Source organism: Ammospiza caudacuta, chromosome 5 (assembly GCF_027887145.1).
Source record: "Ammospiza caudacuta isolate bAmmCau1 chromosome 5, bAmmCau1.pri, whole genome shotgun sequence".
NCBI classification, from domain to species: Eukaryota; Metazoa; Chordata; class Aves; order Passeriformes; family Passerellidae; genus Ammospiza; species Ammospiza caudacuta.
In genome coordinates, this window is record NC_080597.1 from 34,207,227 (window position 1) to 34,351,405 (window position 144,179).

Here is a 144,179-nt window from a genome sequence, read left to right on the forward strand (position 1 = left end):
TCAGGCTCACTGTGCCTTCATCGAACTTTGCTCACCAAAAGTCTGCATCACTCTACAAATTGCAGTCTGAAGTGGTTTCTCAAATGTTGCAAATTCAGGGCCAGAAATGGAGAGCAAGAATATGTAGTTATTGAGGCTCATTTCAGATGCAGACATCAGACCCAATACCGCAGAGAGCCCAGTGAGAGGCAAGTAAAATTCCTTCAGAAGGTTTGCTTTCCCAGGTCCCTTTGTGGCTTGTTTATTAATCCTGAGATTTTTCTCAGAAGTCTCTATTATCCAGAACACGGGTGTGTGCTGTTTGCATACTGCTTCTTGGAAATTACTGGGAGGCAACTTACTGGGAGGTAATTCTAGATGGGAATCTGAACCAAAGGTGTTGCTTAAGCATTTCGAAGAATAACTGAGCACTTGCTATGCAGTTTGTTTAATAACCTGAAAGACAGATCCTTATCAGAAGCCTCCACATGCTTCAGTTACTCAATTGCTTTCTTATTTAAATAAAGCCTATCAAATATGTCCATAAAAATAAAAGCACCTCATAAGATGCAGTTTCACTGAGGTGTGCCTCCTCGAGATAATTAAATTAAATGCTGTATTTTCCTGCTAGTATGTATTTATATCCTTTTTCTTTACAGAGGTGCTGTGCTGGGCTTTCAAGGGCAATGACTGCGCCATGAGTCCCCAGCACGACTCCTGTTAAGGTGCCATGGTGGCAGATGTGGTTGTTAACTCATCCTGACTGGTCTCAACCAAGTGGAAACATTCACAGCCCCTTCCTGGAATTCATAAGGTGAAGCTGGGAAGATTCACTCTCCTGATGGAGAAAGTACAACTAAAAATAAACATTGAAGCAGTGTAGGAATCTCTGTGTGCTTGTTTCCTAGAGAATGGTGTTCAGTGTACATGTAAAAAACCCCAGAAACACCCCACTCTAGTTTCCAAGGAGAACTGAATGATTGTCTTCAGGATAACCCAAAGCTAGTGGTGCAAAGACAGACAAGTATAATAAATAGCAATAAAATAGGTAATGGTTGAAAACAGAGTGAACAGTGACATGCAGAAGTCACAGATAGTAGAATGTTTGCACATTTGCAAAGTCAGGAGGGCCAATATTTGAGGCCCATACCTGAGCTGCATGCCACTGGGCAGGCTTACTTAAGAGCTGCCAAATGACCAAGTGCAAGCATCCCAATGGCAGGGAAACATTTCCTCTACCAGCACAGAACCCAAACCAGAGAGGAAGTGCTGGACCAATTCTGAATTTAAGAAAAAAAGTGATATTGTTAACCAAAAATTAATCCCGACTCCAGAATTACATCTCCAATTAGGAACACTGCTGATGGGCACTAAACTTGAGCAGTGCTCCCTCCCAGCTAAGGTGTTGTCCTCACCTTCCCTGAGCCTTGTTGTGGTGTGTTGGTATGTTCTGTTTCTTCCCCCCCTTTGTTACGATGGTTCTGTCCTCCCAGTTTTCCCCACCCTAGTTTCTGTCTATTACTTAGTTGCTATGGTTGCCCCCATGTCATGTAATTTCCCCACCCTGTATCTCCTAATATGTATTATTTTCCCTCCTCCCTGGGCCCAGTCAATCACTCCCCACCACTCCCAGTCTTCCAGAATGTTCCTCTCAGTGGGAGTAGTGATTGGCTGAGGTCCCGGGGCCCCTCCTTTATAATGTATCGATTAGTTCTCCCTTACAGTCTATTATGTTAAGCACGTCCCCTGACTTCCCCTGATTGGTTTTTTGTAAATCCCACCTCCAGCTACCACCTCCCTTTATAATCCCATGCCCAACTTTTTTTCTCTGGCGCGGTCACTCCCTGCTGGTCGCCCCCCGGGACATTAAACTCGTTTAACCCCAGAGAGTGTCCGGCTCTTTTCTGCTCCGCCCTATTCAGCAGCTCTACCCCGAGACCTCGTCCTGCAGGCACAGCCCAAGGCTATTACTGCCGAGGGGTGCTTGAAGCTGCCAGCCCTGGGGCCTTGCCACCGGGGCTGACACCCCCTGCTGCAGTGGGACTGTTGGCCACCTTCTCAGCTAGCCAGGTCACAGGGTCTCCGGCCAGTCATCGCTGCAGATTGGCGCCCAACGTGGGGCCCTTGCTCGGACCCCGTGGACGAGGTCATCGGACCTCTGGACACTAATCTACCACCGGTCGCAGCAGGCTCCATTATAGGAGCAGCGCTCCCGGTGGACCCGGAGCTACAACTCCTCTCACCCAAGGAGAGCTCCGAGGGCGGAGTTCTGCCTCTACCGGATCTTCTTTTCGCCGTTCGTCTGATTGGTAAGCCCCTGCCTTGGGGGTCTTCCCTCCCACCTTTTTAATCTTCCCGGGACCTGAGCCCTGCTTTGGGGACAGCTCCCAACCCCTCTTTTCCTTCACTTTCCTGCTGTCTTGCTGTTGGGGGCTCATGCCTGCTCTGGGACCAGTCTTCTAGGCAAGCGGCAGCGTGGGAGCGGGCGGACGGGCAGTTCTTGTTTTAGTTGTTTTTTTTACTTCGGTTTAGGCAGTCAGTGTCATCAGAGGAGTGCTCTTTTCTTTACTTTCTCTGTCGTTTTCTTTTAATTTACGCGATGGGTGCGCGTCAGAGCTCCCCTCTAAAAAGAGCCTTTCACCAGGTTAGAAGTTTGTTGCTTGGGGGAGGTTTAGATCCCCCGAAGGTTGCTTTAAAGAGTTTAGTAAAGTGGATTTTTTCTCAGTTCCCCAACACTACCCCAGAGCAAATTAGAGACCCTCTCTATTGGAAAGCTGTTTTAGCAAAATTAGATCAAGAGGTCAGCTCTGGGGAGGCAAAGCTTTACCCGGCCGCTTACTGGGCGGGTAAAGTTTTGCATTTGTTGTCTCAGCAGAGGGAACTGCGAAAAAATTCATCAGTGTCGCGGTTGAATCCCAGTTCTCCCGGTTCTGTTGTCCCTACCCCGTCTACCTCACCCCGTGTCCCTCGGTCGGAGCCCTTGAGGGGGGTCCTCAAGGCCAACCCACAGCAGAGGCTCCATCTTCCCTCTGCCCCCTCTCGATCGGTCCGACCTGGCCCTCCAAAAGGAGGACTCCGAGGAGATCCTGGCCAGACTCCTCGGAGCAGGTTTTCCTACCCCTTTTCCCAACCTCCCCAGTACCCGGTTGACGTTCCCAAGAGTGTTCTGTTTAATGTCCCCCCGGTTAATGTCCCACCGCCTCCACAAGATGGCTCCTATGGAGCCCAAGATGGGGGCGGCCACGTGCATTTTCCCGCCGATTTTTCTTCTCCTTCCCATAATCCCTTCACCCCTCAGTCAAATCCTTTCCTATCCCAAGATCCACCCTTTCCTCCCCTGCCTCCACCCTCTGTTCCTCCCTGCGCTCCACCCCTCAATAGCTCCTCCTTCACCCTGCCTCCTGTCTCCGCCCCGCCTCCGGACTCCACTTTGGAGGCGGAGAAAACCCAGCTGCCACCTCCAGTTCCACCATGCCCATCAGCTGGCCCCTCCCAGATGCCAGGCCCCGCCTCTGCCTCCCTCCTTTCCGGTTCCCACGCCTTCCCTTCCGGTTCCCACGCTTTGTGTTCCGGGGGGGGGGGTGTGGGTAACTGGAAGCCAGGGCGAGCCCCTGTTTTTGAAGCTGCCCCGGTTACCTACCGCCTGAGCGGGGAGGGGAGCTCCCAGGCTCAGTGGGTGCCAATTGCACAAGATCGGATCAAAGATCTGTGCAAGGCCCAGAGAGAGTACTCCCGGGAATCGGAGTATTTCCGGGGACTTCTCTGTTCGGCCCTTGCACCGGGAGATCTGATCCCTGCTGACCTGAGAGCTCTCTTTTCCAGCCTTTTAGGACCTATGGAGTTTAGGGCCTGGGCGGTAGAGTGGGGGAGGGAAGTCGCGGAAGTTCTCCCAGCTCTCTGGGAGAACCAAGCGACTGCACATGACGCAGATGGCCAACTGATATCCACGAATCATCTGGTGGGTACAGGGGCATGGGCCAGTGGGGCGATTCAGGCGCGGGTGCTCTTCCCGACGCAGATCACCGAGTCCTGTCGGGCTGCAGAGAGGGCCTTTTTCAAGCTCCCAGCGGTCTTCTCTCAGCAAGACGAGGAAGAGCCCCAGCAGGGGCCACACGAGTCCTATTTACGTTTTTTAGAAAGACTTTACAGATACGTGGAGACTCAAGCTTCCGAGGAGGGAGAAAGAGAAAACCTGTTGCGGCGGATGGCGTTCAAGAACGCAAACTCTGAATGCCGGAGAGCCATCCGAACCCTCCCCCGTAGTCCACGACCTACCATCGAGCAAATGATGGAGGTCGTGGCACGAGAAGTCCCACTGCCAGGAGCGCCTGACTCCAAGCTGAAGAACAAGAGGAACTCAGTGGCGTTCGCGTCGACCTCCAGCGCCGATGAGGAGGATTACAGCGCGGCAGCAGCTGGAACGTCTACCCCAGGAGCTGCAAGGAGACATCCAGAGACCCACCCGTGTCATCTATGTGGAAAAACGGGGCACTGGATGCCTGACTGCCCACTGCGGCAAGAATTTTTAACATTTAAAAGGAAGGAGTGTCCTGCTGGGAAGCAGGAAGTAAAACAACAAAAAAACTAGAAAGCGAGCGCAGCCCCTCCCTGCGCCATGATACAAATAAGGCGGGCAAGGTTGCACCAGGCAGGGAGGAGGGAACAGGGAGAAGCCCGCCACATGCCTCTACTGGACTTGACTTTTCCTTACCGGACTTGACTTACTGTACCTGTTGGCTTCAGCCTCAACCTGCTTTAACCACCACCTCTTCGTTTTCTCCCTTTAGGCTGCAGCTGACCCGCGAAATACATCTCCCGGACACTGATTTCCACCTGGTGACTGCCGACATTCAACATCCCGGCAGCTGGAGGAGACTTGGACGTAGCAGGTGGATCATTGTTGGGGACACCAAACACACACCATTCAATCTTCACATAGTCCCGGGGTTAGTAACAACTGACCGGGACAGATTTGCATTAGGGCTGTACTGCGTCCAGCCCCCGCTTTCTCTCCCCAAGGGCCAAATCATCGCCCAAGCCATTCCAGTGCCGGAGGAGGTACAGGATTCCCAGTCATCTAAGGGGTCCTCACCTCCAACGGTTGCTTGGGCCCAAGTTGTGGGAAGAGAAAAGCCCAGGCTGACATGTCAACTGTCCCTGGGCTCAGACCGTAAAATCGTGCGGGGGTTACTGGACACAGGGGCAGATGTGACGATCATTCCCTCTAGGGATTGGCCGTCACATTGGGATTTGCAAAACGCAGCCGGACACATACAAGGTGTAGGGGGTCTAAAATTGGCGAAGCAGTCAAAGAGCATTGTACAAATTACGGGGCCAGATGGGCAATTGGCTTCTGTACGCCCATTTGTTTTAGATTACACCGAGCCCCTGTGGGGAAGGGACCTGCTAGCCCAATGGGGAGCCAGAATTGACCTCCCAAAGGCTCCCCAGGTTTTTCGGGCAGTGGCCACTGAGGAGCGCCCTACCTGGAAGCTGGACTGGCGATCAGATGAGCCAGTACAGGTAGTGCAGTGGCCACTTAATAAACAAAAATTGAAGGCGCTCAATGAGCTCGTTCAGGAGCAGCTGCTCAAAGGCAACCTGGTGGAGACCATGTCACCTTGGAACTCCCCAGTGTTTGTTATCAAAAAACCTAATAAAGACAAGTGGCGGCTCCTGACCGATCTCCGCCAAATTAATGAACAAATAATTGACATGGGTCCCCTCCAACCAGGGATGCCATCCCCTACAATGCTCCCCCAAAATTGGAATTTGGCTATAATCGACATAAAAGATTGTTTTTTCCAAATTCCTCTGCATCCTGATGATGCCCCGCGTTTTGCGTTCACGGTTCCCTCCATCAACCGTGAGTCCCCGGCCAAGCGCTATCACTGGAGAGTTCTTCCGCAAGGATTAAAGAATAGTCCTGTGATCTGCCAGTGGTATGTTGCTTCGCTGCTGTCTCCTGTCCGTACAGCCCTCGGGGATGTCGTCCTGTTACATCACTATATGGATGACATCCTCATCTGTGCCCCAACAGATGATCTACTTGCCCATGCGCTTGACCTGACAACCAGTGCGTTGGTTGCTGCAGGGTTCGAGCTCCAAGCAGAAAAAATTCAAAGGATGCCACCTTGGAGGTACCTGGGCCTTGAAATCACCAAGCGGACCATTGTTCCGCAGAAATTGGCCATCCGGACGAAAGTCCAGACCCTAGCGGATGTTCACCAACTGTGTGGGTCTTTAAATTGGGTGAGACCCTGGTTAGGTATACCAACAGAAGACCTAGCCCCCCTTTTCAATTTATTGAAAGGGGGAGAGGAGCTGAGTTCTCCTAGGGAACTCACCCCAGAGGCTCAGGTAGCCCTGGAGAAGGTTCAGAAAATCATTTCGGCCAGGCAGGCCCACCGCTACCATCCGGGCCTGCCATTTAAATTCATTATTCTGGGGAAGCTGCCACATCTTCACGGCTTGATCCATCAGTGGGACAAGAGTTTAAAGGACCAGGGTCTGGGCGACCCCCTCTTAATCATAGAGTGGGTGTTCCTCAGCCACCACAGGTCCAAAAGGATGACAAGGCCACAAGAGCTGATGGCCGAACTGATCCGAAAGGCAAGATCTCGGATCAGGGAGCTGGCAGGCTGTGATTTTGCATGCATTCACCTTCCAATTCAATTGGTTTCGGGCCAACTCAAATTAAAGACCTTTAATGAACTGCTGGAAACCAATGAAATGCTTCAATTCGCATTAGACAGCTACACTGGCCGCGTTGCGGTCGATCGGCCGGCCCATAAACTTTTTAATTCGGAGTTTAAATTATCAATCAAGGGAATTCAGAGTAAGAAGCCTCTAGATGCTCTGACAATATTTACCGACGCGTCCGGGGCATCCCACAAGTCTGTAATGACTTGGAGGGATCCTCAGACTCAGCGGTGGAAGGCTGATGTTGCCATTGTGGAGGCCTCTCCACAAGTAGCTGAATTAGACGCAGTCGTCCGAGCATTTGAGAGGTTTCCTGGTCCCTTCAATTTGGTCACAGATTCCGCATATGTGGCTGGTGTAGTATCTAGAGCGGAATCAGCAGTTCTGCAGGAGGTCTCTAACCAAAAATTGTTTAATTTGCTCTCAAAACTCGTAGAATTAGTCTCCCACCGAGAGCATCCGTTTTTTATAATGCATGTAAGATCACACACTGATCTGCCAGGGTTCATCGCTGAGGGCAACCGTCGGGCTGATTCTTTGGCCGCGGCTGCTGTCACGGTGGGCCCGCTCCCAGATGTGTTTGGCCAGGCTAAGATCAGCCATCAGCTCTTTCACCAAAATGCACCAGGCCTGGTCAGGCAATTCCATCTCACGCAGGATCAGGCCAAGGCGATTGTGGCCACATGTCCCCAATGCCAAGCCCATCAAATGCCTACCATCGCAGCTGGGGCAAACCCCAGGGGCTTGGCGAGCTGTGAAGTGTGGCAGATGGACGTGACACACATCCCGTCCTTTGGGAGGTTGTGTTACGTCCATGTCTCCATCGATACCTTCTCAGGAGCTATCTTTGCCTCTGCCCACACAGGTGAGAGGGCGGCGGATGTCCAGAAGCACTTGCTTCTGGCATTCGCTGTCCTGGGCATCCCTAGGGCTTTAAAAACTGACAACGGCCCAGCGTATACCTCCAAGGAGCTGCGGAGCTTCCTGCAACAATGGGGAATAGAGCATAAGACCGGCATCCCCTATTCCCCGACAGGCCAAGCCATGGTGGAGAGGGCCCACCAGAGCCTGAAAAGGATCTTGGAGAAACAACGTGCGGCAGTGAAGGTGGAGACCCCCCACGTCCGGTTGTCGAGAGCTTTGTACACCTTAAACTTCCTAAACTGTTCTTTTGACAACCTGAATCCTCCAGTTGTCCGGCACTTCGGCAGTCACCAACAGCTGCAGCCGAAGGCCAGGCCTCCGGTTCTGATAAGGGATCCGGAGACCTGGCGGATGGAAGGGCCATATGACCTGGTTACCTGGGGGAGGGGATACGCTTGCGTGTCCACTCCCTCAGGGCCGAAATGGATACCATCAAAATGGGTCAAGCCCTTCCTCCCCAAGCAGGCAAAAACATCCGAGACTGTGCCACAGGTGCAGGAGGCATGTTGGCGGCGGAGGAGGAAACCTCTCACTTTCTCTCACCTTTATTTTCTCCACAGGTTCCCTCCGACCGGGTCCCCTTCCTCTCCACCATTGATTCGCGCCCCTTTTCGAGTCGTTCTTGATTCCCGACCTTCCTCCCCTGTCTCAGATTCTTCCCCCGAACTTAATTTACTTTTTGAGACAGAACCATCTCTTTAAGAAAATATTTAAGTTATAACCATGCTTGTTTTGTTTTTTCAGTTTGTCTCCCTTTGCCTGGCCCACACCACGCCAGAATGGCCCAGCTCAGCCCTCAACTGTGGCAGCGCCCAAGCGCTCCTTTACATCTCCTGATTTTCTGCCTCCTCCTTCCACCCTGGGCAGCGTGGATCGTCCCTCAGCCAAAGGTGAATGTCTGGCGTACCTTGGCTCAGGCGTTAGGGCAAGATCATATCTGCCTCGATGCAGCATCAGCAGAGGACCCGATGTCGTCGTGCCTTGTGGGGATCCCTTTCTCTCCAGGTGAATTCCCCTCCGCTTTTCAGTCAGCCCTTTCCCCGATTTTGGCACGGAGTCTTACTATCCTTCCTAGTTTTGATTCCAGCAACGCTTGGAGAGACGGAGTGGTAAAGCTGGATCCTTTGCCCTCCGAGCCCACTGAACTCCACCTGCTCGGTTCCGCCAATTCCTCTATTTGTTTTCAATTTGAGTATACCTTTTCCTCTATTGAGAAGGGCAGTGAGGTGGTGCAACAGAATAAAGCTGAATATCAAGCCTACCAGTGGTGCAAGGCCATTTTAAAGATCAGCGGCCCCACCACCACGGGCCGCACCCCATACGCCCTTCCCAGGGGAGCATTCTTAATTTGTGGCGACCGAGCGTGGGCAGGCATCCCCTCTGGTCTGATCGGAGGGCCGTGCACATTAGGCAAGCTGACGCTGTTTACCCCCAACATGACTCAAATTGTGAATTGGAAGAAGACTAACATCACAGCAGAATTGGCCAGGTCCAAAAGAGATCTTAAAGATCTCCCAGAAGACTGTGATGATGAAATTACACATTGGTCCCATTCCAAAACCGTCGCTTTTACCATTCTGTTGCCGTGGGTATCAGTGGCGAAGTCTCTAGGTGAATTGGGCCGCCTAGAGTGTTGGGTGGTTAAGCAAGCCAATTTGACTTCGGCTGCTATATACGACCTCCTCACAGACGAGGAAATAACAAGGAAGGCGACACTCCAGAACAGGGCAGCAATAGATTTCCTATTGCTGCTCCATCATCATCAATGTGAGGAGTTTGAGGGCCTCTGCTGCATGAATTTGTCATCAAGAGCTGAGAACGTCAGACACACCATCCTGAAGATGAAAGACCAAGTCCATCGGATGGAGCAAGAAACATCAGATTGGCTGAGGGACATTTTTAAGGGCTGGGGCTTGGGCAGTTGGGCCAGTTCTGTTCTAGAATCGGTTATGAAAGTTGTTTTAGTTTTATTTTTACTTTTGATTTGCTTTTCGCTGGTCCGTGGGCTGGTCCAAAGACTCGTTAATAAGATCACAGCTCCAAGTGTCAACCAGGTGGTAGCGGGAGAATCTGCAGAGGGAGACACCTATCCTTCGGAGGCAGAGGAAACCGCAGATGAAGAAGAGCTCGCTGCGCCTCCCTTATACCACCAGGAGCTGTGTTTCGAAGAAGAAGACGCCTGGACTGATCAGCCCCGGAATCCAGCCTTTTGAACCTTTTAGTACAGATTTTTCCGTTCTTTTCAATTTTATTTAACAAAAAACGGGGAGATGTTGTGGTGTGTTGGTATGTTCTGTTTCTTCCCCCCCTTTGTTACGATGGTTCTGTCCTCCCAGTTTTCCCCACCCTAGTTTCTGTCTATTACTTAGTTGCTATGGTTGCCCCCATGTCATGTAATTTCCCCACCCTGTATCTCCTAATATGTATTATTTTCCCTCCTCCCTGGGCCCAGTCAATCACTCCCCACCACTCCCAGTCTTCCAGAATGTTCCTCTCAGTGGGAGTAGTGATTGGCTGAGGTCCCGGGGCCCCTCCTTTATAATGTATCGATTAGTTCTCCCTTACAGTCTATTATGTTAAGCACGTCCCCTGACTTCCCCTGATTGGTTTTTTGTAAATCCCACCTCCAGCTACCACCTCCCTTTATAATCCCATGCCCAACTTTTTTTCTCTGGCGCGGTCACTCCCTGCTGGTCGCCCCCCGGGACATTAAACTCGTTTAACCCCAGAGAGTGTCCGGCTCTTTTCTGCTCCGCCCTATTCAGCAGCTCTACCCCGAGACCTCGTCCTGCAGGCACAGCCCAAGGCTATTACTGCCGAGGGGTGCTTGAAGCTGCCAGCCCTGGGGCCTTGCCACCGGGGCTGACACCCCCTGCTGCAGTGGGACTGTTGGCCACCTTCTCAGCTAGCCAGGTCACAGGGTCTCCGGCCAGTCATCGCTGCAGAGCCTGTTCATGGAGGTGACTCTGTCATGCAGGAACAGGACCCTGGGCACTTGAATATTATGCCTTGGCACACATTCCTCAGGACAGCCCTCACAAGAGACAGAAGTAACTCAGCAGCCAGTGAAACAGCCTTTGAGCATATGTTGCAAGGAGCTGTTAAGGAGGTCTCTGTGCATCCTCTCCATGTGAATGAACTTGTTGCTGGTGTGCTGAAGGTCTGGCTGTCATCCTGAGAACCCAGTGACCTCTCTGCACAAATCTCAGCAGCCAGAGCAAAGCACAGTACCTACTCTGCCCCAGGGTCTAATGGGTTTGTCCCTCTCATGGCCTGAGGCAGTTCAGGTACTTGGCTCACTTGATCCTGCCTGCCCTTTCCCAAGTCTGACAGCAAGGGCTGGTTCTGTGTGAGTCAGATGTCAAAGTTGTAAAGAAAGAAGAAAGAAAACCCACAGATTTCTATTACATTGTGCTTCTTTTGGGTCAGCAGTGGCTTTGCAACATTGATCTCAAGGTGGAAAACTCCATAAATGTATTAATAGTCTCCTGAGCCACCAAATCCCAGGTTTTATGGGATTATTCTCATTCCAAAACTCAACATTATCTTGGTTTTGGAGATTTTCGATATCCTTTGCTGCATGGCTCCACTTTTCTGGTTGTGCTTTTTTGTTTTTTTTTTTTCCTTTTTCATGGCACTTACTTGGAAGTGAATAGTGCAAAGTAGTACTTGTGGCAGTGAAAAGAGGACCCCCTAGCCTAGAATTCCTACTACATCCACAAAACTCCCTTTCCTTTTGATTGCCTCAAATCCAAAAAGGCTGCTTTTTCACAAGGAGATAGTAAATGCTAGAACCATGCTTCAGCAGGTTCCAATTAAAGAAGGCCTAATCCAAAGTACACTAAAGTTAATAAGAGACTTTTTATCTCTTTGCTGTTGTGGCTTGGAGCAGACATCAGCTTCAGAAATGGTACCTGCATCACCTACAGATGTTTAAATGCAGTCTCTTCCTGCAGAAGAGACAGGAATCCCCCTGCGCCATGATCAGCTCTACCCACCAGTTTCAAAAGGAAAATGCAATTAATCTTTTTTCACAACTAAAATGCTGTGTTTGGAAGTGGATTCTGCTAAAACACATACTAATTTTTAAAATTTGCTTATTTTTGTTTCTGGCAAATGCTCATTGTTTTCAGGTCATCAGTTTAAAAAAACCACAACATTTGGTGGCGGGGGGAAGCCAAATCACTGGATTTATTTTTAGATCTTTAGATCTTAGGTGACAGTAAGGCATCTTGAAAGTTAAAATTCTTTTCATTTAGGGAAATCTGGAGAAAGATTTTGAATATTCACTGTAAACAGACAAAGGTTTTGTCAACTGTCCTTTTAGCTCTACTTCTACTATGTCTTGACATTGGCCTATGTCTATGGAGAATATGGAAGCTTATAAACAGATTAGCTCTCAGAGACTGTTTCCCTTTCCAATAAGAAACAAAATTTGCAGCATGACCACATTTAGCATGAGATGAGCATGCCTTTTATTTTCTTTGAATATAATATGACATTGTTTATTTTTCCAGACTTTTGCAAAATGTTTTATTCTATATATCAATTACTGTCATAAAATATGGCTCCAGATGGAAATTTCCCCCAGTATATCTGGGAGAAGTGGCTCACAGATGACTGCATTTTCATTTTACACTCTAGCCACTCTTAAATGCTGGCAGTCTGACATGCTTTTACCCTGAGAAGATCCTTCCTTTGTGATCATTCATACAGCTTATGCAGGTGAGAATTAGTGCTCTTAGGTCTTGCCTATTGCCATGCTAAGAGTCCATTTGTACTTCCAGAGTACAAAACAGATTTTTTTTAGTTTTAGTTTTTTAATAGAGCTTCTTTACAACTTAGAAGAGTTAAATGGGATGTCAAAGTCTTCCCTGGAGACCAAGGAAGAAAATCAATGATGACTTCTTCCAAGGACTGGAAGTTATGCCATCTGTTTCAGTGGAAGCTCCAGCAGTGGCCACATTTATGCTTTCCAGTCTTGCAGCTCCTAAACTCTGCCACAAATAAGTAGATACCAATAATACCAGTTTCACTAGTGAGGATTTTTTGACATTGGTTAAGAAACCTGAACACATCAGAGAGCAGTTTCTGCTGGCTCACCTTGGCCAAACTCACGCTCCATCCCAAAGCCCAAAGGGGCTGCAGGCCTCACCCCAAGTGGTGGAACTGCAGCTCCCCTGCACCAGTCCTGGGTGCACAGTGGGCACGGAGGACAGGAGCCCCTGTGCAAGTCTCTTGTCATCACCTAAACTTTGGCACAAAAGAGTTTGAGGCAGAGACAGGGAAACTCACTGAGTTGCCTCAGTCTTGAACAACACTCAAGTTGCAGGCTTGCCCACGAGATTTAAATAAATAACATTTGGTCTTAAATTAGCAGAAAAGAATAAACATTTTAAGATCTTCTGAGTGTTCTATGAGAGAATAAGAGGCCGTACTATACATCTGAAGAATTAAATTGTCTTAATTGCATCCTTGTGCAAAATAAAGCATTACATACAGAAGAAAAATATTTTTAAGTGGATGGAAAAACCCACTGGGTTAAAGAAATACTATTGTCAGTTAAATGTATCCCTGCACTTGTGTAGTGCAGAAACAAGCTTTAATAAAAATGAAGAGTCTAATAGGAACATTTCCATGAATTTAAAATATCAGCAATGGAAACAATCTCATAAAACAAGTAAACCTCTCCCTTCAATATTTGCAACTCAAGTATTACAGCATTCATTTAGGCCCTTGGAATGCGAAAGCAACTATAAATTATTAATTCTATGCTTTGCTCTACAATATGAGAGGCCAGGTTTTATAATCCTTGTCTAGCTGTGGCTCCTGTAATTTTAGTACCAGGTGCAAGGGTTGTACCATTTAGCCCACCTAAAGAAGCTGGAGAAATTACCTGATATGACACTTACCCATCAGGTTTCCAGTGCCCCATAGCAGATACTCAGACAGATACCTGGCTTGAAAGGAAGCCTTATTTGGCATGAAATTTCATACCTACTGAAGGTTGCTTTCTTAACCATTAAAAAGACTCTAAGTATATTAGTTATGGATAACCTGACATTGGCCAACCATATCCTGAGCTGCATCAAAAGAAGCATGGCCAGCAGATTGAGGGAGGAGATTCTCTACCTCTTCTCCACTCTCATAAGACCCCACCCGGAGTGCTGCTAACAGCTCTGGAGTCCACATACAGGAAGGATATAGAAGCGCTGGAGTGAGTCCAGAGAAGCCCCATCAAGAGGACCAGAGGGCTGGAGTACCTCTCCTATGAGGAAAGGTTGTGATAGTTGGGACTGCTCAGCCTGGAGAAGAGAAGGCTATGGGGAGACCTTATAGCACCATCCACTATCTAAAAGGGACCTACAAGAAACCTAGAGAGGGACTTTTTACAAGGACATGTAGTGATTGGACATGGAGGAGTGGCTTCAAACTGGAAGAGGGTAGGTTGAGATTAAATATTAGGGAGAAATCCTTAATTGTGAGGGCGATGAGGCACTGGAATAGACTGCCCAGATATGTTTGGATGCCTCATTCATGGAAGCATTCAAGGACAGGTTGGATTGGGCTTTGAGCAAACTGGTGTAACTGAAAGGTGCCCATGGTAGATGTGCTGGAGCTAGATGATCATGGAGGTCCTTTTGAACCCAAACCATCCTATGATTTCATTAAATGAAGAACATGAAATGCAAAGTTCACCCAGAGAAGAAAGTATGAGGGTCATGTGAGTGTGCCCATTACATTGTTTTACTGCCCAGACTGGTTGCCTCCTTGGAGCACTGTGTTCATTCTGGGTTAACTGGGGATGAACTGCCTTGAAGGCAGCCTGTGTTCAGACTTGGTTCTTGCTGGTTCAGAGCAAGATAAGGTACTTAAATTTATGACACTGGGAGTCAACTTCTTCTTCTACATCACATTTTCAGTAGTTCCTCCTGTCAACCATCTCTAGCTTTTTTTCCTCCAAACTGCTGCCAGGAAGACTGCTTTGCCTCTCTTCCCTAATATGCAAACCATGCTCCTGTCAATCTCACTGTCAGAATTGCTTCAAAGTTCTCATCCCACTCCCTGTGCTGGGCTGTGCTCATATGAATTTGCCAAATGTCTGTACACCTGCTCTGGGATGGTTTTCCACCTAAAAAAGAATATGTTGTCATTAAAGCATCATGAAAAAGAAAAAAATAAAACTCAAACCCTAAATTAGTTTACCTTGTTTATTTGGAATTTTTGATATAGTTAATCTCTGGAAGTAGAATATGCCCAATTAAGATCTGAGTGAGGTATAACAGTATCACAATTTACTGAAGGTCAGAACTCTATACAGAAGATTAAAACCAAAATATTACCAGATTGCTTCAGAACCTGCAGGAGCCAGATCCTGACAGAATATATTTTCTGTTTCCATGCTTCTAAAAATCAAGGCATATAGGATTTCTTTAAAATCTCCTTGTCTTTTCTAATTTCCCATGTCTTTCAAAGTTTGCATATAAAAAGAACAAATTTTTTTTAAATGAAAAGCAGTGAAGTTCATTCTTGCCCCAGTGAAAACTACAGACAAGGCTGTTAAGCTGTGAAATTAGAGCAAATTTTGCAGGATGGGAAATTCTTTGGCAATGACTCTGTAGATGAGACAGTCTAAAGTAACTTGCTCATAAACAGACCTTGAAACTCAGCATCAAAATTCTGTTCATCATTTACTGTACAGCAAACTGCTCAGGGAGAATTCTAATATATTCTGCCTCTTATCAATAGTCCTCAGAGAGTATCTAATATATTCTGCCTCTTATCAATAGTCCTCAGAGAGTATCTGGTCACTCCCATTGCCTTTGGATGTCCTGCAGACTGATTCCCCCTTGCCTGGTCAGCAAAGATCTCAGTATTTTTTCCCAGCAGGAATAAAATCTCCATGACAGAAGAGAAGGAGTAGAAGAACATAAGCTTCACTGTTTTTCTGCATAAAATCTTATTTTCATTGGTGGTACAATTACACTGGCAAAGAACTGAGGATAGCAGTGTCAAAGCTGCCCCCACTAGGTGCAGAAAAGCTGGTGGGAAGCAAATGAGCCTGGTGGGTGGCTGGAGGGAAGCTGGAGGGAGAGCAGTGGGAAGTTCATTTTGACCAGCAAGGACCTGCAGAATTCCCTGCCCTATTGGGTGTGCAGTGGTCAGAGCAATGTGCCTGTGGATGCTTGAGCTCACCATGAAACAAGGCTGCCTGGATACTGAGCACAGTTCAAAGACTCTGCAGGCACCCGTGGTGTCCCGGTTTATTAGCAGAGACAAACATGGACAACTTAGAAGTTGTCTCCTTTTTTAGGCTGCTTCTTGCACACTTTACCTGGTTCTTGCCTGCTTCTTGCCTGGTCACTTTTCTACTGTGCGTCTTTGAGAACTTCCCACCTGTGACAAGGCCTATCCACATAGGGCCTGCCTGCAGAAACCTACACCCATTAAATTATAACAGCAGAAACCCTCACAGGCACACTACATTCCTGCTACTTCCACTTAGGGCCTTTTTCAAATGCAGACCAAAGTGCTAACCATCTATCCTAGCAAGAAACTCTACATGCTGAAACTTTTATAAATGTGAAATTAGCCACCTGCAATAACTGTTGTAAAATTGTTAAATTAGTAATGGTGATTAGTCTCATTTCTTGCTGTAATATCAGGGAAGTAGCATGAAACAGCAGTAAAAAGGCTCCTACATAGTCCAGAAAATAATTTAAACCAAGTCTTACTCCCTCAGTGAAATCGAAAACCTTGCTGAACTCACTGCAGGCCCGCCTGTTGCAAGAACTTTGTCACCCTATATCCCCACTGAAATAGCACAAAAGGGAACAGGAAAGAGTGATCCATTTTTTAATGCCTGCTAAAAATTAATCTGGCATGAAAAGAATTACAACTCACAAGATGTCACAGAAAACTGGAATGTTTAAGCTTAATAAAATCGCAGTTCCCAGCCCCATTTTTTTTTTACAGCTTGAAGCATCCAATCTTCAACATACATTTCCATCCTCTTCACTGAATTGAACGAAACCCGTGGAGGCTCTGAATAAATGGCACGGCTTCACTCAAGCATGTACTGTATCACTGAAGGATCCACTTCCTCCGCCATCAGACTGGAGTGCAGGCTCTGGATTGTTGCTTTTTTCCCCAGGCGCTGTTTCCACAGCACAAATGCAGCTACGATCTGTGACTGCAGGTTGTGAGGGTGATTGACTTTGCATCGATAGATGTCAGTGTGGGACAAACCCAAGCACAGAGCTACATGCTCCCACTCAGGTCCCAGCCTCCTTGCCAGCTTGTTCAGCTGCTGATCTGTTGGTGATATCTTCAAAATGCATGGCGCAAGTTCAGGGAAGTCTGTAAAAGAGGGAAAAAAAAAAAAAAAAAAAGAGAAAGAAAAAGCATGTATGTCACTAGGCAATGCTGCAAGAGTTAATGGGAGACCTTGACAAAGGAGGGAAAAGCATGAGCAAAGCTGAGGCAAAAGAGTTAATTAATTAAAGAAACAGAATACATATTTACCTAGAAAAACTAATTACATGATCAATCAGAAGATTAATCAGAGGAAAACTAATGCTCAGTAGACCATACCTAGGGAGCCTTGTGGGTTTCAATGTCAGTAACCCAGACATCAGAACCGTACACCAAAGCAAAGACTTCCAAAAGTAATTATAAATTTTGGGGTAGTGAACAAGAAAGGTTTTCAGGGAACCTGTTTCCAGCAGCCATCATCCTCAATGTGCTTGCACCAGTATGATACAGTGACAAGTGACAAACATGGGACCAATAATACCTTATTACTCCTATTCTGGGACTCCATTTATACACTTCAGAAATATCTTTGATTCCTTAGTTAATAGGTATTACACTATTTTTTTTTCAGAGGACTGTTCACAGGAAATTCTGTCCTAAGACACCACTTAAGTCTTTCCACACTGTCATACATGGCAAACTCATCTTGAGGAGACCAGCCTGAGGGCTTTTCCTCTATTTGAATGAAGCCATAAGCATGGTTCAGGTGTACCCAAATGAACAGGGCATCAACACTGTTCACAAACACAAATTATGCTTCCTTATCCCTCAGTTCTTGTTGTCAGAGCTTGTAACATTCCTGAAATCAGGCATGCATGTGATACAGCTCCACTCATCTGACCTCTTTGAAGATATTTTCAGGAGAATGCAAGGAGGTCCCATTTTTTCTCAGAGATTTTTGCCTGATGTTAAGTCCCTTAGGATTGTCCATGTACCCAAGAGAATGCACTCTTCATCCAAAGAGACACTTCACATTGAACTGGTACCTGAGGAGGACAGGATCAATGCAACTACCAAAACAGCCTTCATAGGAAGCATTAGATAGCTGTAATTATCAGCAGTAAAAATCTTGTAGGGACTGAAGGAAGTTTTTTTGCATACACAACTGATCTCTTTATGTGTTCCCTAGCATAATCTGATAATTAGAATAAAACCCCAAAAGTATTAATACAAAAAAGTGTCAGCAGTCAAGTGAGAATACAATAGTATTCAGAAACATGCTGTGTGGGATCCAGCTCACCTAACAACAGGTAACACCTCCTGAACTAAATATGCTAGGATTAATTACTGCTGGGAAGTTAAATAGACTCTTCTAAAATACAAACTCTTTCACTGGAAAGAAGATGTCTAAAATAATCAGAATAATTAACTCAACTCCTCTAAATGTGCACATTTCTCTCCGCTGATTGTAAAAGGAGCATTAGGTACAAGCTCAAATGTTGATGTTGATGCTGTAAACAGCCAGTGACAGCAAAATGATTCTCTGCCTATAAGTTCAAACCATATGCCAGCCTTTAAAAAGGTGCATTTAGAAAAGCAGTGCAGAATACCTACAAAGCATATTTGTTCTTTGATAGCCTTTGTGATCAAAAGCTGAAACAGAGTCAATGCAGTCTGCAATTGCTGCTCTACTTCTCTTGCTGAAGATACTGCAACAAAACACAGGCAAAATACCCCTTTGAAAAATGCTGATTATAGCCTGTTGGTCTGAAGCAGCAGACTCCCTACAGAAATGCTGCTTTGCAAAATCTAATTTATAGTTCCAATATCATGCTCACAGTCTCCACTACAGCAGAACAGAAACTCCAAAAAGCACCTTTCCTTCATTTTATCAAGTAATTGTTTTTTCATGGAAGACCCAGAGCCTGCAAATGTTTGTACAATTTCAGCCAAATAATACACAAGAACTATACAAAGCTGCTTTGAGTAAAGAGAAAATTGCTTTCTGAAGAATATTTAGGTCTCTTTCATCTTTCTGTCCCCAGACAGCCAAAGGAATCTGGGACAAGTGCTGGTTTGTGGATAGGGCAGAGGATGCACAGCTTCTGAAGAAGGCTGAGCAATACCTGTGGGGCTGCCCTATGCTGTCACACCAGATGTGATACCAGTTTCACAGGCAAGTCAGGACAAGGCAGTGTCTTTCATGAATGCAAATAGCTGAGAATAAAATAAATATAGCTACACTGTCCTGTCACCAACAATACTTTTTGATATTAAACCCTTTCTCTGGCTTATGGTCAGCTACTGTGCACCCACAGCAGCAATACCTGCCAGCCTGGGCTTTTTGCTCTCACACTGAAGTTTTCATACGTCACATCCACTAGCAGAATGATTTTATGACACTGAAATGTGATCAGGCAGGAAGGCCTAATAATAATACATGTCAGCTTCTCCATCCAGCCTTTGATATTAAGCAGGCTTTTTTACTGCAACAACTATCTTGCCTTCAGTCTGTTATCGGCCCTTTAATAAGGATCAGAATAAAACCCATCCAGGAGATCTTTTCATCTTACACTACCATCTGATTCTAATATGGATGTGGAAAACTCTGGGACAGAAGCCAAATGTTAAATTTAATACAAAGGACTGGTATTTCAGTCCCATTTTATTTTCTGTGATAGCTGATTTTCAGTTCTGATACAAAAACACTGAGGAAAATTGGAGATAAATATTACATGACAGGCAATATTATTTAGATGTATAGAGAAATATTTAGTGAGATCTTTCAGTTATGATAAATGCAAAATCAAAAAAAATCTCGATATGTTCTAGGATTAACGCTACTCCTAATTTAATAAACATAATGGCATTTGAGGTGAAATAGAAATGAGTTTTCTGTGCTCATGCCCAGACTGCTTTGAATATATTGCAAAAATAATAAAGATACCTTTTTTTTAGCTATGTTTACTACAAACTCTCATTTATAATCTCCACTTGTCAGGAACTGCCTGAGGGAGTTAATGAGATTAGAGCAAAACTTTCAATTATGCAGATCCTGCAGTTGCATTTGAAAGGTACTTTTAGGATACTGAGACCTCATTTTTGAAAAAAAAAAAAAGGGCAAGTTTTTCTTCTGTCAGGCATGCGCTTCTGCTTAGCAAAACGAGGACTGCACTGGTAAAAATGGGAAGATGTGGAAGGAGCAGTGGGTGCTTGGGGCACCACAAGAGGGTGTTGAGGGTTGCTCTGGAGAAGGCAATTTGTGCTGCTGTTGCCCCCAGTGAGAGCACCAAGTGAAACACTCTGTCCAGCCACTGTCCTGTGGGCATGGTCCAGGCTGCGGGGTGCCAGGGCTGCACGCTGCAGAGATTTAGAGGCTGAAGGCTTGCTGCTCGTGCTGAAGCCACTCAGATCCTGAGGAATGAGGAGCCAACAGCTCTGTGCTGGAGAGAGAGACAGCCTGGTGCTCTCCTGGGACCACCAGCCACCTGGTTCTTGGGACCATGAAATTCCCCTTCCATAGAGCTGGAGACAGGAAGGACACTCTCCACACTGGTTGTGAAGTTGAAACTGACCCAGAGAAAGACCTGTGGCTCCTTCTAGTCAAAGTTGTAGCATGAAGGAATGTGCTTCTCCCCAAGGCTGCTGAAGGAAGCTCATCCACACTAAGCTTTATCCTAATTGTTCCAGTTAAAAACCAGGAGATGTTGACAACTTGTGGCCTGTGTGTACATCTGTACTTCCAGGCCATAGGACAAACCAAGAGTTACAATGGTGCTGGTGAGTGTGGACAGGAAACAGAGCTGGATATAAATAGTATCACAGATATAGACCAGACAAAACAGTCACCCAAATAACAAAGATACAAAAAACCACGTGGGGCAAAGGCAGACAGTCACCATCTTGCATTTCTTTTTCTTCAGAACCTCTGTATCTTTAAGTAGGAGACGCCAAGAAGATATTGGAAAAATCAGGGGGACAGAAAACAAACTCACCTCAGCTGTGTCCCACTTGGCACAAATGGGAGGATGTAAGATAAGGCCCACACAGGAGACAGCAGCCAAAGGGGCTGAGGCATTTCTGGGTGACCTGTGAAGTACCCAGCTGATCCCTCAGAACTGCTGGGGCACAAAGTGCCTTACAGTTTTAGCTAAAGGACCCTTCTCCATGTACATGTGACTTCTTTGTGTATGACCAAAAGCATTTGCTGGCGTTTCAGAGAGACTTCTCCCCTGCAAAGTCATTAGATTTTAACACAAACTCAACTTTTTGTTTTTTTGGTCCCTGCTGTGTAAAAGGGACTTGGATGGAAATTGCACCTGAATTGAAAGTACTGAAAAAGTCTCAGTCAGTTGCTGCCTAATCCTATAAGAACAATGCCACAGGCAGTTCAGGAGACAACTGAAGAGTCAGGGATATATCATGACCCATCTTTCATCTAATAACTAATAAATCTGTCTGTTGGGAAAGGTGTTTCTGCAGACTGGTCTCTGCTTCCAGCACTTCCTCTGTATCTTATCCACCTAAAGGACCATGTACATACTTGTGGGATAAAACAGAAGGAGCCCTGGAAGAGGAAAGGGGAATCCAGCTATCTCTGAGCTGCACATTCTAATGCTGAGGTGCACAGACACAGTCTATTTCTCTGGGTAAATCATTACAGAAAAAAGATAAAGATTTCGTGCGAAGGTCAAGAATGCTTCCTAGCCTCCAGTACAGCACCTGCTTGAGAGAAAACCCTCCTGCGAATCAAGCAGTATGCTGAAACGAAGCATGCAAGAGCCCTTGGCAGGAACAATACTAGGAAAATACTCTAATTTTTATATAATCACATCAGAAACATGTCAGAGAGTCTGGTCTTCAGACCTTGCATAATTAGAATGGGACTGTAAAGAGGAGTAACTGCTTGGGCATGCATCTGGCCTCAGCATCTCCCTGCTAGGTGTGTGGAGTCCTTCGCGATCTAGACTCAAGACGCTGACTGCTCTTCACTTAACCCTCTTATCAGATCCTCATCATGATTTCTGAAGAGTTCAAAGCAAACATTTCAGAGCCCTCTTTAATCATATTTTCTGGCATCTGGAGAATAGTTCTTCCCTGAGAAGTGGTAAAGTTAGATTAAGAGGTTCTACAAGCAGCAAACCAAAGAAGCCTCAGTTCCCGCCCAGGATGTGAATCCTACAGCTGACTTCAGGTCTTCTCCAGCTGCTTACCTATTCTCAAGACACTCATGAAACTGCTCCTTCACTCAACAGCAAACAGGCTTCTTCATTTTGGACAAGAGGTTCAGAGGCTACTAGGGGATACATGCATACACACAACATCCCACAGCAGAAGAGTGCATGGCCCTGGTTACTACAGGAAATTAAGGTAAAAGGGACTCTGAAGCTCCTCAGAACCATCATGGCTAACATGCCATCTGTAGCATGTAGGGCACTTTGGCTAAAGGAAAACATCCCTAATAATGAATGTAGTGTGAGGTTCTGCTTCCCTCCAGCCCACTTATTCAACTAGCCTGAGCCATAGAGCCAGCACTGGGTACAGAATGGGCATGGTTGCCAAGGCTGTGTGCTGTGTGTTTTGGCAGCTGTGCTATGTTACAGAAATTATTCACTGACTGAATGTCACAACAGTAAACAGCGTGCACATACACAGGTACAATTGCCTTAGAGTAAAATCCCCTTGGAGTGAGCAAGACAGTGAGAGTGTGTCATGAAGAAAGATAAGATCTGCCCCTTGGCAGATGAGGTTGGGACAGGCTGTCATGAGCAGCAAGGTGGGGTTGCAGAACCTGAACTGAAGGACACTATGTAATGTTCCCACTAATGGAGAGAATGGAGACTTCTAGAAGCTGCAACTGCCCTGAGCTGCCAGAGACGCTGGATCAAAGGGACAGCAAAGAAGCATTTGAAGGATCCCAGTAAGTGCTACAGATGATTGAAGTAAACCACAAGATTATGGTGGAGATCCTGGTGAGAAGGATGGAATAAAGAGAAATTCTTGGGTAACTGCAGGGGATGGCTTGGCTTGATTCATTAGAAAAGAAGATGGGAGGTTACAGTAGGTCTCCATTAGTACAGTTGCTCTGCTGCTTTTTTGTTCAGCTGTACTTGCCCAACACTATATTAACGGGTGAAACTGCAGGCAAATGCCTGTCCTCTTCCTATATCACATTCAAATAATAAGCCAGCCTGTAGCCATAAATGACTGGAGTGCCAGACAGGAGAATTTTATGTTTGTTTGAGTAGTCGTGCTTCACAGTCTCTGTAACTTGGTAACTTCTGATGAATGCAAACATTATATATGAAATTTACATTAATAAAACCAACTTCTGTCAATTAGTGATCATAAAACACACTTAAGCATACTTCTGTTATGGTAATTTACATTTCCAAGTATCTTAATTAAATTACGAAAGGCACGAATCAAAATGAAAGCAAATATGAAATACATTTTTAAGACTGACTGCATTCTTCCTCATTGTACTGGTTTTTATGACTTGAATTAAAAGATACTAAGTTCTCTGTCTTATTTTCAAAAAACTGGAATCTACCATACATATGACAGCCAATATGCAGAATAAATTGTGACCATTATCCTTTGGTAACCAAATCTATGGCCCTTCCCTGAAGTGAAGCACAATCCACCCGAGGTACCAAATTCAGCTCCTTCCTGCCAAAAGCTTGCTGGGACTCTGCATTGGTGGTGTAATTAAAAAGTACATATATCTTCATTTGTTGGCAGCTCTTCTCCTCTGTGAGCTCTAAAACACCACACTTTGTGACATTAAGTAGATTTTGGGTATTAGGGGAAGAAAAACAGCATAAAATTTTGTAAATCTACAGGCAATTCAAGAACACAAATGTTTCTATTTTGGCTCAGTACCAGCAGCTAATTCATGTATTCTTTATCACTTGCTAAGGACTGCCTAGTAGCTGCAGATGTGGAAGCAGACTGCTAAAATCTGAAACATAAACATTCAGATTTCATGACAAAAGTTTTCAGTTGTATTCCCACTATTCAGTTTCAGTAGCTACACAGTTATCTTAAACATGTTTTAATCTCTCCTACACATTTTGTACCTCTACAGATCTCTGCTATACTGATAATCTTCAGTACAATCTATATTAAACAGATTGTCAGAGAAGTCCGTAAATGAATTAATTCTCTTTTCAATTTCCATCCTTTTCAAGCCATAGGGAACAATCCCCATGTTTAAGGAACTGAAAGAGATCCGGTTTTCACATCTTTGTTCACATTTTACTGGAAAGAGCAGGGAGGAAGTTTCAGCAGTTAATAGTGTGGATGTTAATTTGTCTTCCATGAAAAGAAATTAATTACAATGTCACACAGTATTTCTCTACTACTATATACTGTGAGATCAAATAATAAATTTCATAAATAAGTGGCAGCTGCAGATGCAAGCAAGGAAAAGAGCACCTATGTGAAGTAAGCAGAAACAACACAATACAATGTTTACTCTCTTTTCAGGCAGGATGACCCTACATTACAGTCAGGATTAGATTTAATCATACTGTGGCTTTATACTTTGCATTTGATGTTGCTCTAGACACTGAAGTAGAAGTAAAATTTGCTTAATATTTCCTATTAACTTCTATATTGTCATACATAAGTGAATAATGTGCATGAGCACTGAAACCACAGCTAATGATGGCATCTTTGCAGTGTACCTTTGATATAAATGCATGAACAAGTTCAGTATGCAGCAATACACTAAGGGAAAAAAGAAATACCTACTGAATGGTTAGGTTCTGTGGACCATTCAAGCTTTCAGGAACTACTAGACAGCACAAAGACAGACACTTGCTAGTCTGAAAGAGTAGAGATGAGAGGTTTTGTTTTACAGGCCAGCAGTTACAGCAACAGACAACCTTACAAACAATGCTGAAAAAATCAAATTCTGAAGTATGTCACTGCATTTCTATATAGTTTTCAATGCTCTGCAGTTCCTAGTGAATTGAATGGTGCTTGATAATACAGAACTTTCAACCGCTAATTACAGATCTGAAGCCCACAGAGCCATAATTTCTTAGTCAAGTTGTTTCTTCTCCACGCTATCACAAATAAAAATAAATGATCAGCAGGTGATTGTATGATGTTGTGATGATCATAAAACACATTCATATTTGTTGAAGATGTCTCATGGTATCATAGGAGGCAAATGTTTACCCTTGTGGGTTGGGCAGCTCTGACAGATTAATTCACCCACTCTAAGTGAAAAACAAAGCTAACTGGAGCAATTAATGATTGTTTTGTCAGTGAGGTGACAAAATCATCATGCAACTTTTGTCAAGGGATTGGAAGCTATCTTCTTTTGACAGATAATACTTGAAAGCTTATTTCAAAAAGCCTGAGTTGTCTTTCAAAGAGCTGAGGCAAGTGTTAATCCTGCTGCTCCTTTGCACACAAGAATCAAAGATTCCCTAGGCTTTTAATCTGCTGAGTACAAATAAGGGAGTAAACTTTTTTTACCAGTAACTTTTATCAAGAAGTCTTTCTAAAGACTACAACATTTCAGCAATAAAATCATGTGTTTGAACTTCAGCTATCAATACTCCTTTCATGCAACAAGAACAATGACACTGCTAGTATGAAGGACTGTTTTCTTCTAAAACAAAACTGATCACACATGTTTCCCTCACAGGACTTAAACCAAATGTGACAATAAGCCATTATATTTAGCCTTGATAGAACTATTCATTTCTCCTCAAGATTTTTTTTTCCTTCAAGTTGGCTCTTCTTTTTGCTTTGGCTCAAGTCACTAGAAATATCAAAGATCTGCACAACAGATGGAGCTTGGTTGTGAAGAATGCCTTTGGCTGGTGAGGATCTTTGCCTGGCAGGTGTCAAACCAAAATTAATACTGCATATATTATAGTGAAGTGAGACTGCGTTCCTTTCTGACCACAAACATGTATTAATAGAAAAAGCCACGCAGAGCAAGCTAAAACAGTACTATCATTCTGCTGAATCCTCCACTGCTTGGCATTTTATTTAATCACTTACATCCATGCAAAACAAATACACAAAGTGCAACAGGTTTGTTTAGTGTCTTTTTAAAGACATTTTGCATAGGTGCAAGAGACTCCACGAAATGCCATAAGCAACACAGACGTAGATCCCGGCTGGTTTCTTTTTTTCTTCCATTTTTTGTATCAGTGCTCTAAATGCTTATGAACTTCAGTAGGCTTTTTAACACTTCAAAATCCACAGAAAAAAAGGTAGTAGTATTAAAATACAATGCTCAGCTATGATCAGTTGCTATGCCTGGCTTGCCAAATGCAGTTCAACAGCCTGAGTCAGAAGACAGTGCTTTCCACGAGTGTCAGGAAGGAGGGCTTGAGGTGGCATCACCTGCTTCTCTCCATTTTCAGATGAATGAGAGGCTTGGCATCACAACCAGTGCTCTCAAGTGCCAAGTCAGTTGAAGATACGCAAGAAATCAATTTGGAATCTCATGGCTGGTTTCAACAGATCCATACTGTCCAACAGCAATTTTAGATATCTAATAGGGCTGTAATTTTAGAAGGTCACAGCCGCAAGACTTTCAGTTCTCTGTAAAGCAAATGTTAGAATGTATTTGTGTGTGTGCACATACATACATGTATATATATAGATATAGATATGTATATAGTATGTATGTATGTATCTATGTACACACAAATCCCGCTAATTTTTCCAAATCTTAATTAGACTATATGAAAGTCTTAGATACAAGCAAGTCAAATTCATTCCTTTTTTAAAATTTCATTTCTACAAATTCAGGTCATGGATCTGTTGCTTGACCCTGGTATGAAAAGGGTGAAAAGGGGAGCATGGGTAATTTCCGAACGCGAGGTCCTAACTCAGAGAGCACTTTACGCCAGCAGGGACTGGATGAGCACTTCTTTCCCCCCTTGAGTCAGCAGTGACATAACACCCTGCAGCATGTGCTCAGCTGCAGGGCTCGTGGCTGCCCTGTGACATGGCTGGTGCCGGGTGACACAGCACGCTGATCCTCTGCAGTCATTAGAGATCCCAAGACAGCATAGAAAGTAAGGAGATGACTCACAGCTGCAACCATGCACTCGAGGGCTGAGGACCCAATTACTTTTCTACTCACTCAGGAATAGCACTTTGCCAAAGGAACTGAAGTAAGTTCAAAGTTAAACAAGGTATTGGCAAATATTTGCATTACTTAGGCTATTTGTAGAAGATTTATGCTAGTATTAGTGGGATGATTCATATGCAAAACCTAAACATCTGAAAAAATATTTTGCTTAAACAATTAATTTTCATGTCTCATGCATAGAGAACATTTTCCCTCATAGTTCTGTAGTCTACTAGCTGCCAGACTTTGATCCAGAATTGAAATGTCAATCATTTTGGCTTTTATACCTAACAAATCAGAAATAAAAATGTTTTAACGTCAGAATGAAAAGGCTGGAAGATCAGCAGACCATAAAAGATTTGTTTTACTTGGTTTGGGATTTTTGCACAGCTATGTCTAATCTAAGAAAGGCTGAAACAAAACAAAAAGGCAGAATTAAATACTAGACAAATCTCTTCTGTCCCAGACATGCAGAAATGCAGGTGATGTTTGTGTCCCTGAAGGAACTAAACCTCAAATCCTGCCACAAACAAGACAGCAGGGCTGTCATTTCCTTGACAACTGACATCACAGGAACCTCTTAGAGGTAACAATGGAAAGCAAATCTTAAAAAAGGATTTTTTCTTTGCTTAAGCAAACATCTTTTAAGTTCTACAAACTCAGAAACAAAGAAATCAAGATGCCTTTTTTCCATAATGTTGAAAATGTTACCACCACAACTCTAAACAACCTTCCTTCCTTCCTTCCTTCCTTCCTTCCTTCCTTCCTTCCTTCCTTCCTTCCTTCCTTCCTTCCTTCCTTCCTTCCTTCCTTCCTTCCTTCCTTCCTTCCTTCCTTCCTTCCTTCCTTCCTTCCTTCCTTCCTTCCTTCCTTCCTTCCTTCCTTCCTTCCTTCCTTCCTTCCTTCCTTCCTTCCTTCCTTCCTTCCTTCCTTCCTTCCTTCCTTCCTTCCTTCCTTCCTTCCTTCCTTCCTTCCTTCCTTCCTTCCTTCCTTCCTTCCTTCCTTCCTTCCTTCCTTCCTTCCTTCCTTCCTTCCTTCCTTCCTTCCTTCCTTCCTTCCTTCCTTCCTTCCTTCCTTCCTTCCTTCCTTCCTTCCTTCCTTCCTTCTGTGTAGAAGCCACATAGTGCCTACCCACCTAACTGGGCCTTCCATTTGCACATTAGTGTATGGAAATATCCTCATGACAGAGGGTTCATGTGCAAGTTTACAAGCACCAAGTGCAGAAGACATGAAAATTTGGCTGCAATTCTTTGGTGTTCTCTGATCTCAGGAGATTCAAGCTTTCTAAGTCTGTTACAGAGCCTGGGAGTTGAATGCTAAAGCCACAAGACTGAGCTATTTAAGTATCTTTATTCCGTCTTGTTGACTGAAAATGGGGGCTTCTTATCTACTCTAAAGAGGTTGACAAGAACATGAAGGTACTGCTACAACTCAGTCTTTTCAAGACATGCTATTCACTAGGCATTACATACTGATATTTATACTGTATTTGAGACATTTGAGAACTTCAGGCACCCCACGAAAATCCTTGCTTGAAGCATCTTGGCATTTATATGTTGAAAGCGAAGGGAGCCAACCCATCTTGTTGTTGATCAGCATCGACTCCGATTTATCGATCAAATCAGTCACCCTTTATAATAGTGTTAATTAACTTCATGCATATTGCAAAATCCGAGCTCATGATAGGTTACAGAGAAAACTCTAACCCCTCCTTTTGTTTTACAATACCTGGTTTGTTTATTGAAAACAGGACCAGTGTTCTCACTGTGATATGAAAAGTTCTCAAACCTTCATATCTGTTCCCAGAGCAGCTATCTGTTCCCAGAGAGCCCAAGGACAGAATGTTTTGCCTGTTATGGGAAGACTGTCTGAGAATCCTGCTGTTTATAGAAAACCTAGTTATAGAGAACCTAGTTATTTACAAAATCAAGCCTGGGAACTGCTGCTTTACACCTACCCCTTACTTTCCCATCAGCTGTATACCTTCATGGCCTCTTTCTTTAAGCCATGCTTGAACCAGGCTCTCCACATTTATACAGGTATAAAGGTTTTCATGTCAAAATTGCCAAGTAAATGGGAATAGTCAAGCTGAAAACTGTAAAAAGCCTTACTGTTTTCAGGAAGCTCTGTGCAGGCAGATTGTGAGACTTGGGACAAGTATCCTTAGATTACCTCAAGAAGCCACATCTCCTTTTTAAACAATCCAGGTCTAAAGCATTTGACAAAGAGACTCAACAGACCCCCTCTGTAAAACAAGCAAGGAAAGTTGAAGTCATTTTTAATACGGTTCTTTGTGTCATGCAAGTATTTCCACGTGAAAGTAGAGAAACTCAGTCAACCAAAGATGCCTGTGTCTGTAAGTAAGGCAGGAGCACAGATTTTACAGGGAGCAAGTCTGTTTGGAACAGCTGAACAAAAGCTTGGTGAAGGAATTTCAAGCAACATAGAGAAATGTCTCAGAGACACAACTGAAAAAAAAATGTAGCTCTGTAAACCCACACAATACTCTTTTAAAGACCCTAAGGAACACAGCTTGAGAATATCTATCAAGTAAGATCAGAGCTACATGCAGGGACAGCAGGAGGCAGCTGAAGCAATCTGCAGCACAGCTCTAGTGGTTATCAGTCTCTGACCCTGAGAAAAAAGATAATTACTGCATGAATGTCCACATTAGACCAAACCAGAAAGCCCAGGAAAATACATATCTCTGCTAGAAAGAGAAGGTGAGAACTCCTCAGGTTTTACACAGTGGTCTACAGCTCTGTATGTCCCAATCCAATATACTTTCTTTGACTGACAACACAGCTGGGGCTTTAATTTTGAAGTCCTCATTTTTCTGTGGGAATCATTATATATAACATTTTTGTGCTGCTCAACAGAAAAACAAATCCATCTCAACTTTTTTATTCCTCTGCAGCCTTAATTTAATTGTGCAACATTTGCTTTAGAAACATATTTGAAGATGTTTTAGATATGACCTCATTTATACAGCATCCCAGGCTTTCCAGGAACCCTGAACCATCAGCCTCCTAGCCTTTCTTGTATGTGAACTACAGTCTTTTATGGCTTCCACACTGCACTGTCTGCATGCTCCCCATGTGACTGGGAGGGGAGATGTTCTGCTAAACACAAACACTTAGGGAGGGGAGTCTGCAGTCTCAGGTGTGGGGTGTGAAAAAGGCTTTGTATGTATTAGGTTATGTACACAGAGTTTGCCAGGATTGTGCTCAAATAACTCCAAAGAGCTGGGCCTACACAGGTGAAAAAGGAAGAGCACCAGAGGAGCCAACAGCCCAGCAGCTCATCTCCTGGATTTCCTACTCATGATCACAGCTTTGAAAGATGCCCATCTTCAGATGCTGATGGAGCCCTGCTTCACCTCTCCAGTTTTAATCAAAGACTTAATTGACCAGGTCCCAGAAGGGTAAATAATAGATTGTCCCAAGTAATCTTGAGTAAGGAACTGAGCATACTGGAATATGGAAATCCACTAAGGTACAGATAAAAAAAGGGAGCAGACAACCAAAGGGGTCATTTGCTATTTGAGCTAGAAAGGCTGAAATGTTATGGAAACAAACAGGTAAATATCTGCCCCTCACCTCTATCAGCTGCTTCACACGGAATTTTAAGGCATTGGGTTTAATATGGAAAAACATACCTTTGAATCAAATTCTGATGTCTGCATTTACACAAAGTGATAGTTTTTCCAGGACAGTTCACAATGTAGATTCCTTTTGGCCTCTTACTCTTAGCACTGACTTAGTCTATTCCCACCTTCTGCCACCTTCTCAAACTCTCTTCTCCTCCCTGCCTCATTTTACAATTGTTGGAGGATTCTGGAGCTGGGACAATGTGCTATCACCACATCTGCCCACCAGAGAAAGGCAGCTGGTCTGTTCCCCAACCCATGCTGGGCAGGCATGCAGCCCTCCTGCTGGATAGGTGGAGTTGTCTGTCAAAGCTATGTTGCAAGTTTTTCCATGACAAAAATCCCCTCCTACTTTTAAAAAACCCATTTGTTTTTTTCTTTTTCTCTTCCTTTTCCAACTTTTTCTCTCCTTCCCCCATTTTTTGAGCAGGAAGGAGAGTGACACAGAGAATAATGCCTTCCTCAGCTTCTGTTAGAAAAAACCCACAAAAATTTTCCACCAAGAGGGAGCTTTTACTGGTTTGTTTTGTTTGGTTGCTTTTTTGTTTTGTTTTGTTTTGGCCCAGTAAGGTTCAGAGCCATATTTTAAATTTAAAATTTCCTAAATAAGGGTCCAGTTAATACTGTCATTTTGTGTGGAAGGTAGCAGAGACCTGGTACCTCTGTTTCACGTAGCACAGATTCCAGCTGTGTGGCAAGAGGTCAGCTTGAATTTTTCTCTTGAGCTGTATTTTTTCAAACCTCTTTTCAGGGTTTCAGTTGTATAAATCAAACCCTGAATCCCAGTGTAGATGCACAGCTTGTCAGGCTTTCCTCCTGCCAGTTGGCTCTGCACTTCCCAGTGTTAATTCCCACTGCCTCCACATGTTTGAGAAGGAGGGAGGAAAGCACTGGTGAGCAAGGAGAGGACCAGAGCAGCCAAAAGCTGCAGGGGCTTCCCCTGCATGGAGAGAGCATCACAGATGGGTGCAGCTGGTAAGAAAAAGGTGCTGAGGCCACTGATTTTCCAATGGCATTGATGGGCAGGGCTCTGAGCAGGTTTGGGACCCTCCAGTCACTGACAAGAACAGTGTGTGTATGTACCACACACCGGCTTGGTGACAACTCAGGAGTCAGCCTTGTTTCACGTGTGCTTTGTCTGAGCAGATGGCAAGCATGATGGCTGCTGGGTTAAGATTTTGCTGCCAAACCAGCCCCCAGCTGTTTTCAGACTGCTGCTCTCTTTACCAATGCAAAAATAGCCATCTCCCTAATTTCCTCCTTCAAAGTATTATTTTTTTATATTACCGAAGCATATACCTAGCCAGACTATATAATTAACATGACACAATTTTTAATTTTTAATTATCTACCTACAACCATCCTCCTACTCTAACTGGTGGTGTTGAAGGGTTGTTTTGCTGGGGGCTTTTTGAGACTACCATGAAAATTTCAATTCCCAGGTAAAAACTCACTCAGCACAGAGCCTGCATTACCAGGTGTAGAAGGTGACCCATTACTCTAGCTGTACCACATCTCCCATGAAAAAAAGCTTTTGACACAGAAACAACCCCAAATCTCACTTGCAATAGCAAGTACATAAGGCAAGACTGTTCCAGAAAAGAGAGTGACAGAAACACATACTTATTTAGTTTATTCCTTCATTAGCTGGGGTTTCTTCATATATTTTTGTCCAGGAATGTCCTATAAGGCTAGGTTGTTAGCTGACTGGGACCCTTCCATCAGTCTCCAAGTTTGTGCTGTGACCACAGGGCAGCACAGCTTCCTTTGGGTATCCCCCCTTCTGACAGCACAGCAGGGCTCACTAGCACAGCAAGCTGTAACTCCATGCCACCCTGAGCAGCAGCAGGGTGAAACTCCTGAAACTCGACAACTATCTACAAAATGTGAAACAAGTGTTTCCAACCTTTTGATCTCGTTGGTGCAAGTTCCAGACAAACCAACACAAATACAGCTCTTGGAAACACGATGAGTTCTGGGGATAAACAACCAGCATCCTCTTTCCTCCACACCTCTGTGTTTGCTTGCTCCTAGAAATAGCGGAAGGAACACCCCAACTGTGTGAATACACATGCACCACTCAGCAGACCAACAGCAAATGTTGATCCAGCAACTGGAGCTGGAACACAGCAACCCTACACCAGCAATAAAGCACCACTGGGTCAGATGTTATGGTGTCAGCCCAAATTAAGCAGCACGAAGCATGCATCAGCCAAGCCAGCAGTCCTTCTTAGCTTCAGTGAGCCTTGAGCTGTGCTATGTGGAATTGCTACTTTGCACATGGAATATCTCATTCAAAGCAGGGGCTGTCACTGCAGCTGCAATAGCAGCACTGATTTTTAGTGTAAGCTGTATTTAGAGCAGGAAAGTATTGCTTGGTGAGCTGAAAAGCAAACCAAACCACGAGTGATAAAGTCATGAGCTTCAGGTTTTAATATCTGGTGTCAGTCCCATTTCCCAAAGCAAAGGGTAGTTTATGAACACTGTAGACATTTTCTGTCTGAAGCAATACTAACACGAAATATCTTTATTTATACAGCACATGAAATTCCTGCATCCCCACCCACACAATGGTCTGATTCTAGATTCACCCTACTGTTTTTTGTGGCAGGAAATCTAGGTGTGTTGCAGAACAAAACCAATGGGTCCTGATATTCTGCAACATCAGACAATGTGATTCCTTCCTCACAAGACTCCAAGGTCCTCCTAGACCAATTTAAAAAAAGGAGAGGGCAGGGAGAGGAGGGAATGGTAGACAGATCTGTGGTGGAACTAAAAACTCAAGATTTCTGGAGCCTTTATCATATGCTGTAATTGCAAAATCATGCCTCCTGTCTTCCACATAAACAGCAAACCTTTTTTTCAGGGTACGAGATGATTAGGAAATTCCCTATGCTCACCTTAATTTGGTTTCTTCCCTCACTTGGAAACATGATTTCAAAAAAAAAGATCAGACCATTAAGTGTAGTCTAGACGATTGTTTCCAAATACTTCTTTCAGCATGGAAAGGACCAACCATGGAATAACCAAGCAAGTCACCCTATTATGCAACAGGCAAGAAAACTATTTGTGCTGCTACGCTATGTTTTTAATTCCTCTGAAGGCTGCTTTCCCGACTGACTGAAGTGTATTTTGACAAGTTACAACAGTCCAGAAAACCCACCTACGAAATTACATCCTGGTCCCATCTTCCAAAGTAAACTGAAATCTTGGTATCACAGCTCATTTTGGAAAGTACTGTGCCATAGCTTTCATTTGTTATGAGAACATAGCTTGAGTTTTAGGTGTGGATAACAGGTGGTGTTACACCTATTGATGTACAGCAAGATGTAATCTTCCCCTGTACCAGGATTTTGTACCAGCAGGGGCCCCATGGATCATCTCCTGAAATGGACCAGAATAAAACCATATAATCTTAATATATTCTTATGTAATCTACTTTCTTACACTTTAGATGAACACACTGCAAAGTCATCAGCTCACTCTGAAGGTTGTTTGTCTATCCACAACAAGGTAAAGCAGAACAAGCTGCCAGCATAGATGTCAGCCTGTTGGAAAGACAGGAATACTAGCAGAGTCTAAGGGCCAGGCAATGTTATGCTGAGAAAGTCTTTTTAATGCTCCCACCAGCAGTGCCTGCAGGCTTCATCATGTGCCACATGCCAGGCACACCACATGGTTCCCATCACGTAGGTTTTCTGCCACTACCCCACAACCCTACCAGTCTCATACTGTCTTTTGCTTGCCACGGCCATGGAGAGAAAATATTTGACTGGGTATGAAGCTCTTATATACAAATAATTTAGGATTCAGAGAGGAAAAGTTTTAAAATGCTAGAAGGGAAAGCATTTTAGCAAGTGAGTCCCAGTAAGTATGGATGGACCAACCTCATTTTGTCCCTAGGCTCAGCTCCAGCCAGGATGAGTTAGAACATCCTAGAGATATCAACTAGGAAGACAAAGGAGACAGAGGCACTGAAAAGCTAGGAAGTCTCAGACTAACATATTTCATTTTTCCATATTTTTCTTCCTGAATATCCCAAAACAGAAAGCAGACATTTTTTGCAGAAGTTACTAGGATTTATTAAAGACAGGATATTGATATGAAATATTCATGACCCTCAACTTAGCAGTATTTCTCTTGGATGGGGTAATGAAGTAAATTTATTACACATCAGTGCCAAGAAGCTCATAATAAAAATACAGATTATAGTTCTCAGATTCATCAACTCAAACCAGATATTGTTGAAAAAACAGTCCAGCAGGAAGAATGTCTCATAAGATGCTTGCACTACCAAAGCCACATATGAAATACATATTTTATCCAACAATAGGATACAAAGCAAACTATTTGATTTAAGGACCCTGACACAAAGGCAGCCTGTGAAGACATGAGGAGACCCCTTGTCATGTTATCCCAGGTGTGGAGTGTGGGGAGGAAAATTATAGATATGTTAGACATGGGCAAAGCAAGCAGAGATTTTATAGCATCCTGAGTTGATGATTTTATGAGACATGAAATAAATTAATAAAGCATGGATAAAGCAAGATAGAGAAACAATGCAACTTCTTGGGAAGCCAGGCTTCAGCAAAGTTTCAGGCAGACCACAGAGATCACAGCCACAGCAAATCTTCACATCAATTCCACCCATATTATTTAGTCCCCTCTCCTCTTCCATTCCTGACCTTCATTGCTTCTTTACTGGAACATATCTAATAAAGAATCAGAAATCGAGGGCTAATTTATTAAATTCCTGATAGTGAGATCTAAATATTTCATTCTGCTTTTGCTGCACACCCTATAAAAGTAAAGATAGCTCTTCAAAATTGCCTGTGTAGCATCTGTATGGTCTGTATGACTGCAGGAACACCTAACACATCAGCCTGCTGTGAAAGGAGGAACTCATATGTCCCTAGGTATGATTGAAGGCATTGTCACTGCTGAAAGTTTCCATAAATCACAGTATAACACACCAATCCTTTAACAACTCGTCTCTTCTCATTTCCAGACATACTACCAAGGGGAAAAATTTATTCTGCCAAGGATTTCCAGTGTTTCCAATTCCTCACTTCTTCCATCTCATCCTCAGGAAAAACAAAGCAAAGCCAAAAACTCACAATCCTCCCCCAAATTCCCAAAACAAAGAAAAATTAAACAAACAAAACAAGTAAGCACCACAGTGTTTCTAACTGCCTTCCAAAATACAACAAACAAAAAAGCATTTAAAATTGCTTTAGTTTGGGAAAGTTATTAACCATGAGATCTCTAATGCATGTCTGTGTTTAATAGAGAATGTAATGGAAAAATAGAACTTTAGTGACCATCCAAGAAAGATTTCATGAAAAACAGGGTGGAAAGGAGTTTGTTTGGATTTAATGTTTCCCCAGAAGCATCTCTAGTCCAAACATTACACCACAGGTCAAATGGAGGGGAGCCAGAAAGTGAAACACTTTAAAAATAACCCCTAAAAAGGAAAGTGAAAGTGGCCAGTCTAGTTAGAATCATACAATGCTTTGGGCTGAAAGGGACCATAAAGACTATAAAGTTCCAATCCCCCTGCCATGGACAGGGGCACCTTTAAGTACACCAGGTTGCTCAAACCCCCATCTAATCTGGCCTTGAACACTTCCAGGAATGAAGAATCCCCAACACCTCTGGGCAACCTGATCCATTGCCTCATCACTCTTACTAAGAATTTCTCCCTAATATTTAATCTAAACCTACCCTCTTTCAGTTTGAAACCTTGTTCTGTCACAACATGTCCTTGTAAAAGGTCTCCCTCCAAGTTCCAACTTTTGTGACCATAAAATGCAAATTCTGTGATAAAAACCAAATTTGGGCTCTGGTACCATCACTGAATATCAGTTAATACTGCAACCTACATATGGGAAGTCAAACAGAAAAATATATGTTCAGCTTGTAAAATTCTTCCTGACTGGTATTACTGCTTTTAAGTAAGCTTACATTAAAATATTTCAGTTGGGAACTGACACTTTGAAATACTACAAACTATCCTCAACCTTCCATTGTAGCCCTTTCAAGATGCCTCCTTGCAGACAGAGAAGCTCAGCAAAGTTCTCCTACAAAACCACCTGCCATCAGAATACCAATATCAGCAATATCAGAAAACCTGTATGGGGCAGGTGCCTTGGTAATATTTCATAGCAATAAAGTTCATCTTGACAGTCTGTTTCACACACAAATGAATCCTCACTTTACTTAAGCTGTTCCTTCCAAATGAAGGAAAGTAACCGGTTCAATGTCTGATAAAGCTCAATGCTCAGACACTGCATTGTGATTTTCATGTAAGTTCATTTTGCATTTATAGCCTCTCTCTGGATCTCAAGGTTGAAGATGCTGAGGAAAGAGAGAAGGATGGTGTTGAGCACTATGGCAATGGAAAGCAGTCATATCTTGTCCCAGTAGAGTCTCACAGGCAGTCCTTGCAATTCCCTTGATGCCTGTCAAATTATCAAGATCACAAAATGCCTACAAGGAAATTTTTCTCTCTTCTCCAGCTGCTCTTTGAGACAGAGATGTGTGCCATTGAAAGGGGAACCGGAGGATTAAGCATTAAATTGCCTGACAGACAGAGCACTTGAGGCCCATGCAAGCTAAATATCTTCATCAAGATAAGACAATTTCAAGAGAAGACAATTCCAAGCTTCTTGTCAAGCATGACTGAGAAAGAAGTGATCTTACTAGAGGAAGAAATGACTAGCAGCTGAAGCACTCAAGCAATAAATACAAGCTGTAGAGTAAAATTCTGACACAGCCTCAGAGGATGCTGAGAGGAGCTTTGAAAAGCTAATTTTTCCTGAGGCTCAGGAAGCTGAAGGGAAACCCCCTGAGAAGTCAGGGGAGCTGTTACCTATCTACTCTGATGTGTCATCTTGCAGGAAATGCTGTAGCCTGACAAGGTAGCAAAGGTAAAAAAATGAGACAAGACTAGTTCTGTATCTTGGAATTGACTCAGTGGGAGACATGCCCAAATACTGCAAGCTGAGCACTTCAAGCTTCAGAAGTAAGCAAGCTCTAGAGAGAAAGAGGCAAATGCAAACAACACTCCAGGGAAAAGATGCTGATGAAAGGTATTGCACTGTGTGCTAAAAAAGAAAAAAAGGAGAGTCCTTCAAATAGCTGAAAGTTCCACAGAGGTCTGAACAAATCAAAGTGGTAAGTACAACATGGGAGACTTCAAAGACTGGATTTTCATGGGACCTCCAGATGCTTTCCTGAAGGCTGAGGCTCCCTCTTTGCTGTGCACAGGGGGAATGAGACTTCTGAGAGCATGTTCCACAGCAGCTGGCAGACTGAGCAAGAAACAAAGCAATGAGAAATGCTGAGCCCCTCAGTAACACAAAAGCCAAACACAGGGCCACAAGGAGGTTTATCTCCACTCGTAGTTTACAGCCTAGAATTCTCTTCCAGAACTGGATAAATACTTCATTTCAAAAGCACACAATGTCATAGTCCTTGCAATGAGATATGAGAACTAGTGCTGCTTGCTGACACCCTTCACAGAACACTCCTACACTCACAATTCATTTACAAGGAGGTTAGAAACCACAGCCCTCAGTTCCAGAAGACTGAACTGACCTCTCTGTCCCTCCAGTGAAGCAGTTCCTCTGGCTGCTCTCAGACATCAAGGGCTTGTAGGGCTTTCTAGCCCCCTGCCTCTGTTGACAGCCAGTGGTTGATCAAGGGTCTGCAAATGAATAGTGAAACTCTCAATGTGAGCTGCTAAAGGAGATGAGTCTTGAGCAACGTGCAGCAGAACTTTCTGTCCCAGTGGGGCCAGTGGAAGCAAGGGAGGAAATGGGAATATTCAGTCAATTGAGGAAACCATCCTGGCCAGGAATGCCTTTGGTTTCTTAACTGCATGATTTAAAAAGAAAAAGAAAACAAACAAACAAACAAGTGAAAAGAAGATGGAGAAGGAAGAAAAAAAAAAAAAGGCTGTGGTAGAAAAGGCCCAGTAATCAATTAGTCAGTCATTTCCAGCTCAAATATTTCCACAAGTGCTTGGCAGTGTTTTTTCTATGTAAGGGATGTCTACTGCTGGTGAAAGATTTCTTAGATGTAAAAGAATTCCCCTTGATGACAAACTCTCCTCAGACAAGCTCCAGTCTGGGCAATTTCCCTTTGGAACCTTTCACAACTTGTTTGTTCAAGCATTCTGAATCTTCTTAAAAGAAAAGCCAGTTGGCTATCAGTCTCATTTCCAAACCTGACTCACTGAGAGAGGCAGTGCTGAAGTGTAGGAAAATTCCTAAATTTAAGACACCAGAAGCATACTACATACTTGACCTGAATACTTTACCTTAACAGAAAACATTTACACAAGTCCTTGGTGTTTCTCAAAAGGGTGTACACACAAGCTGTTTTTAAGAATCATTTTATCTGTTACTAAAATTCATTCTAATCTGGATTATAATTTGGCAACTGAAAACTGGCAATTCCTACACAGGAAAGTATCTAGGTGATAAGTAAAGAGAAATACTGCCATCTTATATGTTCTGATAACCTAAACTCCCCCAGAAGTTCTAAAATCTAAATAATTTTATATTGTCCATTGCTTTGAATTTAGACTTCTTATAGAAAATGTTGTGGGACTTGTAGTCAGCCCCAGGAGCTGAAGAGGCCGAAGCTTAGCTCTACTAAGATTCCCAGTCTCAGAAGAGATTTACAAGATAGGGAATTTATTACCTGGCTCTGCAAGCAGGCAACAGATTGTTCCACTTATTAAAACCATTAAAGCATATATGAACCTCACACCACTTCTGCCCTCTTCTGCTCTGCTTTTGAATGCTTGTGTCCTTGAGATCACCTTCTGTAGTTTGCATGTTAACCAAATCAGCCTTGCAGGTTTGTTGGAAATCTAGAAAGCTTTGCCAAGAAGCTAGAAGCTGTTCTTCCCAGTTCACACCTCCCCCCTAACACAGCTGCCTTACAAGTCAAGCAATGCACATATGAACACAACACACCTTAGTCCAAACTGAAGAGCAAAATACAGCTAAACTCTAATTATTAATCCAAGAGCAGAGCATACTCTCACAAAGGGACATACAGGCCAGCCAGCACACAAGTAGGATTATGAACAATAATCAAAAAAAGGAAAATGTTAATTATGGTATATGTCTCCATTATGAAAAAAACGTCTAAAAATATCTACTCATTTATTCCCAAACTTCAGAAAGTGGTTACTATGCCAGTAACATAGCATCTTCAATCACAGTATTTGTGGCTTTCTCTTATTTTCCTTTGTTGTTTATGCCTGCAAATCACATACAAGGACAGCTAATGAATATTCCTCATACTGGAGAATGCTCTAATGCTCTCTGAAAAAAAGGTCTAAATGATGCAGTTTCTCTTTCTTTGTGTGTTTGTGTTGAGGGTTGTTTAGCTTTGAAATGGGAAGTGCTCATCAGCTGCAAAGCATCCCTTTAATATCAGCCATGCAACAATTACCTCTGCAATAACCATCATTATATTAAATTACATGCTACCCTTCCTCAGCTCAGTGTGAAGACTAGCTATAGAATAAATCAAGGAAAAAAATCCAACCCACTGAAAAGCCATTGTAGAGTACTGTGCCCACACCACAAAGCTAAGTGTACTTCCTGCAGAGAAACGAAATATCAGTTAAAAACTGCCTGTCTTTGTTGGAAGCCTTAAGTGAAACCCAAGTGAAGGCTCCTCACCTGTTCCAATATTCATTTCACTGTAATGATGTAGTGCTATTGCTGAAAATACATACATATTGTGGTACAATTCAAGAGTACACAGTTATGAGGAGTCAAATAGTGAAGACAATTTTGCTTTCAGCATTTTCTTAATTTTTAATAATTTTCTTAGCAACCCAAACACTTTCATGAGGTCTGTTTTAGTACAGAGCAGGGATTTATGAATTCTGCTCCTTCCTCTGAATAACCAGAAACAGTTTGTTTTTTCCTTGTTAATTTATTTTAAAGATATATTTGTACTTGCTGGCTTTTAACAAACATGTGTACCATTCTGAGGCTTCAAAAAGAAATTTGTTTTGGAAAGTGGCTTGTTGAAAGTACATTCAAATTTTGCATCTTTTACGTCTTAGTGACTTCCAGATAGAATTCATTCCATTTACAATGTATAGGTTTGGGGTATTTTTTTTTTTGGTGGTGTCTTTTCTTAACTCTTAGCTTGATTGACTGCCCAGAAGCTGAAAAATCAGGTGCACTCTGATTCAGTTACTAACACTGGTAGTTAACTATGCAGGACAAGACACTCAAAGAGAGAGTCATTCAAAGAGAACAGGGCAATATAAGTAAAGTCAGGCTCAGTGTAGGTAACAACTCAGAAAAGGGTGACACCAAATAGAAAACAGGTCACAGCTATGCATGCATTTCAGCATTCTGAAAAAAAAACCAAAACAGAAACAAACAAACTCCAAGAAGTTTCAAGATTTTGTGGGCAAGGCATGTTCCTTGCTGGTGGATAACTCTGTATCAAGGCCATGAGCAACCACAGCATCATGAGCAGAGGCAGAGAGAGGCTGTGCAATGGAGGTGGACACTGTTGGACCTGAAGGGAAAGATGAAGAGTCCTGTTCCAGCATCTGCAGTCCCAGACCACAGCTTGAACAGCAAATGACAAATCTCCTCCATGTCCTTGGACAGAAAAAGTTGGATGGAGGGCAGACTCCCTGTCCACAGCAGCAGTCTGTCCAACACTGGGCTACGTGTTGCACAAACCTTAGGATCATCCATTTGGTCATTACTTTATGGAGTTCTGGCTAAGCTGGACTAGTAATAATGACCATGTGGATAACCAATATTTCCTGTAAAGAATGTGGAACTACTTTTGCTGGTTGACATATAACTAGGCTGTGAAGCAAGCCCCAGCTGCTGAAGTTTCAATGGATAGAGGGTATTGCCAACTCTATCACAGCCAATTTGCATCTCTGAAAGCTGTCATGACTTTCCCTTTGGCTTTAAGAAATCTTGTTGGAGACTGGGGGAACTGGTTGAGAAAAGAGAGGACCACAAGCAACAAGACAATGATGAATGTCCCTGAACTCATTCTCCTGGAATAAAAATGCTGCTATTATTGGCACCTTTGGCAGCAATGAGATGCATCACAGGGAATCCTATTAGCTCTATCAGTTACTCATGAATTTCGCTTCTACTCTGCAAGGTTACAAGTGTTTTAATTTCTGAGAGTGAACAGCTAGCAGAGATAGTCCATACAGAGAGCATAAGTTTGCAGGTTTGAAAGCTCTTATGTTTCCAGAGGAAAAACTAATAGGCATCTACTTGATTTTCATGTCAAGCATGACAGAGACAATGTCCATCAAGGTCTCTACTGTGCATTTTTTATAAAAGTAAGAACCATAAGTAAGTACCACATTTATGGTTCAGAGTTCCAAAGTATTCATATGATGTGATGTTTTCAAAATGCCATATCAGAAACTGCATGCTCTACTAAGCTTCCCAAATTATTCTGGAAATATCAATGATCAAATCCTCAACTTGGGAGCCAGTGAGCTAAGAAGGAAAACTTTCTGTGGGAGTTTAACTCATCTGTCAAGTGACAGAACATGAACCAACATGAAACCTTTTCTGTAAATCTGCTGTTAAAATAAAGAGCAGGTGCACTGAAGTCAGAGCTCTAAGGAACAAAGATAACATCTAGCAAACAGCAGCCCATTCATGAATATCGAGGTATCTTACAGCACATCAAAGCATATCTAGATAATCCTTAACTGGATTTTATTTCAGGCCATGCAGCACAAATGGCCACAATCCTTAACAAAAACACTTTTTAATCATGTTTATCATAGCTCCTAGACAATTTGTCGTCATTGGTTGCATCAGAGATGACATTGCTGCATTTTTTTTAGGACAGAGCACAAACCCCAAGAAGATAACATATTCTAAGCTATTTCCAGTTTCTTTTCCTTCTCTTGGGCAGAACTTCCAACTCCCACACTGCAAGACAGTAGGAATTTAATAATTTTACATTTCAAACCATGTGGAGGAATCATATACAAAACTTGGTTAGTAGAAGAAGTTGATTAGTACTTTCATTTATTTATTTTGCAACATCCAAAAATTAGATTAAAGGAGAAAAAAAGATAATCCATTCACAAACAAATCTAGAAAGGGCAAATTTGAAGTCTAATAAAAATAAACGGTTGGATACATAATTCGGTTCATCTCACTGCCACGGGCAGTGAAAGAAAAGGGAAGTTGTACCACATTTGCTTTATTCTTTCATATCCTCATTGGAAGGACTCACAGGAAGCAGATACACAGAACAAGAATGATATGGACAAACAATGCTGTTAAACAAACTCGAGTTTTCTCGAGTTGATGCACAGAGTGGATGGGTGTACATCAGGATGGAACAGTAACACATAAGAAAAGGAAAAACAATCTGGCCTCTGCCTTCCAAAGGAGCACACATGATGAACTGAACCTGCCCATAGAACACATCAAGCTTGCAATTGCCTGGCATATACAAATGCCCCCTGGGTGAAATCTTGGCGTAACTGAAGGATCCTATGATCTCTGAATAATTTAGGCTAGAAGGGACCTCAGAAAATCTCCAGGCTGTCAGGTCAGATCAGGTGATTCTTGAAAACCTCCAAGAACAAAGTCTGCATTGCCTCTCTGAACAACCACTGCTTAACCATCCTGGTGGAGAAAACATTTCTCCTGAAGTCCCCATTTCAACACACGTCTGTTAACTCACCCTACAACTCTGCATCACTGTGAACAGCCTGGTTTCATCTCCTCCATCACTCCAACATAAGCAGTGAGGGGCAGATGTCAGGTCCCTCCAAAGCCATCTTTTCTGAGGTGAGCCAGGCCTGGTCCCTCAGCGTCTCTTCAAATGGCAGGTGCACCATCATGATAGCTCTTTGCTGTACCCATTCCAGTTTACTGATGTCTTTCTCATGCTCAAGAGACCAAAACAGGCCTTCATGTGTGTTGAGGGAGATAGTTCTTTCCCTTGATTTACTAATTCCACTCATCTTAAAAGAGCCCAGGGTGCTGTCAGCCATCTTTGCTGCCAGAATAGTGTTGGCTCATATTTGTTTGCTTATATTGGCTTTATATTTGTTTGAATATATTTCTAATATATTCACATTCCATTTCAACACAGTTCCCCCCACAGTCAGTCAACTGTTTTGCTTCTTTTCCAGGTGCAGGACTGCACATTTGGTCCTGTCCTAGTTTCAGCCAGGACAGAGTTAATTTTTTTACAGTAACCAGGAAGGGTATGTGGCCAGACCCTACTGCTACACAATACCATCTCATGCCATTTGCAATGGGCAGGACTAAGGGACTCTTTCTCATTTGAGGACAGGGAAAAGTGTGGTGTGGTTGGGAGGAACAAGTTGGTAGTTTGTCTTGTTTTTTTTCACTGCAAATAGTTTCTTTGTCTTATACCTTTTATTCTTAATATTGTTGCTGTTACTGTTCATTATCTTATCTCATTGCTGTTTCCAGTAAATTGTTTTTATCTCAACCTGTAATTTTCACCTTTTTGTGCTTCCACTTCACAACTCTGGACATCAGGAAGGGAAAGGGGAAGTGGGAGGTGAGAGCAAGCAGCATCTGGTTTGGGAGAGAGTCTTGGTTGGCTGGAGGCACTGAATTGGGAGCTGCCATCCCTAAATCATGACAGGCCCTATTGCTTTCCTGTTGGCTCAGCCTACCCAGGTCTCTCCAAATGGCAACCCTGTGCATCAGCACACTGACTGGTTCCCCCAGTTTGATGTCATCTGTAAACCAGATGAATGTGCACCTGGTCTCCTCACCAGGTCTCTGATGTTAAACAGGGCATGTCCCAACACAGACCCCGTGCTTGTCACAGGCCTCCAGGTGGAACATGACCCATTAACCACTAAAACAGTCCAATCCAGCTTCACAGCACCATGGAACAGGATATGGCATTGCTTATACAAAACCAAGTGGGTTTACAACAGCAATATCTCAAACTGCTTTGTGGGCTACAGTAAGTTTCAAAAGGTCATTTAAAAAAGTATGTTCTTAACTTATTTGAAACTGAGTCTGTGAACATTAAGAGCCACCATCTGTGCAGATAATATATAATCTTCTTTATTATTTCTCCTCATGCTCCCCTCTAGGTAATATTTTCTTCTTTTATATTTAGGACATATCACCATGTCAGCAACACTCACTACAAACAAAGGAAAAGAAAGTTGGATGCATACCACCCTTGAGCACAGGTGTTTACCATACATACCTCAACAGGCTGCTTAGAAAGAGAACACAGTAAGGAAAAAATTAGGCTTTTTTCTCACTCTACAATTTGCACAGGAAGTTCTAGAGGTTAAGTAAAACTGAGTTCAAAACAGATTAGATATATTATAAAAAGGATAAACAGTCTCTAGTGACTACAAAACAGTGATCCAAATGCAGCCTTTGGACATAGTGAAGACCTACATGTCCCCATCAGTACCTCTTACCAGCTTCTTCCAGAACACCGCGCTCAGGTCTTTTTTCAAGTCTCTCTGACAAAGAGGAAATGTTTTAAATACAGCCTCCCATTAAAAACCCAAACAAACAAACAAACAAACAAAACAATAAACCAAAAAACAACTTCCCATCGTTTGATCTTAAGCTCTCACAGAAAAATCCTACCCTTTTGTCTCAGCTTCCACAGTACTCCAAGTTCATGTTAAACACCCCCACCAGGCTATGTTGCAATATTATGCACTGTGACATAAGAAACAAATTAATTCAGAGATACAAGTCTGGATCTGAATATGTGGACTAATTAAAAGAATGCTTGTACTTTTAGAAATCTGTATCTCCATTAACAGGCTAAGTCAGCATCTTCTATGAGATAGCATCCATTCCCCGAGGAACTGGCTAACCTGGAGAAAAAAATCTGTTATTTGTTTCAGATAATCATTTTCCAACTCTTTCTACAAAATTCCCCTTTAGTATGCTGCCTACAAAACTTCAGCAATATTCAGAGGACAGAGGTGCTGAATTCAGGGCCTACCATCATGCAGACAAATAACATTTATAACGCACTGTGGAGCACGGTGGTTGGTTGGTTTGTTTGCTAAATAACTGAAGTGAAGTAAACATGGGTTGGGATTTCTGAGAGGCACAGCAGACTTTCTGTTAGATGGCCTAAAAGAGAAATATTTTATTTTTTTCATAACGCAGGAGACAGAATTGTTTCCTGCTAATTAGGTATGAAGCAATGAAATGTTACATATGCAGCTGGGCAGCATAAAATATAATGAGAAGGAGGGGAAGGTGATGTGGTATAGGATGATGAAAGTATTTGGATATGATATTATGAGATAAAAAGTTTGGATAAGACATTTGTAGGGTTATTGTTACACTAATTATATTCAAAATCCAAAAGCAGGGTACATGTAATAAAAGCAGGGTTCATATAATAAAAATCAAATCCAGTGGTTTGATTTACATGGCTTATAAAAGCCCACGTATGTGGAGCTTCCCCCAAAATGGTGACTCTATCTTTTTATCTCAACACAACAAGATGATCCAAAAAGTAAGTATAAAAGGGATCTCAAAACACTGGTGGAGTTATACATTCAAACAATCTTCTCTTTGATTTTAGTAACAAAGGAACTTTTTGCTTACATAAATGAATAACTTGCTTTTAGGTTTCAAATTATTTATTCTTTGATATGAGAGTTTATGCCAAGTATGACTTGGAAGAGGAACCATCTGCAAAATGAAGTTGATGTTTTAAATTTGCATTATGATCCCTGGTTAGTCCCTAAGCAAATAATAAAAGGCATATAATAAAAATAACAACAAAACCACACATCCTACAGCTATGTGTCATAGTCAAAAACTAAACCTCACAACAAATACCACTTTCTCAGCAATGTATTCATTCCTATCATCTTCCCAGCTCTATGCAGGAGAATCAGAGCTGTTCCTGTGCCCTGAACAAATGTTTCTAGGAATTATAATTGACTGATTTCTGAAATACATTATTAATGCTATTTTTATGAGAGGTATTTGAATAAACAACTTTTCTCATAGCTGGAGTTTCTACAGGTAGGTCAGCAGGTAATCTGCCTGAGATTTCTAGAGAAGGCTGCTGGAGTTCAGCGGGAGCTGAACCCTAATGCACAGACATGCTTTATGAAGTCTCAGACTTGGTTCACAAATCTGTTATTTCTGATTCATGGGACTATGGACACATTTCAGTATGATGTCAAACACTGCCACTGCTCCAGTGATTTCAGTGGGAGGATCATAAGCAGTGACAGAACTATGACCTGGCTACAGGAGCCTAAGTGTATTTTCTGCTATCGTAAGAAGATCATTTCACTAAATTATTTGGGTTTCTTAATTTCTCCACACATTATTAATTTACAGCTGACTCGCCTTCAAGACTTACCCACACCCAGGATCACAAGAAATAAACAATATGTAATTGTTGTGCCTTCTATCTGGGGATCAGAGAGTACCACATCCACACTGCCATGCCTTTATTAATCAGCCAAATGTTTTCTGCATTTTACAAAATTACATGTAGAGGTACAGTACTTTTGGTTTTTGCATTTGTTTTTCCAGAAAAGTATGACTGAGTTTAACAGAAGTGATGAGGTTCACAGAAGAATTACTGTGCAGAATACAGAACCACAATGGGAGAGGACAGGTTAAACAGAACCTTCTCACTCCCTATTTCTCCTGTTAACCCCAGCCTTAAAATGACACTTTCTGCCTTGGTCTTATCACTGGGTCATTTTCTGTCTCTTAAGGGCAAGTATGGGATTCCTCAGGTCCATTCCTGTATGGCTGCACTATTCCCATGATAGCAGCTCTGCTATGAGTTTCTTTGCAGATTTTACAGTCTTCAGATTTTCTCTGTGGGTAGATCCCTTTGTTTGTCTAAATCATTGTATTCGGGTTTGCCCTATTCAGCATTTTCCCCTATCTAATCCCAGACTACAAACAGACAAGTGTGCCACTAGTTGAACTAACTCCAAGCACCAGTGTTGGTGTTTTAGCAGTGCTGCAGCTGGGCTTCCTCATACTCTCCACGGTCCTCGGCCAGAGGGACCTGGGGACAGGTTACCAGCACCAAAGGGGTTCTCTGGCCAAACCTCAGGAGCAGATGTAAAGTGGTCTACAGGCTGGACCACTGTTTCTTGTCCTAAGTATCAGCCCCAGTCTTCCCAGAGGCATGCTGCTTTTCACCCCATCTCACAAAGGATGAGTGCTACAGCAACAGAGGGTGGCAGGCTGGGTAAGGGGCCACATGTGAATAAAGTTTGATGCTGAACCTCCCTGCTCTCTCTAGCATTTTGCATTATCACATGCTCTTTTATCACAGACTGCTGCCCTTGCACTAGGTTCAGCTGTGTTGGAATACAGGACAGATTTATGTCTGGCTACAGTGCATCTACCAGGAGATCTTTCAGTCCTTATTAAATAGAAATATTTAATTTGTCAACCAGCAGTTTCCTCTAGAGGTTAGTGACCTCTCCTATTAAAAATACGAACCCTACATCTAATTTGAAATTTTCTGGGCTCAGATTCTAGCCACCGACTCCTGTTATGCCTTCTGTTCCTGTAAAAGTGACCTTTTAGTAACCCCTTATTTTTGCATCACATATTTTCTCCTCATGAAAGCACTTAAATGTTACAAATGACCAACACACTAGTTACATTTTAAGAAGAGAACTCAAATGTTAAGTTTACCATTCTCCTTAAGTAATTGGAGGTCGTGTAAAAAATATCTTGTTGTCCCTCATTTCTGCATTCTCTTAATCAGAGCCAAATGTTAGAAATATCCTTAGAAAGACAGAAATAGGCAAGACATCTCTGCTTGGCCTGGTTACACAGCATGACTCAATAGTGGCCACAGATTTGCAACACGTTCAAGCTTTTATAAAAAGGGGGAAAAAGAGCACTACTTATGCAGGCAGTGAGACAAAGTTACTCTCTGTAAATCTAGCATAGCACTGAGCACTTACAAATTATTAACTAGCATGGAAGTTAAAGAATTTATTTTTAACAAAAGCAAACAAAAAATACCCCAACTGGAATAGCAAAACTATGCAAAATCATAAACTACAGATTTTATTCTGATTTAACTTGAAGTAAGAAAAAATTTAATCATATTTGAAGAGCCATAAGATTCCAATGTTACTTGGAAGGAAGGCCTTCCTCCCTTTAATGCCTCAAGATTTCACATGTTATTGCTAACCTGCTGCATTCAAAATTCCAAAATTATATTTGCACTGATTTTTTTTTAACTAGAACTTATAAAAATGCTTGAGAAGTTTTACTGGTTATTTGTTAAATTAACTGAAAATATGTTTCTTCATCTTAAAAGTAGCCAGATTCAGGCTTAAAATTACAACTGAGTTTCACAGCTTTGAGAGATTTGACATTTGAGCAGCTAGTTAGCAAATTCACTGGCTGAGACACTAATGCAACAGGGTATTAGCTGTTCTATCCTCAGTGGTTTCCCAACAACCTGCTAACTCAGGCCTTCTCAAAGGAGATGACTGCTGGGTGGAGAGGCGAGAGCAGAGGATGTTGTTTATCTCAGCTTCAGCAATGCCTTTGACACTGTCTCTCACAACAACCCAGCAGACCAGCGGTGTGGTTTGGTCAGATAAGTGGACAGGGAGATAAACTGACTACAAAAAAACCTGCTGAGCTTTACAGGTTGTGGTTAGCAGCATCAAGCCTAGCAAGACACAGCTGGAGTACCCCAGCAGAAGATCCTGGGGCCAAGATAATTTAGCTTCTTCATCAATGATGTGGATGCTGGGACAGTGGGTACCCTCAGCAAGTCCAGATGATACAAAACTGGGAGCAGTGTCTGATGCACTAGAGCACCTTGCTGCCATCCAGAAGGACATGGACATGCTGAAGAAATTCAGCAGAAAACCTTGTGCAGAAACCTTGCAACACAAACTTTGGGCAGCTCAACAAAATTAAATACCACATCCTGAGCAGGAATAATTCCAAACACCACTACAGGCTGGGAAACAGCTCCCTAAAGAAGGACATGGGCATCTTGATGAACAAGCTCTGAGCCAACAATGCACCCCTGCAGCAAAGCAGGCCAACAGTGTCCAGCAGTGCATTAAGCAGAGCACCACCAGGAGGTCAAGGGAATGATCCCTCCCCTCTCCTCAGTCCTGCTGAGACACAGCTGCAGGGCTGGGTCCAGTGCTGAGATCCCCAAAAAAGAGAGACAGAGGCATGGTGAACTGAGTCAGCCAAAGGACCAGGAAGATTGAGAGGGCTTGGAGCATCTGACAAATGAAGAGAGGCTGAGAGAGCTGGCAGTGGTCAGCTCAAGGGCATCCTATTCAGCCTAACCATTCCTGATGGGGAAAGCAAAAAAATGGAGCCAGGCTCTTTTCAGTGGCGTCCAGTTACAGGATGACAAGCAACAGGCAGAAATTCAAATACAGAAAACTCAGTTTAAACACAAGAATACTTCTCACTGAGAGAGTGATTGAACACTGGATCAGGCTGCTCAGAGAGGTTGTGTAGTCTCCACCCTTGGAGATGCTCAGAATCTGATGGTTTACAGTACTGAGCAATATGTTCTGTCTGGCTGTGATCTCAGCAGGAGGCGTTAGTTTGGATTATGTCCAAGGGTCATTGCCACCTTCAACATTCTGTGATGATGTGACTATGCATGTGAAAATAGAAACTCTTTTCATTAGAGATATAATTTTTCCCCTCTGAGCAATCACTTGCCTTTCACTGCAAACTGTTTTTTGAAACTTTCATGATCTGTAGAATTGTTCTCTTGGCCATTTTAATAAACATTTCTTTTTCCATAACTCATTCACTCTGTTAAGAGGAATTAAGTCCTTCCAGTCTAAAAGAGCATAATGTGTTTTCAGGGTGAAAAAGCAGGAAGAGGAGAATAGTACTGGATGAACTTCTTATGCTAACAGAAAATACAAGTGGCTATATTTAGAGAAGACAGCAAATGGACTGTCGGAAATGGATTTGTCAACACCTGTGATAAATGGAATTATTCATATGCTTGAAGTTTGGCTTGTGATTAAGAACATTGAACAAGGGTCAGAGTATCATGCAAAGAAGCCCTTGAATTCTGTTCATTAAAGGGACAAAGTTTAGAGCAACAAAATCAGCCAAACAAGCCAGACTAATATAAATGCAGACATCCCTGGCTGCCTTTTCACTGCTCATCCCTACTAATAAAGATATACCCACTAATCCTTAAAGTTACATCTTATTTACACACAGAGTTTCTATGCCACAGATACCAATTCACAATCAGTTTGGTCTACACTCAAAAAGCTCTTAGGAAATTATTTTCATTTCAAACTCCTAAACATGGACATTAGAAAAAGACACTAAGGTTCCTGGACATGTTCAGAGAGAGCCAAAAAACTGAGGTCACTCTCACACATACATGTGGATTTACAGTGCACATCACCCTGAGATAACCACTGATGTGCACCAGTCATACGACAGACAGAACAGGCTGGACATGTATGACATGCACAACACACCATAATTGAAGTACAAGTTGTTTTCTTCATTATAGAACCTTCTTAGCAGAAACAGGGCACCAGGGTACCACAAATGTAAGATACTCTACGTTTGTAGAGCATCTTACATTGTGCTTTAAGGTCAAGAGGACTGCAGGAAGAAGGACAAGAGAGATCTAACCAGTTTCATCATTGCTGATTAATAAATTAGCTTGGCAACTTGTCCTCATTTTAATTTAGATATTTTGGAGGGAAAATAAAATTGTAATGTGGGGATAGGAAACTTTAGAATGAAGTAGTGTTGCAAGGGATTCCCACTCTGGCTGCAGTGTGGTTTGAAGTGTTGGATGTTTTAGGTTTGTTGTGTTGTTTTGGGTGTGCAAGTTGCTTTTCTCATAATTCAACACACCTGAGAGCTGTGTGTTTTTATGTTGCTCAGAAAATATCACTTCCTATAAGGCCAGTGAATAAATACAACTTAACGACACTCAGAGTTATTTTTTATTATTATCTTGAACATTTGGAGAATTCTTTTCTATTATTATATTGAATAAAAGAAATATGGGAGGGAACAATTTCTCCCTTGCTTGTTTGCTCTCCTTCACACAAAAAAGACATGGCATCCCCAAGATTATTTTGAAGTTGAACATAAAAATTAAAAAATGCATCTCAGGTTCCTTATCAAACACCAGTAAATTTTATAAAGAAAGCACTGATCAACCTTCCTCATCTACTGTAGAAAAAAAGGGCCCCCAAGAGGCCTCCAGTTCCCTTTATGTTTTTGTAAAAGTAAACTGCAATTCAGATAAAAAGAGAAATTCCATATTTTGGCCTTGATAAACAGATTCTGTTGAAATAAGCAAATGAATCTCAGGAATGGGGAGATGCTCTGAATATTTAAGCTGCCTGCTGTAGTCTCTCAAACCTCATAAAGTGCACCTAAGTTTCAAGGATTTTTTTACCAATACTGGATTTAGGAAGCTCTGATTTATTACTGAAAAAATGTACTTCAAGTCCCTTTTAAATCCTAGCATGTTGTATAATAAAATAAAAAGCAAAGCAGCAAATTCAGCTGGCAGTGCCTGGTTTCTGTGAGCTCCTCTGCTATTTGTATCACCCCACCACGCAGAGCTCTCTCCAAATGGATGTTCTGGCAGAGGTCCCAGACACACATGCCACCAAGTCATAAGCAGCTCACCGTCACACCACTCTTGATAATGAGAGCTACAGCAGCAGTTCTTCAACATCTTTTCCTCTGTGCAATCCTGGGATACATTCCTTATGTCCTGTCCTGCCTTCCCAGCCAGATGGAGAATGGCTGACTGCAGGAGAAACAAGGAAGGGAGAGATGGGAAACTGCAGGCTGCCCCATGAGGGAGAGGTTGCTCTTGCAAGGAAAACCATGGGGAGGGCAGCTAGCAGAGACTGCGCAGAGGTAGCAGGAGCAGGCACCCAGATCTGGCCACAGCTGGAGGAGGGTAGGCTGGCAGCCTCCACAGCTGAAGACTGGTACTGACTGGCCACTATTCCCACAATGCTCCTTGCTGTGTTTGCCCTCCTCCTTCATCTTCCCCAAAGAGCTGAAGAGTCCCCAATTCCACCAGCCCTGCCCTAGCCACCTCCTCCTGGTGCTCCCTTTGCTCTGCTCTCTGAAGCACACAAGGCACAACCTTCCCCAACCCCACCTCAGTGTACTCCACATTCCCCAACAGACAGAGGTGTGTCCTGGCTTGGCAAGCCCCTGAGCTGCATCACTGGGAAAGGAGAACAGCAAAACATTATGTGGTGTGAAAAGCTGCTTGGATGAGAGGGTAGGCAGCTGGTATGTGAGAGGAGGAAGATTCAGAGGGAAAAGCTGCAAAGCAAAGTTGAGTCCAGGTGAGGCACTGAGTGGTAGGCACAGCAATAGCAGGAGAGAGAAAAAAGTAAGAAAGCTCATTTTTTATTGTGCACAAAGAAGCTCTGGGAAGCTTCTTTTGAGAAGAGTGGCTATTCCTCATTCTGGGGACAAGAAACAGAATTTTCTTTTGCACATTGCTCCAAGCACTGAGACAACCCAGGTGCTAGTTCCCTCCTGAAGCCTGGGAACAGCCCTAAGCATACACAAAATACTGATGAGCCAAACAGTTAGCTAATTCCAGAAAGTAATGGAAAGGAACAGCAAAAAGATCCACCAGACTGTAGCAGCATATGTGTATGCTGGAAAGTGAAATGGATGCTGTTGGGAGGGGCCAGAAAGGATGATAGGTGAGGACAGGGGTCTTAGCCACACTCAGGTCTAATAGAAAGGACTGAGGGTCTGGAAACCAGAAAGTTGAAGCATGAGCAGCTTGAGGTTTTTATGAGAAAAATCACAAAGAATGTGACAGCTGGGGGGAAATGGGGAGATTCTCTAAGGAAGGCACTGAAACATATGCATATACATCACATCAGAGTCTTGCTCTCTAGGCCAACAATGTAACACATACAAATGCTCTGTGTGCTCCACGCTGGGTACCTGGGTGGGTTTGGGGGTACACGGCATCACCAAGAGGGAGGAGACACTGCTGATCAGGATCTAGCACAGCTCTCACCATCCAGCAGAATACACCACAGTCCTGACGTCAGCTTCACCATTCTGCTAAATCAATGAATTTGCACTACATACAAGGCAAAGACTAAGGAGGACAAAGGCAGTTTCTCACTGCCTTTTTTTTGGATGCAACATGAACTTCATTATACAACTTTAAATCAGCCTCTCACATGCAGGAAAGAGGTCTCTCTTCCTTACAGGCCCACTAGCTGAAGTGACTGGCAGATGAACTTGTTGGCATGTTCTGGGGTGCTGGTGGCCATTCAGAGGATAGGCAGCATGAAAAATCACCAGGCATCTCTGGGTTATGAGATTTTGGATGGTTTATCTTACCCACCTTTGTGGTCAGCATAGCTGAATAGGAGAAAAAGCTGTGGTGTGTTCCAAGAAAAAGAGGCTTCAGAGGGAGAAGAGGATGACAAGCATGAGACAGTACAGTATGTGCCAGCAAAAGCAGGCACATCATAAGGGTAGAATTTGCTGCCTTTTCCTGATGTATTTGTGAGTCCAGCAGGGCTGTGGAAACCACAGCAAGCACCGAGTCCTGCATGAGGCACTTTTGGAGTGGTACAGCTTCAGGGATCCAGCATGCCCCTCCTTTCAAGAAAGATGTTGTGCGATTGCCTGACATTTAAAACATGTTTTATCATCAGGGCAAATACTCTTTCATAATTTCAATTATCTACCAATAAATCATTCCAATGAAAATTTGCTTTCCAAGACAGCACAGGCATTTACCATAACTGCCTGACTTCAGCAGCACAGGCAGAGAATTTTTCTAGAGGGATCTTGGGTTCTGGTGGGTTTTTTCCTTGCTATTTTTACACATTTCAGCCAGCCAGAGAACTCTGCCAAATAGAATCATGGTATGTGAAAAAACTCTTAAGGTTTAAATAATTAATGTCAAATACTAGAAGTCTAGTTCTCAAAGGGAACCTGAAGAAAAAAGCAAAATCACGATTGATATCTCTATTAAAACTAAGTCTGCAGTAAAATCCAACTCAGTTGTTCCTCAAAAGGGAGAAATTGCAGGTTTGGAAGAAAAATCACCTTACAATTACAGGGCTTCACTCAAGTTATCTGTTACCTGAAGTGAAGAAAGGGATGTTACTCCTGTCACCTGTAAATGCTACAGGGTGGACCCAAGCCAGTCTCTACACACAACTACCAGTGGCACCATGACAAGCAAAGGCATGCATATTGTCAGCAGTGTCATTTTCTCAGCATTGAAACTATAATTTAATTTACTGTGGTTGACATAAAGTAAACACCAGCTATTGAAAAGGATATTTTCTGTATCATTAAAATGCACTGAAGAAATACCACTGGAGAAAAGGAATAGCTTTGACCCAGGAAAACTGAAGTGAGGAAACAGAAAAGGAAGGCAGCAGAAAGATCAATTTTCTGGCCCATCAGTCTAAAAGAACAAGCATTAAATCTTCAAATGGGTTGTAGATCCTGTGGCTGGTTCTGAAGGTATTCTGCAGAAATGCAGGAACTATGTACTGCTTACTTACAATGTGCTTGGCTAAAAGCACACAGCTAATGTGTCCTATGATATTGGGCCTTGAGTGAAGAAGTGTGAAATGTGTCCCAGGATACATGCCAGGAAAAGGAGCAGGAAAGTATTGCTTTGGGAAGCAGCAAGTCTTAGCTTTTTGAAGGCTGTTTCAGGGAGGCAAGATACAGGCTCAAAGCAGTGGCCTGTGCATGCTGGATAAGCTGCCAAGAGCCAGGTTTGATGCAGAGGGAAATAATGAGTATTCTGCAGAGCTATGGAAGAGCTGATTTCACTATCAGCTGTTGTCTGCTTTGGACCTGCTTTCTCCTTAGATACTGTTGGAAAAGACCCTCTTTGCCCACATCAATAATTCTACCTCATAAAATAAACCTGGACTATAATAAATGAAGTACTTGTTGCTGTGCACTGGCTGACTACCAGGAGTGCACTTGTACTCTTGATTGACCACTCAATTAAGCTGAGCTCAGAGTCTTCCACCAAAGACATTATTCCCTTCTCTCAGATGGCAGAAACTATTGTAATCCCAAGAAGGATTAACAGAGCTGTATCATTTACATCATGTGGGAACCAGACTATTTACCTCAAACTACATTTAGTTTCATAGGCCTCTTATTTCAGCTTTTCCTAGGAGTTGTTATTGTGACCTTGAAAAGAGAAAGAGAGCTACACTGGGTATTAGGACTCAACAAGACAGGTTTGGCAGCTGACACACATTCTGAGATAACAGAACAAGTGAAATTCAGTTCCTAAAAAAAAGCTTGAATTCTGCTGATGTGATATTTTCTTGTGTTTCACATTTACTAGTCTAATGTTTCCTTCCCTCTTCTCTCTTTTTTTTTTTTAATTTAAAATAATTTGTAAAATAGTTGGCAATAATAAAAAATCTCTACTTGCAGCCTCCAGTGACTGACAGAGGGATTGACTTCCTCATTAAGAGCAGGATAGGGAAGTGCAAGCGTAAGGAAAATACTGCCATGGTCTCCTCTGAATACTGAGCACAACTGAACCTAGGCCCTGAGAAAAAACAATGAGAGTGGAGAGAAAATGAAAATTGCACAAAAGACTAAAGACAGAGTACACCTAAGGAAAGATCTGGAAAGGTAAGAGTATAAAACGAGAGAAAGATTGGCTTGCTTAATGCAGAAAGTAATTAGAAAAATTAGGATTGAAGCAACATTCTACTTTCATAGAAGTCAGTGAAAAGAAAAAGCCAGTATGTTTAACAGAAGAACAGTAAATGGCAACAAGCTATTACCTAATCTCTGTATCTTAAAAAATGCAATTTTAATTATTTACTTATCCCTTCCTTTTTTTTGTTTTGTTAGTAAAATCACTCTCTTTCAGAGGGAAGTGCTTGTTTGTTTAATGTAGTAAGAACAAATCTGCAATTACTGTTTGTGGGGGTTTTGCCCCGTGAAGTATAATTAAACCATATTAAACAATTTGAAAATAATACATAGAGTAAAAATTTAGAAATCTCTGTTTCACTGCTTTCCATGCTTAAAAATAAACTCAATGAATTGATGGCTTTATGTTTTCAAATTCTAAGTAGAACATTTCTTAGTTCCAGAATTCCTGGAAAACAGTAACTAAGAAAAAAACTAGGAACAGCAAAAGCTCAACAAATTGCAACTGTAACTTAATAAAAATTTACTTAATTTTGTACTCAGCTGCAGGAAACACCTGCAATTGTAACAGAAATTTTGGTCTCTCACTCAACTATCAAACTGAAACAGGTCATCAATACTTTAATATGTTCTTAATGTGGGTTTTGCTAGGGAGGGAGGATCATCCACTAATTATTCAAAAGCTTTAAACTTTCCTATTCTACAGTAAAAAAAATCTCAGTCTTGAGAAAGAATAAAAATTTAAAGCTCTGTGACTCCATCAACAAATAGCCTTTAATAATTTCCCACTTACTGTAAAATATTTGCATGAATGTTAAGAAATAATTCTGAACATTTCCTTCACCTTCAGGCTCAAATGCCCAATGAGAATTAATTATATCAGAATTAATCATATTAAAGGAATATGCTGCCCTCATCTATTACTTAGACTTTTTGAAGGCTTCAGACAGTAAAAGTCAATTTACAGAAGGATCTTCATTTTTCAGGAACATATTCTTAGAAATTGCAGCTTGTTAATACACGCAGTCGAATACTAAAATGCTTTCCTGCAGTGCTGCTATGCTGGGGTTTTTGGTATGCACTGTAGTCAGATGTTCCTTTAATACAACAGAAAACAATATAAATTTATCAACTTTTACTGTGCTGTGTGCAACTGCCCAGTGTTAAATCTTTCTAGTAAGCAATTCAGCAATTGGCTGGCAGGGAGGAAGACTGGCCAGGCTGAATAGAGTTTTGGCTGGAACTCAGAAAAAAAAAGGAGAGTTTATGACCTTTGGAAGAAGGGGTAAGCAACTAAGGAGGATTACAAGGATGCTGTGAGGTTATGCAGGGAGAAACTTACAAGTGTCAAAGCCCACCTAGAATTTAACCTGGACAGTGCATCCTCGGTTAAGTTGGCAAACAACACCAAGTTAGACAGGAGTATTGATCTGCTGGAGGGCAGGAAGGCTCTGCAGAGGGATCTGGACAGGCTGGATCAATAGACCAAGGCTGCACTTGGGTCACAACAACCCCATCCAGCACTACAGGTGGGGGAAGAGTCACTGGGAAACTGCTCACAAGGAAAGGACCTGATTGTCCTGGCCAACAGCAGCTGAACATGAGCCAACATGTGTCTTGGTGGCCAAGAAAGCCAAGGGCATCCTAGCCTGTGTCAGCAACAGTGTGGCCAGCAGGAGCAGGGCAGTGATTGTCCCTCTGTACTCAGCACTTGTGAGGTCACGCCTCAAGTATTGTATCCAGTTCTGAGCCCCTCACTGTAGGAGAGACATTGAGGCACTGGAGCATCCAGAGAAGGGCAGTGAAGGTTAAGGGTCACAAGCCCTATGAGGAACAGCTAAGGGAACTGAGGTTATTTAGCCCAGAGCAAAATGGGCTTAGAGGGGAACTTATCACTCTCTACAACTGCCTGAAGGAGGTTGCAGACAGGTGTGAGTTGGTCTCTTCTCCCAAGTAACAAGAATAAGACAGAACAGCCTCATGTTGCACCAGCGGAGGTTTGGATTGGATATTAGGAAAAATTTCTTCACTGAAAGAGTAGGCAAGCATCAGAAGAAGCTACCCAGGGAAAAGGTGGAATCAGCACCCCAGGAAGTACTCAAAACACATGCAGATGTGGTGCTTAGGGACATGGTTTAGTGGTGAACATGATGGTAGTGGGTTAATGGTTGGACTTGGTGATCTTAAGGGTCTTTCCTAACCTAAATGATTCCATGATTGTATGAAAAATCTCCTAAATAAAGGTGATCGTGTAGGCAAAGAATGAGCAGCAGAGGGAAAGGGGAACATGAGGAAAATGGTAAAAGGGGAAAAAGAAGGAACATGAGCAAGCAGGATGCTCCACTGACAGTAGAAAAGATGGAAGACAAAGGATTTGTACCTAAGGAAGGAGTTACACATGATGGGAGGCTGTCCTTAACAGCTGAAAACCTGTCATCTAACCGGATCTGTAAATAAGAATGGCATATCAAATGGATATGGAATCTGGAAGTAGGTTTTTGAACAACACTGCCCTTAAAAGATATGGCAGTGGGCAAAGGAATGTTAGTGAGTAAAAAAGAATGAGAAAGAAAACAGATTCAATACTATAGAGCGCAGATTTGATACTATAGAGTGCAGTAATTGAGAGGAAACACAGGATTATGCCTAATCCAGTACGGGAAGTGGATGTGGTTAGTGAGAAACAAGTGAAATGATTGTGTACCAATACTTAGGTCATAGAGAAGAGAAAAAAAAATGGAATTTCAATTGCTGATCCTAAATGTGAAGCAATATATTGCAGGAATAACAGAAAATGCAATCAGGATTGGAGCACAACTATGTTTGGGAAAGCTGAAAAAAACCCTAAAAATGGTGAACAAGAACTGAACATGAATAATGGCAATGAGACGAGAAGGAATAACATAAATAATACAAAATCCTTTTAGAAGGAAGACACTATGCAGTAGATTCTCAGTTCCTTTGAAACATATCTCTTCCTCTTTTCCCCCAAAGAAATTTTTACCTGACACTCAAAAGACAATTCATAGTAGGAAACAAGATTTTAAATTAGGAGTTAGAAATAACAAAACAAATGGATCTAGTAGCAGCAAAGGCCCAGTTATCTCTGGATGTGAGATTCTATGTTCTTCATTAAAAACAGTTAAACAAGTAGGATAGTGGGTTTTCTTAAGGTTGATTTTGGGAGTAGCAAAGTTTTCTGTAAAACAATTAGATTAAGAAAATAATGAGTTGTGAGACCATTATTTGGGGATTTTTTTTACACTAAACAGAGGGATAATTAAAATCCTTGTAATAAAAGTTCAGGACTTCAAAGGGGCAATTTTGATAAACTAAAATAAAATAGTTTATTAAATATTCACCTGGCCTGAGGAGGTATCAGATGGGAAGAACTATCTGAGGTCTTGAGGCATTGTTACAGAACTATAACTGAAAAAGCAAGACCAAGAACAGAAGGACTGAAAGCCAAATTTATACTATAAACTGGAAACCCATAAGCTGGAAATACCAAAGAGAAACTCATAAAATAGCACAGATAAAATCATATATATATATATATATATATATATGTATATATATATTACATGACATTATATCACCTTGATATAATCATAAAAGACAATGACACTGCTGAAGTGGATCAGGTGTGCTTCTGCTAGACAAAGGTCACTGCAGTGCTCTTGCTGTACAAGTCAAGAGCTGAGCTCAACCACTGAGCAAAGGTTTTCATTACCCACATTAAAGGAAACTGGTCTCAAATTGGTGCAGAGCAAGCTTACCAGGGTGGTCAAAAGAACAGATAAGCTTTGCCTAGACAAGATGAGGAACCTTGGTTAACTTTGGAAGAGGTAGACTTCTACGAGAGCTACAAGGTTTGTTTCCATAAATATTTTGCAAAGGCAGTAAAACAGCTATTTGAGCCAAACAACAGTGTTAACTTAAGAACAAGTGGATATAAACAGGCCACAATTAAATTCAGTCTGAAATTAGAAGAAAGCTTCTAGCCTGACTGCACAGAGGTTTTGGAACATAATTTTAATGACAGCAGTGAAGACAAAGAACTTAACAGGATTTTGATCACTTTGCAAATGGCATAGCAGGAGGAGGTTGCCTGGAATAGTGAGAGAACAAATGCTAGGATCAGGAAATGTTTTCCATTCCTAATTTAAATTTAAAAAAATGTTCACTGAGACTTGGCAGAAGCTATTCAGTGCTGTGTTTTAATGGCTGTCTTTGTTATTTCATGAAATGCACTTAAAAGGATTGTTAAAAGAAAAACCTTTCTGTTGAAAGACAACATGGTGTTTTTATGAAGTACAAACAACAAGTATCCTGGAATCCTAGCCAGCATACTGAAAGCCCATTAAAATAAGTTGCAGCAAATTCATTAGGAACAGTGATAACTATAAAAATGAGGATTATTGCAACAGCCCAAAATTCATGCATTCTGGAGTTATGTATTTTGGTAAAATTGATGATAGGAAAAACCATCTGTGGTTTGGACAGTGGACTGGGAGTTAACAGTTCAGTTCCTGAACCTGACATAAACTTTAGGGAAGCCATTCATTCTACTGCTTAATTTGCTAGCTGTAAAAGTAAAATAATTATCTTCTTTTCCCTTGCCCGATATATATCAAGGTCTCCACACCTAGAGATGGTGACTGTTGAGAACACCAGGGCTGGTTCTCATATTACATTTCTCATGTTACTGTGACCAGCAAATCGATCATGCAGGATGACTTTGGCTCTGCTGGTTTATTCCCACTGTGCTGGCTTCTAGCAACAGACTGAGCAATGCTTTTACAAGTAAAATCACACTACAACTTGGAATCCAACCACGACAGAAGTCAACCTTTCTATATCAACCTGAAGTACCAAAGCTCTGGCTTGTAAATGAATAATAAGTAAATGGAAGACAGTGCAACTATAACCACTCCTCACACTGTCAGTCACAAAACTCTCATATTAATAACTCCAGTCTTCACATTTAAAGGTCCAGATCAGTGACACTCTTTAGATTTAAGTAAAAAATTAAACAAACATTACCTACATCTTTAATATCTTTTCATAGAATATACTCTATATTTTAAGATGTCTCTTTTAATGCTTGTTTTATACAACTTCAGTATCTCCCACCAACATAACAAAAGGAAATGGGATGAACCCCAAGGATTTCAGTGTAAGCAGAAAACCTTGCTGCATGTCTGAAGAAGTTTATGTGAAAAAACAAGGTAATCCTTGCAAATTCACATTTGCATAAAGATTGACTTGTTTTAGTCCATATTTTGCTATGGAATTTTATAATTCTCTTGCTTATTATTATTTCTACAACCTATAAGGAAACCCATTATACCTCCTATGAATTGAACACCTACAAACTTTCATCTTCACTTAAAAATCCCAGCAGCTATGCATTAATAAGCCCTACTTAATATGATGCAGGACAGATTGTACCTATCTGGTATGCAGAGAGCAGGGTTTTATTATCTTCCTTCTGCCAAAAAATCCAGTGAAGAGATGAAGCAGGTCTTTGGATAGATCTGGAAGACTGCCCACGTTACACAATACTCACATCAGGGTTACTTGTTTTGGGTTACTGCTCAATGGCTACGTGAACAGAGCAGATTAATCCCGTGCAGAAAAGAAAAGAAACAAACAATGCTTACAGTGTGCAAATCAGAAAGCAGCTACTCACGGTAACACTGCTGGGGACTGTTTTATACAAGGGAGACAGACAGATAGACACTGCCTTTTTGCATGTGAAGGTGGTTTGTCATGCATTGCACACAGGCCAAAGGAAATGCTTCAGGTCTTTGTGCAAGGCTTTCTGTAAATAACACCAAACTGACAGCTTCAGCTAATCATGTGCCATTATTCTTCATCAGAAGCATTCCTGACTTTACAGATCCAATCCTAAAAGCAAAAAAAGTTCACATAGGTCTCCTGAACCTGGGAAGAATACTGATTAATGAAGAGGAGATGAAGATTAAAGAGAAAGCGTCTTCCTGCATACAGCTCTTTATACAACTGGAATTTGCCTTTGAAGGCTGACGGTTTTATTACATGGCCACCACAGGCAGCAGCCTTGGTGAGAGCATACCAATCTCCCTCCTTTAAGTCAACCATGTTTGGGAAACAGAAGTGCATCAAACGCAACTCAATGGGAAAGCAGATCAAAAGTTAAATCTATCACAATCTCCAGGCACCAGATTCCAACAAGCATGTTCTCAAATTAAAGGAGGGAAAAAATCATGAAAGGCCATGCAACACCAAGATACAAACTGCAGCTCATGAAGTTTCCAAGTTCCAGCCTCCAGGAAAGGCATGGCAGATACCTACTGCTATGGACAGGTCTTCTAGCAGCTTTCCCTCAGCCATTGGGCTACAATGCTAACTGGAAACAAGTTGCTGAGACAGATGGTCTGCCTTCATATGACCATCCTTAGATCTCCTGGAATGAGTCCACAGAAGAGCCATGAAGATCACTACAGGGCTGGAATTGTATGAAGACAGGCTGCAAGAGTTGGAACTGTTCAGTCTGCAGAAAAGAAGGCTTGCTGGAGACCTTATAGCACCTTCCAGTACCTAAAGGGGCTACAAGAGAGCTGGAGAGGGACTTTTGACTAGAGCACATAGTGACAGAACAAGGGGGAAAGGCTTTACACTGGAAGAGGGCAGATTTAGGTTTAAGAAGATGTTTGCGTGCAAACACTCTTCCTAACATTTATTTACTAGGAAGAAATTCTTTCCTCAGAGGGTAGTGAGGCACTGGAACCAGTTGCCCAGAAAAGCTGTGGATGCCCCATCCCTGGAAGTGTTCAAGGCCAGATTGTATGGTGCTCTGAACAACTTGGTTTAGTGAAAGGTACCCCACGAGCCCCCATGGCAGGAGGGTTGGAATGAGATGATCTTTAAGGTCCCTTCCAACCCCATGGTTATTCTATGATTTTTATGTTTGTATTTTCTCAAAGTCTGTTCACACACACAAAAAATAGACACACAATATGCTTTTTCAGAGTCAACACATGGTTTAGTAGAAATCAGTGATAACTTCACAAAATACTGCCAACCCCGAGGGGTTTACAAACAAAATGACAAAACAAAATAAAAATCTGGAAATAGCAGAGGGAGAAGAGGAAGTTCATCTTACAAATTTTTGACTAGCTAATTTGTTTTTCAAAGTTTGTTTCCATAATTGGTAGGGGTGATATTTTTACATTATCAAGAATTCTTCGCAGGATTCAAGCTCTTTTGCCATAGGAAATTTAAGCTCTAAAACTGCTACAATTTGCATTAGTACAGTATTCAGCATGTTATACCCCCTAAGACTGGAATTTCCTTGGGTTTTTTTTCTCTTCTGGTGTTCCTCAATATTAGCTCACATAATGAAGATTGCAAGTGTAAACTGAACCTGCTGATGAAAAGGATGCAGAGCTCTCCCTCCTACATCAAAACTCAGGAAAGGTTTAGGAAGAAAATCAGGGCAGTGTTTTATCTACTGCAGCATTGAGACTTCTCTCCCTCTGCTTATATGGGGGTAAGCTGAAGAAGATTCTCAAAATATTTGCTTGATTTTGGGACATCTCTGGAGTGCCACAACATCCCACTCTGCTGCTAATCCCATGAACTACCACTTAATTTCACAGCCATAAGCCTAAAAACCATGAACATGACTTTAGGGAAGCTGTACCTGCCCTAGCTTGCAATAGGATTCTTGCTGGCACACCTACAACTGCTTGCTAAACTTCCTTTTCTAAGCTGTATGGCACCAACAGTAGGACTGGCACCAAGAATCTATGATAAAGGGCAACGTTCTTCTCTTCAGTCTGCTCCCACCATGTCAATCTGAGATCTTTTTGGCCTACCCTGGGCCTGGGAGAAGATACAGCTCAGCCTTGAATATTCTCTCTGCCTTTTCATAGTAATGAAAAAATCAATGACCATAGGAAAAGTATTAGTCTATCAGGGCATTCTGTACCACAAGAACAAAATACCTGAGAATGTCATGCCATGCCAGGCAAATTACAGACAAAAAAACAGAAGAGCCTCCTGGTTATAAAGCATCCTGTTAATCTTTGCTTTGCTCTTCCTCTTGGCAAGCAAAACAGTCCCAATGCTAGGAATTTTACATAATTAATTTCACTGCCAATTAACTCAAAATTCTACTGATTCATATTAGTGATTAGATATTAGTGAAGGGTGGGGGGAGGAGGAGATTAACTTCTCCCCCTTCCTAGCCTCAATTTCCCTTGTTTTCCATCACCCTCAGTCTGCTGGAGGACAAGCAGCACAGGCAGCTGGGGGAGGCAGCTACTCCTTTCTGCTGTACCTCCATTATTCCTTCTCCCCACATCTTGCTCTTCCTGCCCTTCTGAGAACCAGGAGTGGTCCCACAGACGTGGCCCTAGTGAGGGTCCCTTTCCAGATGTCTCCTCCTGCTTGCTCGTGGCAGCTGCTCTTCCCCAAGCACAGGTGGGTCTGGCAGTGGGGGGCTGCTTACTGACACCCTCCATAGGGCGCCCCACAGCCTCACTCAAAGCTCCTAACTCACACCCCAAACCCCACTGACAGCAAAACCCCAGAAGCCAGGGTTGTTGTAATTTCAGAAATCACACTGTGAGCCCTTCTTTTGAACCAGCAAAATAAGGGAAAGAAACGGCGAGAGGCCAAAACACGCATTGCCCAGGCATCTCCGAAAGCTGCAGCAGCTGGGCTGCTAACACACACGGCTGACATCAGCCAGGCTGGGCTTTTGCAAGCAACTCATTCTGGTTTTTCCAGACAAAATCAATTTTAGCTTCAAAATCCAGTTATCCAGGTGGGTATCTCTGGTTTGGGGAAAGAGAGGGAGTGTTTTAAGCATGGGGAAAACGCACTGGCAGGGTGTGGAAGGGAATGCTGCATTTGCTGGGTTGCAGTTGGCAGAGTCACACCAGCAGGACTGTGAATTTTGTGCCAGTAAAACTTTCAGGGTAATGCTCCAAAAGTAATAGCTGTAAATATTTATCTTTTATGCTTAAAAAGCCTGACTACACAGAACTGCTAGATGCTGGTGCATGCACTGGAGGGATAGGAGAAGGGGAAAATAGTCAAGGCCCAGCAAGTTGTCTGCTAAGGTCCTTCTAAGGTAAATTTTCTGTAGCCTGTTAGCAAGAAATCGTCCGTTTTAGAGAGAAGCATGCATTGGAGTGTTTTGTTTTCTCAGAGAAGTGTGGAATTTGAAGCCAGGTCCTTTGGCTTATCTGTTGTAAACCATGACTGTTTCTCAGCACCACACCACTCAGTATTTCCTAGAGAAGGGATTCTGAGAAAAAGAAAGAGCCCCAGTTCCCTAGAAGCATTAAATTAACACAAGGGATCTGTAAACGAAACAGCAGAGGTTTGAAAGCCTTACCCTTTACTGTTTCCTGCTTTCTTGGAAAAATCTCAGTATTAAAACAGATTGGATTACATTACAGGACTAGTTGCTGCTGAAGAATTTTATTTTGGGTTATAAAACACAATGTTTGCTGTTTTTCTAATTTAATTTGCTTTTACCTTCCTTATGTCACACTGTTAGTACGGCTCCTGTGAGAAAATGCAGGTTGTTATTGCCTGCAAACTACCTCAATTATCATCTGCTCTCACTTTGTAAAGTAATGTGGGTAGAAACCATGTAGTAAGTATAACGCTGATCTAGAGAAGTATGTTATGATTTTAAATCCATTTACAGCTTTTGCTTTGGGCATATAAAAAAATGACGTTAAGAACTTGTTTCCCAACAAAATCCCCAACCTTAGAAGGTTAACATATCTCTAAATTAAAACAAACAGTAATCCTAACGTTACCAACTAGTTTACATCTCTGAATTATAAAATGTGAACAAGGAATCTTGCAAATTTTATTTTCAAGGGTTTGTGCCTTTGTAGTGAAGTTTTCAGCTAGAATAACAACATCAGCAGCCTCGTGTGGACTCGGAGTAATTTCCCCACAAACGGCTGACTGTAACTGCAGCCCTGTGCCTGCAGCCCTGACAAGGAAGACTTGCATTTAATACAGGGGGAATTTCTGCCAGGTGATAGCTACGGGATCAGGCTTCCTGGATAGGATAAAAATCTAAAGCGAATTTTTATTTCACGTTTAAAAGTTTTAAGTAGGTGAAGTGAAAATTCTTGGCTCTCCAAAATGACATCAAAGATTGAGGGAGGAAAAATCCCGGAGATTCTTGGTAGCAATATATTTAGCACCTTTCTTGGAATGTAATTGTTACTGGAAACTTTGGGGGTGTATCCATATGCGTTAACCGCTCTTATACAGTAAAGTCTGGTTTCTGAACTCATAGAAGTATTACACAATATTCTAACTACCTCAAGAGGCCTGATAATAAAATCGTAGCATTTCACAATAATTCTAAAGATAAAGAGAATAATCAATTTAAGCTGGAAAAAATATTCCACTGCATATGTTACTACAATTACAATTTCTCTGCATACTGCAGTGATGCTTCTCACATGGCAAGCATGATCAGAGCTAAAAATATAAAAGTGGCAGGCCTAGGCAAGTAATTGACTCTGCCAAATTTACATATGTGTGTAAAAATTTGATTTAGTTATGTCTTTTTCTAAGTATTCATGGGCTGTGTGAAAAATGGGGGACAAAGGGAAGCAGCAGTGAAAACAAGTGATGCAGGTCAGGATCAGATTGTTTTTCCTGTTGTCTCTTAATAATATGCATTTCTTTGGCTTCATCATCCTGATGCCACCTGTACACTAAAACACTGAGCTTTTAATGAAGAACATTAAATGATACCATAATGCCCATAAACATTAATCCTTCTTGAGATGGCACAGGACAGCACAGATTTGAAAAACAGGGAGCTGTGTGACTGAAAATCTATATCCACTGCCCAGTCTGCTCTGGAGTGTTTATAAGCAGTTTTGTTTAAAGGTAAGAGAACAACAGGATAGTCCACAAAAATCCTATACATTCCTCTTGACGAATACTCTACCACCACTACCTTTTTTAAAAAAGGACATGCATCAACCTAAAATCAAACTGCCGAGCCATTTTTAAGCTAGACAGGAAGAAAATATAAATGACATGGACTAACTAAGGAAAATGACGCAAGAACTCTACAGATTTTTAAATTATTTATTCTGGTTCTTCTTACATACTAATGTAGTTTCTAATATCATGAGCAGAAAACACAGACAACCAAACACACAGTTATTACAATATTAAACAAATAATTCAAGTGAAAAAGTTTCAGCATTTTCAACTGAAATACTAAGATCTTTTTCAAAAAATGAAATACAAAAATTATTGCTCAGACTTGCCTGCAATTTGCAGGTGACTTAAAATGACCTGAAAAATAAATTAAGATACTATTCACCAAAATGAATTCCTATTTGAGTATTCAAATCAAACAGCAACAAGGACAATAGCTCATATTATCTTTTGAATGTAATTTTAAAACTCAGGCACAGAATTATAGTAATTTTGAGAGCAGAAGGAATAATTATGGTTCATACAGAAGTCTTCCTGTCTCCCAGCTGCACATGTATATATAAAGTTTATAATAAAGTAACTAAATACTTGCTGAAGGAGAAAAAAAAAAAAATTTTTGTTGTTCAATACACAGTATGCCTGTTCAGCTCTTAACACTTTCAGACTTATTTTCTTTTACTTCATCTCCTTCAGAATACATTTACCACTGACCATCAGATATTTCTAAGTGCTGCCACTGTCTGTCTTGGGACATGAGGGGTGCTCCTTATTATAACAACTAAGTCCCAACTGCATTAGAAAAAGCCATTAATGGACTAAAAATATGCCAGGCTGTCACAACCAATAAATATCCATGTCTGAACGTTTTTAAAGGAAGTTAATGTTAAATCTAGGTACTCTGAGTCGCAATTCAAATAGAAAGGAAACTGTCTGAATTCTTCCCTCTCTTCTAGAATGCAATCCCTATAAACTTCTGGGAACTTTGGATTTCAGGAAAATCAGACCAATATTACACAAGCATATTGAACTTTATGGAAATTAATTATTTTAAACTCTTTGTAAGTTTCTACATGCACTTCTTTATACAGATATATATGTGGGTAGATGTGCACACAAATCTATTTTAGACATCTGCATACATCTGATTTCTTAAAAAATCTTAAATATTGATCAGATATTTTGTGATTAACCTAAGTGCCAAGCTACCCACAACCAACAACAATAAAACTATTCTCAGAAATCATTTTTCTTAGGCTTTTGTAATGTTTGTGGAAACAGTTCCATATTTTTAATATTTATAGCTAAAAAATATTCCACTGACAGATTTATGTAAAAACACAGACATACTAAATATTTGGTAAAACTATTCAAAATAAATATGATTAATGAATATGGTACAGTATTAGCTATTTTATATAAACATTCAAATTTTTAGACTATTATGCTTTTCTTTTTATAAAGAGGCTGTGCTAATAAATAGATTTTTAAAACTTAACAAATATACAAAATATATTTATTTTGCAAATAATATGCTTGGAGGAATATACTTCCGATTTAAATGTGGATGACATGACAAAATATTTGCTTTAAGGACAGGGAGTGACAGAATTACAAAAGCAAATTCATTCTGTCTGAAATATTTAAGCAATTTAGTGGCTTCCTAGTCTAAATCCTACTCACAGTACAAAATATGAAAACAAGTCAATAAAGCTTGGCAATAAAGCCAGAGATAGTGCTGTAACTGATGGCCTTGGGTGCAAAGGAATAAATGGCTTAAATGCAGAACCTAGACAGATTCTCAGTTGATGGCCCACTTGTTTAGCTGCTTTCAGTGGGACTAAGACAATTTAAACCTGCTGAAGACCTACCCCACCATTTTCTTGTTCAAACAATTCAATATGATACCTGCTTCAGGGAGAAAGGAGGACAAGATTTCTAATAAAAGGAATACTACCACCTGATTTTGTGTTTTCTTTATTTTTTAAAAAGGCAGAGCTCAAAGTCAATAATAATATCCCATTGTAGATGTGGGACTGAAATCAATAAAACACAGTAAATTCAGTTATGGGAAACAGCTTTGAATGGTTTTAATTATATTTTCCTAGAAAGGCTTATAGAATGTTATTGATATTTGACCTGGAAAGTTCTGTTTTCTATTACAAAGTACATTATATCAATACAGCACCATATATGTCTGCATTCAAAGTCCTTAACCCTTTGCAGTCCCCCAATAAAAGGAGAAGCAGGTGGATTTTTTTTTTTCCCTTAATCTGAGTAAAGCAGATGTCATCAAACCGGTCACCTGTGACAAAGCATTAATCCTCCATTGAAGTAAAGAAGTAATGGGGTCTGAAACACCATCACATTCTAGCATGACAAAGAAAGGAAGCAGACTGTTTGTCTATGATGGTAGCTGTATGTTAACTGCTAAGATATCTTTTATTTTACAGCTCTCTCATTCTTTCTCTCTCCTAAAGCTGGCTCATTTGCCTGGCATCTCTGGAAGCCTCTGCCTTATTCCACTTTCCTAAGTACATACACCAGCTGATTGAATCCTTTATTAAATTAGATACTGATTAAAAAAAAAAAAAAAAAAAAAAAAGAAGGAGGAAAAAAGCCATATAGCATGAGCTAAGAAATCCAGTTTCTCAGAACTATAACTTTCAAATCCACCTGGTCTGGGAGGGGGACAATAAAATATATGGAAAGTGATTAAGAAGCACTCTATGACAGCCACTCTAGCTAGCCACCATGGGTCCTGTGGGTTCATCCACCTTGTGCATTCACAGCCCAGCTAAGCAGCTCCAGGAGATGCATAAATGAATATCATTGCCTCCAGTGAATGTAAGAGAAAGCAGACCAGCAGTAACTTGCCCAAGGCAATGCTTTAAATCAGTGTTAGAACTGCGAATAAGATTCCCAAATCATTCTGCTTTCCTGGCTTAGGCACCATTCAGTGAATCTCAACACAAAAACAAAAAAAGAAAAAAAAAAAAAGGCAGCACACAGACAAAATTCAAAATTTACAGTTTGGTGTAAAGGGAAAATTATTTCAAGACAGGAGCATTGTGACCAAGCAAACAACAGCCAAATAAATGCATTCGGGCTCAATCAGAGCACTCATCTAAAATGGGACTGCTGATAATCCCCAGAGAAAAGTGGGCAATTTAAAAGCCCTGGGCATTATGAGCACACCAGTTCAAGAAAAATGCAGGCACACCGTGGCGAACAGCAACCACTTCTTTACTTACAGTACATATACTCTCTATATACTTATGTTTGTATAAACACACACACACATGTATATATATGTACACACTCCCACAGACACAGAACACAGCTCTCCAGGATGACTCAGTAAGGTTAGAAGTGAAAAGGAGCTGCACAGTACTTGAAAGGATGACAGAAATGAACGGAGACAGCAAGGCTCAGATGCATGCCCCAGTCAGACATCTGCAGGATACAGAAAATCAGAGCTATAAATGTAGGTTTGAAATATACAGGAGTCACTGGTGCAATAGGCGGAGGGAGTTGTTTCAACACCTTGGCACGCTACTCAGAGTGATCTTTAAATCCATTACAAAGGGAATATATAGTGAGAGTGAAAAGGCAACAAATGTGAATGATTAAAGGAAACAACCTCCCACCCCTCTGCTGAGTTATGTCCTGCACCAACACAGCTTAAACTGATACCAAGGGGGCACCAACACACAAAGTGATTTTTCTTCCTCTTTTTCCTCTTTTCTTTTTTCTTTTAAATACTAAAACAAGGTTTCTTAAGAGCCACAGTTAAAATTCAACTGTTAGCCCTAAGAAGGCAGGGAAGGAGTTTTTCCTTAGTGAAGCTTTATTCATAACTCAGTAATCCGGGGATTCTTTCATGTTTCTCAAGAAGCTTTAAACTAATCAGCTTGATATTTGGATGGATGGCACATCTGGGAGTGGTTTGAAAATGCCATTTACTGAAAGTGTAATCAAAAGGCTCTTAGGGTAGTTTTTTGATGCTTGAGGAGGAAGTCTTTGGAGAGACCATATACAGTGATATAAGGGCAGGGACTAAATTCATCAGTCTTAAAGGAGAAGGGAGTTGTAGTGTCCTCAGACTGTGACAATCAGTCTTTACAAGTGTGAGATTTATGGCACTTGGGTAAATGCACTGGATCAAGCTAAAACATAAATCAAAATGTAGATGAGACCACAAAGAGGGTTCAGAGACAACTCAACAACAGCACGTCAGGAGATGGCTTGTGACCTGCAAGACAGGATGTAAAAGGCACAGTTAAGCCTGGGTGAGAGAGCCAAGAAGTAGGAATGCACAGAGCTACCAGATCCTTTAAAGAACACAAATCTTGCTCATTTACCACAAACAAATGGAGATCTGCATGTCAAGGAAGGGATGAATGAATTGGGGCAGCAGGATTGCAGTCTGAAGAGGGAGCTAACAGGTTCGGGAAAGTGTTGTCCACATCCCACCCTCACCTTTGCTACTGACCCAGCACCAGCAGCTCTTTCTCCATAGGAAAAACACTTTTGGTTGCTCTGCCTAATGCCCAGCTCCTGGCATCATTTTGCCAAACACCTTGGCTGCCTCTGATTTTTGTGAAGAAAATGCCCTACATTCTCCACCAAGAGAAAAGGCAGAGGTGACTTGAAAATGTTAACCCTCAAGAGTTAGAAACTAAACCATGCATTGCTCCAAACACCGCTCCAGGACATGCCAGGCAGAAAGGCAACTGGTCTTATGCACGGCCTCAGCACAGAGCAGATTTTTGGGATCCTGGTTAGGCACCTAGACAAAATTTAGTCATGGTCCAGATTGGGACCAGAGTTCCCCATTTAAATCTCTCTTCTGCAGGCACAACTGTCATGTGAACAATCATTTAAACCCCATTTTCTTTGGTAATATTTTTAGGAGGAGAACAATAAGATGGCATGTGTGACTGCAACCCATCTCACCCACCCGTGGGAAAAGAGCAAACAATGAACTTTTTTACATCATTTTTTGCTGTTAGCTTAAAAGCGGAAATTCCTTTTTCAAACAATTTTTATGGATAGTCATTGTGTCCTGGACAAAGATTAAGAGCCACACAAACTACAGATTAGTTTGGAAAATTAATCTGTCATAAATCAGTTGCATCAGAAATTCTGAAAAAATAGCATAAAGCAGCAATGATACTTGTTGAAAGAGCAAACTGAAACCCTTTAAAAGAGCAACTATTCCTGAAAAGTTGATTATGCACTGTCAGTTTTAGTAACCAATTCAAGACAGAACATGACAACCAGACATTACCAGCTGCAAATCTTATCTCAGTCCCAGAAGAAGGGGAAAAGACAAAAACTTTAGATAATGTGCAATATCATACAGACAAATCAAAATAGGTTGAGTAAAGAAAGTGGCGGTTTAAGCAGCTACTGAAACCATGAGCTCAGCAGAATGACAATGTGCATGTCACACTAGTTTCCTCTTTTCCAAATGCAATACAAGGTGTTGATCACAATCTTCTGAAAGCTTTAAAAACCTGTGCTGCAGTTAGCAAAGATTCGGTGGTAAGTAATGAATACCTGGGTTCACAGTGGTGTTAAAACTCCTCTCCAGCAGCAAGAGGTGCTTTGCAAGAAAAATTAAAATCTTTAGAAAGCACACCCTCTGAAACATCATGCTTCAGGGCCCCTGGGTCCCAAGGACCTTCAGTATTACAGCAGTCAGCTGTATTTTCATTTATGAGTTTTAAACACAAACTACTGTAAAAGCTTCAAAGCCTAACAATAAAGAGCTTACTCAAGATCAAAGCTTTCAAGGTTATATTTATGTACCTGACAAAAAAATGCATCATTGCTAGCCTTTAAGATGCCTGACAGCTATGTTCCTTAACAAGAGCTCCTTCTCTAGTCCCAGTGCTTGATGGGAATGTGAGACATTTCTACTCTGAGATGTTACTTAACACTAACCGGTCTAAAGTTCAGATTTCCCATGTATGTTCCTTTGGCCAGGCCACAGAGCAGACCTGCAAACTAGCACCTTCATTTTAAGATATACATAATAAAAGCCAGCAGATGCTGCAGTGACTTCTACTCACTAGGCAAGATTCTTTACAAGAATTTAAATAAATTATTAGCAAATTAAAAGATTTTTCATGTCACCAACCAAAGGTCCTTCACTATTTTCCTTTACAGATTACAATTTACCTTTTCATCCACAGTAAGAACAAAAGCAGAAAATCATATTGTGGAAAAACAAAGGGACAACAAAAAGACAGCCTGGCCTAATTCATAGAGATGTGTTTATTTACTTTGATAAACAGGTATTTTCTACCTGTGGTTCACATTGCTTACGGTACAAAAGAAAATAGGAACATTGTATATCAAGAACACCTTTTCCTTAATCTTCCTTTGAAATGGTTCATTTGTGCTCAGAAAAAAAAAATAGCAATAAAAACAACCCAAAACTCAAATCTTCAACTTGCAGAAGAGTTATGACTGGCTTTATCTTCAAACAAGAAAGATCCTTTAAAGTTCAATTTCAAGACTTTGTAATGAAACTACACCAATTATTGAGCTTTGAAGATTAATTTTAACTCTACAAAACAGCTGCAGACAACAGGCAAACTTCAGCTTTTCCTCTGGATTTAGTCATGAAGAAAACTACCCTGAAATTGAATTCTGGTGCATTTTACAGTATAAATGTAACAGACACACACTTTCTGTACCAGGAAAAAGCTCCAGCTGCTATGTCCTGTTTGTTCCAGTGCAAGACTATGCCCACCAGGGTGCTGCCTAAAGCAAAACACCCAACTTGTACAGAGGGAAAAAAGTAAGTGGTGCAAAACAATTCTAAAGAAAAGCCATTTACCTTTCTTCAGTACTGAATATCATTCACTTATTGCAGATTTCCCCATTAGAAAACACCAGGAATAGCAACAGATTCAGCTGCTTTTCTTCCCATGGTCAAAGGGTCACCAGCCAGCCTTAGTATACCACAAGGTGAGAGGACCATGGTCTGCCAGAAGCATCAATTCTCTTGAACAGCCTCATTTCAGTTACTAAAATATATTCTTTTCCATAGGAAATAAACTACTTAGGTATGTATATACAATGTGAATTCAAGCTACCAAAGTAGGGTGACCCACTCAAAGCTGAGAACAGCTTTCATCACTTTCTCATAACTTGTAGACAAAAACAAGTGTAGAATTGGTTGCAGTTCTGTCAAATTGCTACATGCTCTCTGGCATTTCTCTGCAGATACCAATATTTATTTTATAAATCTGAGATGGTTGGGGAAAACTTTGTAATAGCACATTTCCCATATCTTAATCCTAAATCATACATTGTTTGGAGTGACTGTCCTCTGCCTCTACACATGAGGTAATTAATTTTGGTGTTCCAGATGTGGCATATGCATTTTGTTCACAACCATATTGTATTATCACTTTGCATCAAAATAGTTATGACTGTGATGTTAAAAGACAGAATTTTTATTAGCTACCTCCAGTCAAATGAAAAAAATCAAACTGAGTAGGAAAACCTATGCCTAAGAAGGCAGCCACTGAAAACACTGAGATTAAATGCTCATTTTCCACATCCTTTTCTAGACTACTGTCCTGACTTGATTTCCTACCTGGGACAGGTAGGAGAAACCAAGAAAATTACTGCATATGACTATCAAGGTAAAAGAGAGGCTTGAGGGTCAAGGTGTTCAAAAACTGTAAGAGCAGAGGGCCAAAGGGGAGTTTGAAACAAGGCCTCTCTGATGCCATTTTTCTTTCTGGAGACAGGACGGTAAAATGGAGTGGAAAGAGGTCCTATCACACTGTTAGGATTCCCCCAGTCAAGCTTCCCTCTCATGGCTCTGTGCATATTCAGCTCGACAGAGCCTGGCAAAGGTTATCAACAGGTTCCTTGACATCACAGGTGTATTAAACAAAACAGACCCAGCATGGCTGTCCTTTCACTGTCTCTCATCCCAGTGGTTATACCACAGAAATGCTGAACAAAACCTCAGGCATCTTTTTACAGCTAAGTGCTGATGGGTTAAGAAAGTTTTCAGAGCAACTGCAAGTTTGCTATAGGGGAAGGAATACTACAAATAACATAATAGATCCTATGAATGGGAAAAAATCATCAAAGCCTTATACATCCCTACAACTCCAAGGCAAGGCAAAAAACACTGGTAAGTTTGTAATGCTGCTTATACAAGGATAGGATAGGATAAGGATTCCATCTGGAGAAAGCCCTTTCTTTAAAACCAAGATGAGGAAATCTGTAAAGCATAGTATGAGGAGTAAGCCCATCAACTGTGGTCAAGAATCAGTGGGTGTCAGCTGCAATGATGTAAGAAAAAAGCGGTAACTGTAACAGTACATTAGAATTTGCATTTGATATATAACATCCTGGAAGAGATAAAAGATCATCTCAGCAAGCTTGAATGTCACCCTGCAAAAGAAAGATGAACACTTTTGTAGAAGGTTACTTCAGGGTCATTTGGTATTTCTTCCCACAAGGAAGAAATAATATCCAAAAACTTAAACACAGTATCCTGTCGGGAGTTTAGTTCAAGCATGGCTTAAAGAAAAAGGCCACGAAGCCATGCAGCTGAGAGAGGAGTAGCAGGTAGCTGTGAAGCAGTTTCAAAGCAGCTTCCAGCCTGACTTCTATAAACAATTAGTCTCTCTCAGGCATCCTTGTATAAGCAATAAAGTTCTCAGGCAGTCTTCCCATAACAAAGGTAACATCCTCTCTGGGAAAAGATGGCACCCTGGGAACAGTTATGGAAGTTTTGGGAACCGTTCGTATCACAGTGAGAACACTGATTTTGTTTGATGTAAACAATCAACGGTATTGTAAAACAAAAGGAGTGGTTAGAGTTTTCTCTGTTAGCCTATCATAAAGCTGTATTTTGGAATATGCATGAAGTTAATTAACACTGTTATTTAAAGTGACTGATCGATCAATAAAGTTGGAGTTCGATGCATTATAGGATGGTCGTTCTCCCCCTCACTTCAACAGTATCCCACTTCAATGTCATTTCCTAAAACCATGTAAATAACTCACAGCAGTACCTCATGGTGAGGCAAAGAGACAGCTCTTCATACTTTATATATTCTATGTGTCACTGACTTTTTTTTATACCTTGTGATACCACTGGACTCAGAAGGTGGCAAGAAAGAACATGAAGTAATAATGTACTCACTCCAAATATCCTCATGAAGGCAGAACATGCAATCCTAGAGAAAGATCCAATTAATAACTTTGCTTTCAGATCGTTGAAGATGCAATACAATGACACTCATTTTACTCACAGAAATTGCATTAAGCTTTTCTCTGGTATGAATGACTGTCAAAGTTTTGACACTGGCACAAGGCCAAATGCCCCCATGAAAATACACTTTCTCTGGTGTCTGCTGTGAGATTTTGACCAGGAATAAACAAAGCAGGCTCCCACTTGAAAAAAAAGAAAAATTTATTAACTAAACTACAAAAACAATTACTAAACTACACTCAAAAGAAAGAAAACACAAGGAAAATGAAAACCTCAAAAAAACACTCTCCTCCTCCTCCCCCCTAAATTCCCAATACAATACGTCTTCCAAAATCACCAATTCTGGGTCCAGCACCACCCTTTAGAATGCTCAACTTTCAGTTCCTCAAGAGGAGAGGGAGTCCTTCCGTGTGTCGTGGTGGCCTCTTCCGTCCTTGTTCCGGTGCTCTCACCACCGAACAGGGATCAGGGCTGCTTCCAGGGTCGTCTTTTTAAGGATGCTTTGGCCAGTTCCAGAAAAGCAGTCTTTCACCTTTGGGACATCTGTCCCCCCCATATTTTATATACCCCCTGGGGCCGAGGGGTACCCACACTGAATCTTCTTTGGCTCTAGGACATTTCTCCCCCTGGACTCAGTCTCTGTATCACACGGAAACATGGCTCTGTCCATGGCTACACAAAAGAGTCCAGCATAAAATGCCACTCCATCTTCTCCATTCTTTCAACATCTCTCACTCTCTCTCTCTCTCTGGTCCAGACCTTCATCACTCGTCTAGGAAGGGTTAACGTTCTGTAAGGTTTTCATTGTCCCAGAAGGGTTAAAAACTCCTCCAAGCGGCTGGACTCCTGGCTGCACCCCCCCATCTCCTCAGCCGGGCTGCCTGCTGCCAGCACATGTTTACTAAATTTCAAGGTAACGGCCACAAACGCAGGCTGCACTCTCTCTCTGTCTGTCTCCAAGGGGGGGGAACAGGCTGCACATTGCTTCCCGGCATTTCTTTACTTCTTCCTTCCACCCTTGGGGGGGCCAGGCCTACCTCTCTCGGGCTGGGCCGCATGGCTTTTCCCCTCCTTCCGCCCAGCCAGCAACTGGGCCGGGGGAGAGACCCAACTCCTTCCCGCCGGAAACCCAAAGAGAAACTGCCAGGGGGAGAGCCCTGCTTCTACCCTGTGTTCTCAGAGGTGGATCCAATGCCCAGTGGTTGGGCCAGATGGCAATATTCAAATCTGAGCACTCATTGGCCCCATCCACAGCATCCCAGAAATCCTGTTTCCGGGTCAAACCATGACAATGACCAATATGATTGCATGCCAGAATTAAATCAACTATATGTTAAAATGTTGACTGATATATAAAATGGTTATGAACAGGAAAAGAGCAAACTGAGAAAGAAAAATCTATCTAGAATGGAGAAAAGGCTCAAAAGTTGTGGTACAGGCATGACTGGAATCAGGTAAGGAGAAAGAAGGCTCTTAAGAATTCATGTAAGGGGGCATTTATGTAAAGAGGACATTCATGTAAGGGGTATAGGATTTTATATCCTGCTCCTGTATTAGTTTACTCAATGAGCACAGGACCTAATCCATTCAGAGAGTAGCTCTCCATTTCTAACATGATGATATAAATGCTTTCTTTATGCACAAGATTAAATTAGGAGTCTGAGTAACTAAATAGTGAGAGCTCTATGAGAAGAAAAAGGGTTGTGGCAACAGCTTGTAGAGTCAACAGAAACTGAGCAATAATAAAAGCAAAAAGCTACACTTACAGCACAGAACAGGAGAAAAGGATTTTGTTTATTGGTATGTATCTGAGAGGTATACAAATGCTAGCTGGTGCCAAACCAGAAGGGTAATTAATGCCTCGAAGTACAGAATCTCTTACCACCTTCCTCTTCCCACCAAGAACAGGCATGCTTTGATGCTCCAGGATTAATTAATCAAAGTTATTAGATCCCAAATTCCAGTATTTCCCAAATTCTGGTATTTTCCAGCCGTGTGTGGAAAGAGTTCATAATTAACCCACAGGCAGTAATGCAAGACAGTGATGAAGCTGAAGACCTCCAGGCTTGTGTGGATATGTGTATCCCAGATGATGCTGCTGACATGACAACTGTCCCAGAATGAACCTATGAGTTAAAGACAACACACAAAAATAGTGTTTGTCTGTATGTACATAAATGGGAGAGTTTGCAATTTTAAGTAGGCAGCATACTATTTAGTACAAGAAGTACTAGGAATGATGATTGCACAAATAATTCATAACCCTACCAGGAGGAACCAGTTGGCATGAAAACAGTAACAAGACATAGACATTCTATATATTTCTTCAACCTAGAGCTCTGAAGATTCACAGACAAAACTTACCCAATATCTGATCATATTTAACAAAAGCATGCTGAAGTTGAAAAACCAAGATGTAGTTAATGTACTTGGTCTTGAGGGGCACTATTACCAGAGCTAGACACTAACAAATGCACAATCTAAGACCTACGTAAAAGGCTTTACAAGAAAGCAAAAAGCTAGTTCTGCCTTTCCTAACACTTACAGGTAATTTAAACACAGAAGACTTACAGAGAAAGTAATGGGATTACTGTTGCCATGTTATCAAGATTATTTTTCGGCAAGTCCCTAAGTAATTTCAGCACTTGTCAAAGAACTTTGGAATTGGAAGAAACAATATATTTGTGCATACAGAAGAAGAGAAGGAAACCCCAGAACAAGGCCCTTTTAATCAGACAACAAAAATACTCTGGTACAGGAGGAATTTTACCAGGTGTACTGAATAGTGAAAGCCAAAGCTGTTAAATCATAAGTTCAAGGCAGTAAATCACAGTTCCCTTCATATCTGGCTTTGTGGGAAAAAACAAAAACAAAACAAAATAGAAACCAAACAAAATCAGGGAGAAATTCTCTTGACCAGAGCCTGGTATGCCAAGAATTTTGTAAGGGGGTGCACATACCAATGGCAAAATGAACACTGGAGTGGACATTTAATCACACTAGGAATGTCTCTGATCAGCATTAGCGAGGAAAACACCTTGCCATGCAGCAGGCTAGAACACGACACTCAAGTGAACAGCAGAGTTACACTCCAATGCTTCATGATATTAGTCTGAATAGAAAGGCACCACACTTTTTCTCTAAAATGACTTTATGTTTATTCTTTACTCTACTGTAGGTGGAAAATCGCAAAACAAAAGAAAATGCTAAGGGAACCCAAACAAGACACATACAACCCTGTAATATTCCCCTGGACTCCCTGTGCTTCCTTCAGTGGAAACACAGTTGGTTTCACTCCTACAGACTCTGTTTATACACACATTATAGCCCAATCCTGTGGCTAATTAAAGTAAACTTGGAGCAAGTAATCCCACTGAGGCCAATGAGCATGCTAACAAGCATACAGTCACACAAACAAATGTTTGCAGGTTGAGTCTGACAATACAAATATATTAACTCAGATCTCTAAAATTAGCTATTCCAATTAAATTTTAGCAGGGCACATGCTTCCACTAATTGGAATATGGACAGCATGCAAGATGACTGTTGCCTTCTGGAGACTGAGGAGCTCCTTTCAGGACTTTGTCTGGAGCAAGGTTATCAGATCAATGTAGTGCCATGCCAGGAGCTGCACAACTTTATCTTATCTCAACAGAAGCACGGTAACAGCCTTCTAATAAACAATAGACATTGGTATTAATAATTTCTTCTATATTTGACCCCTTTGTCATACTGGAAGCTGCACAATCTCTAACATACGTAACAACTTTAAAGAGACAAGTGAAGTGTGCATATCTACCCTCTGCACAGGGAAAGCAGTGTTGCACTCAGGTAAACAACATAAAGATCCATTTAGCATTGCTACGTATGAGAACGAGGATGAATGAAACACAAACAGTGATAAACAACAGCAAGACTCTTAGTTACAGGAACAATTCTACTCCATTCAGGTGCAAGGCACAGACATAGGTTTATCTTCAAACCCCTTAGCCCAGAAGAGGTCCAAATTATTTTGCTGAAATCCATGCACGATTTCTGAGGAAACTTAGGGGAATTAAGGAGGGGATTCACAAAGGCCAGCACACACTCAGAAGCTGCCTTAATTAGCCCAGGTGAAAAAGGAGAGGAACTCAACCCTATCTCTTCCTAGGACTTAAAAAAGTTCTTTCAATTACTGGAAAGGACTTTACCCAAATTTCAATATATGAGCTCTCTCTTGGAGCTGTGCCTCCGCAAAATATATACAAACACAGCTGAGGGGGCACTGCTTATATAAACCATAGATGAGCTTATCAGGGAAGTGTCTAAGACATTAAGTCACAAGGAGGTATCCTACCTGTCACACTGTGGGGTGATATCAACATGACACTATTCCATGTGAAGAGCTGCACCTCACTGGTAGGACAGCCCTATCTGCCAGGTATGCTGCAAACACCCACAGGGCTCAGCACCGTGGGTGAAATGGCCAGAGAAAGGCCTGGCCATGCACCCACCAGCAGTGATGAGAGAGGCACTGCACTGCTTGGCATGGCTGACAGGCAGCCTGGGACCTGCCCAGAGCAGCCTCTGCAGTGCCTGGGGTGCTCTGCAGGGCCTGGGCACCTGGCTGAAAGCACAACCAGCAGCTTGCTGGGGAACGATTTAGGGCTCCCCGTTTAGAATCCAGGTGTGCCTGCAAGAGGAATGCCCTGAGAATCCTGAGTTAATTTCTACTGCAAACAGCTGGATAGCATTTCTAGCTATAACCTGAAGTTGCTTTTAAAACAAGCACTTTGCAGATGTACTCACCAGATCCACCAATAGTACATTAACCAAGGGGATGATGTAAGAATGTTCCGCCACCCTAACTGCAGCAATCGCTGGTCAAGAATATGGATATTAAACTAATCTTATGTGGGATGTAGGAGAACTGGATGACAAGGAAATAAATGACTTTTTAATTAAATGGAAGAGGAGTATGAATAAAGGACATGTCAGTTTCAAAAGCTGAGCAAACAAAGCCATTGCCTACAGTGAATAAAATCATAGTTAAATAAATACATTCTTTGCATAGAGATTCTAAAAAGTACTGGCTTTCCTTTTCATTCCAGTTTTTCTTTCTCAGTGGTTACTTTGCCAAGGATTCCTATGCTCCTGCTTAAAGGCAGTACCTGCCTGTGGAGGGAGCCTACCTGCCACCAGAGCCAGCCAGAGATCCCTGGGGCTTCACCTGTTGAAGTCCTTTTACTCATTCCTAGCACATATTTTATTAGAAAAATCAAAAACTGAAATAGGCTGTTTGTTAAAAAACTCAGCATATCATTAACTACTAATGAAACCTAAGACTTTTCAAAGCACATGCACAGGATTAAAACTGCCTTCTTTAAAGCCAAGGGGAGCTTACCCTTGACCTCAACAGGAGAAGGGTTGAGTGAGCTTGGGTTAACGATGAGTACTTTTGAAAATCTCAGGCAAAGTGATGAAACAGTAAGATTAAGAAGGCTGACAGAAGAAGTGGTGCACTAGTATGGATTTATTTACCTTGATCCAGTGCATTAATGCCTATTTCCTGCACATACAAACCACCTTATATAAATCAAATTGGCTCCTTCTCTAAATGTAAATTGGAAGGAACACTGAAGCTTCACTTCAGTTTGCAGCAGTGGAGACAGTCAAAACACGTGTACCACTCCTCACCAATACATCAATATCTGAGGTTTTCTCATTCCCAAGAATGAATTACTCAGTTACAAGTTTTCTCAGGTACTCTGGAGCATGTGTTAGTGTATATCTGAGGGGCACAAGGGACATTAATAAGCATCAACAAATTTATTCACAGAAAAAGCAAGAGCAGGAAGAAAAAAAGAAATTGATATTATACTGAAACAATGGCCTAATGGGAAAAAGAAGTAACAAGACTGGTTTTTCATTTACACGATTGCAAAGTAGATAAAAATTGGCTTTAAAAGTCTTGTATACAAAACAATAAATGTCCTAACAAGTTAAACAGTATCACTAAGAGGTAATGAATGATATTTGGGTGCTCTAGTTCTCCTTCACATAAATAAATATATGACTGTAAACAGATATGGAATGAAAACTTAGTTGCATATGGCAGTGCAGGGAGGGCTTCAAGATGCTCTAACCATGTGTAATTAACAGTATCCTAGAGGAACGTCCTGACCTTTGCCATACAAGTGGCATTTCCTGGTGAGAATTAAGTCACTACTGCTGATATTCTCAGCCGACAGAAAAAAGTGTGTGGAGTCTAAACTAGAAATAGCTTTCCAGATGTGGAAGCTATTTTTCTTTGAAGGTCAAGCCATGCTGCAGGGAAGACAACATAGCACCCATTCTTTCACCCAAGAGAACATTTTAGTCATCAGTGGCAAGGCCTTCATCCTGCTCTGGTCAACAGGAGCCTGGCCTCTGACTTCACTGGAGTCAAGACTTTTACTGAGAGATGCTACTTAGCATTTTTACTGACTTTGGGAAGTTATGCAGACCCCACAATCCAGATAAGGTGAATATGTTGTCTGCTTGGTTGGTTTTTAAACACCATGCACAGACTTAATTTATGAAAGACAACAGAATTTCCAGGGCAATAAAAATACAAAAATTGAACATCTTCAGATGATGCTACAAGGTAACTGTGAAGGAGCTAAAAGAGGAACTGCTCAGCTCTGAAGAAGAATATTAATGAAGAAAAAAATTCATAAAAATAAGCCTAGACAATCTAACTAGAAAGTCTTATTCTGGAACACATACTAGCATGGGCCACAAGAGCCATCAATTAGTATTGACAGGATGCCTGTATTGATGACATAAGGCAAAAATAACAATTGCATCTTCTTTTTTTATGCTTACAAGTGGCTTTATCAAGCTGCAAGATCAAGTCCTTACAAGAAAGTTTCCAGTCTGCTCCAGAAAACAATTACCACTATGTCTTTAGAGCTTCTTCAATGGCTGCAAACAAGACCAACTGTGGGACGTTGGCAACAACTAACAAAAGATCTCAAGGATCATAGAGGATTGCATCTATGCATGTTTTTGGAAATATAAAACATGGGAACGATTTTATCATATTGAGAAATACTGACGGAGAATTAAGGCATTTTGTCTAATAGAAAACTACAGGCAGTGAGCTCTGTAAGCCATTTGGAATGGACATACTCCAAGATGAGAAACAGTACTATAAATTCTGGGAAATAGAATACTTAAAAAATCAGAGAGAAAAAAACAAAACATTTATTTGCATGCTGCTGTATCCCTGATATGATGCTCATCTACATCTATAGGGATGCATGAATACAGAATTCTAGGAAGAAAGGATTCCAAGATGGCAGGTTCCACTAATGGACAAAAACACCTCATTCCTTGGCCAGAGAAGGCTGCATCTGTATCAGCAAGCAGTACAGAGCAATAGGAGAGTAGCTATACACTGATACAGATTATGCTGAGGATCTAGTGTTCAGATTACACACAGCTGGAATGTTCCACCTCTGACTGGTTCTAGTCTGGTCCTATGCAACCAGAGACCATTTTCCAGTTTAGATTTGCCTGAAAGAAATATAATTCAAACATTCTCATTCACTTAAAAAACATATTCCTAATCTGAACTCAAAGTCACACATTGACATACAAAGTACCCTGTGTCAGCAGCTGTTGTATTTGGAATAAAATACATATACTGAGCTCAGAGAGTTTGATATCAAAGTCACAAATCACAGAAAAAATCAGGTTGGGAGGGACTTTTGGAGGTCATCTAGTCCAACCTCAGAGTAAGGCCAGTTTCAAAGTCTGATCAGGTTGCTCAATGTTGTCATCTTATTGCAAAAGTTCCACACCTTCTTGGTGATTTCTCATGGTCATCTCCTCACAGCACTGACTCCTTCTTCTCATACAGACAACAAACTCCAACTCTCTCCTCATCCCGCTAAGCCACTCTTTTGTAGCACTCATCATTACTGGACACAGCTGTGGCCTATTAAGGGCAGGCCTGTTCTTAATCTCTGATAATTAGTACAGCTGCAACGCCTCAGGAGATTGCCTTCTGCGCTATCTTTATGTTCTTACATTCTATCCCCCAAAAGCTCAAGGTCTTGTAGTGTTGAGTGTTAGATGTCTCTGAGGATGGAGATTCCAAATCCTCTTTGGGCAATCCTACTTGGTCTGCAAACTCTCATGGCCAGTGCTTAACTGTCATGTGAATTTTTAAAATTTGATTCAATCACACTTTCCCTCACTACAACTTGTGGCTGCCACTTCTTTCCCTTTTGCAACACACCCACAGGAAGAGTCTGACTCCATGTTTCCTGAATCAACTTGGCCTTCTATCCTCCAAGAACAAATTCAGTTGTTTCAGCCTTTCCCTCTAGCTTACATTGAACTAAGCACTTCAGTAGTGCTCCACAGAACTCTAGTTTATCAATCTTTCCCTTGTACTGGTGGCATGAAGCTAGACAGAGTATTTTCAATACAACCTTCTCATACCAAGTATAGGGGAATAATCACTTCCCTCAGCCTGCTTGCTGGCTTTGCTCTGGCTGACAGAGGCTCATGTGTGGTTAGTCTTCATCATCATACCTGCTGTCTGTCAAGACAACCAGCGTTTTTTATCTACATTTGCAACTGGCCAGTCAGTGCTCATCTTGTGTTATTCCGTGAGAATTTTGTATCCCAGGTGCAGGACTTCACACTTCCTTCTCCTGAACATCATGAGGCTCTTGCTGGCCCATTCATCCAGCTTGCTGGGGTCCCTCTGAGAGGCAGTCCCACTCTCCTGTATCCAATTATCCCCAAGGTATGGAGTTATCCTGTTTTCCAGCTTCAGGCACCATTCAGAAGGTCATGAAACACTAAGTGACAAGTGAGCAAACAAAGCTAATTCACCTACAAACATTCTGAAGATATAGTCACTCCCATCACCCTCTGAGATCCCATCAGATCTCTGACAACAAGAGGCCCCACTGTCAGCCCTGAGAAACATAATTCCTGATTAGCCACCAGTTAGATGGACATTGAAGCTGCAACCACAACCCTCTTAGACCAGTGGTCCAACCTTTCAACCACTGTACAGGGCACCCATTCAGTCCATACTTTCCCAGCTAGCCACAAGAATGCTACAAGAGTGTGCTGAAAGCCTTGCTGAAATCAATTAAATGAAATCTGCTGCTGTTATTCACAGAGGCGGCTGTTTTACGATAGAAGGCAAGAATCAAGTTGCTTAAGCTTGTTTTACCTGTGGTGTACCCAAGGTGGCTGTTCCCTGTTACTTTACTGCATTTTGTGCATTTGCCCTACCACAGCCTACCAAACATGACAGAAAACAGCCTCTCAAAGACACTGTCTGGCTCCCTCAGATATATCCCATCCAGCTCCACGGATTTGTGGAGAACTTGGAATCAATTCCTTCATATGAGATCACCAAGCCCTACAGTCATCTTTAATCTGCTGAAGTATTATAACAATATGAGAGAGTAGCAAAGTCTGATGATGGGCCAGGTCTTGGCAACCTTTGTGATCCAGTCCTTTGGGAAGCAGCAAACTTTGGAACGCATCAAGTCTGGTCAGCACATGGATATCTGCACTTCCTCCACCAGGGAGTCTTCAATACCAGTTACCCATTGCTTCCTCTTAGTGGCACTGGTTAAGAGCAGTTGATTGAGTGCAGCTGGTCTAAACACCTCTCATGCCAGAACTCACTCCTCCTTTCTTGTTTCCAGGTCTATAGGTTTTATTAAATCTATATTATTATTATTAGCCTCACATATTTGTGTTACTGAGTACAACACCAAGTATGGGTATATCTTTCCATTAACTTACCTGAAAGAAACTGCTTGAGGCTGGAAATAAGACTTCCTAACAGCGATGCCTAAGATTCAGGCTTCTCAAAGTGAAAAAGTTAGATATAAGCAGCATAAAGCCAGCTACTTATGAACATGACAAAAAAAAGAAAGCAAGCAGATGCTACTTGAATGGAAAGAAAAAGAAGGAGAAAAAAAATCTATACACTTATTAAACCAAAAATACATACACAGAATGCTCCATAGTACCAGAGATGTCAATGACTTGTCCATGTCATGATGCATACGGTTCATATTGAGTGTGTGCACAAACCTTTACTGCCAGACTTCACAGATCTTGCTGCGGTCAGGAACACAGCCAAAGCCATAAATGTAACACCCGATTTTCAGGGGAGATGGGAATGTGGAAAAGAGTTAGGGAAATTCTCCTATGAGGATGCCTTTGAACAGCTCCAGATAACCAGAGAACATTTCCTGCAGCCTCCAGGCATTAGGATGTGGCACAAGGGCATTCATTCATCTCCAGGTCAACCAAGTGAGGCCAAGGCTGCTAAGCCCATCCCTTTCCTTCAGACATACATGGGAGGAAACTCCCCCTTCTGCCACTAGACTATACAAGAGAGGGGAGGGAAAGAAAAGGAAAAAAACTACAGTCTCCTGTCCACCATTTTAGAGAGAGAAAAGGGATTCCTCAGCTGCTGCTTTTCCTATCTGACATCTAAATGGAAAAGGCAAGAGATCAGGCTCTTTCCCTACTGCATTAGATGGGAGAAGAAAGATTAGGAGGAAGCAGGACAGGAAGAAGGCAGGAAGCAGCCAACAAAAGGTAAGAAGAGATACTAAAATGATGTACTAATGCTTTCACATTTGAATCCAAATTCTTAGAAATCCACAACCCAGCTGTGGAAAAAGAACTTTGGGAAAGCTGGGAGGGGATGGAGGGATGTTTGGCTTTGTCGGGATATGTACATGTTTTGTTTTGCTTTGTGTCTGCATGCTTCATCCAAAGGGTTACACAACGTGAAGCTTTCTACAGCTATATGACAACACACACTCCCGACACATCCAGGGAAAAACCTCAACCAGACTAAAATTTGTTCAAATGAACACCCAAGTCTAGCAGGACGCTAATGTTTACCAGGTACCACAACAAAATTATGCATTAGAAAATATTCCCTGCCTAGCTGTGAGAGTACAGCTTTCCCATGGAAATTCTAATGCCCTAAATTCACTAGCATTTGCCAGATAGAAGCAGCTGCTCCAGGATTCCTTTGGCAAACACCATATCTCAGTTTTTTGTTCTCAGTATGCTGCAATTTCCTGTGGAATGAAGAAGTCATCTATACTACAAAGAGGTGCAGTACTAACACTTTTAGAAGTAAATTATTTTACAACACATGTATTATGGAGAGAAATATAATACTTGGGCTGAGAAATTCCCAAGCGGAGAGAGATTAGAAAAACAATCCGATAAACAAACACCATCAAAACTTGTATATTTTTTTATTCAGTGCAAAATATATTGGGTAACTGTTGCTGTTTGCTGTTCCTAGAAAGAGGGGAATTCTGTTGCCAACAGCTGTAGTTATTCATAGGAATTCTAAGACTATATTGAAGATTTATGCTCCTGACAAAGGCATAAAGCTATCCAAACTAGGGCAGAAAAACCAGAACAGTCATTTCCCAATGAAACAGACACACATTACTTTTGTTAACTCTTACTATGGCACAAGTTTTGACCTTCAAAACCAGAAACTCATGCTGTGGTTGATGTTTATAATTATTAAGTCTTGCAATGCCACTCTGCACAGGGTGAACTGGCTTATCACTGTTATACAAGCCAGAAAGATACCCTATCACCTTTAAATCAATTCAAGTCATAAATACTTACCTCCAAAAGCACGACTTTAAATTCCCTTCTTGAGATTTTGGAGTTTTACAACTATGCTTTCCACAGCTTATGAAAAAGGAATGAGGGTCCCCTTATGAGAAAGGGGACCCTAGGCAAAAGGCTGTCCTTGCATGAAGTAAACAAGCAAGGGGAAGAAATTTGGGTCTCTTTGCGTCAGTTAAACAGATGCAAGTGGCCCTCTCTGCCTGCACATCACCCTCCTGATTCTCATGGAAAAACTATTCCTTGTGCTCTGCAGGATTAAGGTTTTCTGTGCTCAATGGAACTACATCAGATGACAGAATACAGAACTATTATTTTTAAGTCAACTGACATTCAGCAATAAAACTCAGGATATCAGAGGTTTTAAAGTTCATTTATTTGCAAGCAGCCAAACAGCATAGTCTGGGTTGAATCCTGGGCCAATTTACAGTTCTACTCTATGCTGTTCCATGAACATCACACCGAGTTACACAACTTGGAAATCAATAAATCCACTGCCTTGAAAGAATTTGCTCAAAGATTCACAATAAGTCAGTGGCAGCATCTTGCCTAGATCTCAGACTTTGGCTTCCATTTTGCAGTTGCTTGGTCCACCAGATCATATTTATACAGTATCAACAAAAATACTTTTCTTTCTGAAATTGCTGTTCGTTTGATTTGTTGGTTTGGGCTTGTTTTTTACTAGGAAAAGAAAATAAACTAAAAGTTTCTAAATAATTATGGTTGTGATTTTCTTTAACCAACTTTACTTCTCAGCTGTAGGAAGGACAGAAAGCCTGATCTCTTTGAATAAAATGCAAAATAATTCAAAGGCCTACATAAAAAAATCACTGTGTACATCCCAGTTTTCAGGTTCAGACAGATATAATCTAATAGTCTATTTAATTACTAACTTTAAAAATCCTACATGTAACCTCAGAGAAGCAAAAGATGAAAATAAAACCTTCCATCAAGGATCAATTTACTACCACTCCTTAGTCCTGCAAAATGGTCTGTAAAAACAGAGGATATTTTCCTTAACAGAATCTTAAGTGACCATAAGCAAGTGAACAGAAAGTATTCCATTTCCATAGTATTTATGATCCGAAGGAAAAAAAAAAATTAAAATCTGGGCACTTAAAACCAACTTCCATTTTAAAAGTTTTAGGGTCTAAAAGAAGAATAGTATATATGTGACAAGCTTCTTTCTGTCACCACAAATGGCTTCTTTAAAACAAATTACCATTGACAAATAATCAGTTAGAAGAAGAGTTTCCAATAAGGCAGAAGTTAAGTTATCTAGCATGGCACTAGAGAACACAATTTTAAATGTGCTTATAGTTTTATTAGAGCCAATGGTTTTTTCCATGCTTAAGGCTAAGCATATGTTCGTGTACTCGGCCAAGACAAAAGCTTCCAAGTCTGTTGCTAGAATGCAAAGCGAAGCTTTTTATCCCAAACCACATTTTCTTGCATGTAATCAGCCCTGATGCTGCCACCATAGTTTCCAATTCATTCCAGGGTGCACTCAGCATTTATGAGGGCACAGATGGTGCTCTCTTTCCTGGGTTTCTAAAGAACATGCCTAAATATTAAAACAAACTTGGCTTTCTGCCTCCTATCCTGTTCTTGCTCTCTGTATTGCCACCATAAAAGTAACAGTAACCTTTGATCTAACCTGGAAGCCTTTTCTAATTAACACAATTTGGCAATAGGACTATCAAGTACTGTCAGCCCACTTAAAACCAGAGAACCTGATATGCAGAAATCCAGCACACTAGTCACACTAGTGATCAAGAGCAGGAACAAGCAATCCACAAAACAATCAAAAGGACAAAAATTGGTAACAATTTTTTCAGTAACAAACTACATGATATCCTGACGGTATTTAATGGCTGTGTATGTCTGGAACATACACAAGATTATTCAGCAGCTTAAGCAGCAATTATCAAATAAAGAGGCTGATTTGTAAGGCAAATAAAGAGAACTAGCATGACAGTATTTAAGTGAGCAAGGCCTTTTCCAGCACACTCAATGCCATAGTTTGCATTATGCTGAGAACTTTCAGGCAGCATAGGACGTTTATTCCTAAATTTTGAAAATTATCTACTTGTTTCCAAGCACGCACACATCATCATACACAGAGACCAACAGAAAGACCAGCTGTCAGAATATTCCATTAAAAATGTCCTAAGGTAAGATAATCTCAGATTTGTCCAGCAGATCTTGACAAAATGTTCTTGAACATGCAGCTAACTGGACGCAGGTGAACGTGATGGTCAACAGGTCTTAGCCACCCTTCTTCACAGGCTCTCAGTCTCACGCAAAGCACACTGACACTGGAAAAATCACAGGTCATGTGCATCAAAATAGGTATGACCACACTCAAATGGGGGTACAGCATGAGGGAAGAGCTTGGAGAAACATTAATCAGACTGCTTGGAAAAAATGTTCCTGAGTGAGGACTATTTCACTACCTTGCTGGTAACATGAGGTTAGCAGCCAGTGCATGCTGCCAGAATCTGGGACAAGAAATGTGCATTTAAAGCAGTTGTCTTGACGTCAAAACAGCTCAGCAATTGCATGCATAAACTGGTAAAGAAATCAAATCTGAACAAACATCTAGTCTAGAAAACTAGTTTTAGAAGTACATTTAAATGCCAAAAAGCCATAGATTGTACAAAATAATCTGTTAGTGCCTAAATTTCTTTTAAAAATAAGCAACAGCTAGTAATTTTGCAAGTAATGATCCCAGATATTTGCGCTCCACAAAATATAATAAACTAAATAAATCTAAATTAGCATATTCTACTAAATAAAAATTCCATTAAAATCATAATAAAAGTGAACAAATAAAAACTCTGTAAATATAAACGATTCATGAACAAGCCACTGTAAAACATACATAAATGAAACAGTATTTGATATGGATGGCAAAGAAACTGTTCTGCAGCTAGTCAAAATTACTTTTTATAGTCCATTCCCTTTGAGGCAATGGATTATGAGTCCTCCTATATCCTAGCCTCTCCCAAGGTAACCTTTCCTGCTGTCTCCTTGTGTCCTGAAACTCAGCCCCATTCATGTCTCAAACTTTGCAATATTTCCTGGTGTTTGTTTAGCTTCCAGGACATTAAGGCTGTTCCCTTTTCTTGGTATCATGAGTTTACATGACACATAACTTGAAATTACTGGTATATTCAATACTTTTGAAATTATGGCTTGAAAACAAGCTTCAAAATAGCAGCAACAGCAACCCTGGCCTTACCTGAAGGATCTTGTATTGTCATTTCCTTACGCTTCCGCATCAGCTTGTCCTTAACCCATGGGAACTCCTGCAAGGAATCCAAGAACACATCAAAAGCTTTGGGTCCTCTGGTGGGGAGAATATCAAGGAGCATCATGGTTTTCCTCTGACTAGTGGTTTGGGCTTTTATTTCTTGAACATGACTGTCTGTGAGAATCCCTTCTTGGTAGAGATACTGAATAACGAGTCCATCCACCAGCACCTCTGTGCAGAGCTCCAGGCGCAGGGAGCGTAAAAGCTGCTTGTCTCTGGCATCCATCTGGCAACCTAGAGTGTGCAAAAAGGAGTAAGGAAATGTGTGAAGAATAAAATACTTCAACCTTTAACATCCAGAAGTGATATCTGAACATCCAAAAGTGATGTCTGACACCTGTCAACCTTCACAGAAAACTCCAAACTCAGAATCACCAACCTGGTAAAACTACTAATGATCCCCATCATCTTCTTTCCACTCAGATTCACTGTCACACAAGGTAAAATGATCCAGTTTCTGGGAAATTAGACTAGGCAGGAATAGAACATTTGGCATAGCAAATGGCTTTGCTGGAGTGAAACCCATGCCAAATAATCCTGCTAGTTTAGGTCCATACTAAAGGCAGCTAGGGCACTTGCCAGTCCTTAAGAGACAGTAACTGCCCCAAAATTTAAGAGATATCACACCTGACCACTGATACAATTACAAAAGCAGCAGCAGTACAGAAGCAGCAGGGACAGAAGCAGCAGGTAGCTTTGGCCTCCAAGATGCAATTCAAGTCTAAGAGGGGTAGAAACACCCCTTAAATATCAGGTCGTTCTCACCCCTGAATCATCCTGGAAGACAGCTCTGGAACTCAGCTGTTCTGATGAGAAGAAACTTTCTTTGAATTTCCTCCTCAAATTTATCCCCTTCTATTTATAGGCATTTCTTCTGCCAAAACTGTTCCTTAGCTTAAATAGCTCTTTTCCCTCTCTTCTAATGTGTTCACAGGAAGGCATCAGATGCCCTCTGCCAGCTTCCATGTCACTTGACTAACACTCTGACTAGACCAAAACTGAAAAAGGTGCATTTTATAGCCACTCTACAAAAGAATAACCAGGGTCCTGGAAGCAGCTCATCCAAGATCAAGTCAGCAGTCCATGCCAGACCTTCAAACCAAATCAAAGTATTTCACCCAGTCCTTAATGACAAACATATCCCTGGGCCCATTAATGGCATTTGAGAAAGAAAATGACAGGACAACACAATTAAATACCTTCTCATTACTAAATAATGAAGTAAAAAAATAGCAGCAAGTGTTGAGTGTGATTACCAAGAGGGTTTCTAACAATTAAACTAGACACTGCTGTTTGAACCACTAGACCTTGCAGAAATTCTACTTCGTTCAGCCAGAGGATACAAGCAAGGAGAGACAGAATTTTCAAAGCTTTTGCATGAAACCTGATGAGGTCTTTTTAGCATCAGAGGTGCCTGCTGACTCCCAGGGCCCCATCAAAATTGTGTGGTTGGCCTGGTTGTTAAAATCCAGGAGGGAGACCAACAGAACATACTGGCATGTAAATGGCACCTTGGACAGAACGCAAGAGCACAGAGTCATGAGAGAGAGACTGGAAAACCTTGTCTGTGACATCCTCTGACAAAGCCACTTTCCAAAAATGCTTCCATCAAGTGTCAAAAGCACTGCTGGAAAGCATCTTCCTGGAGGACTCTATCTTTCCTGGGCTACTCAGTGCATTTCTCATCTACTGAAGTGAATTTCAAGGTGCTTACCTTCTGTCTAGGGATCGTGTGGGAACCAAACACTGCTATGCCAGCCCATGTCCCTAAGAAATGCTAGTTTGCCAAGCACAGTTCAAACATCAAACTCCATCATGGACTGAAGCAGTGCAAGCAAGGAGACAGACAAGGAGCAGGCAGGAAAGAGAACTGGATTTTCCCACTTGATGTTAGGATGCTAATTTTGGACAGGTGAAGCTGAAGATTCTGGTCTCCAACACGTAGAACTACAGAAAGCAATCTCTGGACTAGAGCAAAATTCAGGCAGTAAATCCTACTACTTCTTCCTTCTAGGAGAACACCCTTGAGCTCATGAAGCACTTGCAGAGTTCAAGAAATGCATCCAGCAGCACCTCTAAGGGTGTCATCTAAACCCAGGCAGAAAACTGCTTCAGATACTACAGAATTTTTGTGTTTCACATTCTGAATGGGCCCCAAGAGTCCCCATTCAGGAGCCTCCTCACATGCTGGATGACTGTACAGAACTTGTCAAGTTCATCTTCCTCCCAACCAAAGCAGCCAACACTTTTCAAAAATAAAGCTCTTACAAACTAAAGGTTTGCACTTTGTGCATTGAGAAATGCCTGTCAAGCCAGGAATCAGAAGGGAGAATTTCTGCTGTGAAAGCCCTTTGCCTTGCTGACTGCAGAGTGCACACAACTGAGGGTTTAAAGTCCTGGCACTGGCCTGGTAAATTTCCAGGGTGGAGCATACTGACTTCTAAGGTCTTTTTAAAGATAAAGTATTTCTTTGTATGTGTTTACTGTGAGAATCAAATGTCTGAGTTAGGAACTAAGCAGCTAGATATGGAAATGTATCAGGATTTTGATGTGTAACAGTGTTGGGACAGAGTGCAACAGCTTTAGTGCAACACAGAATTATCAAATTCATTTTAATCACAGCCTAGGGGTTCAAAGTAAAGCTCTGAATTAAATTTAGTCGAGTAATTTTACAGAAAATTATAAATACGAGATGTCCATTTACCCAAAATATGACTCAAGCATTCCCCAGATATGTCTGAAAATTGACCTTTTCCATTATAAAGCCAAATTTTAAGAAATATAGCCCACGACCTGCTGAATGAGCACAGTCCTTGACTCATCCCCACACCAACACAAGCAGGTTTGCATTTTTCTGGATCTGACAGAGTAACTGTCCATAAATGGGGACAAAAAAAAAAAAAAAAAAAAAAAAAAAAAAAAAAAAAAAAAAAAGCAGCAGCAAGTTTTGCTTTTGCTTTTAACGTTTTCCCTGCCGAGGATAGGCAGCTGCACCTCCGGCAACAGCCAGGGCCAGGTGCCCGCACGGCGCCCGAGCCCCCTCAGGCAGCAGCAGCCCCCGGCCCACCTCCCGTCCCGGCCTCCCGCCGGGCAGGGCTGCGCCAGTGGAGGCGGCCCCGCCGCCCCGGCCCGGCCTCCCCGCCGAAGCCCGGCCCCTGCCCCGGCCCCCGACGGGCTCCGCGGCACCGCTCTCCTGCTTCCCCCTCGACGGTGCCTGGGGCGGGACGGGACGGAACGGACGGAGTGGAGCCGTCGGCAGCGCCCGGGGGAGCGAGCAGTGTGCGGGGAGCGCCCGCCGCCCCCGCCCCGTACTTACACGAGGGAAGCGGGAAGCTACCCAGGACGCGCCGGCGCCCGCGGAGCTTGCGCGGGGAGCACCATCTTTGTTGAAGGCAGGAGGGCTCGGCCGGAAGCCGCCGCCGCTACCGCCCTGCTGCGGGCCGGCCGAGGAGGGGCGGCCGCTGCCGGGCCGCCAGCGCGGGAGGGGCCCGCGGCCGCCATGTCAGCTGCGGGCAGCCGGGCCCGGGCGGCAGCAGCCGTGGCTGGGGAGGGGGCCGCGGGAAGGGACTCGGTGCCGCCGCCGCTGCTCGGTGCCGCCGCCGGGGCGGGGGCGGGAGGTGTCTCTGGCAAGGAGGCGCCTTTCGCGGAGTTCGGAGGACCTGCTGCGCTCTCAGGAGTCGGGGCGGTGGGGGTGTTTAGTGAGGGGAGGGGTTGTGTCTAAAATTAAATTAGAAATTACGAAATTGGAATTTTAATGACATTAGAAACAGCTGATCTCATTACTCTCTAGGCACACTGGTTCCTATTTTTGAGTATGCGATATAAGCTGAACTTCATCGTGGTGCTGGCATCCTCATATCAAACACAGAGCAGTATTATATCCTATACTGTACACATTTGGCTTCATTACTTTCATCTGGACAGCCTAAAAATGAAGAAACTTTAATCGATGAAAATAATTTGTTCAAGTAAGAGCTGGCCTGTGTCTACCACATTGCTATGCACGCTCTTGTCGTTTTATTCCTCTGTTAGTGAATACTGTATTATTCACTTAATTTTATACGGATGCCTGGAACTGAAATACAGTAGGAAAGAGAAGACAGTGATTCACAGCGCTGTAAAAATGAGGCAGTGTCACTTTCACTCACACATCATGAAATAACTTTTTTCCATCTTTGCATAGGTGTCAGGTGTCACACGGGATTGAGTGGTGTCAGCCCTTTTTCTTTCATGTCGGGACCGCAATAGCGATGAAAGGGAAAAAAAAAAAGATATTCCAGTGCTGGAACGTACTACCTTTGAAGCTGCAGGCAGGCACAGCAAGCTGGCTGTGGTCTGCACAGCGTGCTAATACCTACCCTCTGGAAAAGCAGGAAAGGTGGTTGCTGCACTGCTGCTAGAAACGTCATCACCTTGTGAATCCCATTTGTACACTCTGTTTAGACTAATCGTACAAATTTAAGGGTATTTGAAATACTTAAGGGTATTTGGAAGCTGGTGGTGGAAACCTTTACGTGCCTTTCCTAGATACTGTACCCAAGAAATACTTGCCATGGAAAAATGTAACCAAGAGCAGAGTTCACATTCTGCCTACACTTAACATGATATTTATCTACAAGATTTTGCATAAAGATAGGCAGCCACACTCAGGAGTCTTAAATCCTTTTCCTTTGATTTTCCTGTGGCTGACAGTTGAGAATTTATGTGGACACAGAATGTAAATCAGCCTTAAAGGCAAAGTTTGTACGCTGGTTTTAAGAAATGTTTTTAAAAAATGGATACACATATCATGTGGCCAGCTTCTGCTGAGATGCTACTTATTTGGCAGTTTTAAAGCAGTGTTTTGGTTTGATGACATAACACTTTTATCTGCAATTATTTGCAGGTAATAAATTGGATACAGGGGTTTAAATTGCTTGTCAATAATTGATAAATAATATCTTATTACATCTGATAAACCAAGGTAAATATTTTTTTTTGTCTCAGGCACATGTTAGTCTTCTAGGAATGCAGACATAAAAATATCTAAATGCTCCTCTGGGTTGTTTCAGAGCAATGCTTTAACATATTTGACAACACTGGAAGCCACTCAAGTAACTCATCATCGGTAACTCCAAGACAAGAAGTATGCTGCTGTTGTAGCCAAAGTACAGCTGAGGTGGTTTTAAATTTTCTTGCCATGACGTTTGTAATAGTAGTTGTGAGGAGATGCATTTGTAAACAGTCCAGAGCAGCTCTGGGGAGCAGAGACACCACGACTGTCTGCATAATCATTCCTCAGCACAGCAGTGCTCAGCTACTGAGAGCTTCCTGTCCCAGCTTCTCGTACTTCTGATTGTCACTGCTGCCCTTTTTTTTATTTCTTTCAGTCATGATCTAAGGAACTGTATTATATCTGGAATTGGAGTGACCAAACTTGGAGACTTCAGAGAATCTCAACATTGCAATCCTGACAGCTGCTTTTAATTGCAGATAATGTGGCTGCATTTTAAAATAGAAAATTAGAACAAGCAGTTACATCACTTCGTTTACTGTATCTTTTTGCCAGATGAGGCAATTTGGGTTTTTTAATTTTATACTATCCAAGAATGTCTTAGAAAGTTAGCAAAACATATGGATATGCACAGAGCGACTCCAGATTCCACCCAAGGAAATTAGAGCAGCTACACAGTCAGCATTTAGTCACGTATTTGCTTGCAGTCTGAACAGAGATAGAAAGAAGGAAAGCAGTGAAGGGAAACAGATAGGCCTAGGAAGGAAGAGGACAGCACCAGAGGTCCAAATCTCATTAAGGGAAAATCTGGCGTTTCCTTTTCCTTTCACTAGTTAATAACTAGTGCTGCAAATTTATTTAGTGGAAACTGAATACGCTACTGGTGTTTTGAGTTCATCTTTAGCAACGCAGCCAGGTTTTCATTATATAGTACAGGTACAGGATAAAGACACGGAGAGAAGTCCTTAAATTCTTTATTTTGGTCCCATTTGGGTTCAGCCCTTACTAACGGTCTTCCACTTCCATTCTGGTCCAAGTTCAACAAAACTTCAGAGACATGGTTTGGTTCTATTTCAGTTTTAAGGACAAATACATACATATATTTTATATCTGTTTGAGCCAGTTTGGTGTCAACTCAGTGCCCCACTAACTGCTCAAATCTCAAAGCTAACCATGTAGAATTAAAAAACCATTTCCTAGATTGCAGATCAATGGACCATAATAGTCAGCCCTGCACTGCACATCAGTATCCTCAGACTTTTTGTCTTAAAAGCTTGTTCTGTCTGGTTCTGCATATTGAGGGGCCATCAGTGGTCATCAGGCCACACTTTTAAGGACTGCTGAATTCGGGATCACAAGTCCAAATCTGTGAGAACCAAGCTAAGGAGCATCTCTTCTGACATGCTGTTCACTTTACATGTAGGTTATTCCGAGTCATAATCCCAGATTTTTGCATTTATTATGCACTTTTAAAAGCTCACTTAAAAGTCACAAACCTTTTTAGAAAGGTTTGTGTACCAGAATAATGAGTTTTTTAAGAAATGCTTTTGAGAGGATCCTTTATGCTAATTAGAGTCAAGCTGTATCCAGGCATGTGTGTAATTTGTTTTCTACAGACTAGTTTGTTTTCTGCTGATAACAAGAGGCCAAATGTGTTCTTAAAACTGGCATAAACAGATTTAATGTATTAGGATTGGGCTGTTTTCAATTGTCTGCAGGACAGCATTCCAGCTTTAGAGACAAAAGAAAAAAATAGGAGCCTCTAGATTTGTTTGTTAAAAGCACATCTAATTGGTTAAATCTCTCACAAAACCTCAGAAATTAGGAAGGGAAAAGAGAAACATATCTTGTATGCTTGCCTGTCAATTTTAGAAAGAAGAGCGCAGAAAACATTTCTGTAAGTGATATGTCTCAAAAACCGTGGTAAAATGTAAGTCAGGGTGAGCCACACTGGGTGGCCTGAAGGCCAGATGAGGGTTTTGCAAACCATTGCTGTCCACTGCTGTCCCAGGCAGTAACCCCTTCCCTTCCTCCCTCTTCTCTTCCTCCTCACCCTGGCCCCCATTGCCCTCCCCTTTGCAGCTTTGCCCTCTGTAATGCTAACATCCAAATCTCCTGTGCCACTCACTGAAAACCTGGCTGCTGCCAAGGAAAGGAAGGGTTTGGGATAGAAAGTTTCCCCAAACTGTAGACCAAATCTTAGGCATGCTGTGCTGGATGCTGGCAGGGTTTGAGGGCACTAGGTGGTGACTTGGGAAGGGGTCCCGCTCTTCAGGTGGCTTTTGCTACTAGAAAAATGATTCCTTATCCCTCCTAAAAAAGATGACAGGCAGGACTGAAGCACATCACTGAAAGGGATCAGCCCTTGGGCTGCTGTCTAATTGTTCTGATACTTTGTAACTTCCATTCATTTAAATAATAAAGACTTTAAATTCAATGCAGATCAAAGAGAGGAATTAATATAAAAGATAGGTGACAAGTCATGAACTTCCTCAAAAGTAGTAGTTTATTAAAAGGCACGTCCAGCACGTAGATAAAATATAACATACGAAGTTCTAAAGCATCTTAAAACATAGAGTTTGAAGTGACTCTGTAGTGTCTATACATTTACATTTGTTTCCATAATAAAAATAAATGTTTATTAGCAGTACTGCAATGAATTCCTAGTGCTTTTTACCACGATACAAATAATCTCTAGCAAGAAGTTGAATGAGTTATAAAAAGGAAGCAGGCATCCACTGCAAAACTTTACTATATATTTCATTTTAAAAATCTAGTGAATTGTAAAAAAAAGTGTAATTAATACTTGCAAAGCATGACTCAGTATTTTTCAGAATCTGTAGTCCTTTAAATATATTAATTAATGTAGTTCTCTATTTTTAAGTTTAATTTAAAGATTCTTTGAGGAGACAGATGAAATACTGCAAGCTTCTCATTATTTATTATTTATTCCAGACTTATTAAATTATTTTTTAAATGTAAAGCACCATTTTATTAATATGAGAACAAAGAAAATTCACTAATTAACCTGAAAATGAAACATTGGCAAATAACTAAAACTAAATAAAGATTGAAGTCTGAAATCTTTTCACAAAACCAACTTACTTTATTTGCAAATTACAGCATATGAAATGGTTTTCTAATATTTTAGATAAAAGACTGGAAGGTTGCTTATGTTTAGGGGGAGAATAGCTATTGCTTTTTGCAATCTTCTATTGCTTTCCCTGGATTTGAACTGGACAAACTCATATATTATATTTTGAAAGGTTCTTACTGTAAGGTTAGACTTCAGGAGCTAGCAATGATTCATGGAATGTTTTTACAGATAGCCTCACAAGATATTTGCCACTGCTTATACCTTTCCCATGCATCCTATTTCAAACAAAAAAATACTCTTCTATTAAAAATTCACTTCATCTATTTTGTTCGCTTTCAAAATGAAACCTGCCTGCCTGCAGGCTTGTGAAGCATCCTGCAGTAGGCATCCTCTGTCAGGGGAGTTAAAAGAAACAGATAAATTTCCAGAAAGCCTCTCACAAGCAGCTTCCCTCACAGAAAATCCACGTCTGAAGCATTCCAGCTCAGGAAGGAGCTGTGCCATATCCCCTGCAATCTAGTTGGACAAGGATCTCACTTTACTAACTTATTTCTCTCTTTTTGGCAGTGCAGCCAGTCAAAGGTATTGCCCTCACTGCAGCTTAAGTTCCTATCAATGCTATTTGTAGTATAAGCCACTTTTCACCCCATGCTGAGAAATTACAGAATGTCGAGTCCACTGCTTTACAGATGGATAAATTACAGCTCAGTCTTTATTAGTGCTCTTCCTACAGAAAATCAACCAGCTCAAAATCCCTTGAACAGTAAGAGTTGATCCACAACATATTCTGCCCTCCAGATGTGCCAAACGGGGTAAGAAAAAAACAAATGTGTTTAAAAAGGTGTCCAGAGCAATCTCTCAAATTTGGAGATTCCCCCTGGGGCAGAGTGTGGGTACAGTGAGTCAGCCCAACAGATCCTGTTTCAGGGCTGCAATCTAAAGACAGTTAAATTGTAACAAAGCACTTTGAAAGGGGATTTTTGCCCTTTCAGCTACCACAATACAACTATTTTTCATAAAATCCTGTTTTCAAACCTGACCCAAATAGAAGAAGAATTTGCACTGGGCTTTGAATCTTTCCCCGTGTCTAACATGCCTCTGCATTTACTATTTGTTAGCTAACAGTGCACCAAGCTGCAAACCTCAGCTATGAAACATCAGTTACAGAACAGTTTGACTGGAATCAAAAGGATTTACTTACATAAAGCCTGCCCTCCAGTGAAAGAGAAATCAAGACAGAAGCACTGAATTTGTTTGTTTGGGGTTTTTTTTTTAGTGTACTGTGTTCTTCGCAGCGCTCACCACTAACCTTTTTCTGGATATTACCTGTTTTAAGTTTGTCCTACTAAATGCCAGCTCATTCCTTATGCTAATATAAATGGCTTTTGCTCCAGCATCATATTCCTCCTTAATACCATAAAAAGGAGTGGTATTATTTTGGTATTTCAGTTCATGGAAAAATAATGGTTCCAGTTCTGGAAGAAAACAAAATGAAACACAGGTGCAATCCGTTTTTAAAAATAGATTCTAAGTAGAATGAGATACACAACTTATCAGGCAGCTCAATCAGCATAATTATGGTAATATATTTTTGTATTTCTGTAAACTTTCTCAGAGGCACTGGCTAATTTAAAGCCCTGCAGATAACCTGATCAATAAACACAGTTAATCCCTCTCCTGCTTGGTAACCCTGGCACCAGGACTTACTGAGTTTGCCATAAGCTAATTTTTTTTTCTCAAAATTGAGCAATCTAGCCAGACTTTGTCTATGTGTGGATTCAAACTGTACTGACACTAGTTATTCCCCATGACCTTTAATCTCTACTAGTACACCCTTCAGCATCCAGGTGGTTAGTTATTTGATACACCTTGTGAGAAGTACCACCTCTCACAGGAGCTACTGGCTTTTCCATGTCCTTTCCCTTTAGTGCCTTCTCAGACATGAAAGCCAGACAAAGTAATCCTCAGAAAGCAGAATATTTTCTCATCTTGTTCCTGGCAGCTGTGTTTCACCTGGCTTGTGTGTTCTCTAAGACAGGAGATAAGGACCAGTGATGGTCAGCACCTGAACCAAGTCTGCCTCCCCCTTCCTTTGACTGATATTCAGCCTGTTGTAGAAACGACCCAGTTTTAGCAATGCTGTGGCAAATGGCCATGTTGTTGTAAACAGACCAGTTATGTGTCAGTGGAATGTTCTTTCCAGGCATTTTCAGTCATGCTAATGGCTTAGCAAAATACTGAGACCTGCTGAATCTAATGCTAATAGAAAAGTGCTTTTCAGGAGCTAGGCTGAGATACCACAGCAGCTTGTCATCCCCACTTCCTTTGTGTATACAGAACTAACCAGCTCAGACCTTTCAACAAACTTCTATTATTCTATTTAGAAATTCTTTGGTTTAGATAGTAAAAGTTTCATTAATTTCTATATTTTTAAAATAAAATTTCTCCTTTCAACAAAGTTTTTTTACTGTTATTGAGAATTAGCAATACAGTTTTTAAAACCCCTCAAGCCATTGTTTCCTCTAGCAGTAAATATAATACTTAAAATTATTTTAATGACTGCAAAGTTGGCAGAAATTTTATTTTACTTTATTTTAAATGACTCTTAGACATGATACCAATGTCTAAAGATATCTCTTCCTATTTCCATTATGTGTTTTGGCTTAAGGAGAGCAAAGTCCTGATATCATTTGACTTACTTTCCACTAGTGCCTAAGATTATAGCCAAAGGAAAAATCAATAGGATTGTTATCAAGAATACAAGAAAAAACTATTGAAAAGAGCATATAAATAAATAAAGGTTTTTAAACAATCTTTAACAAGGTAATTTACCTGCAGGGACATTTTGCTAAAACATGAGAGTTGGCTAAGGTACAAAATCCACACAACTACAGAACTCTGTCCTCCCTGTGCAATGTAGATTCTGTTTTCTCAAGGTGATGAGATTTAGTCTCATTATAGGAGTAAATTCCTCATTGTTGTAAGATATAAAAAAACTCCTTTGCCCTCCATATTCTGGTGAACAACTTTTTCTTCTTGCTAATAATTTGATACTGTTTATCTAGAATGTGATTACATAAAATATAATTAGGACAATAATGACAAGATCAGATTAAAATAAGATTACTTCTAATGCAATGAGCACAGCTGCTTGGTTACATTCCCACTCTACCCATTCATCTTGTACTCAAACCGTTTTCTGTCTCAAGTGATACTGCCAGCAGGAAGATACCCACACAACTAAAATACTGCCCTAGTTCACATTCTGCTAGGTTTAGTGCTAAACTAAATACTATCACCAGTTCAATTTTCATCATTCATATTGCAATTGTGTTTATTTTGGTTGGTTTTTTAAGCATCACCTTTTAGGATTGTAGGATTCTCAGATTTCATTTAAGTAAAGTGAAGAGGTTTTCTAACATTCCAGGTATAAACTGGAAAACTCCAAGACTCAAAAAAGAAAAACCAAATCAGTACATGGGGTGAAAAAAGGCATAGGATTAAAGTCCTTTTCATGATTTGACTCATGGGCATTGAACCTGTGAAACTGGCTTTGCTGCACACTCTGTACTAGCAATTCAAGATGATATACATCAGTTAGAAGTAATTTTTATAATCTGAAAGGCCCACAATTTAAAAGCTAGTGCTGCAAACAAGCTGCAACAACTATAGGGTAAAGAAAAAAAAAGACACTGAAAAATTTTTTAAATGTTTGAACAACATGTCTGAAAATTTTATGCCTGAAAATTCACAAAGTCTTCATGCAAGATCTTTGTACTGCTGAAATCTAATCATGTTCTATCATCAGATTTTTTGTAGCAGAACAAGTCATTCCTCTGTGCTGCATTAGAAAGAAGCCAAGCTTTCTGCAAGCTAAACTGTGGTTTAGTTTTACTAGTGCAATGCATCACCCTAGGACTGGCATCCGAATGAGGACAAGAACTGTGCTTTCATACAAAGAGGACTAGTTCCCCCTCCAGTCTGTTTAAAATATTGTTCACAGCTTCGAGCACACACTAGAGTTACAGAGCCTACTTTTCCTCACAGGATCTGATGTAAATGATACAAAGTCTAGGTCGGTATGCTCAATGTTTGGTGACTTGATTCCACATCACAGTAACTTGATTAGTTACAAGAATGACCACCTTTCACTTTGCCAGCACTCCTTGTTCTCAGCCTGCCAATTGCCCTTGTGCTTTGGAGAACTGTTATTAAAAAACCCAGCAAGCTTCCCTGTATCAGTCCCTTGTTGTTCCTCAGAGTTTGGCTCTGCTGTGGGCTACACTTGGCCTGTGACTGCTCACACCAACAAGCCACAAATCATTTCTTATACCTGCAGCATAGCAGTCTCATTGCACCCCAAAGCTCTTATCTTCGCAGTCTGCTTGCTCCCGCACTGGTATTCATGATGTGAAACCCCCAGGGATTTATTTTAAAGGTCCTCAGCAGAATGTGTTTACCATTGAGACCCCAAGTGTATCATCCTGGCTGAAAAGGCACAGAAGAAGAATGTTAACACAGTAGCAGATTAGAGGGTTTGTCACTGTGATGGAAGTTATTCCATACAGCAGTTCTCTCACCACAGGAGAGAGCTAGGCAAGAACTGTAAGAAAAGATTCATCAGAATGAAAAGTGTTCCCAGGAACACAGTTTTTTGACAGACTCTGCTCACAGGAAAAGCTCCTCAGCCTGAGGGTGGCAGATCTTAGCAAGACTGATGACAAGAACCATGTAGTTATGACACATACCTAGAATACAAGAGCTCTTTGGGCATGGCAACCAAAAGGTGGCCACCATATAATGTGAAAGACTTCCAAATACATCTTGGCAAGACATGGGGAAAATTTTACATAACAAAATATTTTGATTTGTTTTTCAGAAAAAACCTCTTCCTATTTCTATACTAAAGATTGAGTTTAAAATGGGGACAGAAAATTTGAGCCATGGAAGAGGAGAAACCCACCTTTTCCATGGAAAGAACAAGAACATATCAAGTATATGTCATATCAAGGAACCATCCACTCTGCCTCATGTTCTTGGTGCCTTCTATTTCTCAATGGCTCTGCTACTCATTTCTGCCAGGATGTTACAGACAGACAGAACTGAGTGTGTAACACTGGGAGTTTAGATGCAACAAATAAGCTGGTCAGGGCCCCAGAGTTTATAAGAAAGGACAGAACATCTTGAAAGTACAACAAAGCAGTTAAGTCACAAGGAAAACAACATTATTTTATGTTGTTTCTATTTCAGCCTGGGCAAAGCTAGATTACAGCAAGTCTTGACAACCCTCCTTGTTCAAGCACAGGTCTTGGCTTTAATCAACAAATAAGCTTGGGAAAGAATTAAAACTTTTAATTTGTTGACTAAGGGTGAGTCTATGTCCTTGTTTCTCTCTTACTGCTTTCCTATTTTTCTCATCCTGTGTGTTTCTTCTATTAAATACTTTACCTTTGGGCTGAAGAATGGATACTGAGGGTCTTAGTCCCTCTTTCTGTTTAGAAGACTACTGAAACAGAAAAAGCAATGTCCTGTGCTAATACCCAACTACAGGAATTCAGCAGGCAGTCTCTAAGCCATTAATCTGAATGTAATCCAGCTATACTTTTGAGCAGCACAACAAAGGCAAAGCAGGGTTATTCATCCTCACTGATACATGTGCATTTATCTGAGTATTAGCTGGGAAATTATATAAGTTCCTATATAAGAGCACTCTTTCCTGAATGGTAGAAATCCATACGTAAAAAGATTGGGAGATTGTTGTGCACTTTGATTTACTTTATTGAGTAATCATCTGATAGCTACAATGGTGAACTGGAAGTTTAGAAATAAAATAAAATAAAATAAAATAAAATAAAATAAAATAAAATAAAATAAAATAAAATAAAATAAAATAAAATAAAATAAAGAAATAAAAAGAAAATTAAAGAAAAAAAAGAAGAAAAAGGAAAACCAACCCCTTTATAAAAAAATTCCACATCGTATTTCCCCATATTTTGGGAAACAGGCTGAAGAAAACATTCTACACTGTAGAAGACACACATAACTGCTGATACCCATGTTTTGACATTGGAACTGCAAGTCTGAAGTATATAGTTCTAAAGCCTCAGCCAAAAGAGGCTTAATAATAATAGCATGGATACATCACCGCTGTGAAGATGTTAACACATTAAGGATTCTGGGATACCAATCTGGTATAATCAACAATATACTGGGTTCCTGTGAAAGATGTGGCATTTCTTCTTAAGGTCAGCTTTTAGAGAACTTTGAAAAACAATGTTCTAGACTGATTACTTACAGTACTCCTTTGCTTGCAGAAAAGCAGGAGAGTAGTTCAATAAAAACTGAATACATGATCATTTTTCTGACTGGATTTGATTAGTTGCATAACTTTAGCAAGATTATCACAGTGTGTGATCTAGTTAAGCTTTTAGGATTATATGAACACCAGCACCAAATTAATCTTAGAATCAGACAACTGAGATACTTGTAAACTCTCATATGTCTCTGACCACTTATGAAGTCTCTCCCGGTCCCACTGCTTCAGAAAGCATTTGATAGTTAGTGCAGCATTTTATTGACAAAGCAACACAATCTGGATAGAGTCCTCACTTCTCTCTCTTGCAAGAATAGCATGCCACCTTGTTGAACCTCCAAGGATGCAAAGTGGGATTATTTTACATAAAGTCTCCCTTTGTAGCATCTGAAATAAAAACCTTTCCCCTAGAACTGCCACTGTTTTGATAGTGAATTCCATGCTGAGTTGTACAACTGGTTACTCAGTTCTTTGGCTGATTTTAAGAATTGCATTCAAAAGTTACTCTGTGCTAGAGGCATTTAGAAAATATATTTATACCTGGTATTGATACTCTTTCAAGTACTCTTTTAGTCTTGTTGGTAATGGCAGCTCCCAGATCTGATTTGTGCTCTTGTTTATAGCTATTCTGCAGCGGTGTTGCAGAGATGGAGCAGATGTATAGAGGGGTTTGTTCAAGTAAAGATGAACTGTTCCATTTGAAGGTGTTTCAGTTCTATCCTTGCACATGAGAACATAGTACTCAATCAAATGCACAACGCTGTTGAACTGCTTAAGTCTAGATCTGACACAAGTGATAGAGTCCAGTCTAAACTTGCCATCTTGATATTCTATACGTAGATTGGTCGGTCCCGCTGACGTTTTTACTGATATAGTCAGTAGATACTCTGAGTGCGAACTATCCCTAACCAAAAAGGTCCCTTCGGGGGCATCCTGTAACCTTTCTTTGGCTTCAGCAACAGTCATGTTGCCCCAGTACCATCCTGTTAAAAGATGAGAAAAAGAAGGGATTTGTTTATTCCTGTTTGTTTGAAAAGCTGCTCTCTAGCTGATATACTTCTAGTCACCCATTTCTTTTGTTGTTTGAAAGCTAAAGTCCTGCAGGCACAGTAAATTTTTATTTGCTATTTAAATTCATTTGTTTTACAATGCATCTCGTTTTGACAGAGCTTTCCAGGTCACTTTTTATTTACCCATGTAGGCATAGACATGCACAAACGTTCCCGCAGCGTCCTGCGGGGCCGAGAGCGGAGCCGCCGACCCGGCGGGCCGCCCCTGAAGCGGCAGGGGCGCGTCCCGCGGCTCCCCGCTGCTCTGCCGCCGGGAGAGCAAGGCACGGGCTGGCAGCCCGCACAACGCCCGCTGTGGGGAACTCGGAGCAGGCTGCTGCTGAAATGAGCTTTCTCAAGCGATCGAAAGCTAAGGGATAAGAAAACAACTTCGGCGAGGTAGCTGCGGTCCTGACGCGGCTGCGATGAAGACAAAAAGCCCTTCCCTCCTCCCGCAAGCAAGCTCCGCGTCCTGCGGGGCCGGGCGAGCCGCCGCCGCGCCGCCGAGGGGAGCGCAGGTACGCGGGGCCGAGGGGATGCGGCCGCCCCGGCCGGCGGCAGCGCCCGGCCCTCGCCCGGCCGCAGATACCGGGCTGCCGCTGGGGCGCGGCGCTGCCGGCGCTTTCGCTTCGGCCGCCGCAGTCCGCGTAGGGTCGGAGTCGTCGCCGCCCCTCTCCGCCGGGGGAACGCGACCTCGCAGCGCCGGGCGGCGATGGCCAGGCGTCGCACCGCCGCCCGGTTCCCCTCGGCCCGGTGGGGATCCCCGCCGCGCCGCTCTGCCTTCCCCCCGGACAGCGCCGCGCCCCGGGCGCTTTCCCCTTCCCGGCCGCCCGGGCTTACCTGCCCGCCGCAGCTCCTCCATAGCCGCGGCCAGCTGCTCCGCCTCACGGCACTCCTCGGCAACGGGCGCCGCCGCCCCGGGGCGCCCCCAGCGCTCCCCGGAGCTCTCCGCGCTCTCCAGGGACTCGGCGGAGCGCAGGGTCATGGGCGGTGGCGGCGGGCGCGGCCCCGCTCGCCCGCAGGTCGGGGGCTGCCGGCAGGAGAGGGCTCCGCTTGGCCGCCGCGGAGCTCAGCGCCGCGCTGGGCGCATGGTCCCGGCCCCCGGCCCGGGCGCCGCCTGCGAGCGGAGAGAGAGCGTGGTTAGCGGCGAGCCCCGCGAGAGGCGCTCCCGACGCAGAGCGTGTTTCTGGCGATCCCGCTTCGGAACTTCCCAGCATCCAGAGGAGGGACGCGAGGCGAGAGATCACCTCCCGGCGGAGCGGGGGAGGGACATCTCCTCCCCCCGCCACCCAGCCTGTCCTCGGCTCCTCTCCGCCGGGGACTCGGCGGAGGCGGCGTCCCGAGACGGTGGTCTCGCTTTGTCGCAAAGGCGAACCCGCTGATACCCCGCTCCCTCGGCCGGGGCAGGCGAGCCCGGCCGGCAGCTCTGGGACTTTTGGGACGGGAGGAGGTCGTGGGGGAGAGCAGAGCGCGTAAAGGTATGGGAGAGGAGAGGTAACCAGCAGGGCAGTGGTCCCAGCCCCGGCGCTGCCCGGGTTCCACGCTGCGGTGCGTACGGACTCCTTCCAGTAAGGTCATCCGCGAAGTCGTACCTGTAGGAACGGGAACGGAAGCCCGGCGTGGGCCATGCTCCCGGGATGGGAGACCTCCTCTCGGGCAGCGGAGTACCCGAGAAGCTGCGGAGCCAGTGCGCCGGCAGTGCCGGCTCCGGGGGCTCGCCGGCCGCTTGGGAACGGAAGGGGCAGCGCGGTGGAGGACGCGCTATAATTAGCGCGGAGCAGGAAATATGCTTTTCCCGCTCCATTAAATGCTGATATTAGGGAGGGGAAAAAAAATCTTTCCTCTTGGCCGAAGCTAACGAGAGGGACAAAAAGAGCCTCTTCTCTCCTGGTGCACCGCCACATCAGGAGCGACACAAAGCCGGGCAGTACCAGAGAGGGGGAGCCTAGCTGGCTTGGCTGGAGCGAAGGGACGGGGCTTGCGGGAAGACCGGGAGCCCCCCGCCGGTGCTTGCGAACCGGGCAGTCTCTGCTTGCGGGTGCGCAGCACCCGCCAGGTGAGGGGGTTATGCTGAGGTGGTTCCTCCCCCAACAAGTTCCGCGGCGGAGCTCAGAAACTTTTCTAAATTAAACTCTAGTGACAACTGATAGCGTGTTCTGACGGGTTTCTATCCCCATAGATGTAGGCAGACTCGCGGGAACCCCTCGACAAAGCCCATCCCTCCTTCCCCGGCGCCGAGCTCCCGGCTCGGTGGCCGGGCGCAGGTGCGCCTGTCACCGGGAGAGGCTGCGGGCGCGGGGCCGACGGGCGCAGGTGGGAGCAGCCCTGCCAGCGGTGTCCGGGCGCGACCCCTTGTGAAAGGAGGCTCCGGCAGCGCCGAGCCGCGAAGCGCCGCCGCCGCGGGAGCTCGGTGGGGACGGAAGGCTGGCGAGGCGGTGGCGGCTGGCTGCAGCCGGGCGTCCCCCGGCCGAGGCGAGGAGAGCCGGAGCAGCCCGCCGCCGGCTGCGGGGAGCCTCCATCCCGGCGGTCGGCAGCGCCGTACCGGGAGCGGGGCGGCGGGCTGCCGGCTCTCCAAGCGACGCACGGCATCGTGCGGAGGGGGGCGACGACAAGGGGACTCACCCGGGCTCGGCGGGACGGGGCTGGGGCCGCCGCTGCCGCCGCCTGGAGGTGGGGCGGTCAGGTTGTTCTGGCTCCCGGCGGCGTCGGGGGGCCGAGGGGACACGGCACCCGCCGCCGGGGAGAAGCGTCGAGGCTGTGCCGGGGCGGACAGAGGCTGCCGGAGGAAGATGGTGCTCCTGGGGAAACAACACCCTCCTCTCCCCCGCCTCTCCCCGGCGCGGGCGGTCTGCTCAACTTTGATTGCGAGGCGAGGGCATCCTGCCCCCGCCGCTCCCCCCTCCCGGGATGGTTACATACAAAGGCTGCTTTCCAGGAACTTTCCAGGAACCGCATCATGTGACAGGACCCGCTCCGGCGCCTCCGCCGCGATCGCGGCCAGCCGGGGCCGACGCACCGAGCCGCCGCCCCTGTCACGCCGGGGCAGCGGCCGCCGAACGCTGCCCCGCGGCCCCCCCGCCTCCTCCCCCTGCGCCCGCGGAGCCGCGGGCGACGCGCAGGTCAGTGCCCGGGGCTGCGGGGGGACCGGGCCGGCGGGGCCGCGCGGGGCGCCCCGCGGGCGCGGCGGGACCCCGGAGGGAGCGGGGCGAGCGCGGCCGCCCGTGCCGGGGCCGGAGGGGCGAGGGGCGCCCGGCCCGCCCGGCGCCGGCAGCCGCGGGCACCTGAGCGCGCCGGCGGGGCCCGCCCGCGGGGCCGGGAGCGCTCGGGGGCCGGTGCCAGGAGCTCCCTGCCAGGGACTCGCGGCGGCCGAAGCTCCTGGGACACCCCACCCTGGTCTCCACCCCCCTTCACCCTCCGGCGCTAAATACCTCGTTGCTACAAACAGCCATTGCCCGCCGATGCGCGCGCCGATTTCCTCCCCCTCCCCCCCCCCCTTTTTTTAAATTATTATTCTTTTTTTTTTTAATAATCACGAAGCTGTTTTTCGGCGTAAAGATGGTTGATTGCGCCCTGGGTGCTGCTCGGTAACCAGCCACCTTTCGCCGCTGCCCCGGCGGCCCCGAGCCGACTTTAGAAAGAGACACACACAGAGGGGAAAAGGGTTAAAAAAAAAAAAAAAAAAGGAGAGAAAAGAAAAGAGGGAAAACAAAGCAAAAGTAGCCGTAATAGTCTCACTCCAGCCCTTGGCTGCAGGTTAGGGCTCCCTGCAAATTGTACGGGGGTATCTGGGAGGGAGAATTGACGGCAGAAGGATTACGGGGTGTCTTTTTAAAGATTTCAGGAAAGAAGCCCAAACCTACAGCATAATAAAAGATAGTATCTTTAAAAATCGGGGCGAGAGGGGCGAGGGAGCCTTTGTTATCAGAGGGGAAATGAATATGTATGAGGCTGCCCTGTCTGGCTGAGGGAGCGGAGCAGCTCCCCTGCACAGAGAGAGCGCCCAGGCTGAGACGCTGCCTTGGGTCGCACTCCCCAGTACCGCCTGAAATGCAACGTTTCTTAAAAAATTAAAAAAAAAAAAAAAAAAGGACTGGGGAAGGGTTGCAAATCCTGAAGGATTTTGTAACAGTTATTGCTTATAATTCTTAAGCATCAGAGGATAAGAGAATTAATAGTTATCTTAAAAATTAAGTTCTGTATTTAGTGATTAAGTAAATTCATCTGAGAAAAAAAAATCTACTTTGTTAAGTGAAATATTGGCCAGCATGATTTCATCTATTTGTAATGCCTGGGTGCTTTTGAAATTAATTTATTCAGTTTATGAAAAAAAGGTGGTTTTAATCACTGGCAGCAGCACAGATTTAAAATGAGGTCTGAGGAACAAACACGGGCTTTCTTAAGCATTCTCAGAAATGGTTTAAAACAATTTAGGTCTTGAAGGTCATTCTTGTTCCTGTTTTTGTCTGTGAAGTTCAGATAGCCTCAGATCCAGGCTCCAGTGACAGTTGTGGAATTCCCACTAACTTTTTTCGTTGGATTGATAAGAAGAGGAGAGAGAATGGGTTTGTGCCCCTAGAAATTTAGTTGACAGTTCAGCTACCTATGACATAAAATCTTGCAAAAAACCTCCATTACTTTTCAGAATGGCACTGACTTCACTATGTTCAGGAGAACAATAAGAAATTAATATGGATCTATTTTTATTACTAAAATAATTCTGTATATGTAGGCACACAGCTTTTGCTCCAAAAGTATTTTGTTCTGATATCATAGTGTTCAAATTAAGGCTGTTTCTTTGAAGTTCATTAATGCATCTTGGAGAAAAGGAATACGTCTTGTCTAGATGCAAAGCTGCTTTTTTCCAGCTTTGCTGTAGTTCTCTTTCCCTGTGTTATTTTATTAATGGGATTTTTATGTGGGTAGTATCTCAAGACTTCCTTTGCTTCTGCTGTTTATTCGTCACTTGAAGTCATAATAATTTGTTTCTAAAACCACAGCTGGCTGCTATAAAGGCAGAGGGAGGAAGACCACGATTTATGTGGTGAATGAGAAACAAGAACAGAAGAATGTAATAAATGTTTGTTACTTAAAACTTCAGATATTGTTATGAGAAAGGTAGCATAAATATTAAATAGGCAGTATATCAGCAGGATCTTTCCTAAACAGAGTTCTGTTAAATTTTTTTTTCATGAGAACCTAATGTCTCTTAAAAATAGCACTAAATATCTGATAAACTTACAAGAGTAATGAAATTCCAACTTAAAAACTGCAAATGGATCTTTAAATGACAATCCTGGCACCTCACAGGAGTGCTCTGGTTTACAGTCACCTTTATTCTCTGGCTTGAGACATCTGAAAGTGCTATGGGCTCCGTGGGCTATGTTTGTATTTTACTGTTTCTTTCTACAATGTTACTTGCTCTTTTTCTGCTCTGTCTGCCTAAGTCTTCCATACAGTCACAAGAGAGAAAAGAAATAACTGTAAGGGTAAGAAAAGGTGACTAAATGAAATTACTTTTGGGACTATGGGCTGTACGTAGTGCGTGAAACTATTTAAAGCTACTTTTTAGTTTTTTGGCACTGGGATATTTAATACAGGTTTGGTCTGCCTCAAGAGTTTTACTTTATAAAAATCAGAATGGAGTAGGAGAAAGATGTGAAATAAAGAAAGAGAAAAGAAGGAGCAGACTCAGAAAACTTAGTTTTCCAAAATAGGGTTTTTTAATCTGCCATGTAACAAACAGGAATTCTTCTAAACAGTCACTAATACAAAAACTATATACAAGTGAGGATTTAAAAAATTTTTGTGCAATTCAAACCAAATGCTTTATTTATTTTTAATCTGCTGTTTTGGGGTAGCAATTCTAGGAGAAATATTGCTGTACATATATAAATATGAATGCTTCTGAACCAGTTTTAGAGGCATATCCAACTGAAGATGAAAGGCACAACTTAAGCAATCTCTATTTTTTTTCTGATACAACTATTCATGAATGTTGGTTCTGACTGTATATTATCCATATAGTAGATATTTTTAATCTTGTTTTGTATTAGTAGTGAAAATATGAACATTAAGGGTTCTTGAAAATCACAAGCAGAATATATTGTTTGAGCTCAAATGCACTCAATTGCATATGCCTAAGACAGGGAAGGATGAGTAAATTTATTTTTTATTTTTCCTTTAGGCAAAAATCCCTTTCATGACCAAGGAAGGAGGCAACAACATTTTTACAGCCCTGAGAAGTGCCTGTTACTAGAAATGATTTTCACTTTGTTCCTGAAAAGCACGCCAAGTTTACTGGTGAGCTCGTACACTGATTTATTTATATAATATGATGTGAGCAGAGGGGGGTAATGTGATTTTGACTCAGCTGATTTTGCTAAATTTGCTCTTATTCACTGAAAACATTTACTGATCTATTAAGACAGATTTACCTAGCTACCTGGAAGAATAGAAGGGGCCTTTCCCTGCTCTCTTCATGCTTAACTTCCCAAAGATGCAGCACAGAATATCTGTTATCCATGCACACCATTTGGTCAGTTAAAATCCCCTTCAGTTAAAAGGACAGCTATTGCTTATCACATAGCTCTACTTACTGAACGTATTTTGACAACTGTTTACCTGAACTAGTCTAAACAACAATGTACAGCTGCCATGGTTTCCCTGTCCTGGGATTGCAGTCTGGTTCTTGAGCAGAGAAATGGGAATATTGAGGCTTTGGCTCCAGCAGATTGGAATGTGTTAATTGTAACTCCACAGCACGAGAAAGGTCTGCAATGTGAACTCTTTGAGGATTTCTCACTTAGCAGTTAAGAGAAAGGTTTGCTTATTTCACAACGAGTTCCTAAAACATAATAAATAAAACATAGGGAAAACAAGTATTTCAGTGCATGGGATCATCCTGCCCTTTCCAACTGCCTGAGGTACAGCATGTTTTGATGAAATAGATTAAGATTTATACCAAACAGTTTTACTCTTTACCAGCTGCCACCTTATTTCCTGCTATTTTTATTTATTCACGTGTGAATGCTTTGCTTTTCTTATTATACATTTGGTAAAGGAGAATAATAAAAGAATTCAGTGAATAATTTCTATAAATCAGGGGTGCTCTAAAAGGAAAGAAGCACTTGTGATTTAAAAGCAAACATCAAAAGATGGCATCAAGGGAGTAATACTTTGAAATAACATCTGGATTCTTTTCTTTCAGAGACAGTTGATAAAAAGAAGGATCATTCCCTTTGGTTCAGTGGATAGGTAGACAGATAATCACTGTCAAGCACAAAACTGACCATAAAAAGGTGGCATTCAAGTCCATCTCTCATCTCATCCTGTGCTATCTACTGTCTATAAGTAAAGGCCTAACCTGCATTGAGTAAAAGGTTACCTAGCCACTTGGGATCTTCAATGAAAAAAATTAAATGTAGTGCTTGCTTAGTTTCTCCAATTTACTATTTACAATTTAAGGTAAAACCAAATTAACATAAAAATACTTTCAAAAGGCATGTAAAGGAAAAGTAGAATGTGGTGACACAGGGTACTAAGTATAAAAAACAAGGAGAATTTACACAGCAGTTTTTACTTTATGCTATGCTAGGCTTCCTTATAAATACCAGAATTCCGGTCTATCACTGTGTTATTTTGTGAATTATCAAGTTTCACTCTGACTAAAAGTAGCCAAATATTGGTGAAAGTTATTGGAGAATAAGTTGTAAATATACATGCTTTGGTAGCATTTTCTTCTCATTCATGCTTCCTTCCCACGAACAAGGTAGAAAAAAGGAAAGGACCAATTTTGGTACAGTCTTCAAACAACTACAAGGAGAATATTTGATATGGATTTTAATATTCAGATTATAGCATAAAATGCTGTGACTGTAATATTTATTTACCTTGTTTTTTTGACTGAGAAAGTGCATATAGGTATATATGTGCACTACACCTATGCACACACACGTTCAGAACCATGCTCCTTGAAGTTTTGGATTTTTAGAGAAACATACACTCTTGGGTTTAGTTTTTTTTTTTTAGAAAAATCCTAGAGATAGCACAGCTGAAAGCACTGTGAAATCTTGCATTCTTGTCCTAGATGCTGCCAGAAAAAACAAGCCTTTTATGCTTGAGGAGGCTTGAGATGTTTTTCTGCCAGTTGCAAGTCCTACGCCTCAAAGTAAAAGAGAGCAAGTAATGTCTGTGAAAAAAGGTTTCCTGACAGACAGCATGAAAGCAGCTCTCCTATGCTTTGCCAATCCATAAGTAATAAAGTTCCTTTGTTGGCAGAAAGTCAGTTTTGAAACTAATAAGGAAAACTAAAACAGGTGATGCAGTGCCTGTCTCTAAAAGGGAGATTTTTGAGTGAAAAGTGAAGTAGAAACTGGGTTGTGTGTCTCTGAATAAATGGCCTCCCATCAGAAAAAGATTAATTTTAAGTCACTGTTCTAGTTCTTATATTAAGGATAGTTTAATTCACCCAGAGCTATTTGGCCTTGAGGATGAATTCCTACAATTAAGTGTTTATGATTGAAAGTGCTGCCATGGAGAGCAGACAGATGAATATCATTTTAGGAGTACTGTGAATCATTAAATTAGTTGTAGAACCTTTTTTTGGGCATGAGCCACTTCTAAATTTCAGGCTAAGGCTATAATAGACTTCAGCATAAGGCCTGACGTGTTGCTGTACTTAGGAGTTTGAATAACAGGATAATCAACGTTTACTAATGTATTTATATAACCTTAAACTTCTTCCAGTTAATTGAAAATAGGTTGCCTGTTGTATGTGAATATGCTGCTGGGTTCAGATACATTTTTCAGATCAGTGCATTAAGTGTTAGTGTCAGGTAATGAACTTAACCTGCCTCTGACGTGTTGGCTGCTTTTGGCTCAAGATAGGTATGGCTGCTTTCCCTGCTTCAGTGTAGAGGCTGCATGTGGAATGTCATACAAACCTGGACAGATGACAAGAAAACAGTGCTAGCTGCCAACTACCCTCTCTCTGTTTGTCAGGATTAGTGCTTGCTTTTTGTCAGGATGGCTCCACGCCTCGTCCTGTATATGACTGGCACACTGGGAGGATGCAGCCTGATGAAATACTGGCCAGGCAGGCTGTCAGTTTTAAGGCTCAGGAGAGAAACAGACATAGGGCTACTCTTTCTGGTTTAGGAAAGCGCATTGGTCCACAGCTTGCCTTTTCTTGGCACAGCCTGTCCATTCCCAGAATTGCTTGCTCCCCCTGTAAGCAGTTTTTCCAGGTATGTGGAAATTAAAGCTCAAACAGTAGTAGATAAAATTGGACAGGCTGCTTGAAGCAGTATCTCCCCCTGTACTGTACCCAAAACCATCCTGTGGCTCTGACAGAGCTCTGCCTGCCGCAGGGAAGAGAAATTAACTCATGCATCTCCTCCTTAACAACTTCAGCTTTCAGACTGGTGTTTTAAGAACAATTCCAGTTTCAGTGTGGCTTCAAAACTGCCATCCATCAGGAGCAGCCTTGTGAGCTGTTTGGTCTTGAGATGGCAATTCTGTCCTGAGGTGGGGTGAACGGCTTGGGGGGAGAGTAATAACTCCTTCAGCCATCTGATTTTAATCCCTTACCATATGTGACTCGAAGTCCTTAGATGCCCTCTACTGCCATATACCAGAATTAACAGATGGCTCTGTGTAACCAAATTCAGATTTGCTTGTTATTCTCTCTGTTCTTATAAATGAACGGAGAAGGGGAAATAATACCCATAATTATTACAAAATATGCAAAGCATTTTATAAAGTGTGAGTTTGGGCTAGACATATTTTCTGACTTTCAGTGCCATTGCCCTACATTTCAAAATTTAACACTAATTTTAGTAGTCTCTTCAGAGCTCATTTCTCTGATAAATTATCCCTCTGTGAATAAATGTGATCTGGAAAGATGCCTGAGGCACAGCAGAATTTTTCCCCAGCATTTCATGCCACATGATGCCAGACAGAAGGAAGCTGCACAACCTGCTGCTGTAGATCAGCCTTTGTTCTGCGGAGGAAGGAAAGGATGCATTTAGCCATTGGACATATCTTTTGCATAACACAGAACAGCAGGTAAGAGTGAACCTAAAATGGAACAAGAATGAAATTTCTGTCCTACCTTTGCCTGTGTTATGAGAGGTTTTGTGTGCTGGCAGGCACAAAGCAATCCTAAGACAAACAGGACTAATCTTGGAGAAGATCACTCCCCAGGCTCTTAAGAATGAAGTGCCTTTGCGGTGCATTGGCTTTAGGTGTGTTGGGTATGTCAACTCCTTTTCCTTCTATAAGGAAAAGCCAGCAAAACAATCCCACCTTTAACTCCCTGTCCCAGGCTGAAATTTGAAATGAGTGGGTTTGGGCCAAATTAGCAGCCATATTTTGTGTACATTTTTAAACAAGCCTCACCTTTCCTGAGGACAGTATTATTTCTTTCTGCTCTAGGTGTTTGCTGGTGATGTTACAAATAGAAGCAGGCCTGGCAGGAGGGAGCATGAGCTTTCCAGTGGAACCTGTCACAGCAGGGACCTGCTCCAGGTAAATGGAGGACACACAGGAGAGCCTCTTCCAGGCCAGTAAAAAGCCTGAGTTCATGAAGGGTGCAAATTTCACACTGTGCTTTCTTTTCCCTCCAGCACAGTCCTCTACTTTCAGGCACACTGGTCAAGAATATGCTGCTTACATTTTTCAGGAGCTTTTATAATTTTTTCAGAACATAATCTCAAACTAACATAAGCCCGTAGCAAAATCTTATTGTGAATGGGGGCTTTGTTTCTGAGAGACTCTTTTTGAAAATGCCAGGTTATCAGCTAGCCCTTGCATAACAGGCTGAAACAGGAATTTGTTCATATGGCTTCGTTACAGCATATTCCTTCCTTCAACCTGTATCTCCACTTTCTCCAAGAAATACATAGAGCTCTTCAAGTCCTCCTGGCAGGTGGGCTATGTAATGTTATGGTGGCAAACCTGGAAAGCTTTACCAATTCATACCATCCAACAATGTGGTTCATTGCATGTATTTTCATTAGCCCCATTTTCCCAGTTTCTTTAAGGGCATTTCAATCTTTCAGTGGCTTTTATTCTTCCCCTATCCATCAGGGAGTGAAATCATATGTCCACAGAATGTAAATAACAGCTGTTTCTATTCAATTTGAATTTATATGCTTAGCACTTAAAAATAGCTTATTTCTAGAGGCTTTCATAATCTATTCAAAATTTCTTCTTAGTCAGAGGTACTAGCGAGATGTTAATGAAATCCCTTTGGACTGGCTGATCAAAAAGGCACAGCAACAACAATGAAATTCTTCAAATGACTGATCAGTTATGCTTCTGAGTTACTCTTCAGCAACTGACTGAAGTATATCACCTTGGGCATTTTAAGATCACTTCCTTGGGCTGCTCTAACAGGGCAAAATATGCCAGGTAAAAAGATGAATGGTTAAAAAAATCTATGCTGAAATGGTAGTGTATTTCTAGAAAAATTAATTTATTATACAAGCTGAACAGGGAAAAAAACCAAACAAAAACAACACCTGGCAAGGTATTTAAAGGGAACAGCTCATTTGCCAGTGTCACAGATCTTTGAATAAACAAACCCCTTATGCCCGGTGAATAACTGAAAAACAGCTTTTTGATTTTTATACTATTTTCTTTTGTTGACATTTCATGAACCCTAAAGAGGATACACATTTGTATTTATTAATGCCTAAATGAACATTTTAAGAATTACGTCCAATTACTGTGGGTTTTTTCCCTCCAGAAAACTTTGGAAGCCTTTCACCTCATTATTTTGCCAAGTGTCTCACCTTGAATCTTCAGATTTCTTTGATCCTCTGAAGACTGAAAATTACAGAACAATGACATTTAGTGACCTTTGGTATGGTTCGTTTACTCCAAGGTTGAATGTGTAAGAAGATGCTTACTCCTAAATGCAGATTTTGTTTGGTGTTACAGAAAAGCACTTTCTTCTCTGCATAATTGTTTATTCAGAAGAAAAATCCTTTTATTTTTACAGGAGCCTCAACAGGGGCATCTCTGAATGGGAGACTCTGGATTGGTGACTGAAACTGTTTAGAAAATACTAATTACATGTGTGAATTGCTGTGTGTATAAGCCTGTGCCAGACTTATTCAGACTTGGTACTGTGAACAATGGTAATTTAAGATAAGGTAATCTTTAAAAATGCTGTGGGTTCACACTACCTGATTTCAGAGAGCAAGCTTGTCTTTCTACATTTAAAAAAAACGTCCCTGACGTCAAGAGGGAGGTAAGAGGAATATTCACACTAGCTGTGCTAGTTCCCTCTAGAGCAGACTCCTGTATTCACATCCCACAGTGCTCCTTGGACTCCTTCTGGTGCCCCTCTAGAGCCAACATGCAATTGTGATTTTTCTGGGTTGCCTTTCAGTTTGAAGTTTGTGCAGTGGTGTGAAACTGTCCCTCAGCCTGTGAGAAGGGTGCTCCCCTGGCAGCAGAGGGAGGGTACGTGCTGCACCTCCTGCGATGCGGTAAGCTTTGAGGGCACAGCCAGCCTGGGTGGTTCAGAAGCGCACATCCTGTGAAGTCAGGCAGGATGAGACCTTGGGAATGGTGCGTGGTGCTGTCCCTGCAGCAGTGGGAAGCCATGGCTTTCAGGAGGGCTTCTGGAGCTGTGGGAGCAGCAGCAGCAGGGGCCTGAGCTCCCCGACTGCCACATAACAACGTGCCCAGAGGGATCCTGAAGGTGTCCCTGCTGCTGGCGCCACCTCGGTGTGGGGAAGCCCAGGGCCCTGGTTTCACCTGCCAGAGTCACACAGGTACTTTCACTGCAGAATAAATGCAGCACTGCCAAAGAAACACACGGCTTTTCCTGCATCATTTCCACAAAGTCGTGAGTTAGAATCTTGGTTGTATTGAAACAGAACTCACCCAGTTCTAACAATTCAAGCTTTAGTCCCTGGACTGGACAAGGCCTGCTAGGCACTGTGCAGGTACTAACCGCTGCTGCTCTTCTCTTCTCAGCCCATGGTGTCACCTTTCAGCCTTACCAGTCTTACTTCAAATCTTTCTCAAACAAATATGGCCATATAAAGCCAGTCAATTGTTGTAACCCTATGCAGCCAAAACTAGAGCGTGTTTCTTTCAGTATTAAAATACAAATATATGCTCTAGAAAGGCAATTTCTCTGTAATTTTTCTGACCTCTGCTTATGAGGAATTTTCCATGAATTTTATTTGCTCTGTGCTTCTACTCTGGATAGGAAATCCTTTTTTCTTAATCTAGTTCTAAATTTTGTGGAACTCGCCACCACTCTGTTACTCCATCACTAATGCCAGGGTTTTACCTGTAGGAAAAATGGCATGGGGGAAAGGGAATTCTGTTAACACATGTTCTTGGAAAATAACAAATGAACCTATACTGAAGCCAGTCAATATTAAAAATTACATAATAAATTTTTAAAAGTATATGAAGCCTTATGTCACTTATAACAACCAAGCAAATATTGTTACTTATAACAACCAAATAATTAAGGGTCAAGGAAATTTTTTTCCTAGCATTTGTTTATTATTCAATAAAAATCATCACTTTGTCTTAACTAAAGCAAATGAAGACCACTCCTGCAGCACAGCTCTGATGCAGTGTAACTCCTACAGACAGTGGCTTCAGAAAAACAGTACTTAGCATATTATTTGTTTAAACAAATCAAACACATTTGAATGAGAAACTAGCAGTGTTTAAGACAAGAAACCTCAGCAGTGTTTAAAAAACTTGGTGCTAATGACTAGGATTGTTTAAGAAACAATAATCTTTGGATGAAACTATTAAGCTCTGTTTTGTTACCATTAGTGAGTAGGAAATACATGTTTATACAGGAGGGTCATGCTTCAATAGCTTAATCTTTTACTTAGGTTAATTTTTATTCAACATGGTAATGGCTTAGTGCAATTACTTTTCACCATTCTTTGAAGTTTTCTCCGTAACTTTCATGGTCAACATTTTATTAGTTTTAGCAGAAGAAGTTCTTGCAGAATTTTTTTAATCATCTCACATTTTCCTGGTAGGGGGATTCTTTTGCTGAGTAATCAAACTTTGGTAGCAGTCAAAACTGGTCTTATTTAAAAGGTAAACTGCGTCTTACATGACACTGTTTTTCATCTTGACAAGCAGTAAAGCTGAATATAAGCACAACCTTTTCCTGTATTTATGTTTGATAAAGACCAGTTGGCAAAGCTTCTTAGTTCTACTGGCTGTGCCAACATCTTGTGTTGTCTCCATACAACGAAAAACTGTACGATACAAACATCTACATCATGATCTTTAATAAAGCGGCATGCCAGTCCATAAGCTTCTACTCCCCCAGAAGCCAGGAAATGCAAAATTGCTGACCAAACATGCTGATTAGTTCATGCAGCTTCCACACACCTCCCACTGTCTGATCTGCAGTGTTCCAACAGCTGTAGTTATACACAGTGGAACTAACATTCTGTATCAATTGTATTTAAAGTTTCAGGTAATTCCATGCAAATTGCCCATTAAATCATAATTCATCATGTTTGCTTTTGTAGAAGCACCAAAAGATAACAGTTGAAATAATAGGCTCATTTCATAAGAGGTACCAGAAAGATATATAAATAAGTAATTATGTTATTTCTCCAAACAGCTTATTATTTTTAGCATTACAGGGCTGATTAATTACAAAGTGAGAATTAAAATTTCATACACAGTGTACATTTAGAAATTAAATGTGTGTGAATTACTTCATATAGAAAACTAAGAGCTCCTATATACAGACTACATACTACTGAAGGCTAACAGAAACATCAAAAATGGTTTTATCTGAATTTTAAGAGTATTTTGCACAGTTGTGGTCCTACATTAAAAAAAAAGATAAAGGCCCCAATATAGATAAAAAATATCATCTTCATCCTCCCTTCACAGAAAAGGAAAATGCATCTTCAGAGGACAATTGTGTGACATATTCCAGCCAATAAAATGTTAAAATAAGATCAACTGACTGTTGCATGTACTTTTTCTGTGCTGACTGACCATAAGGGGAGCCTTTGAAGATTAACTCAGGTTTAGATGTCTAATTAGTATCTGTCTCAATCTTGGAGATAACCCCAAATTTTATGTATCGTAGGTACACAATTTGTTCCTTTATACTGGTGACTAGTGGGTTTGCTCTAGGTCAATTTTGTTATATACAATATAACAAAATAGCATTAAAACAAAATATGCATATTTTGTAGCATTAAAACAAAATATACATCATCTATTACAGATGAGGAATGCAGCCTACATCTATTTTATCTCTCCATTTTATAACATTGTATTGGCTTTGAGGATGGAATGAGCATGTGAGAAATTACATGCTGCTAAAATTCATAGACTGGAGAAACTGAGAAATGCAGCACTGGCTTTGACAAGCAGTCGGTACTGTGACTTATAATGACCTGCCACAAGGATTTATTGTGGCACAGCAGAATTTGGACATGACAGATGAAGTTCAGACCTATTATAACAGTAGCAAGAGAGAAGTTTCCTATAGAACTTCATAGCTGGATGGGGAGGAGGGATGGCAGGATGGGTGGGCAGATGGGCAGGAGGGTAACTGCTGCCTTCACTGCAATCTTGGGGAATGAAACAAAGTCATGACATTTGTCACATGCCCAGCAGCACATTCCTCCTGTCTCCTGTGTGCCAGTCCCAGCGTCTGTCCGTCTGTCTGTCTGGTGGGGAAACCAGTTTAGGAACTGATGAGCCAAAGCCACTTGGCTGCTCTCATTCCAGCCAGGCTGATCAGCAAACCAGCTACACTTCCTGATCCTGCTTGTCCTGGGGCTGCCACGGTGCAGGGACAGGGACAAGGACGAGCACAGCAGCAGGGACAGGGCATTGGCACAACCCTCTGCTGCCAATTTGCGCTGTTATTACTGCCCCACTATCGACTCATTTTTTCCCCAGACTGGGATGGTGGAGCTTTTTTTTTGTCTCTGAGACACCCTACAAAAGTTAAACAGGCAAAAAACCTTTGATCCTTTAAGTGCAAGTCCTTTATGAGGTGTTAAGGAGCGCTTTTTGCCGCAGTGCTCCCGAGTGTCAGGAAGGGAGCAGCCCAGGGCCGCCTCTCGGGGCTCAAGCTGCCGCAGAGCCGGTGCCGATCCCGGTCCCGGTCCCGCTCCGCCCTGGGCGGTGCTGCCTCCCGGTGGTGCCGCACGCAGCCTGCACGGCAGCTCCCGCGGCGCGCACCGAAGGGAAAAAGCCTCTTCAAAGCATCAGCTCTGTTTTAATCTGGGGATAATTAGAGGAGAGGAAATACTTCTTTTCGCTGAGGCACTCAGATTAATTGAACAGTGATTTAAATGGTCCGAATTCCTGCTCGGGAGCACTGGAACAGGCTGCCCAAGGAGGTTGTGGAGTTTTCTCCTCTGCAGACATTCCAAATGCACCTGGCTGTGTTCCTGTCACCTCCTGCAGGTGACCTTGCCTTAGCAGAAATGTTGGACTATATGATCTCCAGAAGTCCCTTCCAAACCTAACAATTTTGGGAGTTAAGGGCAAAACTTTTGATACATGACTGAAACAAGTTTTCTAATGGCATACAGACCAAGCAAGGCTTGAGGAGACTTTTAGTGAGACTTTTGAAAACCAAAAATTCCTCAGTAAGATGTACCCAGCTGTCTACTACCCACAGCAAGCAGCCTAAGATGCTCTGGAACTCAACAGCTACTAGATACAAAACAAATGGCTAAGTGCCCAAACATCCCTAACTGGGATACAAAGTGCCAGAACAGACTTAACATTGCAAATTTCATGCAACTTAAGTTTTCAATTACAAAGAACAAGGGCAACAGAAAACAGAAATCCCAAACTAACTTTCAAAATTTTTTTTTTTTTTTGCATAGAAGTAGAACAATAATCAAGTGGATGAATTCTGAATTCCAAGTTTCCAAGTGAAGAGAAACAAAGCCAGTTGTTTGAGACCTAGAAAACCAAGAAGAGAGCTTCAGATTACTACGAGAGTAGTATTTTAATTGTGTCATGCCTCGGGTAACTCAGGAAAAAGATTTAGTAAAAGAAAACACAGTAAGACTGAAAGCAGCATCACAATGCAGGGAAAGATTTTAAAACATCAATGTTACGAATTAGTAACAAAAGGGCACAGGGTACATGTAGTGAACATGTGTTTTAGACAGTTTCCAGCCACTGGTCAGAAGAGGAAGTACTTTAAAGATAGCAGCCAAGCACATCATAGATTTTTAGCTCTCAAAATGCCTGAAAAGCATCCAAAATGTTTGGGAAACATTGTGCAAGCCAGTATTTCTACAGTGATTGTGGATGTTTGATCACAAACAGGGTTTGACAGGCAAGAACAGACAAATGTCATAACAGAAGGTTATGACTACAAAAGTTTCTCTGTAAAGCAAAATTTCTTAGCAGCATTAGGCAGCAGTAAGTAAAAATATGGGAAAAAGGATGGGGGAAAACAATTTAAAGTTGAAATTAGTCCAAGGATATATCTTCTTACACTGAAGTCAAACGGTGACAAATTAGGTCTCAGCTTTCCAAAAATAAAAGGGACTCAATTTTCTGCATTGGAACATAAAACACTGCATAAGATGTAAGCTCACTTATACACCAGAGTCCTCATCAGGCACCACATACTGATGAAAATACCAAAATTTGTTGTACTACAAATTGCTACAATCTATTCAAAAAGTTTTATTCCAGGCAGAAAAAGCCACTAGTATGTTCATGCAATTGAACTTACAGAGTTAAGCAGCCATCCTTCACAGAGACCCCACAGACATTACTTCACAATAGCAGACTTATTATGTGAGCAACACACCATTAATAACAAGCCAAAATCACTTGGCTCATGTTGGCTTGAGTACAGACTCTGATATAAGCACAACAGAGTGAAGGAGCAAAAGGATTTCATGCTCTGCCATGATAAACCATTATCAGCTACCCAGCATTTGGAGTTAAAAATGCACTGGCACTAGTTTTCTGTATAAATTCCCACAAGTATTTAAAGGCAGCCTTTTTACACACATCCAACATTGCTTTTTTCACAAATAAAGGATGTTCAAGGGAAAAAAGGTTATTCAGTAGTATCTTTAGAAACTAACTAACAGTTGAGATGTAGTTTCTCTACATCTCAACTGAGAAGATGAGTGGTACTCAACTTCTAGCAAAATCTGTAGAAAATGCATGGTGGTGAAATGACACTAGACTAACAAAAGAAACAAACCCCTTCCTAGTTTATCCAAATTGCTTTGGAAGGGAAATGCAATAAAAATATATTATGTACATGAGACAATTATTTTCTGATTATTTAGAAGGATCTACTAAGAAGGCTTTATGAAGTCACTGGCATCTCTGCAGCAGCATAATGTTCCAAGCTAGCCCTTTCTATTAGAGGGCTGATGCCTAAAACTGTAGACTGGAACAAAGGTTTTTTCCCTTTTCCTGAAGGAAAAAAAGCTACATGACATATACAGGAGGAAGAACATTTAAGCAGTACACAATGATAAAGCAATGAAGTAGAAGCAGACCAAACTCCTACTGTGATACAGCTATTCCAGCTTATGTATGAACACAGCATCCTCACTGAGTGGTAGATTAAACAAACAAAAAACCCCCATGAACCACAAATGCACACAGAAGTTTGTAGATACCCGAGAATGCTGGATGATTTTGAAGAGCAAGTTACTGTGTCTTGGATGCTAAAAATTAACCAAGTTGGCCAGTTTTCCATACACAACAACAGGCTTAACTACAATCACTTGGCTGATGTATAATTAAACATGGAGCCAGGTATCTCACAAGTGTAACAGAAGAAGAAAACCAGTTTGTTTTCACAAATACCTCACATAATATTTTTAATAAAAACTATTTCATTAATACTTCAATATTCAAGCTCACCTTACTAAATTCCTAAAAGAAAAAGAAATACTATCCCACTCAAAACCACCAAACCCTAACACACCCATTTCTAGACTTTCCATTTTGACAGAAGATTTGTATGGATTCACTTGACCAATGATAAGCCTCTGACCTCTTGAATTTAATCAGAGCACTCCATCCCTGTTACATCCTGATCTAAGACTAGTCCATTTGCTGACCAGGAATGCACAACTGCCTTCACTGATTCCCTGTTTTGTCAGTGCCATTTTGCTGCTTTTAGTAGAAAATAACAGTCAAATCAAGTTAAGCATGTTACAGCCACACATGTCACCTTCTGTAACTTTTATTTCCAATCAAAATTGACAGCAAAGTCCTGATGAACAAGTTTTTATCTTGGTTATCGGTCTTTGGGAGGATTAGGGTTCTTGCGTCTTCTGTGATACCTAAAAGAAAAAAACACACTGCAGTGAGTGCAAGTTGTGGAAGGCCTTTTATTTTTGTGGTATTTCTGCCCCCAGTGAGTGATCCGAGGTTACACAAGGAAGTGAAATACAAGATACACAAGCACAATCCATCACCACTCATTAGATGTCATCTCTGTTGTTTGTGGAGTTACATAATGCTACTCATTTCTGTTGCTACATCTGCTACAAGCACGCAATAATCCAATCAGTTCTACAGCTGAATAGGCACAAAGGCTGCTGTTTATTCTTAATCCTTTGTGTGAAGTTAATTTTATTACATGGTCAGCCTTGCCTTTGGCTAAAATGATTGCCATAGAACAAAGATGTTCAAAAGAGCTGTGCCAGACTGTATGTTAAATAGTGTAATATTTTGCAGAAAAACTAAAAAACAAATTATTCTGAACAAATAATGAACCACACTTTCCTCATAATTATGCATGCTAAACAAGGCAGATCCTGTCTGATCTTCATCGAAGTGACAGCTACCCTTTGGTCATGAAAGTCCTATCTTTCCATTCATTATATCTACTCCCAAAGCACATTAATTAAAAAGTTTTCTGTGGATAGCAACAAAAAAAAAAAATTTAAAATTGCCTGTATTATGTCTCCATAGCTACAAAATTAGCAGCTATTGAAAGACAGCGTACCATGGAGTGGAAGGGTGTAAGACACACCAGAATGCTGCTGGTTGACATTAGTAATGCCCAGAGGTCCTCTTTAAGCTCAGTCATGTATATGTGCACCTCTCTTCCTCCTCCATTTCTGAATACAAGGCACACCAAAGAGCACTTTTCACCATTCCAAATGAAAAACCTCTACTACTCTTAAGTCTGAGAAGCATCCCACTGAGGTTGCTAAGGAATAGGCAATGCATGTTTCCAAGCTTGTTTGGTTATGTCCACTGAGGGTATTTTACATATTAGATTCTGTTATGGAACTTAGTAAATGACTCAAAGCAGTAGCTAACAGGATGTATGAGAAATTTCTGCACTGTCACATATTTTACAGAAAAAAGTGGCAAAGGCTATCAAAGGAGCAGTGTTAAAAAAAACCCTCATTATATACAGTCTTCCATTCACCCAACACTGCATTGAAAATTTTATGTACTAGCCCAAATGTTAGAGGTATCTTGTCTGACATGACTCATCCTAGGTTGAATCTGCTCATTAAATTATTCCTGCATTTCCCTTTACTTCCAAAAGGAACAGACAAATTGAAAATACTTACTGTCCCACAGGATACCAGCGATGTTTTGTTGTGTAAAACATTTTGCTGAGCTCTTCAATTGTAGGACCTCTACTGTTCTTCAGCTCTTTTTCATTCAATCTGGATTTTAAAACTTGATCAAGGTTTTCTTCTTTATTATTCACTGGATCTGGCCGTGGTATGGGCTAGCAAAACAATAATGTATATGAATGTCCTGTTTCTCCTTGTTTTATTTAACTGAGAAAGTAAAAAAGCCAAACTACTAAGAGTAATCTGTAGTGCTATCTAACAGCTGAAAAATACAGAAAAATACCTGCAATTACACTGGCTGTTTATTGTCCTCACCTTCCCACCCCAAATGAAACCACACCACTGTGGAGCAGATATGTCTAGAAACACCTTTTTACTCTAGGTTCTACAACTGGTGATCCTAAAACCAGCATTCCTGTAGTCATTATTGCAGATCTCAATCTTACAATTCACTAGCTGAATCATCAGCTTCAGTTCCACTAACACAGAAGTATCCACACCATTCCCAGTCAGAATTTTATTCACAGCAACCATCATAATTGCTAAAAATCTTTGCTAAAACATGTACCTTAGAGAAGAATGTCACTTCCTAATTTTTTATGCAACAGGTAAGACCAAGTTGTTTGCTTTCAATTGGAAATGTAACTACTACCACTATTACAAGTATTTTCCCTTGTTTAAGCCTTTTACACCTGTTTTTCTTGAGCTATGTGCAACTGACAGATTTAAAAATACTGCTATGTAATTTGCAGGCAAAAAGTGCTAAAATGCTTTAGGTTTCAATGGAGGATTTTCACATTGGGTACTTCAGCAACACAACTGCCAGCTGCAGTATTTTACTAGCACATGGGAACAGGAACTTCAAACAAAAAATGTACACTAGAAAAATTTATCTAGGTTTTAAATCACAACACCAGATATATTTTGATCAATGTAAAGATCACATTGAAAGTACTACTGATAGATAAAAATCAGTATTTAGAGTTCTTTGTGGTTTTTATGAACTCAATGCTGAATGGAACTTGAAGTTTGAGTTGAAAACAGTAGCAGCAGTATTTCTTTGTTTTCTCTTGTGCAGGAGGACGTGAGCCATAACCTGCATTCCAATCATCCTCTCTGAGTAGTACCCATGTAGACAGACACTATTTTCTCTGTAGTGCACAAGTGTTTTAGTGCCTTTCATTCAACTAGAGCTTCTGTATGCTGTGATACCTGAGCTTTTCTCACTCTTCAACTTGCCCTTAATTCAACTAAGAGTAAACTCCTCCTTGTGGCAACAGTTATATTCATTAGTCATTTACTTCACAGATGTGCTGAAGTAATTTCAAATTTAAAAAGATGCTCTAAAGACTCAAACCTATGAATTACTAAATGCCTTTACAAGAGTAAGAAATATAAATGTGCACATTGGACATACTTTTGTATGCTCATATGGAATCTCAAGCGAAGGGTGGTAGCAGACAATTGTCTTCAAATCAGATGTCATTGCAAGTTCCACTTTGCTATAAAAATAAAAAAACTCTTAACTTTCAGAAGTACTGAACAACTGAGCAGCCCATATCCCAAAAAAAACTGGATTTGACCCTGCATTTATGAATCTGTCATAATTTCTATAAAATAAGGGTCATAAACATTTGAGCCAAACCTCCAAGTTTTTGTTTTCTCAGCCATCTTCCATTTTTTTTTTTTCATGGAGTGGAAAAAAGGGCTAAAATAAATTATTAAAATACCTGAACATTATGAGTTGGAAAAAAAAATCTTAAAACGCTTAAATAGTTCCACATAAAACTCTAAACAGATTGGGATAATGATCTCTAGGACACCATGTCTTTACAAGATGTATGCATCTGTAATGAAATAATAGAAAACAAACTCTGGGGTTCTAACTTTTCTATTATGTAAAAAAATGTTGAACAAGAAGTCCTACTTAGAGTTAATTGTGAGAATATAATTTTCTCACCTTCCTTCCCCTTCCCATGAAACATTTAGCTTCCTAAAACTGTGGTGACATGAATTCAGTGTTTCTCACTATATTTGTACCATCTTTTCTCATTTCTACACAGACTCCCCGTGCAGCAGCACAAAAATACCTGGACCTTGTCTTAACAACAAGCATCAATGGAAATTACTACTCTAAGCTAATTTTGCTCTTCCACAAACAAAACTGCAGGGCTACTGGGAGTCATCAACATGTTTAGAACGAGTCCTGCGTGACTTTTCATTACATTGAAACATTAATTTCATAACCATTACTATCAGAGACAGTACTTTAGCTGAAATTATTACATATATCCAATATTGGCAATAGATGTGTTTGATACTATTATATGATGACTTCAGGACAGAGAGAGAAAGTAGCCCTGGAATACACATTACATGAAAAGGCCACAGAGCAAAATATATTTACATACCAATTGTAGTCTTCAGGGAGAACTGAGTATGTAGATTTTTGGCAAGCATGATACACAGCTCCACCTGCAATAAAAATAAAGAACTCTGATGTAGAAACAAGCAGAGCTGTGCCCAGTTAAGAAAGTTTATATTTTCAATTTTCATTATTTCAAGTCTTAATCAGGGATTATAATCATATTCAGTTTTAGATTAACATAACCCAAATACTGTCTAAATAGAAGTTCATTTTAGTACACAGCTTTCTAGCAGTGCAATCAAAAAAAAAAAAACAGTGTGCAGGCAGCTATGACCTATACTTATCTTCCTAGTTGTATTGTTTTCCTGAGTAAAATCACTATATGAACAAAATACCTGGAGAAGTCACCATTAGGAAATATCCTTTATATATGTAAAGAACCTTAGAGGACTTAGAGGGAAGGTCATAATTTCATTCACAGCAATATTTATTATAAAAATGAAAAGGAGTGAAAAGGAGGGGCTCTGACTGGATATGTAGAGAAATGTTTTCTTCATGAGGACAGCAAGCCAAGGGGATGGGACTCAGGCAGGTTTGTGAGTTCTCTGTCCTTGGAGATTTGAAAGACCCAGCAAGCCCTGAGCAACCCAATATGACTGCAGAGCTGACCCTGCTTTGAGCAAGAGCTTGGATCACAGACCACTCAAAGTCCCTTCCCCATGGTTTGATTCTCATTGTTTTAATAGGATCACAGAATAATTTAGGTTGGAAAAGACTTTAAAGATCACAGAGTTCAAACACAACTAATCTAAGTTGTTCAATAGCCCCTCACACAGGAATCATCCTGTAGGCACTGCCTTCCACAACAAAGCAGATATCCAGGCCTAAGGTGGGCCTGGGAAGTGCCTGGAGTTGACTTCCACTGAGAAGCCCTTTCCTAATTGCCAGAACCTGAGACAAATCCACATGGAAGTTTCTGTGTCCTGTAAAGCTTTATTCAACAACTACACTTTTAGAACACAATTATGATCACAAGAAACAAGTCTTCACATGTTCTGAGCTTTCTGTTAAGTCATAAAAAGGTTTCAACTTTATCTGACATTATTTTATTTAGACCATCTTTTAATACAAATAGGATTCTTCATGGCTGCTCCTAGCACAGGGAGAGAGCATTCATTGTGTCAAGACTGCAAAGGCTGAAAAAGCCAAGAAGAAACTTTTGTGTAGCTATTGTTCTCTCAGAAATATTTTAGATGCAAACTCTTAAATTCAGAATTACTGTTAGCACTTCCACTCTTCAGTTCTTCTAATTAAACTATTCTTAGCTATTAAGGAGTTGAGTTCCGGTAAACTGCAATTAGTTTGTATGTCTTCCTAAAATTTCTTTCCCTTCCTTGCCCACTTACCTCTAAGTGGTAACATGTCTATTCTATTTCCTCCATTACTGTCTTTTCTACCACCTTTACTATCTTCCCTATTTCCTTCTCTTGACATCTAAAACATGGACAAAAATCTAAGAAACAGTACTGCCTGTTTCTACTTGTTCTCTGTTTATGTTAAGTGAGATTTTACTATAGCCTTTTCTCACCACTTTTCTAAGTCTGAAAAAATCAACTTAAATCTTCAATGATAATCAGTGGTAAGAGGGAAGTATTTACAAGCTAATCAATAATTTGGGGTGCATCCTACTTGGACCATGAAGGTTTTCAAAGCATAAAAAAAGAAAAAAACAAATTAAGACATCCTTTAGATTACTATTAGAATACAGCACAGACTAACAGACTAGATTCTGTTCAAACAGAAAAATCACTTCCATGCTTCATTACTTTAAACCCTACAGGAAAGAGGTTCTCAAGGAACAAATTTTAGTACAGGACTTCCACAATTCCATCACTACTTACTCTGCAGTGGGACCTGCTTACAGGCTGCTGCTGAACGCATCCAGAGGAGGCTGGGCCATACAGTTCTAAGTGACACTGCCATGGTGACAGCAGAGAGGAAACCAGTCCTGGACAGATGGGACTCAAAGAACTTTTTCTCTGCAGAACACCCTCTGAAAGAAACCAGTTCTGTAACTATTCAGGATACAAAAGACTAACAATTAAACTTCTTGAATATCTTAAGGAAAAAAATTGTGCAACATATTTCTTCATTATCAATTGTTTATAAATCCTTATCACTTGAGATAATGGTACCTGTCTCCTTAACAGTCAAAAATAGCACAAGACATTATTTACTGAAGGTTAAACTTTAAAAAAAAGCTTCCATGCCTGTGCCTTCTCACAGGCTTTTCTACTGGTACTCACCCACCTAAAACTTGCATCCTTCTTTCTGACACTCCATAAAATTACTCATGAAATATGCTTTTCTTGTTAACAATGTAAATAACACCAGCCCGTACAAAAATAGAAATACTTATAAACTACACTTGCTGTAGTTAAAAAACTCTTGAATGCAGTTAATTGGTTTCAACCATTTCAGCAATAGACCTGAAAACTCACAAACACCATTTAGGATACCTTAAATGTTACCTAAATTTCACAGAAGCAGAAGGACACCTTATGTTTCATTGTCTACTGAAAAAAAATAATTGCTTTAAATAGAAACTTATAGTGAAAACTAGAAAAACGTAAGTGGAAACAGTTTAAACACACACACATTAAAAAAAAGAAAAAAAGAAACAAGAACCTTTCAAAAGTACTTGAAATTTTGGGCTTCAGAACATCACCAGAAACACGCATTTTCCAATTTTGACATATAATTTTTCAGCATTCTTTTTATCTGTGCCAATGCTGCTGAAGTTAGGGGAGCAGCAGCACCTACAGAGGCGCTCATAACTTGCCCTCAGAGGCTCATGAACAAAGAGGGTGCGAGGAACGCGGCGGATCTCGGTCCAAGGACAGGGTCAGGCACCTGACAGGGCTCAGCCCGTTCCCGGCCCGTTCCCGGCCCCACTGCGAGGACCGCTGGGGTTTGAATGGGAACAGCCCCATGCCTGAGACAGCGCGCAGCAAACTCCAGCAACACGCGGGAGCACGAAACCCGCGGCTCAGAACTAAAGATATTTAGCACTACAAACAAACCAAGTCACTAATCCGTCAAAGCAAGGAAAAAAGTACCCGTTATGAAATCCTGAGCACGCCGCACAGGGTTCAGCCCCTCCGAACGTGGGCAGAGTCTCTCCGGCCTTGCCCGGCGCTCCCCCGCGGGCCCCGCACCAGCCCCGGCGGCGGAAGCGGCGCCGCGCGGCCGTTCCGGCTCCGGCGGCGGCTCGGCCCGCGGCACGCCGGGACTCGTAGTGCGGGCGGCGAGGGGGCACCGGCACCGGCCGCCTCCCCTCGGCCCTCAGCGCTGCTCCGGCACCGGCAACGAGCCCTCAGCCGCTGGATAGTAATATGGATGCCTGGCTAAGCCGGGCCGTGGCTGGCCGGGCCGGGGAGCAAGCGGACACACAAACACATATTAATGGAATCAGTTAGGTTGGAAAAGATCTCTGAGATGATCCAGTCCAGTCTTTGACCCATCTTTGTACACCCTGACACCTAGGCCATGGCAATAAGCGCCATGTGCGGTCGTTTCTTGAACACCTCCAGCGATGGCCATGCCACCATCTCTCTGGGAAACCTGTTCCAGTGTTTAACAGTCCTTCCTGTGGAGGAATTCCTCATGATGTCCAACCTGAACCTCCCTTGGCCTGAGGCCGCTTCCTCTTGTGCTGCTGTCCCCAAGAACCCAGATTCATTACCTGGCGTGCAATAAGCCAATAATTAACCACTGTGGACAACACTGTCATGGGTTGTCCAACCCCTACCTTATTACAACCTCTTTTCAGGCAGTTGTAGAGAAAGAAGAGGCCCCCCTGAGTCTGCTCCAGGCTAAACACCCCCAGCCCCCTCAGCGCTCCTCAAGGGACCCTTGGTCAAACACTGCTCACCCTGCTGGTCCCTGTGCTGGGAGAGGCTCAAACCCGCAGTGAGGCGCTGAGGCGACCTCGGCATTGGCAGCAGCTGTTCAGCTGCGGGAGGGGGCACAACGCCCCAGCAACGGGCAGCAGTGCACCTGCCGGTCCTGGGAACGTGCCAGCGTGCCATAGTCTTATATTAGCTGCAAAATAACCCCCTCTAATCCCATAATTCAAAGGGACATCTCTATTGGTTATTTCACAAGCTTGCAAGCATAGCCTGCTTGCTTTCAGGTTAAATTACACAGTGGCTGCAGCAGCTTCCTCTGTTCAGCCAGCCAGATATTCACAGTACCTGTAACAATCTTCTACAGAGAAGGGCTGTGGATTTTATGTAGATGAAATTGCATGTTTTCAATATTCAAGGCATACAGAAAACTCACCTGAATGTCTCAGGCACACGGCTTCTCTGAGGCTACCTGCTGTACTTCTTTCATAGACTGAGTCACAAAGCATTTCAAAGACAAGGTTATATTTACAAAATATTGATAAAAGGCAAGAAGAAAAGACAAAAATCAATTGTCTGACCTGCTGCTCTAGTATCTGGAATGGCTCCAGCACTTCAGGCATTTTCACATCCACAAAGCCTCTAAGTCACATCAGCAGACTGTGTCTCCATTCCTGTCACAGCATTACCGTTTTGGAGACTCTTGGTTATTGTCTCCTGAAAGGCAGCAACCTTTTCCAGAAAGCTTCCAAGGATTGCATCTTTTCTGGTCATTGACTGTGGTACTGCAATTTCATGTTGTCATCAGTGAAAGCCTCACAATTTCAGCTAAGTTTATCAGTGCAGCTACACTGATAACTTCCAGCAGTATAGCAAAGTATAGCCAGAAATCAGTAGTCAGGAGCTGATCACTCCCAGTAGCACTGACAAAGGTTTCTTCTTGAGTATTTTTCTATACGAAGGAAGATGGAAGACCCCCATTTTGGGTCTCCTTGCAATATTAGATTCATTACACCATAGAAAAAGGGAGCACAGATGGGCCAAAATGTTTTACATACTACTTAGAGAGATGCAATCAAGGTGAGAAATCACATCCCCCCTACAAAGCTCCTCCAGATTTGTGGAGATAAACTCATTTTGTAATTCCAGCAAGTTTCTGTGTGCAGATACAGAGGCATCTGATCTGGGCTCATGCACCAAACAGAAGGAACACAGTTCTATCTAATTTCTGCTGTGTACTAGCTTATGATTCCCACAAGGAAATTCTTGTGCTGTATAGGATGAGGGCAGCATCCTATACAATGAAGCAAACATCCAATACAAGCAAGACAGCAGTTCTACTGATGGACAAATAAAACGCTTTGAGGATTTTAAACTCAAGGACAGTGCTGAAAAAATAAAATGGCAATAAACTGTCTGAAATAAATGCACTCTGGAAATTAAAAGAAAGGAATGAATTTTCATTTAAAGAGTGAGCTTCAGGAATATTTTGTCCATAAGCATAATAGGGGTAAACAGAGTTATTTCAGTATTTTCAGGATGGGAACTGCTCAGGATTCTCCACTTTCTTCTGGTCAGCTGCAGTGTGACACACCTGTATGCAAATGCAATGTGTGCTACTTGTGAGTGTTTGTGTGTGAACCTCTGAGAAGTACATTAAGCCTTCATTTCCTTCCTAGGAAATACTAAGTAAAATTAAGGCTTCTCTGACTTTTCTTGAAGATGCTTATGATTTAATTGTCATAGCTTCTTTAAAAGATTGCCTAAACTCAGGGATGATGAGGACTGTGGTTGACAACTCTGATTCTTAGTTGTTTTCTCAAAAGGACATTGTTCACCCATGTAGGAGACAAAAATCCTTTGCTGTGCACTGGAAAACTTGAAATTAACTCCCTTCACAACTGAAGACCACTGTAAATTTCACCTGTTTCTTTCTCCAGTGCAAGACACTTTTTAAAAATCTTTTCTATATGGAGCTGTACCTTCTTAAAAAAAAAATAAAAACCTCCCTAGCCCCTTAGAAATTGTCTCCCAATACAAAATATTAAAACTTGATATGCTTGAGTATACCAGTCATGATTACAATATAAGACTTCTGTGGTGCTCCTACATTACTGTTTCCTACATCAATTTAGTTGCTTTAATAAAGACAATTTTTTACTCTTCAATGCCATTTGTACTTCCTGAGGACTGCATACAGACACACACTTGCAGATACGTGTGCTCTCCTCAGACAGGAGTTTGAAAAAGTAGAGTTTCCAATGTTCCTGATGAATGTGACCAACAAGTCTCCTAATGGTGGGATATTATAGGCTGGTGGCATTGAGTTGTTAATAGCTAAGAAGCTAATTCATTAATGAGATGGTAAAGATCAACAAAAGCTTTAATTTGAAGCTACAGTCTGTACTGCTTGTTTTGAATGACATACTTTTTTCTGTAAGGTTCTTATTCTGGCAATGTGCACTTTTAGAACGTCCCTGTAATGACAAATCTTAACTTAAATTAAGATTTAACTGATTTAACTTAACTGTAACTTAAATCCTAGTTCTGAAAAGTTGCAATTGAAAGTACCACAGAACTTTTATTTTTATTTTTTTAAAAGCTGAACCACATACCCTGTTAGGCTTCCAGGCTATTTTTAGGTAGTTTCTATAAAAAGATTTTTAGGAGATAGTAGATGAGGTCTACCCCCTCCCTGACGCATAATGTTCTGCAAGTATATTCTTAGCAGCATGTTCTGACAGATTACAGCTTTCCAAAGGGAGATGGGAATTGCTTAAGGACAGCTCAGAAGCGTGACTGCACACTTCTCCAGCATGTCTGGAGATGGGGTTATTAATAACTGCCAAGGCCCTTGCCTGCCTCAGCAGCTTGTAGACAGCAAAGGGGAGAGTCACTCAGTCTGTATTCGCTCAGCAGGAAGATTGTTCTTTCTGTTTCCTCTGGAGATACGATGGAGGCACTACTGCTGAGTTCCAGACCTCTGGGACTTCCTGTCTCTGGAAACCTGGGAAGTTTTGTTTCTAGGTTGCTCTCTTACTGAAGATAAACCATCAACCTGCTCTTACTCCAACAGTCAATTACAAACTTCTCCAGGAAATCTCCAGCTGATCAGATGGCTGAGCTATAGTTAGGCTGCAGACGCTATGTAGTGATGAGGGCAGCACTATGTTGGTTGGCTCTGTTTTAGATGAACAAGTTATAAATCAGAGATATCATCTGCACTGGCGTGGGTTTTGTGTGAGCAGTTGCACACACACATACACAGACAGCCCTTCTGAGAAATGGAAAATTAGGACCTGGCTGTTCCAGCTCTTTTGCTGCAGTGACATATTTAGGAAATTGCTTCTTAGGAAAATCATTCAGGCTAGATCATTGGCAAACTGAATATAATACACATTTATTGTTTTCACAGAAACCACAAGGTTTCAAAATATTCCTAGGAATAAGCATTTGGCTTCCTTTATTTCCTTTTAAACTGGCAAGGTACTACACAATCATACCTAGAAGTGGACCTGAATTTGTGAAGGGATGGATGTGTTTCATTGCAAAGGTTGTGTCTTAACAATGGGGATGGATGGGTCTCCACTCCTTAAATGCTGTCTCTTAATTTCTATGAGGATATCCTGTAAATGTAGAAATCAAATTTCTAATAAGACACTGTAGTTTAGTTATGGTCTTAATTCTCAATTTTTCTCAAGTTATGTTGTAGACAGACAGATTTCTATTTTAAGCCAGTCTGTAAACACCCAGAGTAAACATCAAGGTTTATGTCAGTAGGCCCTCCTTATGCTTCAGCATATCTCACACCATCTCATCACTGCTCCATCCTGTTACTGATAAGGAGGAAGCTGCAACTGTAAATAACAGATGACAAGACTACAGTGCCTCAGCAGTCATATGCAGCCTAAATAATTTGTGTTGATTACCATAGTTCAAGGAAACAACACTGTCTCTACTCAAGCAGCCACTTAACGAAAATCAAAAATTATTTGCTACAATGAAGGCTCCTACTCATAGCATCCCATTTTGATGTTGTAAGTTGGTAAAACGTATAACTGGTGGGTTTTTTTCCTTCTCTCAGTACAGTTTCACCCAGTCCTGCCAGTTCAGATAATTCTGAAATTGTCCAACGACACTTTAAATTACTGCTAAATGAAAAACACTGCACTTCTGTGCCTTAGTTTCCCCCTTTGTATATAGGCATCATAGCAACTCTTGTGACATTACTCTGGGATTTACTGAGCATTTTTAATATAAAATGTGGATATTACTGTGAATATTCATTCTGCTTGTATACATACATCCATCTGGTTTTTGCTGTAGAACAGATTTTCTACAATACTTGGTAAAAATATAGAAATGCTTTTATGCAAAAATAAAGAATCTGGGGTTTGAAAGAGAGTTGTAATTACAGTAAAACTTCTCTAAGATTGCAAAGAGGGCTAGGAGGAGGAAATAAGATTAGTCAGCCACAGGCTCAGCTGGCCTGGATGCACCCACTCAGTGAGTAATTCGATGGTAACTTGATGACAGCAGAAGCTGTCACAGGAAGATGGTCAGCAGCTATATTGAATTGTTCTGGGTGTATTAATTGCCTAATTGCAATTACTTCTTACCTTCCCTGCCCATAGTAGCATTGTACAACCCTGTGGGTGAGTAAGGTGGTTGCCTAGCTTTGTTCTTGGAACCACTGTAATCCCAGCAATGGTGTGATAATCACAGATTTGTGGGAGGAGTACTGTGCTCTCCATCCTGGCCTGTGCAGTGGGCCAAGATCAGCCAACAGAACAGGTCACTGCTGCAGGAGGGGATGGTCCTACACCTGCACCATCTTCCTGCTGCTTCCTGCTGCTTCTCTTGTGCCACCTCTGATGCCTCAGTGAGCTGGTCAGAAGGGTAACTTAGCCCAAAACAACCCCCAACAACAACCCCCTATGCCTCAGTAGATACATACCAATGACAAGAGTGGATAAGGAATACAGGGAAAGGCAGCAGGACCTCACTGCTGCCTGCAGCTTCTCCAAAAGGCTGAGGGGCATCCAAAGCTGAGTTAATTAGTCATGGACACTACAGGTACAATTTCACTCCCACTACCTTTTATTGTCTGGGGCTTGCCAGACCCCACTGTAAGACTAACCAATTCACCAGTCCAGCATGAGGCTAGACTGAATGGCTGTTTTTCTGCCAAGTTAGTGTACTGCATCAGCTCAGCAGAATGAACAGTGGGGAAAATGCCATGTGTAAGGAAAGAAGGTATGAGTGAGATGGGAAGGGAAGACAGAAATGCTCTTTTTAAGAGATTGACTCAGCTGTTTGGTTTAACATAACCTCAAGTACATAGTTTCACACTACCCCTAATGCAGGGAACTATAGAGTGTCCCTTTCTCACACCCTCAGGCATGAGTTCTCGTCCTTTTTTATGCCTCACCTGTACAGCTGTGTAGCTGCCTGTGGTTCACAGCAGCTCACCGAGGAACCATTTGTGCTTTTGATCAGCTCATCTTAGGTGAGATCATGGTGTGAGCTGAGGGAACAGCAGTGTGTGGCATAGGAGGAAGGCAGCAGTCCTCTTTAGCAGCAATGCAAATAAAAAGTAGTGTGCCCTTGACATGAAACTACACACTCAATAACCACTGTGCAGGCAGGCCTTGCTGGAGTTGGGCTATAGGAATGATGAATGCCCATTTGAATGGGGACTACAGGCGACAGTCTACAGTTGCTATTCTGGAGTAGCCAGCTTGGATGGCTTTTTCAGCCCAATATGGGTACTCAGGGATCTCTGCAGCAGTCCTTCTGGGAGCTAAAATGGCTTAGGGGAACAATCTAAATCTTTGTAGATATAACAACAGAAATCAATGTTTTTGTTTACTGCCATCTCCTGATCAAGTGGACTTCAAAAGCCCTTTCATAAAAGAAGCCAGAAGGAGAGGTATAATGAAAACTCCCAGGATGTGACAGACCACTTGTTGTGCAACAAAAGATGTCTAAACATAATAAGCCAGATTGACTTGCTGCTGCTTCTGACTGATGCAAGGTTCCTGGTCTACGACTCTTGAAAGGGACCACTGAATTCAAGACTGATGAGCATTTATTTGAGCCAATTGTGCTTCACTCTGTTGTTGTGTCTCACAGACTTTCAAGGAACTTTTGGCCTGTGTTTTCTTCCATGTATGCCAGTCCTTGAATGGACAATCTTCTGTGAGGAGTGTAAAAGAGAAAAAAAAAGGGGGGGGGGGTGAAGGTAGAAACAAAGAAAGAGAAGTAATTTAGCATGCACTGTAAGAAAATACATAATTTTCCAATTACTTTTGTCTTGAGGGTGTGGCCCAGTGAAGATGCTTTGATATCTAAATAAGGGTTGGAGTCATGGACTCTTACTCCTAGAATTGCCATTGCCAGAGAACTTTACTTTCTACCAGAGTACACAGAAATTATGTCCTGTTTCAAACTGGAAGAAAACACTTGACAGGGAATCATATGCACATAGGGTTCTATTCTTGGCTGTGCTGCTGGCCTGCTTAGTAACCTATGGGAAATTAGTTCAATTTTCTGTGCTTTTATTTCCCATAAATAACGATGCACATTCTTAGACGTTACTATTACTATGAAGCTGTAGTAATGTCCTTGTATGTTCATGCAGTAGTTATACTCCAATGTTTTTGAGTATACAAAAACTTCAATTTGTGTAATTGAAACAAAGGAAGAAGGGGTCGAATGTTTATGGATAAGAATCAAGGGGAAGGCCAACTACGCCGACATCATATTGGGAGTCTGTTATCGTCCACCTGATCAAGAAGAAGAAGTAGACGATTTACTCTATAAGCAGTTGTGCAACGTTTCAAGAGCATCAACCCTTGTTCTTGTTGGTGACTTTAATCTACCAGATATCTGCTGGGAATTTAACACAGCAGTAAAGAGGCAATCAAGAAAATTCTTAGAAACTATGGAAGATAACTTTTTGTTACAGCTGGTAGATCAACCCACCAGGGAAGGGACTACATTAGATTTGTTATTTACAAACAGGGATGGGCTGGTGGGGGATGTGATGGTTGGAGGTCGTTTAGGGCAGAGTGATCATGAAATAATAGAGTTTTCAATATTTGGCGATATTAGGAGGAGCACGAGTAAAACTCGTACATTGGACTTGCAGAGGGCGGACTTTGGCCTGTTTAAGAGATTAATTCAGAGTGTCCCTTGGGAAGCCGCCCTTAAAAATAAAGGAGTTCAGGAAGGGTGGGCTTACTTCAAGGCAGAGATCTTGAAGGCGCAGGAACAAACCATTCCTGTATCCCGAAAGATCAGTCAACGGGCCAAACGTCCAGCCTGGCTGGGTAAGGAGATCTTGGAAGAGCTTAGGAATAAAAAGAGGACGTATCAGAGTTGAAAAAGGGTCAGGTCTCCAAGGATGTATTCAAGAGGGCTGCTAGAGTATGCAGGAAAAAAACTAGGGAGGCCAAAGCCCAGTTTGAACTCAGGATAGCGACTGCTGTTAAGGATAACAAAAAACGTTTTTACAAATATATTAATAGTAGGAAAAAAGGTAAGACCAGCCTTTGTTCCTTAATGGACACAGGTGGTAATTTAGCATTTACAGACGAGGAGAAGGCAGAAGTGTTCAATGCCTATTTTACCTCGGTTTTTAATGAGAAGATAACTTGCCCTCAAGACTCCCGTCCGTCTGGACTGGTAGATGGTTTTAGGGAACAGAATGGTCCCCACATTATCCAGGAAGAGGCAGTTATAGAACTATTGAAATGCCTGGACATTCACAAATCTATGGGACCAGACGGGATCCACCCCAGGGTGATGAGAGAGTTGGCGAGTGAGATTGCAAAGCCACTCTCTATCATTTACCAACAGTCGTGGATTACTGGTGAGATTCCAGATGACTGGAAGCTGGCCAATGTGATACCTATTCACAAAAAGGGCGCAAAGGATGATCCTGGCAATTATAGACCAGTCAGTCTGACATCTATACCTGGCAAAATAATGGAACAGTTCATATTACGTGCCATCATGCAAGACTTGCAGGATGGCCAGGGTATCAGACCTAGCCAGCACGGATTTAGGAGGGGTAGATCATGTCTAACTAACCTGATCACTTTTTATGATCAGGTAACCCGGCTAGTGGATGCAGGGAAGGCTGTAGATGTTGTTTTTCTGGATTTCAGAAAGGCCTTCGACACTGTTTCCCATAGCATACTCCTACACAAGCTAGCTGGCCGTGGTCTGGATAGGAATACCCTTTGCTGGGTTCAAAACTGGCTGGATGGCCGGGCCCAAAGAGTGCTGGTGAATGGTGTCACATCCAGCTGGCGACCAGTCACCAGTGGTGTCCCTCAGGGTTCTGTGTTGGGACCAGTTTTGTTCAATATTTTTATTGACGATATGGATGAGGGCTTAGAGTCTTTTATTAGTAGTTTCGCTGATGATATCAAATTGGGTATGAGTGTAGATCAACTAGAGGGGTGTAGGGCTCTGCAGAGAGACTTGGAATGGCTGGACATATGGACAGAATCAAATGGGATGAACTTCAATAAGTCCAAGTGCCGAGTATTGCACTTCGGCCATAATAATCCCCTGTACCGATACAAGCTGGGGATGGAGTGGCTGGATAGTGCCCAGGTGGAAAGGGACCTGGGGGTGCTGGTTGACAGTCGATTGAATATGAGCCAGCAGTGTGCCCAGGTAGCCAAGAGGGCCAATGCCATCCTGGCCAGTATCAGAAATGGTATGGCCAGCAGGAACAGAGAGGTCATTCTTCCCCTGTACTCGGCACTGGTGAGGCCTCACTTGGAGTACTGTATCCAGTTCTGGGCCCCTCACTTTAAGAGGGACGTTGAGTTACTTGAGCGTGTCCAGAGGAGAGCAACGAAACTAATAAGGGGCTTGGAACACAAGCCATATGAAGAGCGACTGAGGGAGCTGGGGTTGTTCAGCCTGGAGAAAAGGAGACTAAGGGGTGACCTCATCACTCTCTACAACTTCCTGAAGGGTGGCTGTAGTGAGCTGGGGGTCGGCCTCTTTCTCCGGGCGACAACGGATAGAACAAGAGGACACAGTCTCAAGTTGCGTCAAGCTAGATGTAAGTTAGAAGTAAGAAGGAAATACTTCACAGAAAGAGTGGTCAGAAACTGGAATCATTTACCCAGTGAGGTGGTAGAGGCATCATCCCTTGAAGAATTTAAAAAAAGACTGGATGTGGCACTTGCTGCCATGATCTAGTTGAACAGTTAGAACATCGGCTGGACTAGATGATCTTATAGGTCTCTTCCAGTCTTGAAAATTCTGTGATTCTGTGATTCTGTTTACAATATTCCTCTTTCTACTGAAAAGGAAGGAGGTTCACTAATCAGGTGTTATTGAGACAAAAATCACAGAATTGTTAGGGCTGGAAGATCCTATTTCCAACTCTCCTTGCCAAGGCAGGGTCACCAGGAGCAGGTGAGACAGGAACATGTCCAGGTGGATTTTCAATGTCTCCAGAGAGGAGACTCCACAACCTCCCCGGGCAGCCTGTTCCAGTGCTCTGCCACCCTCCACCTCAAGTTCTTCCTCATGTTGAGATGGAACTTCTTGTGTTTTATTTTATGGCCATTGCTCTTTGTCCAGTTGCTGGGCACCACTGAAAAGTCTGCCTCTATTCTCTTAAAACCCACCCTTGAAATATTTTTATGTATTGATGAGATCCTTTCTCAGGCTTTTCCTCTCTAGACTGAACAGGCCCAGCTCCCTCAGTCTCTCCTCGTTAGAGATGTGCCAGACCCCTCATTGCCTTTGTGGCCCTTTGCTGGACTCTATCAGGATCGCCTTGTCCTTTAGGTGCTGGTGTTCTAAGCTACCCTTGAGGCAGGTTAAGGGACTCTCACGGCAGCTAACAGTCAGGGCCCGGCAGCCGTTTGGCGCTGACAGCGCACGCACAGCCCCTGACGCCGGCTCCATTGTGCCGTGCCGGGCGCTGACCCCGCGCGCCGATCCCTTTATCCTACATTTCCCGGCGTCACGCGCGCAGGGCGGTGCCGCAGGAAGCGCGGCGCGGGTCTTTCCGGCCGTGCGCGCGCCCCGAGCGGAGGCGCGCCCCGAGCCTGCACCGACGAGACAAGATGGCCGGGCTGCCCCGCAGGATCATCAAGGTACGGCCGCGCGCCCGGCCCGCCGCGCGCCGCTCCGCCATGCCCCGCCGGGAGCGCCGGGTGCGCCGGGCCGGGCTCCCGCGCTCGGGGCAGCGCTGCGCCGCGCCGGCCGCCGCTTCCGGTGCCCGGGAGCAGGGCCGCGCTAGGGC

General features: G+C 42.1%; 4 protein-coding genes across 5 annotated transcripts in view; 1 reads left to right on the top strand and 3 right to left on the bottom strand.

The window, feature by feature from the left end:
- Nucleotides 1–14,367: 14,367 nt before the first annotated feature.
- On the bottom strand, nucleotides 14,368–95,077 carry CRADD (CASP2 and RIPK1 domain containing adaptor with death domain). 2 transcript variants are annotated; one of them, XM_058805303.1, is made up of 3 exons: nucleotides 94,904–95,077; nucleotides 91,516–91,821; nucleotides 14,368–16,965 (listed from the first exon to the last, which is right to left on the bottom strand). In XM_058805303.1, the coding sequence occupies exons 2-3, from the start codon at nucleotides 91,811–91,813 to the stop codon at nucleotides 16,670–16,672; spliced, it is 594 nt and encodes a 197-aa protein (XP_058661286.1). In that variant the 5' UTR covers nucleotides 91,814–91,821; nucleotides 94,904–95,077; the 3' UTR covers nucleotides 14,368–16,669. The 2 variants fall into 2 exon arrangements, with proteins under 2 accessions (XP_058661286.1, XP_058661287.1); XM_058805304.1 differs by lacking the exon at nucleotides 14,368–16,965 and adding an exon at nucleotides 78,355–78,718.
- A 10,367-nt stretch (nucleotides 95,078–105,444) lies between these two features.
- On the bottom strand, nucleotides 105,445–108,755 carry SOCS2 (suppressor of cytokine signaling 2). Its single transcript, XM_058805305.1, has 3 exons — nucleotides 108,632–108,755; nucleotides 107,880–108,156; nucleotides 105,445–106,973 (listed from the first exon to the last, which is right to left on the bottom strand). The coding sequence occupies exons 2-3, from the start codon at nucleotides 108,022–108,024 to the stop codon at nucleotides 106,525–106,527; spliced, it is 594 nt and encodes a 197-aa protein (XP_058661288.1). The 5' UTR covers nucleotides 108,025–108,156; nucleotides 108,632–108,755; the 3' UTR covers nucleotides 105,445–106,524.
- A 14,972-nt stretch (nucleotides 108,756–123,727) lies between these two features.
- Nucleotides 123,728–133,338, bottom strand: MRPL42 (mitochondrial ribosomal protein L42). The gene is made up of 6 exons (XM_058805601.1): nucleotides 133,106–133,338; nucleotides 131,888–132,039; nucleotides 130,030–130,093; nucleotides 129,036–129,120; nucleotides 127,610–127,773; nucleotides 123,728–126,361 (listed from the first exon to the last, which is right to left on the bottom strand). Exons 2-6 carry the CDS (start codon nucleotides 131,967–131,969, stop codon nucleotides 126,316–126,318), a joined length of 441 nt encoding a protein of 146 aa, XP_058661584.1. The 5' UTR covers nucleotides 131,970–132,039; nucleotides 133,106–133,338; the 3' UTR covers nucleotides 123,728–126,315.
- A 10,603-nt stretch (nucleotides 133,339–143,941) lies between these two features.
- The window catches only part of UBE2N (ubiquitin conjugating enzyme E2 N), a 19,212-nt gene continuing 18,974 nt past the window's right edge, over nucleotides 143,942–144,179 (top strand). The window contains exon 1 of the mRNA XM_058804673.1: nucleotides 143,942–144,030. Coding sequence (XP_058660656.1) covers nucleotides 144,001–144,030 — 30 coding nt within the window. The 5' untranslated portion in view covers nucleotides 143,942–144,000. The remainder of the gene's footprint in view (nucleotides 144,031–144,179) is intronic.

What these genes read in the sequence shown, in the direction of transcription:
- CRADD (XM_058805303.1), bottom strand. Translation starts at nt 91,813, where the DNA reads ATGGATGCCAGAGACAAGCAGCTTTTACGCTCCCTGCGCCTGGAGCTC. An exon ending in GACAATACAAGATCCTTCAG is followed by an intron (nt 16,966 to 91,515) that starts GTAAGGCCAGGG and finishes CCTCTTTTACAG; the next exon opens with ACTTCCCTGAACTTGCGCCA.
- SOCS2 (XM_058805305.1), bottom strand. Translation starts at nt 108,024, where the DNA reads ATGACCCTGCGCTCCGCCGAGTCCCTGGAGAGCGCGGAGAGCTCCGGG. An exon ending in GGAGGAGCTGCGGCGGGCAG is followed by an intron (nt 106,974 to 107,879) that starts GTAAGCCCGGGC and finishes ATCTTTTAACAG; the next exon opens with GATGGTACTGGGGCAACATG.
- MRPL42 (XM_058805601.1), bottom strand. Translation starts at nt 131,969, where the DNA reads ATGGCAGTGTCACTTAGAACTGTATGGCCCAGCCTCCTCTGGATGCGT. An exon ending in TAAGCAGGTCCCACTGCAGA is followed by an intron (nt 130,094 to 131,887) that starts GTAAGTAGTGAT and finishes TTTTTATTGCAG; the next exon opens with GTGGAGCTGTGTATCATGCT. An exon ending in CTCCCTGAAGACTACAATTG is followed by an intron (nt 129,121 to 130,029) that starts GTATGTAAATAT and finishes TTATTTTTATAG; the next exon opens with CAAAGTGGAACTTGCAATGA.